The sequence below is a fragment of the Marmota monax genome, unplaced genomic scaffold, assembly GCF_021218885.2.
Source record: "Marmota monax isolate L192 unplaced genomic scaffold, Marmota_monax_Labrador192_F-V1.1 WCK01_AAM20220418_F8-fsc00405, whole genome shotgun sequence".
Taxonomy (NCBI): domain Eukaryota; kingdom Metazoa; phylum Chordata; class Mammalia; order Rodentia; family Sciuridae; genus Marmota; species Marmota monax.
The window spans coordinates 507,041-651,219 of record NW_026694917.1 but is presented as its reverse complement, the minus strand read 5'-3'; the positions used below and the strand labels follow the sequence as shown (position 1 = coordinate 651,219).

Below are 144,179 nucleotides of genomic sequence, written 5' to 3'. Positions count from 1 at the left end.
GTATTCTGCTGCCTTTCCGATCCTCTACTATCCCTCCCTCCCCTCCCCTCCCATCTTCTCTCTCTACCCCATCTACTGTAATTCATTTCTCTCCCTTGTTTTTTTCCCTTTCCCCTCATTTCTCTTATATGTAATTTTGTATAACAATGAGGGTCTCTTTCCATTTCCACGCAATTTCCCTTCTCTCTCCCAAATTGGTGAGGCCAATTTGGAAATATCCTTTATTGAAAATCAGCTAAGTGTAAATGTTAATCATATCCACAGAGACTCTCATGCAACATCTAAATTAGTATTAGACTACACACCTGGGCGGGTAACCTTAGCCAAGTTGACACATGAAATCACCATCACACCTACGTTGAACACTAAATTTGTTGTCCAAATTGAGATTTTTTTTTGAGAATAAGGAGTTATAGATTATAAATAAATCAATATAATTTTATACATAGACTATTATATGATTTTACTCATTGACAATTTTTAATCATTGTTGAACCTACAAAATAGTCCTATTAAAAATTGTTCTAAAAATGTTAATATTTACCTATGTTTATTAATGCAAAAAAATTGTTCTGTTGAGCTTCTCAACATTATAAAGAACATCAATGGGATTCTCAGTAAATGTTTATATACATTATTTAGTATTTTAGCCATAAAATTGGGTATTTACATATTTCTGAAAAAATGTATTTTAAAAATTTGGTTGTATTATTCTTAATTGTCTCATAAAATTGTGTTTTTTCAAAGTTCATTTTATGTTTGCTAAATTTTAAAACATTGAAAAATTTGAAAAAAAAACTTAATAGCTGGTTTTCTCTGTGAGTTAGGATTTAAAAATTTTAGAACAGGTTCTCAAATCATAAATGCTAAGGTACCTGTTCATTTCCACGAAAATTCTACCAAATTGAGATTTTTCTAAAATTCTAATTCTTAAAATATAATTTAACATGCTGATCAACACCACAAGTATAAACCTATGTAAAAAAAATACAGATAGTGAGTTAGAAAAGATCACAAGAAGGCTCACTATGGAGCTCGCCAAAAAGGGTTGTATCGGTCCTGGTATTGATATGCCTACCCCAGACATGAGCATGGCAGACATGCCCCAGAGAGAGATATCCTGGATCTCTGACACCTATGCCAGCACCAGAGGGCACTATGATATTAATGTACATGCCTGTGTTACTGGTAAACCCATCAGACAAGGAGGCATCCATGGATGCATTCTGCTACTGGCCTTGGTGTTTTTCATGGAATTGAAAACTTCATTAATGAAGCTTCTTACATGAGCATTTTAGGAATGACACCAGGATTTGGAGATAAAACATTTGTGGTTTCTGGGTTTGATAATGTGGGCCTGCACTCTGTGAAGTATTTACATCATTTGGGTGCTAAATGTATTGGTGTTGGTGAATCTGATGGGAGTATATGGAATCCAGATGGTATTTACCCAAGTGAACTGTAAGATTTCAAACTGCAACATGGATCAATTCTGGGCTTCCCCAAGGCGAAGGTCTATGAAGGAAGCTGACTGTGACATACTGATACCCTGCTGCCAGTGAGAAGCAGTTGACCAAATCCAATCCACCCAGAGTCAAAGCCAAGATCATTGCTAAATGTTCCAATGAACCAACCACTCCAGAAGCTGATAAGATTTTCCTGGAGAGGAAAATGGTTATTCCAGATATCTACTTAAATATTGACAGAGTGACAATATCTTACTTTGAGTGGCCAAAGAGTCTGAATCATGTCTTTTCAAATATAAAATGGATTCTAACTACCAATTGCTCATGTCTATTCAATGGAGATTAGAAAGAAAATTTGGAAAGCATGGTGGAACAATTTCTGTTGTACCCACTCCAGAGTTCCAGGACAGGATAATGGGTGCATCTGAGAAAGACATTGTGCTACACCATGGAACATTCATCCAGGCAAATTATGCATACAGCCATAAAGTATAACCTGGGCTTGAACCTGAGAACAGCTACCTATGTCAATTCCATTGAGAAAGTTTTCAAAGTGTACAATGATGCTGGCGTGACTTTCACATAGATGGATCATGGTTAACTTTTTATGACCCTCTGTAACTTCTGTTGACCTATCACAATTTTACATGTAACTGCACAAATTTTTCTCTAATGACTCATTAAACAATGGACACAGTTCTCAACAATTCAGTCTGATTTAGCCCCTTAAGAAGAAAGAAATTATGTTTAGGGGATCATGTACAATCTGAATAGTGTGAAAATAGAAATCACATATTCCAGGAAGCTACTGAGGTAATTTGCTTTTAAATAAAAAGTATCTTCCACTGGGGAAAAATGGTCTTTATATGTTTCCCAGTATGCTGTCCTCACTCCATGACCTTCCCCTTTGTTTGTGTACTAGACACAAAATATCAATCATGTGACTCACTGGTTTGGAATTAAGACATTATTAAGTATAATTTTGTTCACTTACTTGAGATATTAGGTCAAGTTCTAGACAGGGTTGACTTATTGTTAATTAGTATAAATAAAGATCAATATAACTTAAATAGCTTTTCTTTAATTGAGCTAAAGTAATTTAGAATTGATTACTGCCAGATAATAGAAATTCTCCATTTCCAAAATGTACTCTAGCACGACAAATCTTACATTTCTATAAATATTAAAAGACTGTAGGAAGGGAACTCTACTGTAGTTTGCCGAAACTCTTATGTAACCTCTCATTAATAAAACAGCCATGTTAGTCTTATGAATGTCTTTCTGCTTCTGTTGCCAACTTTAGTAATTTTAGTTAACATTCATGAAGGGAAAGAGAAATATATTACCATTAAAGGATATAGACACTTAAAACAAGACTGAATGGCCCAGGACTGAATGACTCTTTATTTTATTTTTTTTTTCCTTTTTTAAATTGGTTGTTCAAAACATTACAAAGGTCTTGACATATCATATTTCATACATTAGATTCAAGTTGGTTATGAACTCCCAATTTTACCCCAAATACAGATTGCAGAATCACATCGGTTACACATCCACATTTTTACATAATGCCCTATTAGTAACTGTTGTTTTCTGCTACCTTTCCTATCCTCTACTATCCCCCCTCCCCTCCCCTCCCATCTTCTCTCTCTACCCCATCTACTGTAATTCATTTCTCTCCTTGTTTATTACTGAATGACTCTTGTAGGATAATTTTTAGGCTTAGAGATTTCTCTTTTGCTTGATAATCTTTACTCAGAATTGGATTATTAATTTTTTGTTAATAGAATTTAAAACTCTGCTTCTTTGTGGTATAGCAGTATTGTTCCTATTTTGGCAAGGGTGTTTGGAAAAGATTATTTTTTCAGACCATGTTTAAAATCTTTTGATCATTTAATATTTCAAAGTATTACAAAACAAATGAATGAAATGAAACTTTTATTATTCTGTGCTAGAGGAGTATTAAATTTCTGTTTTTAAGGGCATTCTTACCATTTATCTAGTTGTCATTTGGTGGCCATAAAAATGAAAATAAAAGAGAATAGATAGTATATACTGTGCACTTCTTTTTTTTATATCTTTATTTGTTTATTTTTATGTGGTACTTGGGACCGAATCCAGAGCCTCATGCATGTAAGGCAAGCACACTACCACTGAGCTACAACCTTAGCCCTATTGTGCACTTCTTATGAACAGGCCTTTTACTTTTATTTAGTCTTCATTTAACCTATGTGCTAGATTGAAATTCTTTTTGTAAATGAGGCTAGGAGAGTAACAGGTATATCCATGCTATTCCTGAGACTATGGGGCAGAAAGAACAAGAGCCCTTTGTATGCATTACACACAATTTGGCTCACATTTTTAGCAGGTTCCAGAAAATGCTGACACTTTTTCAAGGACATATAGTAAACTTCAGATTATTTCCACTTTTTCTGGGAAAGAGTACTAGATCACAGTGGGTGACCTAGGGCAGATTCCCTTAGGGTGACCAGCTTGATAAGTTCCCCTTGTCTTTGTTTTAGCCTTGATATGGCATTTTACAGAACCCTAATATGCCAGCTGTTCTCTGTTCGCTGATCAATGTGTTGACTGATTAAGTGCAGAACACTCATTTATTGTGTACATCATTCATCATATGCCAGGAACTCTTGGCAGCTCTGGGAAACATGCTCACAACATGCCATTAGTCAGTTAGGTAACTAAGAGTTCTTAGTTGGCATGGGATTCTGTATTCTGTTAAATTCCTCCTAGTGTCCATCTGTCTTTCAGCAACATGCAGTTTTGATTTCTGAGGCTCATAAACCTTGAAATTGAATCAAGCATTTCAGCTTCATTCCTCGTTTAAAAAATTGTTTTACCATTGTAATTCCTTCGCTTTTCCACATAAATTATAGAATATTCTTATCTATAGCTACAGAGAAAAAAATTCATTGAAATTTTGGTATGAACTACAGCAACTTTGTGTATCAATTTGGGGTGAAATGCCATCTTCACATCCATGAACCTTCTACCAGGTGGTTTTTGTTGGTCTGGCTCTGGGACCATGGAAAGTTCTTCCTGATTGTACTCTTTTCAGTTCATAACCTGTGTTTTATTCATCGCTTCCTATTTATTTTCTCAATCCAAGTGCTTTTAACCTGAAAACATTAATTTCACATCATTTCTCCTTGATGAGAATTGATAATCACATTGTATTAGAGTTTGTGATATAATTAATCACATCATACAGCTACTTCTCCAATAAATTCAGCATTACTAGCCTGGATTTATCCAAAATTTTAAATTTTTTAGCTAAGAATTTTACCTATTTTTAGGCATCTTTGCTTTCTGGTCATGCTTAGCTCAGTCAATAGTGCAAGTACTTAGCTTTCTTTCTTAGGCCATTATCCTCAGAGAGTAAGTTTCATTCTTTTATGCTGGGGATTGAATCCAGAACTTGGTTTGGCTAAGCACTTAGTGAACTATATCCCTACATCTCCTCTACTGATTTTTAAATGCTTCTTTAAAATACTTATATGTAGTATGGAAATCACAGTAAAGCCACCTGACCTGCAGAGACTGGGTAGTTGGCTGAGGTCTCTCACTTATCAATAGGCAAAATTTATATCTTGGAAAATGAGTAAATGAGTTTTATGGGTCATGGACCTTCAGTGTAGCTGGAGAACAGTTGAAATCTTTAAGTGGCATGTGTGCTGTTGAACCTTTTTTTAAACTATTTTTATTGTCAATGAATTTACTTATCTATCTAGAGAATTACATCTGGTGCTTCACAAATGCTAGGCAAGTGCTCATCCACTGAGCCACAACTACAGCCCATGGTTGAAGCTTTTATTGTGATATCTGGGAGGATCCTGTTGGCTGTCCTCCTGCCTCATGACTTTAGGTCCCTTTGCAGTTCCGTGTTTCACTGGTGGGTGGGTATTCTCTCATTGTAGGGATTTAAAACATCTTCCCATTTGTTAATTTATTCTTCTCACCATGTAACTCTTCTTACTACATTTTCCTTGGGTTTGAGTATGGGAACCTCTTTAAGAAAGTCTTTAGTCTGTTTTGATCTGAGCAATATCCAATGAATATTTGTTCACTACAATTCATTTTTACTTTGAGCATTATGTGGTTTCATGGACTCTATTTTCTGACTTTTGAGGTATAAGATAAACTTCTGGTTACTATTTTTAGATTACCCTATACTTGGGCCTTTAAGTGATATTTTTTCCAATGTGCTCCTAGGTGGGTGAGTTGAGGGGAAAAATAGTTTCAACAGAGACATTGTCCTGGGGCAGAGTCTCCTGCATCTCTTGGCCTTAGGCCTAACCACAACAGCTACAGGAGCACTCCCTTTTTCAGGAGTGAGGCTGTCAAGGAAAGTTCAGCAATGGATAAGAAAATAGCTTCTCAGAACATTATGGTCTCTAATTTTTAAAAAAATGAAATTGAAGTCTACTTTTCACAGGTTGCTTTGGAGGAGGTGGATGACTACATTCTAGGTCCTAGAAGAAGACTGTCATGAATGAATGGCAGCTTATCCCATTTATGCATTCTTTATTGATAACCTGGTTGAATTTTTGGTGTAAGACTGAGAGAAGTAGTAGAGCAGACCACTCCAAGGCTTTGCAGCAGAGGCTAAAGAGCATAATCTTAAGAGGGTATTTTTATGTGTATTCTCATCAACAAGTTGCCTTCTTTCAAAATTGAATAGCTTAATGTTAATGATATATGGTATAAGTAATTCATTTTCAAAAGAGGCACAGCAAGTAGGATATTTATAGGTTACCTGGTGAGTACAGAGAGGATTCTAATACTGGACTTCATTATATTTTTTTAGATTCTTTAAGTTGTGATGGACTTTTACTTTTTACTTATTCATTTATATGCAATGCTGAGAATTATCCAGTACCTAACACTTGCTAGGCAAGTGCTCCCCCGAGTTACAACCCCCACCCCTGGACTTAATTATTAATGTCTGTCATTCAGATGACTAAAAGTAGTCATGAAAATCAGGAATGTTTATGTAACATTTAACTTAAGAGAGATTTTTCCCAAGGACAATGCTTGATGTTTTTAATCAGCTGGTGCTGCTGCCTTTCACAGTGTTTTTGAACCTAAGTGAAGTAGACGTTATAAGGATTGAACAGTCTCCTTACATATTGGAAAAGCCCTTCCCCCCCCCCATGCAGTCCCAGGCAGGAATGTGGACACTTCTTAATGATGTTGCATTTTCAAGTTATTTACTGCAGCTTCATTTTATTAGGTCATTTCTCCAAAAATATATTTTACTTCATTGTTCTTTACTGTAATATTGGTGTTCCCTGACCAGTGCATTTTTTTAGAAAATTTTCCTAAAAACTTTGACACTTGAAGTGAAATGCACATAGAGTGTAGCAGGACCTTACTGGACCTTTTCCTTTATTCTCTCTCTAAATGCTGTTTTCTATTGCTCATCACAAACTCATTCATATAACATTAATAACAAACTCTCAACAACTCACAATGATGTAAACTCATTCACATAAGCCCATCATATTATTTTAAACTCATTGATCACCCAGTTAAACCTCTAGGGGATAGTTTGACATTCTATGTTTGCATTTAACTTTTTCCTTTTCTCTCTTCATTTTGTTTTTTCTTTTTATGCTGACTGAAGCAAAATTGGTACCTATCAATCAGCAGAAGTTGGAAGCAGTGCCTTAGAAGTGGTTGGAAAGGTTCCCTGCTCTCTGGGATTTTAGCATGGAGGAGCAGGACAGTACTGGTGCCCTGGCAGTGGTGAGGGGATGTGAGCCATGCTGGGAAGTGGTGCAGATTTTGGGGTCAGGCAGAGTCTGGGAAATCCCTCTGATCAAGGTTGGGGTGGGCTTCCTGGCATCTAGTGGGGGCAGAGAGGAGGAAGAGACAGGCAAGGAAGTACTCCAAGAAGAGGACTGAGGTAAGAAGTCATGATCTGTGGCAGCCCAAGGAGCCAGAGTCCTTAGAGTGTCTCTCATGACTGTATTCTAGGTCAGCATTTCCAGAGGTTTTATGGAGTATCAGTTTTAAAACTGCTTGCCATTACACAAAGTGTTCTTAGACTTGTACCTAATCTTAAAAAAAATGGTAGAAAGCCTGGCATGGTGGTACACCCCCATCACCCAAGTGAATTGGGATGCTGAGGCAGGCAGACTATAAGTTTGATGCCAGCCAGCCTCAGGAACTTAGTGAGAACTTGTGTTTAAAAAAAGCCTGAGAGTGAATGAAGCTCAGTGGTTAAATGCCCTGACGTTCAATACCCAGAAGGAAAAAAAAAAGAAAAAAGAAAAAAAATGGTAGGGGGTGATTGGCCTTCTCTTTCATTATATGTTGAAACTTTTTAATATAAAAGATCAATAAGTACTCCCGCTTCTGCAGAAGGAGGTAGCACATTTACCTGGTGACCCATTTCTACCTTCACCCCACCATACACTGGAATAGACATTTTGAGACCTAGAGTAGAAGATTCACAAATAGCATCTTTGTAAACATGTAAAGTCTTGTTTTAAGGAATATGGATTTAATCCTAAAGTATTTATTTGATTGCCTGTTTAAGAACTTTGATTGAATTGGGTTAGTATTTGGAATACAAATAGGACTCCTACTCTGGGTGGGACCTTTCTTTGAGAAAGCAAGTCAAATGTGATTGAGTAGATGGATCCAGCTATAAGCAGAATGGGAATGAGAGTGGATGAGTTTGAAGACAAGCCTCATAATTACATAAGTGTACTTATTAACTCAAATATTTACAGAAGACTGTATGTTAGTCAACTTTCTACTTTCAAGTACTTTAATGAAGTACTTGAGATTAGCAGCTAATAAAGAGAAAAGGTTTATTTTGGTGGCTCACATTTTCTGAGGTTCATTTGTTTCTGTTGCTTTGGGTCTGTGGTACCTCATGGTGGGAATGCGTAGTGGCACAAAACCATTCACTTTATTTTCAAGAAGAAGAAGAATAAAGTAAAGAAGGATCCAGGTTCCATAATCCTTCCCAAGGGCACACCTCCCATTACCCAATGAGTTAAAGACCTCCCCCAGGCTCCACCTCTGAAAGGCTCTAACATCTCCTACTAGCGCCACTTGGGGATTAAGCCTTCCACAAGTGGACACTTTAGGGACACTCATCTACACTATAGCACAGTGTGAATCATATATTGCTCTTATCCCCATTATAACTGAGGCAAAGAGAGTTCAAAGCCCAAAATGGGTCATTTTGAGCCAGAAAATCAAAGCCTATGCCAGAGCCAGTTTTCTAAGTGCTACACCATAATACCTTACTCAGAGGACCTTGAGATGAGGGTCCACTTCTGCTTGAATCACCCTTCAGAGGCTACAGATAGTTGCTATCAGTTACCCTTTCAAAATACACTTTTTTGGAGGTTGGAGAACTGGAGGGGGAAAGCAGTGGAAATGCTTTGTTTGGGGTTAGTTAGTAATGCAATTCCTCCCACCAGGTGGAAATTTTTTGATGAATTTATGCTTAGATGAAGGCAGGTGGGAAGTCATCACTCAGGGAAAGATCCCCGGGCTCCAGGATGTGCTCCAGGATCCAGAATGTGCCCAGCAGTACCCATGCGGGACTCGTGTCAGGCCACTTATGAGCTTCCAGGCTTTTACTCAATAACCTTGTCTGAGATAGAAAATGGAACCTAACACATGGAAGACCCACACTCCTTTCTTGAAAAATTATAGATGCTTCACATTCCAGAACCATCCCTCTGCTCTAGTCCTGTTAGAGTGAGTGGTTCCAAGATGGGTCAGTGGGGATCAGAATATGGCAAGGACCAAAAGGGGACCAGTATGCAGTGCACAAACATAGGCAGATCTCCTCTGCCCAAAATGACAAAATGCCCTTTACTCTGCTTCTCCATTTCCCTGCCCCCAAATGCTAGATGCAGTGATGGTTCACTTACGGCCTCACTGTACCTCACTGTACTAGGCCTCAACATCTAGAGTGCATTTTGTACTGAGAACATCTCAGTGTGGACCAGTCAGTCACACTTGAAGCCCCTGGTGGCCGCAGGTGGTGAGTGTCTGCCATGTCCATAGCCTGGCACTGAATGGTGGTTCTTTACCACCCACCCCCTGTTCTCTTTCAACTTCTCAAGGTTCTCCCACTGTTCAAGTAAAACACCTCCAGAGAGTAATCCCCTGCCCTCCCTCACTGCCCACACATTCTCTCTTGGGAGACACCACTCACAAGCACACTACCAGCCCAGGGCCTTAACTCCATCTTACTATCTCAAATTCTACTTCTCCAAAAATCTTCATCTAAGACTGGCTTCTCTGCTTTAAAACCTGTGCCCTCCTACCCACACTGGTTTCTAATGTTTACTGTAATTCTGTAAAGCAGTTAAGAAGTCTGTCTATGTGGGCAAAAAGTTTTGAACACCAAGAACCCATGGGCTGAGTGTATTTTGTAAGTTGAACGACACTTGTAAGAAAAGCCCAGCATATTTAACAATGTGCATAGTTCTTACAGGCACCCAGGTGATTATGTTTATACAGCTAATCATGAGCATTAAACTTGTTATTGCTTTTATTCATGGGCAGAGCAAGCATTTTCATAGCAAATGGAAAGGTACGGGAGGGGCAACCCATGCTTGTCCCCTCCTACTGCTCAGAGAAGGTGGAGATTTGTTCCCTCTACCCTCTCTGAAGTTTTTTGGTGCCTTCACTGTTCCAAGTTTTCCTGCCTCAGGAATAGTGCTTTGGTTTTGGTCAGACATCTCCTGATGTGCTGGTCCCTTCTCAGTTCACTATAGGAAAAATGAAAAGCCGATTTATGGCTTGATAAAAGATAAAGGTATTTGCCTATTTCACGCTCTGCACCTATGCAGAAAGCATGGAACAAGCCTGCTGGAAGGGCCTTGGCCTTCTTGGACCATGACTTCCAAGCAGGAATGATTTTTTTAAGAGAGCTGGGTGGCCCAGTGGTGAATAATAGAAGAGCCTGGAATTCATGTGGCCCTTTTCTATGCATTACTTCTGTTTTAGTCAGCTTTTTTGTCATTGAAGCAAAAAGACCCAAGAAGAACAACATAGAGGAGGAAACATTTTTTGTCACTCATGGTTTCAGAAGCCTCAGTCCATAGAGGGTCATCTCCATTACTCTTGATGAGGCAGAACAGCATGGCAGAAGAGTGTGGTAGAGGAAAGTGACTCAGGACATATCAATCTGGAAGGAGAGAGAGAGAGAGAGAGAGAGAGAGAGAGAGAGCTCCACTCACCAGGTACAAAACATATACATGAAAGGCACAACTTCTGTGACCCAACTGCTCCATCCACAATCTACCCCACCTATTGTCACCACCAACTTGATCCATTCAAGTTGATCAATCATTGATTAGGTCAATGGCCTCATAACACAATTATTTCAATTCTACACTTTTTTGCATTGTCTCACACATGGGCTTTGGGGGGATACTTCATACCTAAATCATGTTAAATTCATATTTTAAAAGTAGGCATTTCACTGAGTTATCTTTCCATAAAAACTACTCAAGGGTGCTGTTGCCATTTATGTTCATTCTTAGCATGATTTGTGGAATCAGAACCTCGATGGTTTATTGTGGCTCAAAGCCTCGCCAGAGCAGAGCGCCCATCCTGCCGATGTGCCTGTCAGGCCTGTACAGGTGTAAGTCTTTTCCTTAACCACCAAGATGTGCCTGGGCAGGTATGCAGCAGGGATGTGGGTTCAAGACACAGACACTGGGAGCTGGTGAGAGCAGGCAGGTGGCAGACCTCCAGCAAGCTTGTTTATTGCAGAAGAGGTTACAACTGATATAGGGCATCCTACAATCACACATAAGCAAGCAGGGTACCTAACATTTAGAAACAAATCATCTTATGATCAACATAACTGGACTATGAGGAAGCTCTAAAATCTGCCACAGAGTGGAAGGCTATCAGGAAGGGGTCCTTAAATTAAGGAAGATCAGACCCTAAGGCTCTTGCCTCTCAGTTGTCTAGCAACATTGACGTCAATCACTGAGGAAGTGGTTTTACCTCAAAGGCTCGCCAGAGCAGAGTGCCTCATCCTACAGGTGTGCCTGTCAGGCCTGTACATGTGTAGGTCTTCCTAATGCCTTGAGCTGCTAGCTGCTGACTGCAAGCCAAGAGTTATTCCCACAGTTTATAAATTTGTTTCTGCATAGCATCATAGTAGAGAACATATAATTCATATCAATTTAAAAGTGATATCTACAGATATTAAGATAATGTTTATAGTGGCTTTTTTCTTAATTGGAATGTTTTATAAAAATTTGGCCATCTCAGCTACAGTGAAGAAACTTGCTTGGTGGGAAGAACAGGACCTCTGGAGTCGGAATTATATATGATTAATTCTTGGTTTCACTGTTAGGGAAGTTACTTTAATCCTTCTGAGTCCCTTCCCTTTTAAATAAAATAAAATTGATGCCATCAAAGAAAATTCTATGCTTGTTCAGTATGAGTTTCCCTCCTGCTGATCCTGAAGGTTGGAAATGGAGGGACACAGTGAGGAAGAGCAATGTATTGAAGCTAAAAAACACTATGCACAAGGTCACATGGATGCCCCTGTGGTTGACATTGAAGTGGGCATTCAGGGCACAAGGTTCTCCATGAAAGCTAGCTTCCACCTGCATCATCATTCTAGAATAGTTTTTCTTTCTCTTGCAGAGGTCTTAGACTTCAAATAAACTTTTGTGAAGAATTTGTGTGGATGCTAATCCACAACAAGGGATGCTGGGGAGGGGAAGAATAGAAGTTTTTGGATTAGACAAAGGAGAAAAAAAGGAAGAGGGGTAGGAGAGGAATACGAAAGACAGTAGAATGTATCAAACATAACTTTCCCATCATTATATTTAAATACATGACCAGGGTAACTCTTTATCATGTATAACCAAAATAATAGGATCCTAATTAGAAGTGACACTTCATGTATGTATAATATGACAAAAATATATTCTACTGTCATGTATAGCTAAAAAGACCAAATTCAAAAAAAAATGCGAGACATCCAACATGGCGGCGGGCGCGGAGAGATCAAGTCTCTGACCTCTTCAGCTGCGCGGGCATAGGGAGTCTTAAACGGTCTAAATGCTGTTTGCTCAGGATCACTAGGCAATGCTGAGCTAACGTGGATCTGGGGTGAACAGTCTGCGCCTCTCAGAACACACACCGAGCCCTGATCGGCTGAATTCAGGCTCCCATTTGCCTGTGTCTCGCAGACAAATCACTGTGACTCAGTGCTAAACGATCCTGCTGAAACAACTTGTAGGCCCTTCTGAACCTGCAGAGGTTAATACCAACTGAGCCTTCATAAGCAGTGGCCACAGGATTGAGACGGGGCTTGGGAGAGCCGGTCAAGTCCCACCCGTTACATCGTTCACCCAGCAAAGGGAACGAACTGTCGCCATTTGCATGGGATACCACCATGGCAGAGAACTGACATCACCAGAATGTGGCGGAGGAGATAACTTCATTGAAATCAGCAGCGGCAGGTGTGCAACCGCCTAGCCATCCCTCTCCACACAGCGGGGAAACCTCAAGGGCCCCTCCCAGCACTCCCTTGAGCGAAATAGTCAGACCCGCGGCATGGACCCCTGGCTACCGCTCCCACCAGCGCTGACAACTGAGGTCTCTTGCACCAGCTCCCAGGGGCGTGGCTACTGGAGGGCAAGCAAAATATGCTGAGGGGTCTCAGCCCCAAGCTCCACAACCTTAGGGTCTGAGGGAATGGCAAGCAGGGAGAGTGTGCCCAGTCGCTCAAGAAAATAGGGCTCCCAGGAGCAGCAGACTTGGCGTGTAGCCAGTATTGTGGTGAGCATCACCGGTGAGCGGGGCCTGGCTGGAGGAAAAGTGGGGAAGTGACTAGAAACAAGAAAAGGCCCTAGGCACTCAGGACTGGAGACCCGCCCAGTCGGGGAGGAGGAACTACTTCACAGTGATTGGTTCCTGCATATTGAGAGGAGAAGCTTGGCCCGGTGGGCACAGCTCCACCTACTGGAAGAGAAGTTAATTGAACTCTAAGACTGCATTTTTAAATTGTTTTTTATTATTTGTTTTTTTTATTTTTTTTTAAACTTTTTAATTATTTTTTTATTTTTATTTTGATTTTTTTTTGATTTTTTAAAAAATTTTTCTTTTTTAATTTTCTATTTTTTTCTTTTGTCTTTTCAATTTCCTTATTCCCCTTTCCTTGAATTCTACCTGTCTACTCTCATTCTCTTTAGTGACTTCTTCCCTTCCCTTCTAAAACCTTTCCTCCCAAGCATCATGACACTGTTTATGTGTAAATTACTAAATATGTATAGGTCAATGTTCCAAGGTGTTATATAGTGCTACCAAGTCCCTGGCTACCCCCAAATACTCCAGACCATTCTCCTGTTAATATCCCTCGTCAGTAGAGCAACCTTCCAAGGTTGCCAAAAGATACCAACCTCAATACCATCACAACATTCGACCTAAATATAAGTCCCAAGACCAAACCACAGACTGCTATATGCCATCAGAATCCGTACACAGTTTAGGAAATGAGTGAATCTGCATTAAAGTAAAACAAAACTCATCATCTCTAGTCATGGTCTCCTATCACAAAAGAGACACCCCAGAAACACACAAAAACAAATAAATTTATAGGAGTAAATAGTAACTCAGCAGTCAAACAGAACACGAATTAACATGAGCAGCATGAAAAAGCAAGGAAGAAAAGGAGTACAAACAATGCAGGACAGCCTAAATATACAGGAGGACCTAGAGGCATTAGAAAATGGTTAAATAAAGAACTCAAGGAATACCTTAGACAGATGGAATGGAATCTTAAAGAGAATATGAGACAGCAAATTGAAACAATGAAAGAACACATTGAAAATGAATTACATAAACAGATAAAAGAAGCAAATAAGCATCTTTATCAGGAGATAGAGATTATAAAAAAATCAAACAATAATTCTAGAAATGAAGGAAAGTATAAACCAAATTAAAAACTCAAATGAGAGTATCACTAACAGAGTAGAGCAAGTAGAAGCCAGAACATCAGATAATGAAGACAAAATATATCATCTTGAAAAGAGTCTAGGCAACTCAGAAAGGCTGGTAAAAAATCACGAGAAAAACATCCAAGAGATATGGGATAACATAAAAAAACAAACTTAAGAGTCATCGGGATAGAGGAAGGTATAGAGGTTCAAACCAAGGGAATGAGCAACCTGTGGAATGAAATAATTACAGAAAACTTTCCAGATATAAAAAAGGAAACGGATGTACAAATTGTAGATGCATACAGGAGACTGAGCATACAAAATCACAGTAGACCAATGCCAAGACACATGGTTATGAAGATATGCAATATACAGAAGAAAGAGAAAATATTAAAAGCTACAAGAGAAAGGAGGCAGATTACATTCAGGGGTAAACCAATAAGGTTAACAACGGATTTTTCATCACAGACGCTGAAAGCGAGAAGATCCTGGAACAACGTATTTCAAACACTGAAAGACAATGGATGCCAACCAAGAATTTTGTATCCAGCAAAATTAAGCTTCAGGTATGACAATGAAATAAAAATCTTTCATGATAAACAAAAGTTAAAAGAATTTGCAGCCAGAAAACCAGCATTGCAAAGCATCTTGAGCAAAACACTACATGAGGAAGAAATGAAAAACAATAACCAAAACCAACAGTGGGAAGTACCTCAGTAAAGCCAGAGGGCAGGGTGAAATCTATTCATGGAGAAACAAACCAAATTAAAAGAAAAGATAAATAATCAAACATGGCTGGAAGTACAAACCATATATCAATAGTAACTCTAAACGTTAATGGCTTAAACTCACCAATAAAGTGACATAGGCTGGTAACATGGATTACAAAAACAAATCCAACAATATGCTGCCTCCAGGAGACACATCTGATTGGAAAAGATATACACAGTCTGAAGGTGAAAGGTTGGGAAAAACATACCATGCACACGGTCATTGTAAGCAAGCAGAGATGGCCATCCTCATATCAAATAAAATCGACTTCAAGACTAAGTTAATCAGAAGAGATAAGGAAGGACATTATATACTGTTAAAAGGAACCATTCACCAACAAGACATAACAATTATCAATATTTATGCACCAAATAATGGTGCTGCAACGTTCATAAAACAAACTCTCCTCAAGTTCAAGAATCAAACAGACCACAACACAATAATTATGGGTGACTTCAACACACCTCTCTCACCATTGGACAGATCCTCCAAACAAAAGTTGAATAAAGAAACTATAGAACTCAATAACACAATCAATAACCTAGACTTAACTGACATATATAGAATATATCAACCATCATCAAGTGGATATACTTTTTTCTCAGTAGCACATGGATCCTTCTCAAAAATAGACCATATATTATGCCATAGGGCAACCCTCAGTAAATATAAAGGGGTGGAGATAATACCATGCATTTTATCTGATCATAATGGAATGAAACTGAAAATCAATGATAAAAGAAGGAAGGAAAAATCCTACATCACATGGAAAATGAACAATATATTACTGAATGATCAATGGGTTACAGAAGACATAAAGGAGGAAATAAAAAAATTCTTAGAGATAAATGAAAATACAGACACAACATATCGGAATTTTTGGGACACAATGAAAGCAGTTTTAAGAGGGAAATTCATTGCCTGGAGGTCATTCCTCAAAAAAAGAAAAAAAAAAAACAACAAATAAATGAGCTCACACTTCATCTCAAAGCCCTAGAAAAGGAAGAGCAAAACAACAGCACATGTACCAGAAGGCAAGACATAATTAAAATCAGAGCAGAAATCAACGAAATTGAAACAAAAGAAACTACTGAAAAAATTGACAAAACTAAAAGTTGGTTCTTTGAAAAAATAAATAAGATCGACAGACCCTTAGCCATGCTAATGAAGAGAAGAGAGACAACACAAATTACTAACATACGGGATGAAAAAGGCAATATCACAACAGATGCTACAGAAATACAGAAGACAATTAGAAATTATTTTGAAAACCTATATTCCAATAAAATAAAAGATAGTGAAGACATCGATAAATTTCTTAAGTCATATGATTTTCCCAGACTGAGTCAGGAGGATACACACAATTTGAACAGACCAATATCAATGGATGAAATAGAATGAGCAATCAAAAGACTACCATCCAAGAAAAGTCCAGGACCGGATGGGAATACAGTGGAGTTTTACAAAACCTTTAAAGAAGAATTAATACCAATACTTTTCAAGTTATTTCAGGAAATAGAAAAAGAGGGAGCTCTTCCAAATTCATTCTATGAGGCCAACATAACCCTGATTCCAAAACCAGACAAAGACACCTCAAAGAAAAAAAAAACTACAGACCAATATCTCTAATGAACCTAGACGCAAAAATTCTCAATAAAATTCTGGAGAATCGGATACAAAAACACATCAAAAAAATTGTGCACCATGATCAAGTAGGATTCATCCCTGGGATGCAAGGATGGTTCAATATACAGAAATCAATAAATGTTATTCACCACGTCAATAGACTTAAAGATAAGAACCATATGATCATCTCGATAGACGCAGAAAAAGCATTCGACAAAGTACAGCATCCCTTTATGTTCAAAACTCTAGAAAAACTAGGGATAACAGGAACTTACCTCAACATTGTAAAAGCTATCTATGCTAAGCCTCAGGCTAACATCATTCTGAATGGAGAAAAATTGAAGGCATTTCCTCTAAAATCTGGATCAAGACAGGGATGCCCTCAATATAGTTCTCGAAACACTGGCCAGAGCAATTAGACAGACAAAAGAAATTAAAGGCATAAAAATAGGAAAAGAAGAACATAAATTATCACTATTTGTGGAAGACATGATTCTACACCTAGGAGACCCAAAAGGGTCTACAAAGAAACTATGAGAACTAATAAATGAATTCAGCAAAGTGGCAGGATATAAAATCAACACGCATAAATCAAAAGTGTTCCTGTATATCAGCAACAAAACTTCTGAAATGGAAATGAGGAAAACACCCCATTCACAATATCCTCAAAAAAACAAACAAACTTGGGAATCAACCTAACAAAAACGTGAAAGATTTATACAATAAAAACTACAGAACCCTAAAGAGAGAAATAGAAGAAGATCTTAGAAGATGGAAAAATATACCCTATTCATGGATAGGCAGAACTAACATCATCAAAATGGCGATATTACCAAAAATTCTCTATAGATTTAATGAAATGCCATCAAAATCCCAATGGCATTTCTTGTAGAAATAGGTAAAGCAATCATGAAATTCATATGGAAAAATAAAAGACCCAGAATAGCAAAAGCAACTCTAAGCAGGAAGTGCGAATCAGGCGGTATAGCGATACCAGATTTCAAACTATACTACAGAGCAATAGTAACAAAAACAGCATGGTACTGGTACGAAAACAGGTGGGTGGACCAATGGTACAGAATAGAGGACACAGAGGTGTACCAATGGTACAGAATAGAGGACACAGGCAGGAGGATTGCAAATTCAAAACCAGCCTCAGAAATTCAGTGAGGTCCGAAGCAATGTAGCTAGACCCTGTCTCAAAATAAAACATAAAAAGAGAAGACTAATAGAATGAATCACACATTATTACTCTATGCAAATGATTACACAACCCATGTATCTCTACATAGTTTACAACCAGTAGATTCATTCTACTATCCTTCTTACCTCCTATCCCCTCCCCTCCCTTCACTCCTTTCTGCCTAATCCAAAGTAATTCTATTCTTCCTTAACACCAGACCTTTTTTGTGAATTAGCATTCGCATATCAGAGAAAGCATTTGCCCTTTGGTTTTTCTGGGATTGGCTTAGCACAATATTTTCCAGCTCCATTCATTTACTGAAAAATGTCATAATTTTATTCCCTTAGGCTGAGTAATATTCTGTTGTGTATATATAAGACATTTTGTTTATCCATTTATCTGTTGAAGGGCACCAGGTTGGTTCACTGTTTAGCTATAAATCTCTGCTCTAAGTACTTGGTTAAGTAGAAACTCAGCCCCAGATATCATGATGATTTGAGAGAGGCACACATAAACATGCCATTGCAGGATGCCAAATAAAGCAATCATAGTGGAATGAGAAACATCATCCTATCAAGCTTGAATGGTGGAGCTTCTTTCTTGCCACGGAATGGTCCATCCCCTTGTTCTTCTTCAGCCCAAGTGACATCTCTTTGAGAAGCCTGTTCTGACTTCCACTGGCAAGTAAATTGCTCATGGTCTTGGTTTATGTTTTACATTGAAAAATCAGAGGTCATAATCTTAAATATGCAAAAAGAAAAAGGAAAGAAATGAAAGAAAGGAGAAAGATGATTTGTGTAACTCAGTTCTCAAATGCCCTTTCTTTATAGTAGGGACTCTCTTCATCTTGCCAGTTTTGGGGGGCAGGCAGTATCTAAGCTTTGTGGCTGGGAGAGGGAATGGCCAAATCTTCTGGCCTTTGTGATTGTGTTGGTGAGGAGAGGGTAAGGTCTAGGGACATTCCCTCTTGGCACTGGAGGAAGTATGTACCTCACCCCAGTGTCACTGCAGGGTGACTGGGCTGCATGCCTGCATGTGTAATGCATGGCTCAGATCAGGCTTTAGGATCTGAGCCATGTATCACACATAAGCCAGACAGAACCTTGGTCTTCATGAAGTTTAACTTTTACTGGGGGAAAGAGACACTAAACCGCAACAACAAAAATTCCACTCATACAGATTTTGAATTACAAATTGGGATAAATTCTGTGAAGTAAAAGAATTCTTTACTGAAGCTTGCAGCAGGATTTGACTCATTCATCCTTTCTTTTCCTCAAATCACTCCTCCTTTGAAAAATATCAAGACAACAGAATCAACGGGACTAGAGGCATGGAAAGTGTGAGGTATTGGGTGTGCCTGGACCTCTTTCCTCATGTGGGAGAAATTGACCTAAGAGGTCCAAAGCCTTGTTATCTCAATCAGAAGACCAACTCAGCACTACCTGCCTATCTCATGCTTGGCATGAAACACACCCCTTCCACATTATTCTAATTATCTTGTATATTATGGTCCCCAAATTTCTCCAGTTCATGCAGAAACCAAGAGATCCTATGATCAGGATGCATTTTATAATGTGGAATAATCTGGATCTGAAAGATGACACACCTGCCACAGATGTCCTGAGCTGTAAAATCTAGAGAGGGTCTCTCAATTGGGAGTGCAATAAAAAAGGCACCACATACAGGAATCAATAACTCAGGAAAGAATAGCTACCATTTACTTACTTATCTATATTTTTTATTTCATCTTTCTAGATATACATGACAGTAGAGTGTGTTTTGACATTACACATACATGGAGTGTAACTTTTTAATTAGAATAACATTCTTGTGGTTGTACATGATGTGGAGTTTCATTTGTCTTGTATTCATATATGAACATAGGAAGATGATATTCAATTAATTCTACTGTCTTTCGTAGTGTGTATGTGTTTTTTTTTTTTTTGTTGTTGTTGTTGTTCTAATAACTTCTTCTTCATTAACTGGCACAATCCATCCAACAACTCTATGAGATTTGTGGGGTTATAGTCATTATTTTATAAATAAGTAAACTAAGTCCCACAAAGTTTAACTCACCCACCCATGGTTACCTAGCTAATTACTACTAGAGCCACTGTTCTAATTTAAATCATCTAACTCTAGTGCCCAGGGTCTTAACCTTGCAACCTGGGCTCAGCCTCACCTATTGCCACACAGGATGAGTAAGGGAATGGAATGTGGCCCAGATCTTCTGAAAGTGTTGTGCCCAGAGCTCTGTCTCCTACTAAGGCACAAGTTGAAGATATCATTTTAGCCCCTTGGGGACATCCTATCTCCCCCTCCTCACTCTGGAAGAGGAAACCTTCTGAAGATATTGTGGTTAAGATTAAGAAGACTTCATCATGGCTGCTCACTTCCTAATCCATCCCTGAACCTTTCTTCTTTTGAAAATAACCAATAAGGGAACAGAGTACCTCATAGTTTAGAAAGCTCATTTGCATGTCTCTTAATGATGGATCCTATGTCTACTCCGTGAGACAACTAGTGTTGGGTTGTTTTAATTCCCCTGTTATAGCCATGAAACCAACACTGAAGAAGAAAATTGCTGAGGCAATTTAATCCTGAAGTGGGGTCCTGGAGCCAGAACTTGTGATTCCAAAGTCTGCTGAAGGTACAAGGGATTCTCTCAAAAACCTGGTTGATGTGTCAGCCTCACATAGGTTAAATATTTCTTTCCACACCTCCCAGAATACTCCCAACATAGTTATGAAATTGTGCAGAACTGCTTGTGAACACAAATCCACAGAGAGCCTATATTTTTTACTAAATGTGAATTCACTGAATTTCTGGAGTCAGCCAACAGTCAGAGGTAGAAAGAGTTCAGTCATTTTATAATCAGAATCATTTTGATAGGCAGGAAAGCAGGGAGAAAATGAGGACAAAGCCAATAAATCAAAGAGAAATCAGAATTCATGAAAGAGAAAATGAGTAAGGAGAAGATGAGCATCATGGGGTCATGTTGAAAAGGACTGCAAAGCCTGCACACTCTCCCCTCCACATGGGACAGTGAGCTTCTAACTTGCTTGATGGGACTGCAGGCTGCTCTTATCCAGGGAATGCCCTGCTCACCACCAGGCAGAGCCTTGTAAAATGGTTCTTTTAATATTTATTTATTGATTTTCATACTCAGACTTTTTACTTTTTATTTTGAATCCCGTCTTGCTAAGTAGGTTAGGACCTCACTAAGTTGCTAAGGCTGGCTTTACACTTGCGATCCTCCTGCCTCCGCCTCCTGAGTCACTTGGATTACAGGAGTGTACCAGGATGCCCAGCTAGCATTTATCTTTTACTGAAATCCCTCCAAATGCTACCAACACCCACAGGATAAAATCGAATTGCCTTCAGCAACACCTGATTCTTCTTCACCAGGACACATAGGCCTCTTCAGTCTTTTCTCACTCTATACCCCCATAAGATGTTTTAAGGGATTGTTATCATTTATCACATCCCAAGCTCCCTAAAGGTGACATGTTATTGTTTTCTTTTGTCTGTACAGGCTAGTCTTCTCCTGGAGTGACCCAACCTGTTTTTCAAAAAGTGAATTCCTAACCAACTTTCAGGAGTCATACAGGGCATCATCTACCCCAACTAACCCGTTCCACTGACTCACCAGAGAGGTGGTGAAGAGTCCACTTCTGCCCTCGCATAATTCCTATAAAGAAACTCCAAGTTGCTGTCATCACAGGATTTCCATTAAAATTGATGTGCATGGGAGGCTTAAAAAATGCAGATACCATAATCATACAACATGGAATGTAATTTGCCCCACTCCAGACCCTAGTAATTTCTCTGTCCCTCCCATTGTCCTTCCCTCTGGTACCCTTTCTCTATTCTACTAGTCTTATTTCTATCTATTTCTACTTTTTGAAAATTAGTGATTTATATTTATAATGAGATTACAATAAATCACTGAGTCAAACACTATATAGGAATTGTAACTTTTATTCACCAGCTGGTGGGCCAAGAGAAGGCCAAGAGAAGTCTGCACTACTTGACCCACTCCAGGGGTTGGAGCACACCATTTATAGTTCAAAACCACAAGTCACTACATTAAACATAAGTGGCTGTTATTATGATTCAAAACCATACACAAAAATCATAAGCTCTAAAATCATAAGCAGATGGGGAAAATGGATCAAAACAACCCTAAATGAGTACAATTGAAAGAATGGTTACTAACATCTAGACAATCATTCTATGTGGTTAGGGTACATTGCCAAGAAAAATGGGAACCAAAAAGAAAATAATTTTACATTGTATAAGAAGAAGAGAAACATTTGCATTTCTAAGCAGGGTGTGCTAAGCAGGATCAGGATGGCAGTGGCAGGGTTTTCTCCTGGCAAAAGCATTTGTTATATGAAATGGACTCTCAGAGTAAAATGGAGTTTGTCTGGTTAAGGCACATATATCCTGGCCCATAACGTTTCCCCCTTTTGAATGAGGTAGGGGGTTGTAATGGCCATTCATTTATATATGTGTATATATATATAATATTTTATATATAAATGAATATATATATTGTGTATTTTATATATATATATATATATAAACTTGATTCACAAAATATGTTGTTTTATTAGTTCTGGCCTTGGAACACAGTCTGAATAAGAGAAAAAAAACATAATTAACTTTTCATTTCTTTTTTTTTTAGTTTTATCTTTAGAGGGTGGTTGGAGTCTCTTAGTCTGTCCATTCTTTTGCAGAAGATATGTTTGTTGTCTTGACTCAGGTGAGATAAATCCACTCTGTGAATTCATTTACCTTCATGGCCATTGGGGTAGTCAGGATGAGTGAGTAATGTCCCATCCAGATAGATGTTAATACTTTGTAAAACAATTTGACATAGACAAATTCATACTGTTTGTTTCCTTTAATAATGAAATTAACAAGACTAAAAACATGGTTAGTTTGTGTAATAGCTATCTTGAATTTTGGCTGTCTTATACATTATATACCTCTTTGAGATCATAGTAATATTTGAAAGAAGTATCACTCTTCTAAACATACCTTTAAATAGCTGAAGTCTAGCCCATTTTGGAGCCATTCTAACATGTAGTAGGTGGAAGGCAGAGTTTTATCTCAGGTAAGGCGGGACTTGACAAATTTTAGGTAAAGTATTTTAGGTCTGAGGCTAATTTTGCCTTTTTCTTAAATGTCATTTTATAAAGTTTGCATATATTATTTCCTGAGTTTATATGAACATTAGTTAACACAATATAACATTACATTTAAAACATTGTTCACAGAAAGGCTAAGGGGGGTGTTAGCTTTCCTTTTGTGTGGGTAGGTGGCAAAATGTTTTTATGTTTTACAATACTATCTTTAAACAGATCAGACTCTCATTATTTTTAAAAGTGCATTGAAATTTCAATTGTAATGTGAAGAGTAACCCAAAATTTTATATATAACTTATTGACAACAGGTTACTTTAACTGATTGTAAAACATTAAATGACATGAATAAATATCAACCCAATTTGTTATTTCTATACACATCTGAGACTTTTGTTACAGATAATTTTAGTTTGGAGAACATCAATATGGCAAAATGCTCTCTTAAGCTTTACATTTTACTAAATTTAACTTTTACAGTACAGTTTAGAATCCAGAGTACAGTAACAATAATCATAGGTCTGCATGGGTTTACAAAAATCAAAGGATATCCTTAAATTTCTTATACATTTAGAAAACAGTGTTAATAATCAGAAACTTCTTGGTGAAAGTAAAGAGATATAGGAGAGATCTCTTGGGACAACATGTGGAAGAGGTAGAATAGACCAACCCAGCCCCACACATGTAGGAGGTGGACCAGACAGATCTCAGCCCCATGAGCAGAGGAAGAGCAGACTGACCCCAGCCAGACACACAGAAGAGGAGGAACCTGACCCCAGCCCAATGTGGATAGGAGGAGGAGACTGACCTCAGCTAGACACATGGAGGAGAAGGAGGAGATCGACTGCAGCTGCATGTGTGGAAGAGGAGATCAACCATGCACATGTGGAATAAAAGACCAAACCACATCTACCAATGCATGGCTCCTCTGGCTCGCTTCCATCTAGAGACAACAGCCAAGACCTGGAAGACCATCACCAAGGTCCTGGCTTGGTTACACCAGAGGTATCCTTGCTAGCCTACTTGTCTTGATACCTCTTTCACTCTCTGTATGACCTAATACCTCTGTATTCTTACCTTCTATCTCACAACTCCCACATCCTATACCCTCCAATTTGTTCATCATTCAAAACTATAGACCCTTATGCAAACCTACTATTTTAATGTGGATAGTAATTGGATACATTATTTCTGTTTAATGTGACAAAACTGTAATTATTTAAATAGGAGTTATATAGTTTAAGACTGTATATTGTTTGTTTGGATGTTGTAAATATTAATATACTCCTTAAAGTCGAGGTATTGGTAACCTGAAAGGGCATTACAAGATTATAGAGTAGTAACTGTAATACCTCAGATCTGTACTTCTATAGAGGAAGACCCATAAACAACATTAAAAAATAAGGGAAGAAAGTGCCCCCAAACAAACCAAGATGGTACAATAATAGAATACATCAATAGCACAGTAGAAGAAATGTCAGAGAAGGACATCAAAACATACATAATTAAAGTGATCTTCAGGGCACAGAATAATATAAGACAGCAAATACAGGAGACAATAGATCACCCCAATAAAGAGATAAGAGACAAAATACAGGTAGCAAAAGTTTACTTGAAGAAACACATAGATATTCTGCAAAAAAAAAAAAAACAGAATCCTCAAAACAAAGGAATCAATAAACCAAGTTATAAATTCAATAGAAAGCATCACCAATAGACTAGACCACTTGGAAAATAGAACCTCAGATTATGAAGACAAAATATATAATCTTGAAGATAGAGTTGACTCAGCAGAGAAGATAGACAGAAACCATGAATATAAGATACAAGATTTATGAGATAACATTTAAAAGACCAAATTTAAGAATTATAAGAATAGAGCAGAGATACAAACCCAAGGAATGCACAAGAATTTAATGATATAATATCAGAAAATTTACCAAACCTAAAGGACGGAATGGAAAATCAAATACAAGAGGCTTACAGGACCCCATATGTACAAAATTACAGCAGACTCACACCAAGATACGTTAGAATGAGAATGAATAACATAGAGAATAAAGAAAATCTTAAAGGCTGTGAAAGAAAAAAAATCAAATTACATATGGGGAAAACCAATTTGGATCTCAACTGGTTCTCAACCCAGACCCTCAAAGGTAGGAGTTCCTGGAATAAAATATTTCAAGATGTTAAAGAAAATGGATGCCAACCAAGAATTTTACATCCAGCAAAATTAAGTTTCAGATTTGAAGATGAAATTAAAACCTTCCATGATAACAAACATTGAAAGAATTCACAACTAGAAAGCCTGAGCTACAGAGCATTCTCAACAAAATATTCCATGAGGATAAAGTTTAAAAAAAGTGGAAACTAGCAAAGGGAGGAACTACACTAAAGTAATATTCAACCAAAGGAGAAACTAAGTCAAATTAAAAACCAGAAGCAAAATGACAGGGAATACATATCATATCTCAATAATAACCTTGAATGTTAATGGCCTAAACTTATCAATCAAAAGACCTAGACTGGCAGATTGGATTAAAAAGCAAGACCCAACAATATGCTCATCTCCTCCATGGGCATGCTTTCCTCTTACCTTATGAGCTCTCTCCTCGAGTTCTCATAGAATTAGGAACCTGAAGACACCAGTATTCTGCTTAGACTAACAGACTTATGTGCATCCCAGGAATAGTGTGGAGTAGAAAGTGAGTAAGTGAGCAAATATCAGAAAACTTGCCTCCTGAGTTCCCACCCAGCATAGAGAGATGGGGAACTGCAACCTTTACACAAGGACAGGGCAAGTTCAAAACTTGCTATGAGTTTTCTCTTCTAAAAGTTAAGAATAAATCTTTCCATTGTTAAAATGCAATTGTGCATTTTAACTATACAAAAGAGGTCACAGAAATGTGGATTTTGGGATACATCTACTGAAAAGTTCATTTGGAAAAGATGGAGAAGAAATCACAGCTTTTTCAGAGAGAAAACGCATGGAGTCCTTCACTGGAACAAACAAAATACTCTTATTATGTACATGTTCATCAACAACTAAAAAATATTTTTAAAAAAGTCTTCTATGGGGCATGAGGGCATTGTAAGAAGAGGAAAGTGCATGAGTAGTTATTTAGATAAAATCTTTTTGGGTAGAATTTAAGGATTTTGTAATGAGAACACCCATAGAGACAAAAACTGATTAGAGGACATTTAATTCTAATGTTTCATTGGAGTTTCTGAAAAGAAGCAATAACATTTGGTTGTAATAATAACACTGATTGAAGTTTTTTTTAAAAAAAATATTTTTTATTGTAGTTGGATATAATATCTTTATTTCATTTTTATGTGATGCTGAAGTTTGAACCCAGTGCCTCACATATGCTACCTGAGCACTCTACCACTGAGCCACAAACCCAGCCCCATCAAAATTTTTATTGATAATTTTTATAAAATCTGAGCTCAAAGATCAAAATAGGCATGTCTCCATGACTCATTGCCAACTGCCAAGTTGGAGAGGGCACCTGGCTTCTGCAAAGGTGGGTGGAGCACAGGAAGTTTTTTCTATTGGTTGAACACCCAGCCACACCTCCTTTCCCAGCATATAAATATGCCAGTTTGACTTCATTGAATCACAGCTGCTCACAGAAGGCAAGCTTGGCGCTTCTAGATTACATATCTGGAAGGAAAATAGTTATGGAACTGATCCCAAACTTTTCCATGGAAACCTGGGTTCTCATGGGAATCAGCCTGGTGCTCCTCTATCTGTGAGTAACTGTCCCAGTTTCTCGCCTCTTGAAACCTCCCATTTCTGTGAATAGGAGGTTTAGTGATATGATTTGATTTGGAGAATGAACTTCGGAGTGAGTCTCAGTTTGAACCTAGATTAATCAACCAGAGGAGTTCAGTAGATGCAGATTACAAACAACTGGACACCTTCGGAAAAGTGATGCACCCTTTGAAAACTTTCAGAATTATGAGGGTAAAGAGGGGTCTTCACAAGTTTCTGTGTCATTGTTTATCTTTTGTGTTTTATGTGCACTACAAGAGATGTGTAGGAGGCTTGTCTCCTGTGGAACAGGTGGTTCCTGCTCCTCCTCCCACATCCCAGCACCATTTGTAAAATGCACCAAGTGCACCCCAGGTGCTACCACAGGCTCAGACTCAGTTCTTCCATCTGTTCTCTTCCCTTTCCCTGGAATCACCCTCCTCCAAAAACTCAAATACTCCACCCTGAAATATACAACTACTGCTGAATGATGAAACTATTGATCAAAGACCTGGGAGAAATTTGGAACTTTTATTCCTTAAGTTAGCATCAGTATAGAGATTTGTTTCTGCGTGGATTTGAAATCTAATGACAGCTTCAAGAGACAGAAGTTTCCAAGCCCATTTTGTATTTTAAATATTTGCTTATGAAATTCCAGTACAAGAGCATGAATAAAACCATCTAGTAGAAGAATTCCTTTAAATAGTGGGATTCCTGGGCTATGGTTGTAGCTCAGTGGTAGAGAGCTCATCTGGCATATGTGAGGCACTGGGTTCAATCCTCAATACCACATAAAAATAAATAAATAAAATAAAGGTATTATATCTGCCTACGACTATAAAAATATTTTTAAAAATAGTGGGATTCCTGATTTCATGGAGCATGGGAAGAGACCAGTTATTTCTGACTGAGTGTAGAAGACATTGCCCCAAGGAGAACTTTGACTTCTATCTTAACTCCACTTTTACAAGAGTAGGCATTCATAATGATGTGAAAATAGAAAATATAAACCTGGTTGTAACAATTGAAGGAAAGGATAGTATTCACGCTTTTGTTGCATCTATTTTCCCTCCAGTGGCATTTTAAAATTAATGAAAATGTCTTAATTTTATTCTGTTCAATAGTACAATTTCTTTGAGGTAAGTTTCTCATGTTCCTTCTGAAGGTCAAAATAGGACCCTTGGATTTTGTATTTGTGAAAACTAACCTATTTAAAAATGAACTCATCTTTTTTGAACAATTGAAGGAATATTAATCTAATACATACAGCCATGATGTAGATTGTGCATGTCTTCAAATATACCTGCCCAGCTGGTTATTCTTACTCAACAGTTTCCCATATGCAAGTGTTCTTAATCTATTACAGCAGATGAGTAAGGGAGAATGTGGACCAGGGATGCAATAAACGGCATCCAGATAGGAGTTATGAAAAAGTGGGAGAATACTCCTGTCTGCTCAGGGAAGAAGTCCCAGAGTGGGGACAGCCCCACTGGAGGCCACTAAAGGGGCCAACATGATGGCATCAAGTCAACTTCCTAAACTGACACCAGTGAGTGAAGTGACCTGGAAGAAATATAGTCTGAATGGCTCTGGAATTTTTAAACTCATGTTTGGGGACTTATATCAGATATTCACTATAGCATTGGGAGCCTAATGATGGAACTTTACAATAATCAGCTGTTTTGGGTAACTATTATGACTTTTGTGGTTTCTCAGGGAATGTGAGAGAGGAGATGATGAGCAGATGTAATTAGGGCCATTGGAGTTTTTGTTGTTATTTATGGCCTACATGTTACCTGCCTGGGTACACTGTTCCCATTCTTGATCAGTGACTCGTGAGCCAATATATACCACACAGTCACAATCCCTTGACCTGGATTTCTCTTCCACTTTATAGACATGGGACTTATTCACATGGATATTTTAAGAAGCTGGGAATTCCAGGGCCAACACCTCTGCCTTTTTTTGGGAACTCTTCTTAATTATCGCAGGGTGAGTGTCATTTGACCTCCCTGTTTTGCCTCTTTTGGTTGCAAACACCTGCTTAGTTACATCAGTAGAAATTTAGCTCAGTGAGAGAAGTTTTGAGATTTCAAGCTTCAGAAACTGTGTGCGGGCCCCATCCAAAGCAGTAAGGTTTATCCTGGGGCTCTATTTACAACTCCTCATAGTGTCAGGTTCACTGCTGTTGATGAGCTCAGGACTCTGGCACATTAACAGTGTAAGCTGTGGACTTTATGTTCAGACTATTAGCATTCTCACAGAATTTTCTGTTTCTCAGTGCAGATTCTAGGAAGATACACTCATATCTCTGGGATGCTTTATTTGTACAGCTAAAATATTACAAATGAAACTTAGCATGAGGAAGATTAATAGCTTAGTTTTTATGATGAAAACTCACAGCCAGTGTCTAACTATATGTGTACTATGTGCAGAGAGGTAGCATCTCCCCTTTTCCAAGTTGAGCTCCAACACAGGAAGGCAAGTCCACTTTTATTTGCTCACTATGTCACTTACTTACTCAACGACATGATTGTGACAACATAAAACTCCTAGGCTAGAGGAGGTTGCTGGTGTCTTTACACCCTAATTCTACCAAAATTCTACCAGAAAACATGAGATAAATTAAAATGATACTTGATGAGGAGATAAAAGATCATGCATGGCCCTGGGAAACACTCATTTTCTCTCACTCTGGGTTTCCTCGTGTGCCTATGGAAATGATAATTCAGAAGGTCCCATTATTTCTGAGACAACACAAGCAGACGAAGAAATACTGCAGAAGAGAAGCATGTTGTATTCATAGACAAGGGGAATTGGTTGATTATGTATAATAGTTAGAGAAAATTCAAGTGATTTTACATATTTTATTTCAAATATTGCATATTTTCTCTTTTCTCCTCAGAAGCCTCTGAGTAAGAGCTTCTCTCTAACCACCTGTTAGGAACAGCAAGCCTGATTTCATGGGATTTGAGTCATTTGACATTTGTAACAATAATGTAAATTCATATTGTTCTTCTTCCTAGGGTTTGTCTAATTTTAACACAGAATGTAATAAAAAGTATGGAAAAACATGGGGATGAGTATTCTGGAAATGTCTCTTTGGTAGACTTGTTATGATGTGGTACCCCAATGCGTGAGGACAACCTCAGCCCAGAACATTTGGGATGCAACCCTCTGTGCTGCAAAGTCCTTGGAGGCTTGTCCTGCCAAAGGTCATGCATGTCACCAGGAGTCTGGGTCTACAGTCTGACTTAGGTTGAGAATGTTGCATGTTTTGGCTTTTCTCCTACTTTTGATGACCCAGAGTCTCCAGCCTTACTTTGTGTCCAATGTCTGGCTATTCCTATCTTCCCCATTTTTCTTTCTTTTTGACCCCTTTAGATGAATAAAATGTATTATTTGAGAACTTTTTTAAAAAATCATAAGCTTATAGATCTGTGGCATCATCTCTTTCCTCCACTGATTTCCTTTTAATTTAAAGACAAAATTCCCTTATTTAAATTTCAGATTTAATGTATGCTTTTGAACAAAAGGCTGGGAGGTACCGGGAAGCAAATGGGAAAGGATTTCTGCTCAGCTTTTCATTTCCTTTACTTTCTTTCTTCTTTTTAATTGTCATAATTATTGTTGCTCATATGCCATTTTTAAGTTTTCAGTGTTGATTTTTCAAGGAAGCATTTCTTTCTCTCTTTCATCCATTTGATGTTAAGACCAGACATAGGATGGAGTTCCATCAGTGAGTTCCCTGGTGGATTGATGGGGTTTATATTGGAGTGTGGCCTCAGCTAACTGTAGCAAATATTCCCTTTCAGAGCTGGTGGGGGTTTGGTGGGAGCCATAGAAGAGGTGTAATCATTTTGCTCTACACTAAAAATAGTGGTAGAAGACATTGACTCTTCTTCTCTACATTCTCTCATCAATCCACAGAAAGCCACAGGGCTGGCAAGAGTGTTCTGCTCAGTTGACATGGCCCATAGATACCATGTGATCCAAGGACACAACATGCCCCACTGGATCTCCAAAGTCCCCATTTCAGCTACCACTTGCAAAACGTAGTAATTGTGAGGAGTTAGTCAATTATCTGCCTTCAATTTTTCACAAACCTATATTTTTCCATGTAAAAAGTTGTGGAGACTATGGGCTGAGGCTATAGCTCAGTGGAAGAGCGCTTGCATAGCACAATGAGGCACTGGGTTTGATCTTTCGCACCACATAAAAATAGACAAATAAAGGCTTCTGCCCACCTGTAATTAAAAAATAAGTAAATAAATAAACAAATAAATAATTTATGGAAAGTAGCATAGGCAATACTATTGTATTCACCATCTAGATTTAACCACTGTTCCAATGCTATTTCTAATTATGATCTCTTAGAAGGTGTATTTTGTCTCTAAGTTTCTCTTCCTACCTACTTTACCTATATTACCCTTTATGCTATGAAGACTCCAGTGGTTTCTGTGGTCAGAATCCCCAACCAGAACTTCATGTTGCTATGTATTGTAGGAGTAGGCAGGCAGGTAGAATAGATAACATCAGGATCAAAGTCTGGATTCCTGCTGCAGAATCTGGCCTGTTAGATTTAATCAGCTTTGCTTTCCCAACACAGCCTGTTCGATGGTTCACAACCTGTTTTGGCGACTACGGAGCCCAGCATTATCAAAACAGTGCTGATCAAAGAGTGTTATTCTGTCTTCACCAACTGGCGGGTAAGCACTCACTTTTCCACATTTTAACATTTATTTATATTTTTAAGTTTTTATTTGTTCTTTTTTAGTTATACATGACTCTAGAATGTATTTTGACATATTATACGTACATGAAGTACAACTTCCATCCTTGTGTTTGTGCATAATGTGGAGTTTCACTAGTTGTGTATTCACAAATGAACATAGGAAAGTTATGTCTGATTAATTCTACAGTCTTTCCTATTCCCATCCCCTCACCCTTCCTTTAGTTCCCCTTTGTCTAATCCAAAGTAACATTTATTTATTTATTTATATAATTTATTAACTCAATTTTTATCCTGAGATATTTACAAATTCAGAGGGCATTCCTTGCCAAAAAATTACCAGGTAGTTTCATGTATAATATATTCTGCTTTACCCAATGATAATTTCTTACATGACTATAAATTTATTAAGTTCTTGTTCCTATAGTAACAGGAAATTGATACAATCTAGGCTTTTTATTTTCATTTTTTCTGTTTTGTGTGCCTATATGAATGAGTGTGCAGCTCTGTCCAAATGTATCACTTGCCTACATTTGTGTAGATTTAGATTATGTTATTAATGTGTTTTTCACCAATTCTTCATTATCCTTAGAAATGTGCCTGACTTCTTGTGTGGTGACCACATTGGACAAAGATTGCACCTACAAATAGGGAAAATCCTATCTGTATTTCTTTTATTTATTTGTTTTTCTTTTCCTCTGACATCAGCTGGGAGTTCCAGTGTGAAGTTGAGTAAGAGCCAGGAGAGTGAACTTTTGAAGGATATAGACTTTAATCTTCCAAAGTTTACCCCAATTTTAGATGAGGCTAATGTGTGTGTGTGTGTGTGGATTCCCATACAATCTCTATCTTCACTTTTTAAAAACTTTGGGGGTAGGGATATAGCTCAGTTGGTAGAGTGCTTGCATCGCAGGCACAGGACCTGGGGTTCAATCCAAAGTTTAAAAACTTTGATTAATATATGATAATTGTGCATAATAATTGGATTTGCTGGGATCTTCAATAATGCATATATTGCACACTGCTCAAATACAGCCTCTATTTACTTGCCTTCCACATACCCCTTCCCAGCATGTACAAATCACTAATCTACACTCAGATGAATGTTTTTACTTGTCTTTCTGTATATGAATGAGCAGACGTTGTTGAATTTTTCCTGATGCTTGGTAGAAAGCATTCAGTTTGCCACCAGTAAGAATATTGTTAGCTGAAAATTGTTTTTGTAGAATCTCTGTCAAGTTAAAGAAGCTTCCCTCTGCTCCTAATCCCCTAAATGTTTACAGTGAATGAGTGCTGGAAGCATACATTTTTTGGTGGTGGTGGTGTACTGGGGATTGAACTCAGGGACACTAGACCACGGAGCCAAATTCCTGGTCCTATGTTGTACTTTATTTACAGACAGGGTCTCACTGAGTTGCTTAGCACCTCAACATTGCTGAGGCTGGCTTTGAACTTGTGATCCTCCTGTCTCAGACTCCTGAGCTGCCAGGATTACAGGCATGTACCATGCACCAGTGTACCTGGGTGGAAGCATACCTTTTAACACAAAAATATATTTTAGATGATGGAACTAAATTTCAAGAGTTTTACTTTGGTAGTCTAGCACCCAGGTGAAAAATAGAATTATCTTTCTTTTCTCCTCTGCCCTTTTAGAAAATACTGAAAGAACTTCCATTAATAACTTGTGTTTTTCCTGTATTACACTTATATTCCAAATCCTTTAAGTTTCAAATATTATTATTTTTAAAATTATCATACCTAGGTACCCCTTTATCAAGATGCTTATGCTGCAAATGCATGTAAAGACAGAACTGATTGTAAGTAACATATGGTTGACAAAAAACATCTGGTATCTGTCACCAATCCATTTGTGCTCTGCATAGCCCTGGAGCTTGTACTAGGTCTTCTTAGGTCTTCTTCGTGTCTATTCCCCTGGAAAAAAAGTTTCCAACCAAGTGGAAATTTTGCATCTAAACAAAGGTTGGAATATAAAATCCAAATATGGTGTGAGGTCCCTGGGTGTCTCTTCCAAACTCTCAGGAGGTAGGCACTTGCAATCAATATTATTGAGTGTCTGACATAGGGCCAGATAACTAGTATGCAGTCATTAAGCATTTTTTAAATAAATGATACTTATTTAACAACTTTTACAACAGTGGAAATCTCCACATTTATGTAGGACAAAATCTCTTTTCCTTTGGGCTCTAGGATCTTGGTCCAATGGGATTTATGAAAAAAGCCATCTCCTTGTCAGAGGATGAAGAGTGGAAGAGATTGAGAACATTGCTGTCTCCAACCTTCACCAGTGGAAAACTCAAGGAGGTAAGGAGGGCTTTTCATTGAAAACATAGAGAATAAATCTGGGGATGGGTAGAAAATGAGAAAGATAGTAGTCCCTTTTAAAGGGATAGTTCTCTGAATTTGAACTTCCTAGAAATGTTCTTTTATCTTTATGTTTTAGAAGAGATATAGTAAGATTCATTATAAATGTCCCATACTTCTTCATCCTGGGAAAACCATAGCCTTGGGGACTGAGTCTCTCACTTAACTATGGGTGATCTTGTGTTTTGTGCGTAGATGTTCCCCATCATTAACCAGTATGGAGATGTGCTGGTGAAAAACATGAGAATGGAATCAGAGAAGGGAAAGTTTATCAACTTGAAAGAGTAAGTAGCAGGGCAGCTCTGGCACTCCAAGCTCCACCAGGAGCCCCTCCAACTGCCTGCCACAGACTGAATTCCAAATGTTGAGCTAGTGCAATGAGCAGACAAAAGCAAGTTTGGAGTCACAACTCCAACTTCTCATCCAAGAAAGGACTTCTCCCAGGGGGAGACAGGGCAGCTGGGGAGAAAGGATCTCTCCTGTATCCACCAAGGTTTGTTTGGCTACTGTTTATGACTTTGGATACACTAGAAGACAAAATACTGTCAAGGTCAAGGTCACCTTTTTGAGCCCTCTAGGAAGACTCAGTTATTCCACCCTTGTCCTGCTGAAGCTCAGTTTGTACACAACTGTCATCATCTACATTCTATTTGTGCTACTGTAGTGTGTCTGATTATGAATCTTATCCCTGTGTGGGTGAACTTCTTGAGTTCAGAGGTGATTCTAAGTCACCTCACTGTCCCTATCACTTCTGGAACAAGGGCAGTACCTCATTTTAACCTCATAAAGACCTCATGGTCAGTGTGAAGAGATCATAGACTGATCTGATGGTCCAGCAGATAACTGTTGACAGTGTGGGGCTCAATGCTTGTCTTGCTTGGGCACATGAACTTACTCCTACTTCTTGCTGCATGTGTAGTGGAAGGATTGGGAAGAGGCACTGATTTTAACTTTCCATATCTTTCTCTATTCAGCATCTTTGGGGCCTACAGCATGGATGTGATCACTGCTACATCATTTGGAGTGAACATTGATTCCCTCAACAACCCACAAGATCCCTTTGTGGAGAAAGTCAAGAAGCTTTTAAGATTTGATTTCTTTGACCCTTTGCTCTTCTCCATAAGTATGTGAACTACCATGTTATTTATTCATTCTCTCTTTTTAAACAAGAGTGTAATTGATACATAATTAATATACCTTTGGATTACCCCACTTATACAATTAAATGGTTTTCAGTACAAAGATATATGCAGCCATCACTAGTGACCATTTGTCAACTCAGAAGCAAGCTATCATTTCATTATTAACTCTCTATTCCCCAAGCCTAAGCAACCATGAATCTATTTTCTGACTCTATAGATTTGCTGATACTGTGAATTTTCTATTAATGGAATCCTAAAAGTCATGTCTGACTTCTTTCATTCATCATTGTGTTTTCAAATTCTTCCAACCTAAAGCATGTGTGAGTACTTCATTCCTTTTTTTAAAGAAATTATTTATTTGTTCTAATTAGTTATGCATGACAGCAGAATGCATTTCACTACATAATACACAAATGGAGTGCAAGTTTCCATTTCTGTACTTTTACATAAAGTAGATTCACACCATTTGAGTCATCATACATGTACCTAGGGTAATGATGTCCATCTTATTGCACCATCATTCCTATACCCATAACCCTTCCCTTCCCTTTCCTTTCCTTTTCCCTATCCAAAGTTCCTCCATTCCTCTAATGACCAACTCCCATTATGGATCAGCATCTAATTATGAGAGAAAATATTTGGCCTTAGGTTTTTGGCATTGGGTTACTTCACTGAGCATTATATTCTCCAAATCCATCCATTTATCTGAAAATTTCATGATTTTCTTCTGTTTTAATGCTGAATAATATGCCATTGTGTATATGCACCATGATTTCTTCATTCATTCATCTACTGAAAGGCATCTACTTTGGTTCCACAGTTTAGCTATTGTGAATTCAGCTGCTATAAAGATTGATGTGGCTGTGTCCCTGTAGTATGCTGATTTTAAGTCCTTTGGATATAAAATGAAGAGTGGGATAGTTGGGTCAAATGGTGGTTCCATTCCAACTTTTCTGAGGAGTATCCAAACTGCTTTCCATATTGGTTGCATCAATTTGCATTCCCACCAGCAATGTAAGAGTATGCCTTTTCTCCCACATACTCACCAACATACATTCTTGCTTATATTCTTCATAACTGCCATTCTGATAGAAGTGAGATGAAATCTTGAGAGGAGTTTTGATTTGCATTTCTGTATTTACTAGAGAAGTTAAACCTTTCTTCATATATTTGTTGACCAATTGTATAGCTTCTTCTGAGAAGTGTCTGTTCAGTTACATATCCTATTTATTGATTGGGTTATTTGTTTCCTTGGTGTTAAGTTTTTTGAGTTCTTTATATATCCTGGAAATTAGTGCTCTATATGATGTGTAGGCTGTAAAAATTTGTTCCCATTCTTTAGGCTCTCTCTTCTCCTTATTGTTTCTTTTGTTGAGAAGAAGCTTTTTAGTTTGAATCTATTTGATTCTTGATTTTATTTCTCGCGTTTTAGGAGTTTTGTTAAGGAAGTCAGAATCTAATCCAAGATAATGAAAATTTTGGCCTACTTTTTCTTCTATTTTTTAAGTGCAGGGTCTCTGGCCTAATTCCTAGGTGCTTCATTCATAATGAATTAAGTTTTTTGCATGATGAGAGATAGGGGCTTAATTTCATTTTGCTACATATGGATTTCCAGTTTTCCCTGCATCATTTGTTGAAGTGGCCATCTTTTTTCCAATGAATGTTTTTGGCACCTTTGTCTAGTATGAGATAACTGTATTCATGTAGGTTTGTCTCTGTATCTTTTGTTCTGTACCATTGGTCTACGAATCTATTTTGGTGCCAATATGGATTTCCAGATTTTCCAGCACCATTTATTGAATAGGCTCTTTTCTCCAGGGAATGCTTTTGTCACCTTTATCTGGTATGATATAACCATATTCATGTGGGTTTGTCTCTGTGTCCTCTATTCTGTACCACAAACAGTACAAAAAGGAGCAAAAAGTGAAAAACAAGTGAAACATGAAAAGCAAGGGAAAATTGCAGGGATTCCTAGTCTCCATCCCAGGGAGTACTAATAGAGAATGTCTTTAGCTGATGCCACTTCCCCACTTTTACTCTCTGCTGGAAAGTGCCTGGTCTTTCTGTTGAGCTAGCTCTGATGAGCTGATTTTCTTCTCAGATGATGATTTTGCTGGACAGCAGCACAATTCATCTTAAACTGGGTGGGAGTAATTTGGGCCCATCGGGGAGGAGCTTCCTCTCCCCCAGGGAACCAATGCACACCCGGAACTGCTGCCATCTATCCCATGAATTAATTCTCTTTGTATTCTAGAAGTTGATATTTTTGGATTGCGCCTGATTGCTAGTTTTCTGGGTTGCTTGCTGTCATTTCCCCACAGTCTTCCCATCTCCCCACTGTTTTAATTCAGTCTCCAGGGACTGCTGGGTTATTGTGAGTTCTGCTGATACACCGTTTTTTTCTGACCTCCAAATCTGATTTTTTTGTTGTATATAATTCTTTTTATATGATGCTGGGTTTAATTTGCTAATACTAGTTGAGATTTTGCATCCATAATTATAAGATATGTCAGTTTGTAGTTGCCCTGTGTTATCTTTGTGTTAAGTCTTATGATTAGGTTAACATGGGCATTTTAGGATCTTTTACAAGTGTTCACTAGATATTTCTCTGAATATTCGTGAAGAAGTAAAGAATTGGTATTAGTTCTTTGAATGTTTGGTGGAATTGTCCATGCAATATCTGGACCTGAGCTGCTCTTTGTAGAAAAGTTCTTAATTTCTATTTTAATCTCATCATGTGATGTATGTCTATGTATATTGTCTATTACTTTTTGTGTCAGATTCTGTTGTTTGTGTTTTTCTAGGAATTTGTTCATTTCGTTTAAGTTATGTAATTTGTTTAATTGTTGTGATAATCTGATTGTTACAATATCTTTATATTTATTTCTATGTTTATACTGTCAGTATTTCCCATTTTTCATTTTGAATGCTAATAACTGTAGTCTTTTATTTCTGGGTCAGTCTAGCTATTATTTTGGCAACATCGGTGATGTTTTTCAAATAATTGCATTTGTTTTTATTAATTTCTTCTATTGACATTATTTTCTTTTTGATTAGCTTTCACTTTGGTCATTAATATTTTCTTCCTTCTGTTTTCTTTAGGTTTAATTTGTTCTTTTTTTTTCATGATTTATTGTGTGAAGCTTGGTTGTTCATTTGTGATCTTTGTTTTTATTTAATATATAACAATTTTCCTCTACACAAGGATGGCTTTTTCTTCATTCCATAAGTTTAATATATTATTCCTTCTTTTTCCTTTCAGTACTTTATCTGTTTTCCCTTTATATTTCATCTTTCATCCAGTGTTTAGGTGAATATTGATCAATTTTCCCATACTTTGAGTTTCCCAATTTTCTTTCTAATAATGCCTTCTGGATTCCTCCCGTGGTGCTTGAGGAACACATGCTCTCTTTGTCCCATCCTGACTGTTCTTTCTTGAAGAGCATGATTAACCATAGTCCCAGACTAAAGCCTAGTTTTCTCCAAAGACACTCTATTCCAGTACACGAAGAGGAAAGGGGTCAGGGTTTTCATCTTGTTCCTTTGGTCACTCCACACAGGCACAAGGGGCCACTGATCTCACTGCTATGATGGTGGCCCTATATATGACCTCCTCTTGCTCAGCCAGTGGCCTGGAGCCCCATCAGTGGTCCTAACAGGAACAGTTCCTCTTTAGGAACCCTTATGACTTCCACTTTTCTGATTGGTAGAAATGATGTAATTGCTCCAGGTAAATTTTACATTTTTTCACTGAAGTGTTCTTTGTTTTTTCTTTCACCTGTAGCAATTTTTCCATTCCTTACCCCAATTTATGAGGCAATGTTTTCAAAGGATGTCACAAATTTTTTAAAGAAAGCTATAAACAGAATGAAAGAAAGTCGCCCTCAAGAGAAACAACAGGTAAAATCTGGTGGTGGATACAGAGGAAGTTTATTTTTGATAACTTATTTGCCTATGGGTGTATGACTTCCATACTTCTTTGTATATTTTTAAAAGATAGATGAAGAAGAACTCTTGGTTGAGAGTAGTAGAGGGTTTCCATTTGGGGAGAATAAAGAGTTTAGCATCTGGTAATTGAGAAGCAAGAATGAATCAGAGAGGGAACTGAATTAGAGTAAGATATATTCCATGCTTTTATAATTTTGTCAAAGTGGACTCTACTCTCATATAACTAAAAAGAACTAATAAAAAAGACTTAAATAAATAAAATTATATATTCCAAATACTGAAAAAATAATGAACCAGAGAGAAAGCATTTACAATTAAATAATGGGCATGGAAATTAATTTGTCAAGGCATAAATATTGCTGATAGAAAAAGTTCCATATGCTCTAAAAAGGTGTCCTTGTACATTGTTGACTAGAATGCAAATTAGGAAAGTTTTTATGGAAAACTGTGTGGAGGGCCCTCAGAAATCAAATAAAGACCCACTGTATGATCCAGCAATCTCATTACTAGGTGTATAACCACAGGAAATGAAATCAGTATGTCAAAGAGACATATGCATGTTTCTTGCAGCATTATGATAAAACTGTTCTTATTAACTGAGCCAAATATATTTTGAAAATATTCACCATTAGGAAATGATAAATGCAGTTAGAGATGTGTCTAAACTGACATAAACATCAAATAGCATATACATATATCAAAGTATTAGGGTACCTTGTTAATATGTAGAACTTAATTTTTTTATAAACCTTAGGGTTTGCTCTTTGAAATGTTTTTTAAATAGAGGAAAATGTTTTATCATAGTCCTTCTCCTCAATAGATAAAATTTCAACATAAAATTTTTTCCTGGTGCTTTAATTTCAACAGATTTTATATGGTCAAGAATCATTTCATTTCCAAACCTCTCACTTTACAAACTCTCCACAGAAGGCATCCTCAGGCTAGCTGGCACTGTTTGGCCCCTCATGGAGCAGGCATGGGGTTCTTTAGGTGAAGGTTTTGCCTCATGTACAAAGCCCAGCACAAGGATGTGTGCAGGCCTGGGAGCCAGAGTGGGCCCTCCAGGTGTCAGTGCAAAGTTCATAGCTTCAAGCATGGTGGGATCTTTCAAGAAGCTTGCCCAAAATCTAATGATGAGCTCTATAAATGGAAGGAGATTAATCTGTGATGTCTTTGGTGAAGAATTAAGGCAGTAAAACAAAATATTGCAGTCCAGGACTTCTCCCTGAGCAAAAAAAAAAATGTAATAGGAGACAAAGCCAGCCACTCTCTGGCCAGGAGGCTGTGTTCAGAATCCACAGGAGCTCACAAGCAGGGAGAGCAAAGGCCAGTAGCTATTGGACACCACAGCCTGTTTTCACTCAGGGAAACGTCCTACTCTCCAAGTTTGTTGATGGATGCTTTTCTTCACTGATGACTTAGGAAACTCTAGCTGGACTTTTGTACTTGAAGAAGTCATAGCCTCAGATGGGAAGATAAGTTCTGCACTCTTAATTTATTTCTGACTTCATAATTGATCTTCTATCTTTGAAATCTCTCTGTAGCATCGGGTGGATTTTCTTCAGCTTATGATAAATTCTCAGAATTCCAAAGATGTGGAGTCACATAAAAGTAAACAAGGTCGCTATCTCATCTACTGATGGGGAAACTCAGAGGGAAGGATTGTTCTGGAAATGTGCAGGAGATTTTCCAGGATTAAGAGTATTTCTACCTAGTTGCAGAAAGTGCATGCTTGGATATCATATACAGTAGCCTGAGGAACTTTCTAGAGAAGCACACCTAGAGCCATGTTCAATGTTGAAGCTGATATAAACAAATATTTCTTTTACCAGCATGGTATTTTTATTCAACTTATTTTCTTACTATTTTTATTTGATGCTCAATTCTCCCATATTTGTCCACTGGAATCCCTTTCATGTAGGCTCCTGAGTCTTCTATTATTATTGTCACCTTTTAAATGATTGTTTTAAAAGTAGCTTCTGTTTATTCTGGCCATAGCAATATTGAGCTGAAAACACAGAGGTTCTTCATGTAGTCTTGAACACACTGCTTCACTCCTAATATTCACCACCAGAGAGTTATATTTATCACAGTTCAGGAACCTGTGTTGACACACTTCTATCATTCACAGTCCGCAGATTTCCTTAGGGTTTGCTCTTGGTCTTGTACGTTGTATGACATGTATCCACATTATAGTAGAACACAGTGTATTCTGTGCCCTTTTCATTTATTTTCTAAGTATTTTCTTGCTTTCTGATTGAAGATATTATAGGTTTCTGCTCTGTTTCTCCTGACAGGATTGTTTTTTGTTTTTCCAATTAATGGAATTTATAAATCAAAATCTGTGATCATCTTGTGATTTTTTTTTTGCTTTTAGATACTCTCAGTAGACAAGATTATTAACATGAAATAATTCTACATGGAACAGAGGAAAGAAATATTTCTGTATCTACTCACATCCAGTAATATAAACTATTTTTCTCTCTCCTTCATAATTTTTTTCCTAATTTATTGCTTATTTCTGTAATACACAAATACTCCCATTGCAGTTCTAATTTAAGGTACCTAGTGCCTTGACAACCATCTGAAAAAAGTCCTGAATGTTGAGCAATTAATTCTAAAGATGAGGACTTGGCTTACTACAGCCTGACAGTATACATATTTTTAAAAGATATTTTTATTTTTTAGTTGTAGGTGCACACAATACTTTTATTTTATTTTTATGTGGTGCTAAGGACCAAACCCAGTGCCTCACGTGTGCTAGGTGTGTGTTCTACCATGGAGCCAAAACCCCAGCCCCAGTGTACATATTTTTATGTTCACATGTACATATCATCTATCTATCTATCTATCTATCTATCTATCTATCTATCTATCTATCCATCCATCCATCCATCCATCCATCTATCCTGAATGTATCTACCCAGTTCTATTCAGCTTTCTATGATGAAGGAAACAGTCTATAGTTTAACTCTTCAATAAAATAACAACCAAACACATGTGCCTACTTAGCACTTGACATGTGGCTAGTGTCACTGAGGAACTGAAGTATATTGATTTTTAATTAATTAAAATTTAAACACCCACAGGTGGCTGGTAGCTACGAATGCAAACATCCGAGCTCCAAACCTTGACTTTTATTTGGTGCAGGATAGAGAGTTACCAGGAATTGAACTCAGGGGCACTCAACCACTGAGCTACATCTCCAGCCCTACTTTGTATTTTATTTAGAGACAGGGTCTCACTGAGTTGCATAGTGCCTTGCTGTTGCTGAGATTGGCTTTGAACTCATGATCCTATTGCATCAGCCTCCTGCAGGGATTACGGGTGTGTGCCGCTGCACCTGGCCCGAATCTTGACTTTATAGTCCTATTTCATGGGGTGCATACTCACTGAGATAAAAGATTTGATAATTAAATGTTCTCATGACATCATCATAGAAAATCAACATCAGTAAATCTGAACTCTGTAGACCATTCAAACACTTGTTTTATGTATTCTTTTTTATCTTGAATTGCATGTTTGGCACAGAGACTGTGTTTATTTCAGGGCCCAGGTATCTAAAAGTTCATATTGATCATACTTTGTATCTTAGATAGAAATGGTATCTCTTGAAATTATCTATCTGTGGTGGTGCTGAGAACGGCACAGTTAGTAGCCAAGTCCAAGAGTGGTGTAGACCTCAGGAAAACTGGATTAAAAAAAAAGTTTTCCTTTGTTTCCCCTATTGGATAGACATGAGAGTGAAAACCACTCTGAGAATGACCCTGAATTGCTTTTCCATGGTCCTGCCTAGTGATCAGTGGGTTTTAATGGGATTTCTCTTCATCTAAACCCTGATGTTGTGATTTGCTGGATTTACCTAAATTGTGTTTCCTCTTCTGTTAACCCTGTCTGATCTGGACCTTGTGGCCCAATCAATTATCTTCATTTTTGCTGGCTATGAGACCACTAGCAGTGCTCTTTCCTTCATTTTGTATGAACTGGCCACCCATCCTGATGCCCAGACCAAACTGCAGCAGGAGATTGATGCAGCTTTGCCCAATAAGGTGAGAAGATGGTACCTGGAGAGGGAGGAGAGAGGTGGAGCCTCAACAAGACTCCCTCCTTTTCACTTCCTAGGAGGCTTTGTCCAAAATATAGCCACTGATTCTTTTCATCATCTCTGTTTGGAAAGGATCTGAAGAGAGAAATGAAACAGAAAACACAGTACTGAGGGGAAAATGCTATTCCCACAACTACAAGGAATTTTGAAAAGAGTGTAATTTCAGTTGTACCCATTACCAGTTACCATGATGACACCTAGAAAGTGTAAGCATGTGTCACTCAAGTGTCCGGATCATTGTCTCTGCTGATCTGTGGCATAAGCTCCTGCCTGGCTGTCTGCTGTGTGAGCCTGGGCTTGGTGGGCAGGCTGACTCTGCTCTGCTCCACACAGCTTCACACTCTAGTCATGTATTAGAGAGAAGAAGTCAGGGGATGAGTCAGGTTTTCTGGCTCCTGTGCCAAACACTTTACTTCTACCTTGTGTCCTCTCCAGTGTTACACCAGGCATTAGCCACGTGTTGTGCCTGCTGTCCTCATACCTCTTCCTAAACAGGGAGTCTATCAGATATGAAGATACATGGTTTCTGGGGCTGGCATGGCTTGTTTGGCAGTGAAGTGGGCACAAAGCCTCTTCTTCAGAGCTCACAATGAAGCCCTGAAGAACAACCAGGAGACTGGTTCAGAAACAGAGAGTGGGGTTGAGAGTGGCTTCTTGTCCTCCTTAGAAGGTTCTCTGAAACTGAAATTGTGTGACATGGTGCCATCGAATCTTAGCCTTCTTTTGGTGGTACTGGGATGGAAGTTACCAGTTTCTCCCAACATTTTTTACATGATGTAGTGTTATCTCTAAGTATATATATATATATATATATATATATATATATATATATATATATATATATACACATACATATTCAAAGCAGGATTATTCAAGAAAAACAGATGTATAATGGGTTATTTTCTCTTTTCTATGGTCTATTTCCTTGAAATAGGCATGTGACTTTTCTAGAGAAAGGTAACAGTGACTTTCACATTATTTTGCCTGAGTGTAATTGTCATATTCTATTAGTTACTTTTCCTTGCATGAGAAAAAGTAGTACATGATGATTCTGAAGATATTATACACTGAATTTGGGATTGTCCCAAAGGTCTCTTATGTATATGGTTGTCAAATGGACATGATTGTTATTACAATGCTTAGTCAATTGTAAGCACTACTCTCCTTCACCATTCTGTTATTCTTGGGACCTCCTAACACTTTAATAAAACTATGTACATTGAGTTTAAATTTAGTTCCAAACATGAATTTCCAAAAATCTCTTTTTTTTTCTCTTCAGGCACCTGCTACCTATGATACTGTGTTACAGATGGAGTACCTGGACATGGTGGTGAATGAAACTCTCAGGTTGTTCCCAATTGCTGGCAGACTTGAGAGGGTCTGTAAGAAAGATGTTGATATCAATGGAGTGCCCATTAGTAAGGGGACAGTGGTGATGATACCAAGATTTGTTATTCATCGAGACCCACAGCACTGGCCAGAGCTTGAGGAGTTCTGCCCTGAAAGGTACAGGGCCTCTGAGAAAGGGAACCACCCTGGGCTAGGGTTGTCCAAGCATGTTCTTGTTTTCTTATCATAGATGACATACAGGTAGCTATGTAATCATTTTTATATATGTCTTTGTATTTTCAGCAGTTTTCCTGTTATAAATATAACGTTTTCTTGCAAAATGATATGAATTTATGACAAGGAACAAAACGAATGCTATGTCCATTCACTATCCTAAATTCTTTTTTTAAATTTTTTTAATTGATTTTTTTTAAAAATAAATGACAACGGAATGCATTATAATTCTTATTACACATATGCAACACAATTTCTCATGTCTCTGTTTGTATATAAAGTATGTTGACACCAATTTGTCTTCATACATATATTTTGGATAATGATATTCATTACATTCCATCATCCTTGCTATCCCCCTGCCCGCTCCCTTTCCCTTTCACCCCTCTGCCCTGTCTAGAGTTCGTCTATTCCTCCCATGCTCCCCCTCCCTACCCCACTATGAGTCAGCCTCCTTATATCAGAGAAAACATTCGGCATTTGTTTTTTTGGAATTGGCTAACTTCACTTAGCATTATCTTCTCCAACACCATCCATTTACCTGCAAATGCCATGATTTTATTCTCTTTTAATGCTGAGTAAAATTCCATTGTGTATATATGCCACATTTTTTAAATCCATTCATCTAATGAAGGGCATCTAAGGTTGGCTCCCCTGTTTATGTATTGTGAATTGTGCTGCTATAAACACTGATGTGGCTGTTTCCCTGTAGTATGCTGTTTTTAAGTCTTTTGGCTATAAACCAAGGAGAGGGATACCTGGGTCAAATGGTAGTTGCATTCCCAAATTTCCAAGGAATCTCCACACTCCTTTCCATATTGGCTGCTCCAATTTACAGTCCCACCAGCAATGTATGAGTGTACTTTTTTCCCTACATCCTCGCCAACACTTATTGTTGTCCTCATAATAGCTGCCATTCTGACTGGAGTGAGATGATGTCTTAGAGTAGTTTTGATTTGCATTTCTCTAATTGCAAGAAATGATGAGCATTTTTTCATATATTTGGTTTTTTTTAATTTTTAAATGTTTAATAAGAGAAATTTCTTGTGGAATCGATTGAAAAATGTATTTTTTAAATTTTTTATTGTTGGTTGTTCAAAACATTACATAGTTCTTCATATATCATATTTCACACTTTGATTCAGGTGGATTATGAACTCCCATTTTTACCCCATATACAGATTGCAGAATCACATCAGTTACACATCCATTGATTTACATATTGCCATACTAGTGTCTGTTGTGTTCTGCTGCCTTTCCTATCCTCTACTATCCCCCCTCCCCTCCCCTCCCCTCCCCTCTTCTCTCTCTGCCCCCTCTACTGACATTCATTTGTCCCCCTTGTATTATTTTTCCCTTTCCCCTCACTTCCTCTTGTATGTACTTTTGTATAACCCTGAGGGTCTCCTTCCATTTCCATGCAATTTCCCTTCTCTATCCCTTTCCCTCCCACCTCTCATCCCTGTTTAATGTTAATCTTCTTCTCATGCACTTCGACCCTACTCTGTTCTTAGTTACTCTCCTTATATCAAAGAAGACATTTGGCATTTGTTTTTTAGGGATTGGCTAGCTTCACTTAGCATAATCTGCTCTAATGCCATCCATTTCCCTGCAAATTCTATGATTTTGTCATTTTTTAATGCAGAGTAATACTCCATTGTGTATAAATGCCACATTTTTTTATCCATTCATCTATTGAAGGGCATCTAGGTTGGTTCCACAGTCTTGCTATTGTGAATTGTGCTGCTATGAACATCGATGTAGCAGTGTCCCTGTAGCATGCTCTTTTTAGGTCTTTAGGGAATAGACCGAGAAGGGGAATAGCTGGGTCAAATGGTGGCTCCATTCCCAGCTTTCCAAGAAATCTCCATACTGCTTTCCAAATTGGCTGCACCAATTTGCAGTCCCACCAGCAATGTACAAGTGTACCCTTTTCGCCACATCCTCGCCAGCACTTGTTGTTTGACTTCATAATGGCTGCCAATCTAACTGGAGTGAGATGGTATCTTAGGGTGGTTTTGAATTGCATTTCTCTGACTGCTAGAGATGGTGAGCATTTTTTCATGTACTTGTTGATTGATTGTATGTCCTCCTCTGAGAAGTGTCTGTTCAGGTCCTTGGCCCATTTGTTGATTGGGTTGTTTGTTCTCTTATTGTCTAATTTTTTGAGTTCTTTGTATACTCTGGATATTAGAGCTCTATCTGAAGTGTGAGGAGTAAAGATTTGTTCCCAGGATGTAGGCTCTCTATTTACCTCTCTTATTGTTTCTTTTGCTGAGAAAACACTTTTTAGTTTGAGTAAGTCCCATTTGTTGATTCTAGTTATTAACTTTTGTGCTATGGGTGTCCTATTGAGGAATTTGGAGCCCGACCCCACAGTATGTAGATGGTAGCCAACTTTTTCTTCTATCAGACGGCGTGTCTCTGATTTGATATCAAGCTCCTTGATCCATTTTGAATTCACTTTTGTGCATGGCGAGAGAAAGGGATTCAGTTTCATTTTGTTGCATATGGATTTCCAGTTTTCCCAGCACCATTTGATGAAGATGCTATCCTTCCTCCATTGCATGCTTTTAGCCCCTTTATCAAATATAAGATAGTTGTAGTTTTGTGGATTGGTTTCTGTGTCCTCTATTCTGTACCATTGGTCCACCCGCCTGTTTTGGTACCAGTACCATGCTGTTTTTGTGACTATTGCTCTGTAGTATAGTTTGAAGTCTGGTATCGCTATACCGCCTGATTCACACTTCCTGCTTAGCATTCTTTTTGCTATTCTGGGTCGTTTATTTTTCCATATGAATTTCATGATTGCTTTCTCTATTTCTACAAGAAATGCTGTTGGGATTTTGATTGGCATTGCATTAAACCTATAGAGAACTTTTGGTAATATCGCCATTTTGATAATGTTAGTTCTGCCTATCCATGAACAGGGTATATTTTTCCATCTTCTAAGATCTTCTTCTATTTCTCTCTTGAGGGTTCTGTAGTTTTCATTGTATAAGTCTTTCACCTCTTTTGTTAGGTTGATTCCCAAGTATTTTTTTTTTTTTTGAAGATATTGTGAATGGAGTGGTTGTCCTCATTTCCATTTCAGAGGATTTGTCGCTGATATACAGGAATGCCTTTGATTTATGCGTGTTGATTTTATATCCTGCCACTTTGCTGAATTCATTTATTAGCTCTAATAGTTTCTTTGTAGACCCTTTTGGGTCTGCTAGGTATAGAATCATGTCATCTGCAAATAGTGATAATTTAAGTTCTTCTTTTCCTATTTTGATGCCTTTAATTTCTTTCGTCTGTCTAATTGCTCTGGCCAGTGTTTCGAGAACTATGTTGAACAGAAGTGGTGAGAGAGGGCATCCCTGTCTTGTTCCAGATTTTAGAGGGAATGCCTTCAATTTTTCTCCATTCAGAATGATGCTAGCCTGAGGCTTAGCATAGATTGCTTTTACAATATTGAGGTATGTTCCTGTTATCCCTAGTTTTTCTAGAGTTTTGAACATAAAGGGATGCTGTAGTTTGTCGAATGCTTTTTCCGCATCTATCGAGATGATCATATGGTTCTTATTTTTAAGTCTATTGATGTGGTGAATAACATTTATTGATTTCTGTATACTGAACCAGCCTTGCATCCCAGGGATGAATCCTACTTGATCATGGTGCACAATTTTTTGGATATGTTTTTGTATCCGATTCGCCAGAATTTTATTGAGGATTTTTGCATCTAGGTTCATTAGAGATATTGGTCTGTAGTTTTCTTTCTTTGAGGTGTCTTTGTCTGGTTTCGGAATCAGGTTGATGTTGGCCTCATAGAATAAATTTGGCAGAGCTCCCTCTTTTTCTATTTCCTGAAATAGCTTGAAAAGTATTGGTATTAGTTCCTCTTTAAAGGTTTTGTAAAACTCTGCTGTATACCCATACGGTCCTGGGCTTTTCTTAGTTGGTATTCTTTTGATTGTTTCTTCTATTTCCACAATTGATATTGGTCTGTTTAGGTTGTCTTTATCCTCCTGACTCAATCTGGGCAGATCCTATGACTTAAGAAATTTATCGATGCCTTCACTATCTTCTAATGTATTGGAGTACAAGGATTCAAAATAATTTCTGATTATCTTCTGTATTTCTGAAGTGTCTGTTGTGATATTGTCTTTTTCATCCTGTATTCTAGTAATTTGAGTTCTCTCTCTTCTCTTTTTTAGCATGGCTAAGAGTCTGTCGATTTTGTTTATTTTTTCAAAGAACCAACTTTTAGTTTTGTCAATTTTTTCAATTGTTTCTTTTGTTTTGATTTCATTAATTTCAGCTCTGATTTTAATTATTTCTTGCCTTCTACTTCTTTTGCTGTTGTTTTGCCCTTCTTTTTCTAGGATTTTGAGATGAAGTATGAGAGTATTTATTTGTTGGTTTTTTTTCTTTTTTTAAGGAATGAACTCCACGCAATGAATTTTCCTCTTAGAACTGCTTTCAATGTGTCCCATAGATTCCGATATGTTGTGTCTGTGTTTTCATTTATCTCTAAGAATTTTTTAATTTCCTCCTTGATGTCTTCTATAACCCATTGATCATTCAGTAACCTATTGTTCATTCTCCAAGTGATATATGCTTTTTCCTTCCTTCTTTTATCGTTGATTTTCAGTTTCATTCCATTATGATCAGATAAGATGCATGGTATTATCTCTACTCCTTTATATAGTCTAAGAGTTGCCCTGTGACATAATATGTGATCTATTTTTGAGAAGGATCCATGTGCTGCTGAGAAAAAAGTGTAACTGCTTGATGTTGGGTAGTATATTCTATATATGTCAATTAAGTCTAGGTTATTAATTGTGTTAATGAGTTCTATAGTTTCCTTATTCAACTTTTGTTTGGAAGATCTGTCCATTGGTGAGAGAGGTGTGTTGAAGTCTCCCATGATTATTGTATGGTGGTCTATTAGACTCTTGAACTTGAGAAGAGTTTGTTTGATGAACATAGCTGCACCATTGTTAGGGGCATATATATTTATGATTGTTATGTCTTGTTGGTATATGGTTCCCTTGAGCAGTATGTAGTGTCCCTCTTTATCGCTTTTGATTAACTTGGGCTTGAAATCTATTTTATTTGATATGAGTATGGACACACCTGCTTGTTTCCGAAGTCCATATGAGTGATATGATTTTTCCCAACCTTTCACCTTCAGCCTATGTATGTCTTTTCCTATCAAATGCGTCTCCTGTAGGCATCACATTGTTGGGTCTTGTTTTGTGATCCATTCTACTAGCCTGTGTCTCTTAATTGGTGAGTTTAAGCCATTAATATTTAGGGTTATTATTTAGATATGGGTTGTTCTTCCAGCCATATTTGTTTATTTATGTTACTAAACATGGTTTGTTTTCCTCTTTGATTATTTTCCCCCCTTTACTGTCCTACCTCCCACTGTTGGTTTTCATTGTTATTTTCCATTTCCTCTTCCTGTAATGTTTTGCCAAGGATGTTTTGAAGAGATGGTTTTCTAGCTGCAAATTCTTTTAACTTTTGTTTTTCGTGGAAGGTTTTAATTTCATCTTCCATCCTGAAGCTTAATTTCGCTGGATACACAATTCTTGGTTGGAACCCATTTTCTTTCAGTGTTTGAAATATGTTATTCCAGGATCTTCTAGCTTTCAGAGTCTGTGTTGAAAGAGCAGCTGTTATCCTGATTGGCTTACCCCTAAATGTAATCTGCTTCCTTTCTCTTGTAGCTTTTAAAATTCTCTCCTTATTCTGTATGTTGGGCATCTTCATTATAATGTGTCTAGGTGTGGATCTCTTATGATTTTGCACATTCAGCGTCCTGTAGGCTTCTTGGATTTGGGATTCTCTCTCATTCTTCAACTCTGGGAAGTTTTCTCATATTATTTCATTGAATACATTGCTCATTCCTTTGGTTTGGACCTCTATACCTTCCTGTATCCCAATGACTCTTAAGTTTGGTCTCTTTATGTTATCCCATATTTCTTGGATGTTCTGCTCATGGTTTCTTAACAGTCTTGCTGAGCTGTCTATGTTCTTTTCAAGTTGAAGTACTTTATCTTCATTGTCTGATGTTCTATCTTCTAAGTGTTCTACTCTGCTGGTAGTATTCTCAATTGAGTTTTTAAGTTGGTTTATTGCTTCCTGCATTTCTAGGATTTCTGTTTGTTTGTTTTTTATAACCTCTATCTCCCTGTATAGTTGATCTTTTGCTTCTTGGATTTGTTTATGTAATTCATTGTCGAAGTGATCTTTCATTGTCTGATTTTGCTGTCTAATGTCTACCTTGAGACTCCAGATCATCTGAAGCATGTATATCCTGAATTCTTTATCTGACATTCCATCTGCTGCAGCTATTACCTCTTCTAAAGTTGAGTTGACCTGCATTGCTTGTGGTCCTTTCTTTCCTTGTCTCTTCATACTGTTCGAGTTCCTTTCTACTTGGTGAAACTGTTGTGCTATTGAATTTTCCCCCTATATATTTATATTGGTCTTGTATAGTTGCAAAGTCTCCCTCGCAGGCACAGGTGGCGGCTCTGCCCCTCCTCCAATTGGGGCAATGTGCCTACCACGCCGGCAAGCCGCTGGGCCTGCTCTGCCCGTCTGTAGCAGGTCCGCCTACCTTGCAGGCGCGGGCGGCGGCTCTGACCCTCTCCGGGCCTCTAGGCTTGTTCTGTCAGTGGTCGCAGTTCTGCCTACTTTGCAGGTGCAGGCAGCGGCACTGCCCCTCTGCAGGCCTCTGGGGCTGTACTGACGGTGGGTCGCAGGTGCTCCTAGCTTGCCGGTGCAGGGGGGGGGGGCGGCTCTACCCTTCCTCAGGCCACTGGGCCTGTTTTGTCTGTCGGTTGCAGGTCTGTCCTGTTCTGTGGGTGGTCACAGTTCTGTCTACCTTGCCCGCGCAGGGGGAGGGGGCGGCTCTGCCTCTCAGCAGGCCGGTGCTCCTCTTCTGCCGGTGGGTCGCAGGCCCGCCTACCTTGCAGGAGTGATTGGAAGCTCTGGCCCTCCGCGGGCCACTGGGCCTTTTCTGTTGGTGGTCACAGTTCCGCCTACCTGCAGGTGCGGGGGGTGGGGGGCGGCTGTGCCCCTCAGCAGGCTTCTGGGCCTGTTCTGTGGGTGGTCACAGTTCCGTCTACCTTGCCAGCGCAGGGGGAGGAGGCGGCTCTGCCTCACAGCAGGCCGCTGCTCCTGTTCTGCCGGTGGGTTGCAGGCCTGCCTACCTTGCAGGAGTGGTTGGCAGCTCTGCCCCTCCACAGGCCACTGGGCCTTTTCTGTCAGTGGTCACAGTTCCGCCTACCTGGCAGGCGCAGGGGTAAGGGGTGGCTCTGTCTCTCAGCAGGCCGCTGCTCCTCTTCTGCTGGTGGGTCCCCGGTCCGCCTACCTTTCAGGAGTGGTTGGCAGCTTCATATATTTGTTGATTGACTGTATATCTTCTTCTGAGAAGTGTTTGTTCAGGTCCTTGGCCCATTTATTGATTGGGTTATTTGGTTCTTTGGTGCTTTGCTTTTGAGTTCTTTATATACTCTAGAGAGTGGTGTTCTATCTAATGTGTGAGGGGTAAAAATTTGCTCCCAAACTATAGGCTCTTTATTCACCTCACAAATTATTTCTTTTGCTGAGAAGAAACTTTTTGGTTTGTTAAATTCTTTAAATAATCATGAATTAATAATATGACCATGTTCTTATAAACATATTTCTATGCATATATAGATATTTTTGCAAAACTAGATTATATCATATTTTATTTGATTTTTGCTAGCAATTGATAATACATGCATTTAAACTCTGCATGTATAATTTTTTGGGGTATCAGGAATTGAACTCAGGGGTGGTCGACCACTGAGCCACATTCATAGCCCTATTTTGTATTTTATTAGACACAGAGTCTCACTGAGTTGCTTAGTGCCTCGCTAAATTACTGAAGCTGGTTTTCAACTTGGGATCCTACTGTCTCCGCCTCCCAAGTTGCTGGGATTACAGGCATGTGCCACTGTGCTCAGCCTGTATGTATGGTTTTTGCATCTATAATTTCAACTAACTAAATAAAATTTTTTCCTGTCAGTTTCCCCTAAACAGTCTAATACAATGAGCATTTATATAGTATTTACATATTATTAGTTAATATAGGCAATCCAGAGATGATTTAAAATATATTTAAGAATGTGCATAGGTTAAACAAGTATTTTCCCATTATTTTATAAGACACTTCAACACCCAGGATTTTGTTTATTCTGATGCTAAAACTAATTCTCCTCAGATATAGCACCATGACTTTGTTTGTGTATATGCATGTGCGTGTGTGTGTATGTGTGTGTGTGTGTGTGTGTGTGTTTTCAAATTTCATAGCATGTGCCATAATATAACCACTATCTCATTTCATTTTATGTATTAACGCTTATACTCCTTATATTTTATGTGTGTGTTGTTTCCTTAAATGTCTCAATTTATCATGATTTCCTTTGAAACAGCATTTATCTCATCTCAAAAAGACTGAAAGATCCTATAGACTGAGGGGGAGAAAGGTGGAGAAACTCCTATAGGCTAAGGGGGAGAAAGGTGGAAAAACTCCATAGCTTAACAATTCTCATAGCAAAACCACAGCTGAATTTCAATAACCAGCCCAGAAATCATCTTTTACACCATTGCTTGGGGGTGTCTAAGGCACAAACTGAAACAAGTAACTGTTGTGGTTTTAATGTTTTGTTGACTTGTCATCTTTGTTGACCAGGTTCAGTAAGCAGAACAAGGACAGCATCGATCCTTACATGTACATGCCCTTTGGAAATGGACCCCGAAACTTCATTGGTATGAGGTTTGCTCTCGTGAACATAAAACTTGCTCTTGTCAAAGTAATGCAGAACTTCTCCTTCCAACCTTGTAAGGAAACACAGGTCAGTAGATTTTCATATAAATAATGTTTATTTGAAGATGTTTTTCCAAACAGAGGGGTCTAGTCACAAAAAAATATATGCTCATTCATCATTTAATTCTTAGATCTATAGTCCAGTGAGTCTCTTCTGCACCATCTTTGAGATTTTAGAGTTCTTCATCGTGGGGGCTCCAAATCTATGGCTTTATGAAGAACAAAGTGTAAAAAACGTATGGACTCAATGCAGATTAGTGTGAAATGTGTATGTGTGGACTGTGAACTTGAGCACAGTATAAATTCAGCTTTAAGTCTCCTGGAGAGACCCTGTGCACAGTCGTGAGGTATGGTGACCACAGGGTTCTGATGTTTGAGACAAGATCTCCTCACCAGAACTTACAGAACCTCCCTGTCTCAGGCCTTGTACAGGATAAATGTTTTTGAAATAATTTTTCAGATAAATAAATAATTTTACGATCCAATCAAGACACACCTTAGAGAATGAGTATGATGAATTCAAAGTACATGATACTAAATGTAGTTTTTATGTTTGTGGAGCATCACTATGCTTAATGTATCTTCTCTACTTTGCTGCTTTGGTTCCTGGTGTTTCATTCATTGCTTCTCCATGTGCTTGTCTATACGTTAGAGATTCCCCTGAAATTAACCGATCAAGGACTTCTTCAACCTGAAAAGCCCATTATTCTGAAGACTGTATGCAGAGATGGGACAATAAGTGGAGCCTGAACTTCCCTAAGGATTTGTGCATTGTTGTCCTAAGAGCCTGGGACCCAGAACATCAGAGAACAAAAATTTATTTTGTGAAGAAAACTCAAAATGAATATAGACTCTATATTCCTCAGTTGATGAATGATAAGAGATGCTGGACCTTTGCTGAGCTTGCTCAGGGTCTGTGCAGAGTATTTTCTATTTTCTGATGGAAAGGAGGTGACCACCTCAGTGCCAGACATAAAGACTCACCTTTTCTGGGTCGAATGGTCTCTCTCCTCTCACCACCACTTAGTCCTGGCAGCTCCTCCTGAGCTCTGATCAGAGAATCAACAATTATCACCAAATTTGTCAACAAATTTTAATGAAAATGAGGGTGGCTGTGGTGGCTTTTGTAGTGACATTGATATATGATGTGTTCTTTGAAATATGCTGTGATAAGTTTTATAATGAGAAAGTCAATAAACATACCTTGTAGAAGTTTATCTGAAGCTTCTATGCCCATTTAAGGGGATATATAGTACTGAATCCATGAGAGTCAAAACTAAATCTTTTGATCATCACAATCAGTGAATACATGGAGCTTTTTCAGGAATTCAAATTAAATAGTAAGGTAGATAAAGTTAACCCACTGTGAATTTTCCCATTACTGGAAAAGTATATTCATAGTGTCCTTCTGCCATTTTTGAAGTACAAAATTTGTAACAATTTACTGAGGTGTAGTTATTACTATATCTCTAGCTTAGATTTAATACTCCCATTTTATCCCTTGTTGATTCTGGAAAGCAAGAAACATATTTGTAGTCCATCTTCAACTCCTAATGGTGCAGCCTTTATCCATTTATTTTATTATTTATTTATTCAGGTACTGAGGATTGAATCCAGAGCCACATCCCCAATACTTTACTATTTGTTCTAATTATTTATACATGACAGTAGAATGCATTTTGACACATTATACAAAAATGGAGTAAAACGTCTTATTCTTCTGCTTGTACATAATGTAGACATATACCAGTCATGTAACCATATATGCACATAGGGTAATGAACAATTCTTTCTACTATCCTTCTATATATATATATATATATATATATATATATATATATATATTATATGTGTTATATGGATATATGTTATATGATATATATTTATTGATACAAGTTTTAGCTAGGATGCTCAGGGTCTCACTGAGTTTCTGAGGCTGGTTTTCAACTCATGATCCTCCTGCCTCAGCCTACAGAATCTTGAGGATTACCGGCAAGGAATAAGTTGTCCTGTAATCATATACAGTTAATGCATAAGTTCTTATCATATGCAGTGGGAACCTTACCCTTTCAAGCTTTGGGAATTCTGGGGAAAACCAGTTTGCTTGGATTTTGTCTCTTCATCTTCTGGGCTTTCTGGAAAAAGACATACTGAGATTAGTAAGGAAAGACTCTACACAAAATAGGTGCTATAAGAGCTGGCTTTTGGAGGCTCAGCAGGAGTCTTTAACGAGGCACAGAAATATTCTAGGCAGAGGAACCTGTGTGCGCAAAGATATATGTATGGAGCTTGAGTTAACAAAGGTATCATGTTTTGTAAATACAGCAGCCATGGGACTGGGTTGTGCTCAGAGGTAGAACGCTCATCTACCATGTGTGAGACACTGGGTTTGATCCTCAGCATCACAGAAAAATAAAATAATGATATTGTGTCCACTTATAACAACAACAACAACAACAAAGACAGCAGCAGGAGATTAATGCCTGTGGCTTCACTTGAGTTTCTCATAATATCACATAACCTTTGGCATTATTGATTACACAGTGATTTATTGATTTACCACAAAATAAGAATTGAAAGAATTACAGGAGTCCCATGCCAGGTACAAAATCCAGGTTTGGCCACTCACCAAGCCCCCCCACCCCACCAAAAATCCAAAGAGGAATTGCACAAATCAAGAAAAGAACTTTAGTCAGTGAAGCCACACCAGAAAGACAAGGGGATCCATGTTTTAAGTCATGTCTTCCGGGTGCTGGCATGACCTGAAGGTTTAAATAGAAGCAGAATTGGGACAGTGGGGAAGAGGTATGCATTGTTAAGCAGTTTGTCCAAACTGATGTCTTAAGGATCACTATCTCACTTCTAGCACTGTTACGTGGCTCCTGAGTAGTCCTTATCACTTGAAAGAAATACATTTTATTTATTGTTCAGGATTTTATCTACCAGACCTGGAATCCTAAAAGGGGCAGGGTAGGTCCCATGGGATGATTGCTCCTGTTGAGTGAATAAACTCCTGTGTTTATCTGTCTAAAGACTCTGCCTTTCCTGGAAGGAAATGAATAATGACTGAAGACTTCTGGGAACCACCCTGGGGTTCTGAAACAATATACTGTAAAAGCTGACACTTGAGGAGCTGGGGTTGTGGCTCAATGGTAGATCACTTGACTGGCATGTGTGAGGCAATGGGCCTGACTCTCAGCACTACGTTAAAATTAATAAATTAAACAAAGGTGTTTTGTTCATCTACAACTAAAAATAATATTTTTATAAAAGCTGATTGTTGAATGTCCCTTCAGTCTTTCCTCAATCTTCAAGGAGGATAAGATAGATTAGATAAATTTATAATCCATTGCTAGTTTTTATATGAGCACTCCTTAAATTATTAACATGTTTATATGCAGACCTGAGCAGTCACAAATGTTAAGTTAGTAAAGGATACTGAATGAAGGCAGACTGCCAAGCTTTATCCTGCTTTTAGTTACTCATTATACAGCTGCAGGCCTCAGAGTCATTTGTCTTTACCCAAGGAAACATCTTTAAGTCCCTGTTTTCAAACAAAGGTCAAAGTAGGAGGGTGTATGATTCTTTGCCAACTGCAAAGAGGACACTTGACCCCTCCAATTCAAGAAGAAGCAAAGGTGGCCTTTCCACTGGCTTCATCCCTGGTGCAACCTTCTTCCCCAGCACAAAAACTGGCCTCACTGAATCATAGCTTGTCACAGAAGGGACACTCTGCAGGCACAGTTCTGCAAAGGGCAGCCCATATAACTGTATGAAAAATACAGAATTCAAAACTGATGAAGGAAAGTGGTGAAGAACTTCACCCTGAATTCTTCTGTAGAGACCCGGGTCCTCCTGGCTATCAGCCTTATGCTTTTCTATCTGTGAGTCACTGTCCAGCCTTTTCTCCTCCAGAAGCCTGGAGTTGGTGGCCTAATCAGGTTCCTGTTTTCCTTAACTATTTGGAAGATCAAAATAGATGATGGATTTGAAATTGCTATAAACCCTTAAGAAGTTCCTATTGATCTTAGGCAGACTGCTTGAGCTCCTCCCTGTCCTGAAATCCATATTCCTGTGGTTTTGGGGATTCGTGGTGAGGTGTGTTCCCAGGAATAATCTGATTGGCTCTGAGTTTGCAAGTAGTGTGATGAACCAGAATTCACCATATACAGCTAATGCATAAGTTCTTATCACATGCAGTGGGAATCTCACCCTTTCAAGCTTTGGGAATTCTGGGGAAAATCAGTTTGCTTGGATTTTGTCTATTCATTTTCTAGGCTTTCTGGAAAAAGACATTTTGGAGGACTGTACCTGTTCACATGGTGATTCCTGTGCCCTCCTGGCTGCAGAACCCTTTATACAATGCACCATAGCCCTTCAGACTCTCTGGGAGTCTGACTGAACAATGCCCTCTTTTCTGCAAAAAGCACATCCTACCACATCCCTCCCTCCTAAAACTCAATTTTTCCACCCTGTAATTCACAGACCTTTTAACGTCTAAATGATGAGTGTCTAGAATAGAAAAAACTGACAGAAATTTTAAGAAATTTTATTCTTTCCTTTTGTATTATCCTTCATCTCTCTGGGAGACTAGCATCAGTAAAGAGACTTATTTACCCCCTTATAAAATCTACTAGCAGCCTGAAAAACACCCCAAACCCAATTGGGCTTTTCTTTTATTATTTCCCTCTACACTCCAGCATGAAAGCATGAATCTATATCATCTAGTAGGGAAATTGCTCTTGATAGGATGCTAGCATCATGAAGTAGAGGGAAAGATGATATTTTGATGCTTGGGTAGAAGAGATTCTACACAGGTCATGTGTGACTTCTGTCTCAATTTCACTCTTAAGAATAATGAATCACAATAGCATGAAAAAGGAAAACAGATCTGGGTTTGAGTTTCTAAAAGAAAACTACTAATTCAGAGTGTTGTGGCAATATTATCCTCTCTGATGACATTTTCTAATGAATTAATGTAATTGAATTTTATTGTATTTAATGGCAGGATTTGTACAGAATATATGAAACCTACACTGCCTTAAACATTCTCCTGTAAAAAGCAGCAGCAAGTTCTTATTGCAACTGTCTGGAACAAATTATAAGTTCTTATTTTATATTGCATATTTTCTTCTCAGTCAACAGGACAGTTCCTGAACTTTTGAGGGTCCCCCTCCACATAGATGAAAGGAATTACAGGGCATACTGGGCCATTTATCCATGCCACAGTTTTCTCCTCTGCCACTATGGGGCCACTTTTGCAGAACTAGCTGTTTCATGGTCAAAATAGGCCAGGACTCTCTTGTACACTATTTCTTTTTTTTCCATATTTCTCTCATCTTTTGGGATGGTGGGGAGGGGTTGTATGACACAGAACACTCTGGAATGGGGCTGTGAGTATGACACCTCTGGGTTGCTGGCCAGCCAGGCCAAAAGAGCACCAGTCTTTGTGGGTTTTCATACAAAGGGAGTTGATGCACAGGAGCAATAAACAAACTATGTTGTGACTGGCCACCTTGGTGAACATGAGCATGCCTGGCTTTGCACTGCCATCTGAGCGTCACCAGCTGGAGGAACAGACTTAATGAGAGAGAGAATGGCCTGGAGATGATTCCTCAGTCATTCATTCCTCGCTGTAGCCCTCAGAGGACATAGGGAACTCAGCCTTCCCTCTGGCTCAAGTCTACCAGATTGTATGACAACAGACTTGGGTGACACTCAACAGGGCTCACATTTGTGTGAGGTAGGGAGAAGTCCCATTGTTTCAAAATGCTACATTTGCCATTCAGCAGAAGAATATTATTACTGCTTCCAAGGATCCATATGAAGTCAATTTTAAAGAATGGCTGGATGCTGAACCAGGAGCATGGCATGGAAAGAAGGAAAAGCCCAAAAGCTTTATGAAAAAGTTGTAAGAAAAAAAATGTCACCAGAGGCTCTCAGTGGGCCCTCTGAGATTGAGTGGACTATATTAACAAAAATCTTTTCATCAAAGAAACATGAAAATATTACCCCCCCCCCTTTAGACTGGGAAATACTTCATTAAGGAAGGGCCAACATACCAAAGAGCCATGCAAATTTAATAACCTTGCAGAATGCCAGGCTGGACCTTGCAGGAGTACTCAAGTCTGGGAATGTGTATTGAGTATGAACCTAAGAATTGGGGCATGAAGTCTCAACTTCTCTTAGCTCATCATTGTGCTTTTGGGGCTTTCTAAATGGAGTTGGGAAGGAGCAAATGTGCTGTTGGAGTTTTTGTTATGTATCACCTACATGTTACCTCCCTCATTGTCTGGTCCAGTTTCTGAGTCAGAGACTTGTCAGGCCCTTATTTATAGAATGACAATCATAGTGACCTGGTTTGTCTCTCACTTTATAGAAATGGGACCAATTCACATGTGCTATTTGAGAAGCTGGGAATTTCTGGGACAACACCTCTGCCTTTCTTTGGAATGCTTCTGAACTACTGCAAAGTGAGTATGGTTGAGTTCCCTCTTTTTCTTAGGCAAGAAGAAAATGCCAGTTTAATATCATTGGTAAAAATGCACTTCTTTGGGAGGAAGATCCCAGCTCTCATCCTTTTTGAAACAGTGTGCAAGCCCCAACCTGAGCATGGCCAGGTTTTCCCTGGGGCTCTCCTGTCAACTCTTCAAGAGCCTCAGTGGAAATACTCAGATCCGTAGTACACCTGCATTTGATGCTCATGAAGTTGTTCAGACTTGTTCATATCATAAAGTGGATGTTTAATTTGCCTTTGCACATTTGCAGGAAGTTTATATTGTACTTGGTGTTTGAGCAAAAATCTGTGAAAGAGAAGACTTGTCAAGCACATTCAAACATTCCTATTCATAACAAGATCTCATGAGTAGCTTTTTAAAAAAAAAAAAAAAACTGTTCAGCTGCCCGCACCCGGAACAGGCCCAGCAACCCGCAGACATGGTAGGCACATCACCCCAATTGGAGTAGGGGCAGAGCAGAGCCGCTGCCCGTGCCTGCAAGGTAGACAGACCTGCGACCGACCGGCAGGACAGGCCCAGTGGCCTCTCAGAGTGGTAGACAGATCACCCCAATTGGAGGAGGAGCACAGCTGCCGCCTGACCCTGCAAGGGAGACTTTTCAACTTTACAAGAGCAATATAAATATATAGGGGGAAAATTTCAAAAACACAACAGTTTCACCAAGCAGAAAGAAACGCGAGCAGTATGAAAAGACAAGGAAAGAAAGGACCACAAGCAATGCAGGTCAACTCAACTTTAGAAGAGGTAATAGCTGCAGCAGATGGAATGTCAGATAAAGAATTCAGGATATACATGCTTCAGATGATCTGGAGTCTCAAGGTAGACATTAGACAGCAAAATCAGACAATGAAAGATCACTTCGACAATGAATTACATAAACAAATCCAAGAAGCAAAAGATCAACTATACAGGGAGATAGAGGTTATAAAAAACAAACAAACAGAAATCCTAGAAATGCAGGAAGCAATAAACCAACTTAAAAACTCAATTGAGAATACTACCAGCAGAGTAGAACACTTAGAAGATAGAACATCAGACAATGAAGATAAAGTACTTCAACTTGAAAAGAACATAGACAGCTCAGCAAGACTGTTAAGAAACCATGAGCAGAACATCCAAGAAATATGGGATAACATAAAGAGACCAAACTTAAGAGTCATTGGGATACAGGAAGGTATAGAGGTCCAAACCAAAGGAATGAGCAATGTATTCAATGAAATAATATGAGAAAACTTCCCAGAGTTGAAGAATGAGAGAGAATCCCAAATCCAAGAAGCCTACAGGACGCTGAATGTGCAAAATCATAAGAGATCCACACCTAGACACATTATAATGAAGATGCCCAACATACAGAATAAGGAGAGAATTTTAAAAGCTACAAGAGAAAGGAAGCAGATTACATTTAGGGGTAAGCCAATCAGGATAACAGCTGCTCTTTCAACACAGACTCTGAAAGCTAGAAGATCCTGGAATAACATATTTCAAACACTGAAAGAAAATGGGTTCCAACCAAGAATTGTGTATCCAGCGAAATTAAGCTTCAGGATGGAAGATGAAATTAAAACCTTCCACGAAAAACAAAAGTTAAAAGAATTTGCAGCTAGAAAACCATCTCTTCAAAACATCCTTGGCAAAACATTACAGGAAGAGGAAATGGAAAATAACAATGAAAACCAACAGTGGGAGGTAGGACAGTAAAGGGGGGGAAAATAATCAAAGAGGAAAACAAACCATGTTTAGTAACATAAATAAACAAATATGGCTGGAAGAACAACCCATATCTCAATAATAACCCTAAATATTAATGGCTTAAACTCACCAATTAAGAGACACAGGCTAGTAGAATGGATCACAAAACAAGACCCAACAATGTGATGCCTACAGGAGATGCATTTGATAGGAAAAGACATACATAGGCTGAAGGTGAAAGGTTGGGAAAAATTATATCACTCATATGGACTTCGGAAACAAGCAGGAGTGTCCATACTCATATCAAAAAAAAAATAGATTTCAAGCCCAAGTTAATCAAAAGCGATAAAGAGGGACACTACATACTGCTCAAGGGAACCATATACCAACAAGACATAAAAATCATAAATATATATGCCCCAAACAATGGTGCAGATATGTTCATCAAACAAACTCTTCTCAAGTTCAAGAGTCTAATAGACCACCATACAATAATCATGGGAGACTTCAACACACCTCTCTCACCAATGGACAGATCTTCCAAACAAAAGTTGAATAAGGAAACTATAGAACTCAATAACACAATTAATAACCTAGACTTAATTGACATATATAGAATATACCACCCAACATCAAGTAGTTACACTTTTTTTCTCAGCAGCACATGGATCCTTCTCAAAAATAGATCATATATTATGTCACAGGGCAACTCTTAGACAATATAAAGGAGTAGAGATAATACCATGCATCTTATCTGATCATAATGGAATGAAACTGAAAATCAATGATAAAAGAAGGAAGGAAAAATCATGCATCGCTTGGAGAATGAACAATAGGTTACTGAATGATCAATAGGTTATAGAAGACATCAAGGAGGAAATTAAAAAAAATTCTTAGAGATAAATGAAAACACAGACACAACATATCAGAATCTATGGGACACATTGAAAGCAGTTCTAAGAGGAAAATTCATTGCTTGGAGTTCATTCCTTAAAAAAAGAAAAAAAAACCAACAAATAAATAATCTCATACTTCATCTCAAAATCCTAGAAAAAGAAGAGCAAAACAACAGCAAAAGAAGTAGAAGGCAAGAAATAATTAAAATCAGAGCTGAAATTAATGAAATTGAAACAAAAGAAACAATTGAAAAAATTGACAAAACTAAAAGTTGGTTCTTTGAAAAAATAAACAAAATCGACAGACTCTTAGCCATGCTAAAAAAGAGAAGAAGAGAGAGAACTCAAATTACTAGAATACAGGATGAAAAAGGCAATATCACAACAGACACTTCAGAAATACAGAAGATAATCAGAAATTATTTTGAATCCTTGTACTCCAATACATTAGAAGATAGTGAAGGCATCGATAAATTTCTTAAGTCATAGGATCTGCCCAGATTGAGTCAGGAGGATAAAGACAACCTAAACAGACCAATATCAATTGTGGAAATAGAAGAAACAATCAAAAGAATACCAACTAAGAAAAGCCCAGGACCGTATGGGTATACAGCAGAGTTTTACAAAACCTTTAAAGAGGAACTAATACCAATACTTTTCAAGCTATTTCAGGAAATAGAAAAAGAGGGAGCTCTGCCAAATTTATTCTATGAGGCCAACATCAACCTGATTCCGAAACCAGACAAAGACACCTCAAAGAAAGAAAACTACAGACCAATATCTCTAATGAACCTAGATGCAAAAATCCTCAATAAAATTCTGGCGAATCGGATACAAAAACATATCCAAAAAATTGTGCACCATGATCAAGTAGGATTCATCCCTGGGATGCAAGGCTGGTTCAGTATACAGAAATCAATAAATGTTATTCACCACATCAATAGACTTAAAAATAAGAACCATATGATCATCTCGATAGATGCGGAAAAAGCATTCGACAAACTACAGCATCCCTTTATGTTCAAAACTCTAGAAAAACTAGGGATAACAGGAACATACCTCAATATTGTAAAAGCAATCTATGCTAAGCCTCAGGCTAGCATCATTCTGAATGGAGAAAAATTGAAGGCATTCCCTCTAAAATCTGGAACAAGACAGGGATGCCCTCTCTCACCACTTCTGTTCAACATAGTTCTCGAAACACTGGCCAGAGCAATTAGACAGACGAAAGAAATTAAAGGCATCAAAATAGGAAAAGAAGAACTTAAATTATCACTATTTGCAGATGACATGATTCTATACCTAGCAGACCCAAAAGGGTCTACAAAGAAACTATTAGAGCTAATAAATGAATTCAGCAAAGTGGCAGGATATAAAATCAACACGCATAAATCAAAGGCATTCCTGTATATCAGCGACAAATCCCCTGAAATGGAAATGAGGACAACCACTCCATTCACAATATCCTCAAAAAAAAAAAAATACTTGGGAATCAACCTAACAAAAGAGGTGAAAGACTTATACAATGAAAACTACAGAACCCTAAAGAGAGAAATAGAAGAAGATCTTAGAAGATGGAAAAATATACCCTGTTCATGGATAGGCAGAACTAACATTATCAAAATGGCGATATTACCAAAAGTTCTCTATAGGTTTAATGCAATGCCAATCAAAATCCCAACAGCATTTCTTGTAGAAATAGAGAAAGCAATCATGAAATTCATATGGAAAAATAAAAGACCCAGAATAGCAAAAACAATGCTAAGCAGGAAGTGTGAATCAGGCGGTATAGCGATACCAGACTTCAAACTATACTACAGAGCAATAGTAACAAAAACAGCATGGTACTGGTACCAAAACAGGCGGGTGGACCAATGGTACAGAATAGAGGACACAGAAACCAATCCACAAAACTACAACTATCTTATATTTGATAAAGGGGCTAAAAGCATGCAATGGAGGAAGGATAGCATCTTCAACAAATGGTGCTGGGAAAACTGGAAATCCATATGCAACAAAATGAAACTGAATCCCTTTCTCTCGCCATGCACAAAAGTGAATTCAAAATGGATCAAGGAGCTTGATATCAAATCAGAGACACGCCGTCTGATAGAAGAAAAAGTTGGCTACGATCTACATACTGTGGGGTCGGGCTCCAAATTCCTCAATAGGACACCCATAGCACAAAAGTTAATAACTAGAATCAACAAATGGGACTTACTCAAACTAAAAAGTTTTTTCTCAGCAAAAGAAACAATAAGAGAGGTAAATAGAGAGCCTACATCCTGGGAACAAATCTTTACTCCTCACACTTCAGATAGAGCTCTAATATCCAGAGTATACAAAGAACTCAAAAAATTAGACAATAAGAGAACAAACAACCCAATCAACAAATGGGCCAAGGACCTGAACAGACACTTCTCAGAGGAGGACATACAATCAATCAACAAGTACATGAAAAAATGCTCACCATCTCTAGCAGTCAGAGAAATGCAATTCAAAACCACCCTAAGATACCATCTCACTCCAGTAAGATTGGCAGCCATTATGAAGTCAAACAACAACAAGTGCTGGCGAGGATGTGGGGAAAAGGGTACACTTGTACATTGCTGGTGGGACTGCAAATTGGTGCAGCCAATTTGGAAAGCAGTATGGAGATTTCTTGGAAAGCTGGGAATGGAGCCACCATTTGACCCAGCTATTCCCCTTCTCGGTCTATTCCCTAAAGACCTAAAAAGAGCATGCTACAGGGACACTGCTACATCGATGTTCATAGCAGCACAATTCACAATAGCAAGACTGTGGAACCAACCTAGATGCCCTTCAATAGACGAATGGATAAAAAAATGTGGCATTTATACACAATGGAGTATTACTCTGCATTAAAAAATGACAAAATCATAGAATTTGCAGGGAAATGGATGGCATTAGAGCAGATTATGCTAAGTGAAGCTAGCCAATCCCTAAAAAACAAATGCCAAATGTCTTCTTTGATATAAGGAGAGTAACTAAGAACAGAGTAGGGACGAAGAGCATGAGAAGAAGATTAACATTAAACAGGGATGAGAGGTGGGAGGGAAAGGGATAGAGAAGGGAAATTGCATGGAAATGGAAGGAGACCCTCAGGGTTATACAAAAGTACATACAAGAGGAAGTGAGGGGAAAGGGAAAAAAATACAAGGGGGAGAAATGAATGTCAGTAGAGGGGATAGAGAGAGAAGAGGGGAGGGGAGGGGAGGGGAGGGGGGATAGTAGAGGATAGGAAAGGCAGCAGAATACAACAGACACTAGTATAGCAGTATGTAAATCAATGGATGTGTAACTGATGTGATTCTGCAAACTGTATACGGGGTAAAAATGGGAGTTCATAACCCACTTGAATCAAAGTGTGAAATATGATATTTCAAGAACTATGTAATGTTTTGAACAACCAACAATAAAAATTTTAAATAAATAAATAAATAAATAAAATTTTTAAAAAAACTGTTCATGTATATATTTGAAACTACAGTTTCTTGAGCAACGCAAGTATTCATAGTTTGATAATTTGCACATGCATAATTTCTTAATGTCTAAATTTGTGGTTATTTCCATGGCACTACCCAAGTTTTACTACTGAAGGTACATGTAGAGGATTTGAGAGATGAAACAAAAGCATTCTGCATTTTTTAAATTATCCTTCAAAGATAACACCCTATCTGTTAGTCTTAGAAGCGAAAAAATATGAAAGAGATAAGACAGCTCTTATCTATGAACTTCACATAATTAACCACAAGATGCGTATTGTTTTTCAACAAGGTCATATTTAGTGATATAAAGTGAACAGAAATCAGATGATTTAAAAAATTATTAAAATTTAAGTCAACTGAATGGAGTGTTCAAAAAGAAATGTGAATTTATGGCTTGCATTTGTGTTTAACCCGGTTAGGTATTTGACTCAGGGATACTGGATAGAAATTCATGAGCTCTAATCCAGATGGTCAGAGGATACACTGCTCTCTACTTACATAATCCATTCCAAAGACTAGGGCTTCTTAATTAGATTCTATTTCTACTATTCAGAGACCTAATGACCACCTGAGAATTCCATACTGCTGTTCCCTTTGGAAAAACAATCATTGAATCTTCACACTTCCTAGATAAACTGTTTATTAGACAGGCTGTAAGGTCTACATAATTGGGGTCTCCCCTTGCTTCATGAAAACATCATCCCTGAAACAGAGCAACAAGAAGATTTCTTTTTAAGTGTTAGAAGCAAAAACTTAGAGCAAGTACTTAATTTATTGACTCCCATGGGTAGAAGTGGCATCTCCCCATCTTTTCCTCATTGAGTTGGAAAACTGGAAGGTGACTCCATTTTGTCAATCCTCACTCATTCTTTCTCACTCCAAACATGCATGAGAATCACTGTTATGGTTGTGGTGTCCCCCATAAGCTCATATGTGAGTCAATGCAAGAAAGTTCAGAAATAAAGTGATTGAATTGTGAAAGCCTTAATCTCCTCTACACTATTTCCTCAGTAAGGATTAACTGGGGGCAACTGTAAGCAGGTTGTTGGGGGAAGAGGTGGGTCACTGGGACCTGGCTTCAGGGCATACATTTTGTCCCTGGTTAGTGGAGTCTCTGTCTGCTTCCTTGTGCCATGTCCTGAGCTGCTTTATTCTGTCACACTCTTCTGCCATGTTATTCTGCCTCACCTCAGACCACAGCAACAGAGGAAGCTGTGTATGAACTGAGACCTCTGAAACTGTGGGCCCAGTAAATCTTAATTTTCTACATGGTTCTTGTCAGGGTCACAGTAGTGAAAAAGCCAGCTAAACTAATCACATCAACATGGTCAACTTAGAGGCGACTGGTGCCTTGAACTTCCTAATTTCCCAAGTATTCTAGAAGGATTCATGAAAGAAATGAAAAAGATCTGGGGAAAAAATGAGTGAAGTGTACTTATGAATGTCCCTGGGAAACCCACTCAATTTCTCTCAGCTTTGGTTTTTTCACATCCAGGTGAAGGGAATGATTCAAAGTTGGCAGGATTTCAGAAACAGTCCATGCACATGAGAAAATGATACAGAAAGCCAGGCTTGCTTCATATTCATACTCAAGGACAATTGGCCAATCAGTGGCACACACCTGTAGTCCCAACCACTCTGGAGGCTGAGGCAGGAGAATCACAAATTCAAGGACAGCTAAAGCAATATAGGGTCTCAAAAAAGAAAGAGGATAATTTTTTCAATATGTACAACACTTCAAGAAAATTCAAGATGGACTCTAATTTTCCTTTTCTAATATCTCATTTATTTTCTCCTCTTTTCCTTTGGATGTCTTAGAATAAGAGCTTCCCTCTAACTGCCAGTGATGGACCATATTCCAGCCTGATTTCAAGGGATTGGAATCATTGGTTCTTCAATTACAAGCAAGGTTATATATTTTCAATATAACAATATAAATTATCTTGTTTCTCCTCCCAGGGTTTTTGGCAATATGACCCCCAATGTCATGTAAAGTATGGGAAAATGTGGGGGTGAGTATTTTGGAAACTTCCCTTGGGTAGACTTGTTGGATGAGGTACTCCAGGGCAAGAGGACAATGCCAGCCCAGAGCTATTACTGGGAATTAATTATCATAAAGCTTTTAGAGGCTCCTCCTGCCAGGGGTCCCATATTTCGCCAGGTGTCAAGGTTCTTGGCCAAGAATGTCATACTTTTGACTTTTCTCAGTCTCTGATGACCCAAAAACTCTTGGCCTCACCTTCTCTCCAGTGCACAGCCTCTACCCCGTTTTAATTTATTTCTTTATTTCTCTAAAAAGGAGTCCTTGTACATTGATGAGTAGAATGTAAATTAGGACAGCCTTTATGGAAAACTGTGAGGACTGCCTTCAGAAATCAAATACAGACCCACCATATGACCAACAATCTCACTACTGGGTATCTAGCCACATGAAGTGAAATCAATATGTCAAAGAGAGATATGTTCTCCCATGTTTATTGCTGCACTATTTTAAAATTGTTCCTATTAATTGAGCCAAATAGATTTTGAAAATATCCATCATCAGGAAATGATAAATGCAATTAAAGATGTGTCTAAACTGACATACACATCAAACAGCATATACATATATCAAAGTAATCAGGTACCTTGTTAATATGTGTAGCTTAATGTTTTTATATATCAGTTGAAATGATTTTTTAAATAGAGGAAAAAATTATATCCCTTCTCTTCAATAGATAAAATTTCAACATAATTTTTTTCCTGGTGCTTTAATTTCATCAGATTTTATATTGGCAAAGAAACATTGCATTTCCAAACCTCTCACTTCACAAACTCTCCACAGAAGGCATCCTCAGGCTAGCTGGAACTGTCTGGCCCCTCATGGAGCAGGCATGGGGTTCTTTAGGTGAAGATTTTTTTTTTCATGTACGAAGGCCAGCACAAGGATATGTGCAGGCCAGGGAGCCAGGATGGGCCCTCCAGGTGTCAGTACAAAGTTTATATCCTCAAGCATGGTGGGATCTTTCAAGAAGCTTGCCCAAAATCTGATGATGAGCTCTAGAAATCTGTGGCATCTTTGGTGAAGAATTAAGGCAGTAAAACAAAATATTGCAGTCCAGGACTTCTCCCTGAGCAAACAAATGTAACAGGAGACAAAACTGGCCACTCTCTGGCCAGGAGGCTGTGTTCAGAATCCACAGGAGCTCACAAGAAGGGAGAGCAAAGACCAGTAGCTATTGGACATTGAAAGAAAGATCAATGCTTGCCATCTGAAAAAATGCCCGTTTATTGAGGCAGCTCTGCATATTTATAGAGCTGGGGATGGTCTGACAGTCGAAACAGTTTAACAGTTTAATGATTTTGACAGCTGGCATGGGGTGCTTTTGATTGGTAGGTAAGGATCATGTGAGTCAGTAGGACTCACCATTGGGCAGCTCTTTTAGGGGGATGAGGAGGTTAGTCTTTGGACCTGGGGTAAATCCCAACAGACATCACAGCCTGTTTTCACTCAGGGAAATGTCCTACTCTCCAAAGTTTGTAGATGGATGCTTTTTTCACTGATGACTTAGGAAACTCCAGCTGGCCTTCTGTACTTAAAGAAGTCATAGACTCAGAAGGGTAGATAAGTTCTGCACTCTTAATTTATTTCTGATTTCATAATTAACATTCTATCTTTGAAATCACTCTGTTTCTAGTTTTGGGTGGATTTTATTCAGCTTATGATAAATTATCAGAATTCCAAAGATGTGGAATCTCAAAAAGGTTACCAAGGTTGCTACCTTGTCTACTGATGGGGAAACTCAGTGGGAAAGGTTGTTCTCGAAATGTTCAGCAGGTTTTCCAGGAAGAAGAGCATTTCTACCAAGTTGCAGAAAGGCCATGCTTGGATGTTATATACAGTAGCCTGAGGAACTTTCTGGAAGCACACCTAGAGCCATGTTCAATGTTGAAGCTGATATAAACAAGTATTTCTTTCACTAGCATGGTATTTTTATTCAACTTATTTTCTTAATATTTTTTATTTGATGCTCAATTTCTCCCTTATTTGTCCACTGGAACCCCTTTCATGTAGGCTCTTGAGTCCTCTATTATTCTTGTCACCTTTCCTTGTGATTGTTTAAAAAGTAGCTTCTATTTATTCTGAGAAATTATACATCCATATCAATATTGAGCTGAAAACATAGAGGTTCTCCATGTAGTCTTGAATACACTGCTTCACTCTTAATGTCCACCACCAGAGAGTTACATTTGTCACAGTTCAGGAACCTGTATTGACACACTTCTATCATTCAAAGTCCACAGACTTCCTTAGGGTTTGCTCTAGGTCTTGTACATTCTCCGACATGTATCCACATTATAGGAACATACAGTGTATTCTGTGCCCTTTTCATTTATTTTCCAAGTATTTTCTTGCTTTCTGATTTAAGATATTCTAGGTTTCTGCTCTGTTTCTCCTGACAACTTTGGAATTGGTGATTTTTCCATGGATCTTAGTGTTTTATTTATTTATTTAGTAATTAATGGAATTTAGAAATCAAAATCTGTGATCATCTTGTGGATTTTTGCTTTTAGATACTCTCAGCAGACAAGATTATTAACATGAAATACTTCTACATGAAGCAGAGGAAAGAAATACTTCTGTATCTACTCACATCCAGTGATATAAACTATTTTTCTCTCTCCTTCAAAGGAAATTTCCTAATTTAGAGCTTATTTCTGTGACACAAATACTCCCATTGCAGTTCTAATTTGGGGTACCTAGTGTCTTGACAATCATATGATAAAAATTCCTGAATGTTGAACAATTAATTCTAGAATGAGGGTTGGGCTTACTACAGCCTGCCAGTGTACATATTTTTTAAAAAATATCTTTATTTTTTAGTTTTAGGTGTACACAATACTTTTATTTTATTTTTATGTGGTGCTGAGGATTAAACCCAGTGCCTCACATGAGTTAGGTGAGTGCTTTTCCACTGAGCCACAAACCCAGCCCCAGTGTACATATTTTTTTTAAATATTCATTTTTTGGTTGTAGACAAACACAATATGTTCATTTTATTTATTTATTTTTATGTGGTGCTGAGGATGGAACCTAGGGCCTTGCACATGTGAGGCAAGCATTCTACCACTGAGCCATAACTACAGCCCTCCCAGTATACATATTTTTGTCTTCACATGTGCATATACATACATACATACATACATACATACATATATACATACATTCATCTATCCTATATGTATCTACCCATTTCTATTCAGCTCTCTGTGATGATGGAAATGGTCTATAATTTACAACTGTTTCAAAATAATAACCACCAAACACATGTGCCTACTGACCATTTGACATGTGGCTAGTGCCACTGAGGAACTGAAGTGCACTGACTTTTAATTAATTAAAATTTAAACATTCACATATGGCTGGTAGCTATGAATGCAAACATCCGAGCTTCAAAACTTGACTTTATTTTTTATTTTTTTGGTGTTGGGGAGTGGGGTATCAGGGATTGAACTCAGGGGTGCTCAACCACTGAGCCACATCTTCAGCCCTACTTTGTATTTTATTTAGAGATAGGGTCTCATTGAGTTGTATAGCACCTTGCTGTTGCTGAGGTTGGCTTTGGATGCGTGATCCTGTTGCCTCAGCCTCCCACTAGGATTACAGATGTGTGCCACTGCACCTGGCCCAAACCTTGACTTTATAGTCCTATTTCATGGGGTTCAAACTCACTGCGATAAAAGATTTCATAATTAGATTTTCTCATGACATCATCATAGAAAAACATCATAGAAAAAAATATCAGTAAATGCAAACTCTGTAGACCTTTCCAACACTTTTTTTCTGTATTCTTTTTTTTTAATCTTGAATTGCATGTTTGGCATAGGGACCATGTTTATTTCAGGGCCCCAGGTATCTAAACGTCCTGATGCATTCCAAGATAAATGAGTTAATTTCATGCTCGTGCTTAGCTCCTGTCAAGAGAAAAATCAAGATGGAAGAGCTGTTTGGTGTGCATGAATAAGAGCAGAGAGAGGGCATGTACTAAGGAAGGTGATATTTAGTCGTGACTGAATAAGTGTTGTGTTTTACTAAATGGACCCTACTTTTTTCACCACATGTCATGCCCACTGCCGCTCTATTGACAGTTTTCTTTTGTGACTTTAATGACATTCATTAGATTAGTGTCAGTCACTACTCTTCTAACATTGTGTGTTACTATGTAATTTCTGTGTATTCTGAGATGATCCATTTCGAAGAGAAGTGCCCCAGGTCTTTTATTACCTGATGCCTCTCACTGCCATGAGCCCTACTTCTCAGGGGAAGATATACACAAGAATCACCACATTTTATGAAAGTTCACATTTTGACTTGGTAGTTCTAGGGTGGGTTTGAGATTCTGTGTTTCTAATAATTTCCCAAATGCTGTTGATGCTGCTTGTCCATGGACCAGGCTTTGAGTAGCAACACTCTCTTTGCTGCCCAATATTTCCTTACATTTCCTCCAACATGTTTAGATGAAAGATTCTTCAATTTCCCACACACTGAAACCTTAGTATTACAAACAATCAAATCAGTATTTCAAGCTATATGTTACCTAGAATAATTTAAAATTGTCCTGAATGAGAATATCATCTGCTTTTTTACTATTACAAAGTTGATTTATGATAAGCTAAGGGACATATTGATCATACTGTGTATCTTAGAAAGAAATGGTGCTTCTGGAAGTTACCTATCTTTGGTGGTGCTGAGAATGGTACAGTTAGTAGCCAAGTCCAAGAGTGGTGTAGACCTCAGGAAAACTGGATTTAAAAAAGTTTTCTTTTGTCTCCCCTATCAGATAGACACGAGAGTGAAAACCACTCTGAGATGACCCTGAATTGCTTTTCCATGGTCCTGCCTAGTGATCTGTGGGTTTTAATGGGATTTCTCTTTGTCTAAACTCTGATGTTGTGATTTGCTGGATTTACCTAAATTTTGTTTCCTCTTCCATTAGCCATGTCTGATCTGGAGCTTGTGGCCCAATCAATTATTTTCATTTTTGCTGGCTATGAAACCACTAGCAGTGCTCTTTCTTCCATTTTTATGAACTGGCCACCCATCCTGATGTCCAGACCAAACTGCAGCAGGAGATTGATGCGGCTTTGCCCAATAAAGTGAGAAGATGGTACCTGGAGAGGGAGGAGAGAGGTGGAGCCTCAACAAGACTGCCTCCTCATCCCTTCCTAGGAGGCTTTGTCCAAAATACAGTCACTGATTCTTTTTACCAGCTCTATTTGGAAAGGATCTAAAGAGACAAATGAAGGAGAACAGTATTTTGGGGAAAATGTTATTCCCAAAACTACAAGGAATTTTGAAAAGAATGAAATTTCAGTTGTACCCATTACCAGTTACCATGATGACACCTAGGAAGTGTAAGCATGTGTCACTCAAGTGTCCAGATCATTGGCTCTGTTGATCTGTGGCAGGAGCTCCTGCCTGGCTATCTGCTGAGTGAGCCTGGGCTTGGTGGGCAGGCCGACTGTGCTCTGCTCCACACAGCTTCACACTCTAGTCATGTATTAGAGAGAATCAACCAGGGGATGAGTCAGGTTTTCTGGCTCCTGAGCCAAACTCTTTATCTCCACCTTGTGTCCTCTCCAGTGACACACAGGCATTAGTCACATGTTGTGCCTGTTGTCCTCACACTTCTGCCTAAACAGAGAGTCTATTGGATATGAAGACACCTGGTCTCTGGGGCTGGCATGGCTGGTTTGGCAGTGAAGTGGGCACAAAACCTCTTCTTCAGAGCTCACAATGAAGCCATGAAGAACAACCAGGAGACTGGTCCAGCAACAGAGGGTGGGGCTGAGAGTGGCTTCCTGTCCTCCGTACAATGTTCTCTGGAACTGAAATTGTGTGACATGGTGCCATCCAATCTTAGCCTTTTTTTTTGGTGGTATTAGGGTGGAAGTTACCAGTTTCTCCCAACATTTTTACATGATGTTGTGTTATCTCTATGATATATATAAAATTCCCAAAGCAGGATTATTCAACTACAAACTGGTGTAGAATGGTTATTTCCTTTTTTCTATGTTCTATTTACTTGAAATAGATACATGAGTTTTCTAGTGAAAGGTGACAGTGACTTTCACATATTTTGGCTGAGTGTAATTGTCATATTCTCTCTATGGTGCTATTAGTCACTTTTCCTCACATGAGAAAAAGTAGTACATGATGCTGCTGAGGATATTACACACTGAATGTGGGATTGTCCCAAAGGTCTCTTATGTACATAACTACCCTGCACTACTCAAAGGGCCATGGACATGGTTGTCAAATGGGCATGATTTTTATTACAATGCTAGGTCAATTGTAAGCACTACTCTCCTTCATCATTCTGAGTATATTTTTGGATCTTCTAACACTTTAATAATACATAGATTGAGTTTAAAGTTAGTTTCAAACCTTAATTCCCCCAAATTTCTTTTTTTTTCTTCAGGCACCTGTTACCTATGATACTCTGATGCAGATGGAGTACCTGGACATGGTGGTAAATGAAACTCTCAGGTTGTACCCAATTGGTGCCAGACTTGACAGAATCTGTAAGAAAGATATTGAAATCAATGGAGTATTCATTAGTAAGGGGACACTGGTGATGATACCAATCTTTGTTGTTCATTGAGGCCCAAAGTAATGGCCAGAGACTGAGGAGTTCCACCCTGAAAGGTACAGGGACCCCGGGAAAGGGAACAAACTGGGCTAGGCTTATTCAAGCATATCCTTGTATCTATCCAACCAGATGTAACATACAGGTATCTGTGCAATCATTTTAATGTATGTCTTTTTTATTTTAAGCTGTCTTCATGTTACAAACATGACATTTACTTGCAAAATGGTATAAATTTGTGACAAGGAAAAAAAGGATGCTATATCCATCCAGTATCTCAAATTCTTTAAATAATCACAAGTTAATAATGTGATTATGTTCTCATAAACATATTTCTGTATAAATATAAATTTCTTGCAAAACTAGATTGTATCATATTTATTTGATTTTGAACAAATGTTTAACAATAAGCTGTAAATTCTCCATTATCTCTTGATGACACTCTGTATGTACAGGTTTTGCATCTATGATTTCAACTAAATATAAACATTTTTTTCTTGTCATTTCCCTATAGACTGTCTAATACAATAAGTGTTTATAGAGTATTTACATTTATTAGTTATTATATGCAATCCAGAGATGATTTAATATATATTTCAGTATGTGCTTAGGGTATACAAATATTTCCCCATTATTTTTATAAGAGACATCATCATCCAAGATTTTGTAGTGGCCAGATGCTGAAACCAATCCTCTTCAGATATGGCACCATGACTGTTTGTGTGTATGCGTGTGTGTGTGTGTGTTTTCAAATTTTATATAATGTGCCATAACTGACAAAACCACTATCTCATTTCATTTTATGTGTTTATGCTTTATATGTCTTATATTTTTTGTGGGTGTTGTTTCCTTTACTGTCTCAATTTACCATGATTCCTTTTAAACAGCATTAATCTCATCTCAAAATAACTGAAAGATCCTATAGTTTAAGGGAGGAGGGTGGGGGAAAAAATTCCATAGCTTAACAATTCTCACAGCAAAACCACAGCTGGATTTCAATAAAAATCAACCCAGAAAAGCCTCTTTTACACCATTGCTTGGGGGTGTCTAAGGGACACTTTGAAACAAGTAACTGTTGTGGTTTTAATGTTTTGTTGATTTGTCATCTATTGTGGAACCAGGTTCAGAAAGAAGAACAAGGACAGCATCGATCCTTATGTGTACATGCCCTTTGGAAATGGCCCCCAAAACTGCATTGGCATGAGGTTTGTTCTCATGAATAGAAAACTTGCTCTTGCCAGAGTAATGCAGAACTTCTCCTTCCAACCTTGTAAGAAAACAGATCAGTAGATGATTTTCATATATATGTTTTACTTGAAGATGTTTTTCCAAACATAGGGACCTAGTCACAGAAAAAATATGTTCATTTATCATTTAATTCTTAGATCTGTAGTCCAATGAGTCTCTTTTGCACCGTCTTTGAGAATTTAGAGTTCTTCACTGTGGGGACCCTAAGTCTGTGGCTTTATGGAGACCAAAGTATAAAAAACATGGACTCAATGCAGATTAGTGTGACATGTGTATGTGTGGACTGTGAACTTGGGCATAGTGTAAAGTCTCCTGGAGATACCCTGTGCACAGTTGTGAGATGTGGTGACCACAGGATTATGATGTTTGAGTGAAGCTCTCCTAAGCAGAACTTATAAAACCTCCCTATTGATAGTCACCTCCAGGACTTGTGGGTTTAATACAACTTTTCCTTCTCAGTGGACCATCTGTATGGGAGAGGAGGATAGAGATGGTTTTAGGACCATTTGGCTAGATATGAAGGGGTCCTCTGACACACCAGGAATGGGGCAGATACTTTCTGCAAGCTCTGTCTTCTCCAGGCTGGTCTTCTCAATCTAAACAATAATTTGCTTCTTACTGAGAGCAAAAGTTTACTCTGTTGGAGATCTCCCAAGCCCTGTGGAGTGATTCTGGAAATGGCATGAGGATTTAGTCAAAACACTGAAGGTTTCAGAAGTTCCCCATTTGCACTGTGCTTAGAAGCTAAGAGGAGATTCCCAAAGAGCAAAGCAAAGCATAATTTTCTTAAGGAATTAAGACCACTTCCATCATTCTACAGATTGAGTTCAACTGGAAGAAGTGAACAGACCCTTTGGAAGTTGAAGACTGCTCAAGACACTGAAGTACATAAAACCTCCTCAGGGTTCTTTGTTAAGTTTCAGCAGGCACAAAATTAACTTTCCACAGTTCTCTAAAAGTTTGTCTTAATGTGTAGGAATCTATTTTAAATTTTTGAAACTTGTTTTTTTAATTTACAATTTTCTTAAAATTATTTTTTTGTTTAATTGATGGACCTTTATTTTATTTATTTATATGTGGTGCTAAGAATTGAACCCAGTGCCTCACATGCTAGGGAAATGCTCTACCACTAAGCCACTACTCCAGTCCTTTATTTACAATTTTATCAATAAAGTGAATAAGTCAATCTCATTTTGTCTCAGGCCTAGAATAAGAGATATTCATGAAATTCTTTTTCACATAATTGAATAATTTTACTATCTCATCATAACACATGTTAGAGAAGGAGTAGGAGGAGTTCAAGATACATGATACTAAAAGTAGTTTTCATGTTTGTAAAGCATGACTGTACTTAATGTATCTTCTCTACTTTGCTGCTGCGGTTGCTGTTGCTTCATTCATTGTGCTTCATTCTCCATGTGCTTGGCTATATGTTACAGATTCCTCTGAAATTAGGCAATGTAGTACTTCTTCAACCTGAAAAGCCCATTATTCTGAAGGTTTTGTGCAGAGATGGGACAATTAGTGGAGCCTGAACTTCCCTTAGAATTTTTGCATGGTTCCTCTTGGAGACGGGGACACAGAACATCAGAGAACAAAAATTTATTTTGTGAAGAAAACTCAAAATAAAGGTAGACTCTATATTCCTCAATTGATGAATGACAAGGGATGCTGAACCTTTGCTGACCTTGCTCAGGGTCTGTGCAGAGGAATATTCTCTAATTTGTGATGGAAAGTAGGTGTCCATCTCAGTGCCACACGTGAAGACTCACCCTTTCTTGGTCTAATGGGCTCTCTCCTCTCACTACCAGTTAGTACTGGCAGCTCCTCCTGAGCTCTGATCAGAGAATCAATAATTATCACCAAATTTGTCAACAATTTTTAATGAAAATGAGGGTGGTTGTGGTGGCTTTTGTAGTGACATTGATATATGATGTGTTCTTTGAAATATGCTGTGATAAGTTTTATAATTAGAAAGTCAATAAATATATCCTTATAAAATTTATCTGAAGCCTCTATGCACATTTAAGGGGATGTATAGTACTGAATCAGTGAAAGTCAAACTCAATCTTTTGATCATCACAATCACTGACTACATGGAGCTTTTTCAGAAATTCAAATTAAATAGTAAGATAGATACAGTTAACCTACTGTGAATTTTTGCATTGCTGGAAAAGTATATTCATAGTGTCCTTCTGTAATTTTTGAAGCACATAATTTGTAACACTCTACTGAGGTAGTTATTACTGTATCTCTAGTTTAGATTTCATATTCCCATCCTGTCTCCCTTATTGATTCTGGAAAGCAAGAAACATATTTGTAGTCCATCTTCAATTCCCAACATGATAACAAGCACAATGAGCATTGAATTAGAAAATGGTTGATAGTCATCGGGGACTCAATATGGTGGCGGGCGGGGAAGCAGCACTTTCAGTACCTCCTCAGCCACGTGGACACCTAGACACATCAGAACATTCAGATTCTGCCTGCTGAGAAACTCCTATCAAAATTCCACTGAAGTGAGACCTAGGTGGGGAGTTTGGGATTTTTGGAGGTGACAGCTTGCCCCGAACAGGTGAATCTCAGCCACCCTGCGTGGAGGTGCGGGCTGCTGCTTTATGGAGACCAGCGCAGAAGGAGGTATTTCAGCACTGCCTGATACCGTGTGTGGCGTAGAGACCCTTTGAAGAGGTTGCTAACCAAGCCTTCATGAAACAGCGGACCAAAAACTGAAACCGAGTCTGGGACAGAGCAGAGACAGGCCAGACCCATCCCTCCCATCAGACACTCTGGTAAGGAGTCTGGGCCCACCATAGCAGAGAGCTGACTTCACCAGTGTTCGACAGACAGGATCCCTTCCCAGTGAAATCGCTTCAACAGTTGTGTGACTCCCATACCCACCAGATACATACAGCTGGGAAACCTCAAAAATCTTGCCCCAGAGCTCCATGGGCGTGACTGTAGGGGCCAAGGGAAGCAGAGGGGACTTCTGACCCCCAACTCCCCCTACCACCAGCAGCAACACCCAAGGCCTTAGCCGCCAGCTCCCAGGGGCATGGTCACCGAAGGAGTCCAGGCAAATTAAGCTGATGGTTCCCAGATCACCCACTCCACAACCTTGGGGTCTGGGTGAATGGCAAACAGAGAGAGTGCTCAGTCATTCCGGAAATAGGGCACTTAGGGGGGCTGCAAGTGTAACTAAATCTGTGGAGATCACCTCCAGTGAGCGGGGCCTGGCTGACTGGCAGGAAGAAGGGGGGGGGCAGAGAAGAGAAACGGCTCTGGACTAACAGGATTGGAGAGACACCCAGTAGGGGAAGAGGAGCCACCTTACAGGGATTGCTGCCGGCACATAGAGGGCAGAAGCTCAGCTCAGAGGGCACAGCTCCACCTACCGGAAGAGAAGAAAATAGAACTCTAAGACTTCATTTATCTTTTTTTTTTCTTTTCCCTTTTCAATTTTTATTGTTCATTCCATTCTCCTTTATGCTACCTATTTTTCTCTCCCTCTTTCTCCTTAAGAACTTTCTTACCCTTCCCCCTAACTTTCATCCCAAGCACTACAACTTTCATTAAGTGTAATTTTCTAAATGCAAATAGGTGAATGTTCTGAGGCTGCCTATAGGGCTCCTAAGTACCTAGCTATTACCAAATACCCAGATCCATTCACCTGTTAATATCCCCCTTCAGTAGAGCAATCTTCCAAAGTAGCCAAGACATACTAAACTTCATACCATCATAGCACCCAACCTAAACATAAAGTCCTAAGACCAAACAACAGATCACTATATGCCTACAGAATCCATAAGCCTTTTATGAAATGAATGAATCAGCTTTAAATTACAATAAAGCCCAACATCTCTAGACATAGTCTCCCACCACAAAGGAGAGACCACAGAGATACACAAAACCAAAACGAATTTAGAGGAGAAAACGGAAACACACCTGTTAAACAGAGCTGGAAAGTAACGTGAACACCATGAAAAAACAAGGGAAAAAAGGATTACAAACAATGCAGGACAACTTAAATTTACAGGAGAACCTAGAGGCATCCAAAAAAATGGACAGAGAAAGAACTCAAGGCATACCTGACTTAGATGGAATGGAATCTTAAAGAAGTCATTAGACAGCAAGTCCAAACAATGAAAGAATACTTTGAAAATGAATTACATAAGAAGACTGAAGAAGCAAAAAATGAACCCTACCAGGAGATAGAGATTTTAGAAAAATGAAACAGTAATCCTAGAAATGCAGGAAACCATAAACCAAATCAAAAACTCAAATGAGATATTACAAATAGACTAGATCAAATAGAAGTCAGAACATCAGATAATGAAGACAAAGTTTATCAACTCGAAAAGAGTATAGTCAATGTAGAAAGGCTGGTAAGAAACCACGAGCAAAACATCCAAGAGATATGGGATGTCATAAAAAAACAAACTTAAGAGTCATTGTGATAGACGAAGGTATAGAGGTCCAAACCAAAGGAATGAACAATCTGTTGAATGAAATAATTATATAAAACTTTCCAGACATGAAAGATGGAATGAACTGCCAAATCCTGGAAGCCTACAGGACCCCAAACATACAAAACTGTAATAGACCAACTCCAAGACAGATTATTATGAAGATATCTAGCATACAGAACAAGGAGAGAATATTAAAATCTACAAGAGAAAGGAGGCAGATTACATTCAGGGGTAGACCAATTAGGTTAATGACTGATTTTTCATCACAGACGTTGAAAGCAAGAAGATCCTGGAACAACGTATTTCAAATGCTGAAAAATAATGGATTCCATCCAAGAATATTGTATCCAGCAAAATTAAGCTTCAGGTTTGACAATGAAATTAAAATATTTCACGATAAACAAAAGTTAAAAGAATTCGCAGCCAGAAAACCAGCACTGCAAAGCAGTTTGAGCAAAACACTACAAGAATAGGAAATGAAAAACAGCACTGTTGAGAGCCACAGCCGAAGTGGCCCCAGCAAACTTCCAGCTGATTGGCTCACAGCAGCCCCAGCAAACTTCCAGCTGATTGGCTCCTCTGCGGTGATGCTCAGTGGGGTATTTCCCTGCCCTTTCAGACCACAGAGCTGCTCAGTGGGGGACTCTTTTGGCTCCGCCAACATGACCCAGCCAGTCGACCTCAAGACTGGGAGGAGTGGGGGGTTGAGAGGCTCGCCGGAAGTGGGTGGTGGCAGTTGGGCTCTGATGGAATTCCTGAAGAGCTGCGTGGTGCGGTGTGTGTGTTCTAAAAATAAATTTCGCTTCTGCTTGACAAGTGGCTCATGAATTGTGCCCAGCCAGACTGCGGCATTTGGTGGCCAGCATGGGGAACGGCTGAGGGTAAGTGATAAGGTAAACTGCTCGCCCCTGAGGGCAGGGCGAGAGGATGGGTAGCCATTTTAAGATTCTTCTTTCATTTTGTTTTGCTTTTGTTTTAAGTTGCCTTTCCATGGAGATGGGTGAGATGGAAGAAAAACCACTCACATCTGAGGAAAAACTATTTGCGTCTGAGGAACAGATAGGGAGAAAGGACGGATGGACATTTCAGGAGGAAAGAAAGGCTGATATAATGAATTTCTGTTCCATTTTTGTTTCATTTAGTCTCGGTTTTGTTTTGCATTATCTTAGTGAGGGGTATCTTCATCACGGAAATATGGAATTAAAAATTAATAAGAACCAAACCGAAAGGGCATTAAGTAAAGTGCTAGAGGAAGGAGGCATCTCAGTAAAATCAAGAACAGTTAGGGCATACTTTAAGATGTTACAAAGGTGTAGCCCATGGTTCATTAAAGAGGGGTTATTAAATACATCACAATGGAACCATCATGGTGAAGATTTAAAAAAGATTCAAAAGGAAAGACCAGGAACTCTGCCAGTTGGCACATTACCATTATGAATGTTGGTACAATCTTGTTTGCTTAGTCTAGGAGAAGACATCTTACATCAAGTAAAAGAGGAGGCCTCTTGGGATAGTCAGAAAGAAGAAGAAAGTTAAGAGCAGAAAAATCCATCAGGGGAAAAGTTACAACAGGAGACTGCTACTAACACCTTTCTATCATCATAGGGCATAAGTGTCCAACCAAGAGCTCCACCTCCATATGCTGGGAGGTCCCCATCCCCCGTACTTGATAGATGGGATCCTGAGACAGGACCTCAAACATTAGCATGCCCTGTATTTGAGCAGGCAGGAGGGCAGAGAATTCACCATGCTTTAGATTTCAAAACAGTGAAGCAGCTAAAAGAGGCTGTAACAACCTATGTTCCTCAAGCAACCTTCACTGTAAGCATGGTTGAATCCATTACCAACTTGAACACGACACCAGCAGATTGGACTAATATTTGTAAAGCTGTGCTAAATGAAGGACAATACCTATTATGGAAGGTTGCCAATGAGGAATTTTGCAAGGAGACGGCTAGGTGAAATGCAGCAGCCAGTTAACCTCAGAGAAATCTAGGTATGTTGTTAGGAAAGGGACCTTTTGAGGGTCAGCAGCAACAAATTGCATATGATCCTGCCATTAACTTACAAATTGCTGTAGATGCGGTTAGGGCATGGAAGACTTTATAAGGACAATGAGATTTACAAGGTCAATTATCTAAGGTAATACAAGGAGCTTATGAATCTTACGCTGAAATTGTAGATAGGCTTATTCAGACAGCTTCCAGAGTTTTTAGGGATACAGAACAAGAAATGCCATTAATAAAACAACTGGGTTATGAGCAAGCAAATCATTGGTGCAGAGAAGTCATTAGACCATGGAAACATGAAGATTTTAAACACATATATTAAATTATGTAGACACATTAATGAACAAGGGCAAGTCTTGGCAGCTGCAGTACAACAGGTTTTAGATGCCAGGCCAAAAACATGCTACAATTGTGAACAAACAGGACATTTTAAAAGGAATTGCCCCATAGAAGGAGGGTTTAACAAAACTAGGTATCAAAGGAGTAGAATACCGGGTATTTGCCCACGATGCCATAGAGGGAGACATAGGGCTAATGAATGCCATTCTCAAACCACCATAGAGGGTACTCCATTATCCAAAAACAGAAAAGGACGAGGAGTTTACCCACGATATCATGGAGAAAGGCATCAGGCTCCATTGCCAAAAAATGGACAGGGGGGCCCAATACTCTGGGACCCATGACCACAAATATACGGGGCACTGGAGGAACCCAGCAACATCATCAGGGTAGTGCCCAGGACACATTATCCATTAGATCACTCACTAGACAAACCAGAGGAAGTGCAGGATTGGATATCTGTGCCTCCACCAGAGCAGTACTAACTCCAGAGATGGGAGTTCAAATCATTTCCACAGGAGTAAAAGGACCTCTTCCACAAGGAACTGTAGGCTTATTGTTAGGATGCAGTTCTTCTACTCTAAAAGGACTTATGATAAGTAATGGGGTAATTGATCCCAATTATGAAGGTGAAATAAAAATTATAGCCAGTTCTCCAAAGGGTATATCAGTAATTTCACCAGGAGATAGAATAGCACAGTTATTATTAATACCCAGCCTACATGATAAATTTTCCAGTCGTACTGTAGAAAGAGGTTCCAGAGGATTAGGCTCCACAGGTGTAGATTAGGCTATGCTTTCTTTCAATTTAGATTCTTGCTCCATGCTAAAATTAAATATTCAAGGACATGAATTTAGTGGGCTACTGGATACAGGTGCAGACCTTAGCATCATCTCTTGTCAAGAATGGCCAAAACATTGAGCATTAAACAAGCCACTCAAATGCTTCGAGGCCTAGGAGTGATAAGTAATCCCCATACAAGTGCGATGGTATTTGATTGGAAGGATCCTGAAGGATGTGAAGGAACTATACAGCCATATGTATTGGATCATCTTCCAGTAAATTTATGGGGACGAGATGTCCTAGATCAATTAGGTTTGACATTAACAAATAACATCAACCAAAATGCACCCACTATTATGACTAGACAAGGTTTTAGGAAAGGAAAAAGATTAGAAAAACAAGAACAAGGTATAGCAGCACCAATACAAATAGATCAAGGAACAGACAGACATGGGTTGGATTTTCAGAAAGGGCCACTGAGACAATAAAAATTACTTGGAAATCAGAAAGACCTGTATGGGTTCCTCAGTGGCCCCTGACTAAAGAAAAGATACAAGCAGCCCATGACCTGGTCAAACAACAATTAGCGGAAGGACATATACAACCTTCTGTATCTCCCCATAATACTCCCATTTTTGTCATCAAAAAGAAATCTGGTAAATGGAGATTATTGCAAGATTTAAGAGCCATTAATAATGAGATGGTTATTATGGGACCTGCTCAATCAGGGATTCCTCAGTTGTCTGCTTTGCCAAAAACCTGGTATGTTTTAGTTATAGATATTAAAGATTGTTTTTTTCAATCCCAATTCATCCTGAGGATAGTCCAGGTTTTGCATTTACTATCCCTGCACTGAATCCTGAAGGTCCTGATCAGAGATATGAATGGAAAGTACTCCCTCAAGGGATGGCTAACAGCCCAACTATGTGTCAAATTTATGTTAACAAAGCAATCCAGCCACTTAGAAATCAAAATCCTGAACTACAAATATTTCACTATATGGATGATGTATTATTGGCACACAAAGATAAAAACACATTGCTAGAATAGTATGCCACACTTACAAACTTATTAAAAAATTATAATCTAGAGATAGTAATAGATAAAGTACAATTAAATTTTCCAATTAATTATTTAGGAGTTCTATTATCCTGAACCATGGTCCATCCACCAAAAATTCAAATACGAGCAGATCAACTCAAATCACTTAATGACTTTCAAAAGTTATTAGGAGACATAAATTGGATAAGGCCTTATTTAGGTATACCAACAGGAGAGTTGGGACCTTTATTTGATATCCTAAAAGGTCCATCAGATCCAAATTCACCCCGAATGTTAATGCCTGAAGCAAGAAAGGCATTAAAAATCATTGAAACATATATGGAAAATATGCATTTGGATAGAATTGATATAAGTTTGCCTTTATTATTTATTGTACTACAAACAAAAAATATTCCTACAGGAGTATTTTGGCAAGAAGGTCCATTATTATGGATACATTTATCTTATTCTCCTAACACTATTCTTACTAGGTATCCTGAGGCTGTAGGACAATTAATACTCAAAGGAATAAAAGCAGCAAAGGGAGTGTTTGGAATTTCTCCCAATAAAATTATTACTCCATATACTATGAATCAAATTGATGAGTTAGCTAATGAGTTAAATACTTGGGCAATAATCATGTGCAAATCTAATGTTTCATTTGATAACCACTTACCATCTAATCCTTTATTGTCTTTTTGGTCATCGCATCCTGTAATTTTTCCAAAAATGACAAGAAAAACACCTATCATGAATGCTCCAAATATATTCACTGATGGATCAAATAATGGTACAGCAGCAATAGTTACCCCTGATCAAACTTTTACATTTTTAGTACCCAAACAATCAGCTCAAAAGGTAGAGCTTAATGCAGTATTACAAGCTTTTGTGATGTTGAAAGATTCTGTATTTAATTTATTTTCCGATAGTCAGTATATAGTTAACGCTCTAGTGTCCCTTGAAGATGCTGGTAGGATTTCCCCTTCCTCTACTGTTTTCTCTTTGCTTTCCACTATACAAAGTCTAATCTGGGACAGAAAAGATCCATTCTTTATAGGACATATCAGGGCACATACAGGATTGCCTGGAGCCCTTAGTTTGGGCAATGATTTAGCAGATAAAACTACACATGACATACATATTTTCTCTACACTAGAAGAAGCTATAAATTTTCATAAAAAGTTCCATGTCAATGCTAATACTTTACAAAAGCATTTTAAAATAACTAAGGAACAAGCTAGACAAATAATAAAAGAATGTCAAAATTGTGTGACCTTTTTACCACAAGTTAATCTTGGAGTCAATCCTAGAGGACTGACACCTAACCATATTTGGCAGATGGATGTCACACACTTGCCAGAATTTGGAAAATTAAAATATTTGCATGTTACAATTGATACTTCTTCCGGATTTTTGATGGGCTCCCTTCATGCCAGAGAAAAAACTAAAGATGTTATAGCTCATTGCTTGCAAAATTTTGCCACTGTGGGTGTTCCAAAAAGTTAAAAACAGATAATGCCCCTGGTTATACTTCTACCTCTTTTAAACAATTTTGCTCAACATTTGGCATTACTCATATAACAGGAATCCCATACAATCCACAGGGACAAGGCATAGTTGAAAGAGCTCATCAAACTATTAAAATGTACTTATTAAAGCAAAAAGAAGGAATTGGGAAGGGGTATATATTCCCCAAAGATAAACTTAAAATAACCCTTTTTACTCTAAACTTTTTAAATTTGGACTCATCAGTACTTAGTGCTGCGGAAAGGCATATGTGTCCAAAAAATATGCATAAGCCCAAGGTACTTTGGAAGGATATTCTAATAGGACAATGGAAAGGTCCTGACCCAGGAATTGTCTGGAGTCAGGGGTCTGTGTATGTGTTTCCACAGGGAGGACAGCAGCCGATTTGGATTCCAGAAAGATTAACTAAAGCGATTTCTACAGACCAAAAAGAAGATGATTTGGCTCAAATCCATAACAACTGATATCTAAAACTCCAGTTTGGCTATTCTTACATCTGCGACAGAACCAGGATGCTTTTATCAATATCTATTTTATTATTGCCCTTTGCCATATCATGAAGTTCTATTTTGTTTTTTGAGCTCATACAGATCTAGGTTAATGTTTTGCTGATCAGTTCTATTTTTTTGACTATAGAGTTTTTAAACATTGCAATGGAAATTTCACCTGTAAAAAGTTATAAGGCCTTTACTATTATGTTATGTGTTGTATGTATTATATTATGTGTGCACACTTGTGTTTTGTGTTATATGTTTGAATGTACGTATGTCTGCTTATCATATATGATGAGTGCTCATGAAAAAATGGATCCAAATATATATTTTTTTATATTCACGTGATTTAAATGGTTTAATTTAAATTGGGTAAACAACTGTTGAGGATTGTTTTAATATGTGAACAAAAAAGGAGGTTAACAGATCTGTTTGTTTACTTTCACCTTTCCTTTTCATTATATTTAATAATTCTCTTAAAGATAATGTAAATTGTTCAGAAAATTGTTTTCTTTTAGTGCCTTCTGTAATGTTACATAATTTTTTCTTTAGCCATTGTTGCCAGAATTCCTATCTTCATCCCAGTGCTGGTGAAGTCAAAGATAAAACCAATCTACAGCTTCTGCAATAGCCATCACTGAACTGCTTGCAGAACTTGCCTGGACGCATTGTGAACTCACCTGTATGCATTGTGAACTATCTGTTGGTGCAGCAACTTGTGGTAGTGTTGGGGTATTTTTACTGATGATGTCATCGGTGGTACAATTTTTCCAAAAGGAGCCGTCAATTGGCTTGGTGTATCTTCCTCCCTTCTGCTTGTCATGATCGTCCAGCTAAAATTTGGGGGGCCAACAGAGGTGAGGCAAAGAACCTCACCCCCGCGCTGGTACAAAGACCTCTCCACAGGTGTGGCTGTATACTGGACCGGTAGTCAGTGACGGGTTAGATCCAATTGCAATGGTACCAATCTAAAGGGTAAGGACCATATGTACTATTGGACAACCTAAGGCAGGCACGGTCCCTAAGCCACATGCTTGTTGTTTAAACAGAGAGGGGGAGATGTTGAGAGCCACAGCTGAAGGGGCCCCAGCAAACTTCCAGCTGACGGCTGATGATTGGTTCACAGCGGACCCAGCAACATCTAGCTGATTGGCTCCTCTGCGGTGATGCTCATTGGGGTGTTTCCCTGCCCTTTCAGACCACAGAGCTGCTCATTGGGGGAATTTTTTGGCTCTGCCCATGTGACCCAGCCAATCGGCCTCAAGAGCAGGAGGATTGTGGGAGGTGGAGAGAGGCTTGTGTTGGAGAGAGAGGCTTGTGGGAAGCCAGTGGTGGCAGTTGGGGCTCTGAGTGTTTTTCCTGAGAGGCTGTTTTGTTTGGCGTATGTGGTTCTAAAAATAAAGTTAGTTTCTTTTGACAAGTGGCTCCTGATTGTGCCCAGCCAGACTGCGGCAGCTCCATCTATTGGATGTGCATGCACAATCTTTGGAAAAATAAGTGTAGTTACAAAGGCAAATTGAGTAATTTTATCACAAGGATAATGACTTTCTATCTGACCAGGAAAATTAGCAATAGCTACTTGCCAATTATTAGAAGTTTGGAAAAGCCAATCATTCTGTTGAGCAGAAAATGGAATGATTATAATATTAAGTTCTGATCCAACCAGCTATAAAACTCTGCCCTTGACAACTAATTGAGCAACCAAATCATGAAAAGGAGTTAATGACCTTTGAGAAGACTAGGCTAAATGAATCCACTCAATAACTCCCATATTGCCCCTGTAGGAGATTAAGTAATGGGGAATATCAATAAATATGAAGGCCCTTGTGGGTTAATTCTGATAAAGTGAGCATTTTTAATAGCAATTTCAACTTTCCTCAAAGCCATTCTTGCTTCTGCTCTGAGATGATGAAAAGCTGGAGAAGGCTCTCCCTGTAATATCTGGAATAACGGACTTAAATCTGAAGGAGTTAGCTTTAAAGATGGCCTTGGCCAATTTATATCACCTAATAGTTTTTGAAAATCATTGAGAATGTGCAACTCCTTGACTCTAATTTGTATGTTTTGAGGACAGAATGTATGCCCTTCAATCAAATGACGTAGATATTGAAAAGGAGATATCCTCTGTACATTTTGAGGCGCAATGCAAAAACCCATTGCTGTGAGTAAGGTTTCTAATTGGGCAAAGAAATTTAGGAGTACATCTGAATTAACATGAGCTCAAAGTATATAATCCATAAAATAAATAATATATACATCAGGAAATTTCTCCCTCACAGGCGTGATGGTGTATGGCACAAAATTTTGACAAAGGGTATGACTGTTACACATTCCCTGAGACAACACTTTTGAGCAATATCTTTTAATTGATTTTTAAAAATTTATTGCTTGGACACTAAAGAAAAACCTTTCACAATTGTCAGGGAATAATGGTATACAAAATAAACAATCTTTTAAATCTACTACTATTAAAAGAAATCCAAAGGGATAGCTGTAGGAGAAAGAAGTCCTGGTTGTAAGGCTCCGTGGGCTTGATAACACAATTAATTGCCCTGAGATCTTGTAATAATCTCCAGTTGCCAGATTTTTTTCTTAATTACAAAGATGTTCCAAGGACTGAGTATAGGTTGTAAATGGCCTGCCTGAAGTTGTTCCTGAACTAACATGTGGGATATTTGAAGTTTTTCCCCTGTTAAGGGCCACTGACTAACCCAGATTGGCTCTTCTATGAGCCAGTGAATTTTTTTCTGCTGTTCTCTGGGTTGCGGATCAAGGTAGGGGACCTATCAAAAGTTTTGGCTGGGTGCATTAATTAGTCTCTCTTGGGGATATTGAATTGTAGGTAAATACCCTTGTAAATTTTCCTCTGTTTCCCTAGGAAAATTTTTTATTAAGTCCCTCAAAAAACATGATAAAATTTGAAGCTACTAATAACAAACCTAAGCTGCTTAGAATATCCTGGCCCCACAAATTTACTGGCAAGATGTCTAAAACTTAAGCCTTGAAAATTCCAGAGTTACCATCTTTATTGTCCCAGTGAAGATATTGAGCACTTTGTGCAGGCTGAGAGATCTGACCTATCCCCTCCATGTTGGTAGGCGCAATATGTAAAGGCCACCTCTTAGGCCATAATCTACTAGATAGAACAGATCTATCATCCCCAGTATCTATGATACCTGAATTTTTTTATGATTAATTTTAAGATCCAGTAGAGGGCATTCTTGCTGAACTAATTGAGCCCAGTACACTTGGTCTGGGGACCCAGAAGTTGAGGTCTACTCTGGGCCTTCCATGGAGTGACAAGGCAGGAGTATTAGCTGTGCCAATCATCTCTTAAAGAGAGCTAAGTAGCGGGCTCTGACTGCATAATAATTTCAATTTTATCTCTAAAGTTTGAATCAATCACTCCTGGCAGCACCTGAATTCCCTTTTTTAAGTTGTTTCACCCCAAAAATCAGCCTATGGTATTTGCGGGCACTGGCCCATGAACCCCAGTAGGGAACTTGGTTGGCCACATTTCAGACATTAGAGTAATTTCCAAGATTGGCCATAGTGTACAGTCTTGTTGGAGTTGGCTGGTAATAGTGAGGACCTGGCATGGCCAGTCCTGATGATGTCAGAGTCTGTGACTCCTCTTCCAGTGTATATTGCAGTGCCCCTACTGTTTGATGGGCCCAGGGCAGGCCCAGCTCCCAGTTTCCTGGCCTCAAAGAAGGCAGAGGTGAAGGCCGAATTGGCTGTGAACCACCGCCACCATATCTATACAAATCTTCCCATGCCATGCTGTCATCTCCATGGTAGTGCCATCTATGCAAACTGGGAGAGGTCTCTGCCCTATTGTGCAGAGTTCCATAGTCCCAAGCCTTTCCCAATTCTACTAAAATTGGATCAGCACCCATGAAAATTCAGCTCAGAGACTTAGGTTGTAATACCCACTTCAAAGCCGAGGTGAGCGTTATGCCCTGTAGCTGTGTGGGACCCACATTCGCACAAAGGCAATGAACTTGGAGACCATACCCCTTTTCCAATGGGGTTGAAGGATTTCCTGACAAACTTTATTAGCATTCTCAAATGCTAGCAGCTTGACTAGGAACTCAGAGGCATCCAAGTCTCCTATTGATCTCTTTGCTGCCTGGTATAGATATTCCTCCAAATCTGAAAATGGCTCCTCTGATCCCTGTTAGATCTGACTAAAATCCAAAGTTGATTCACCCTGATTAGGTAGCTCTCTCCATGCCTTTTTGGCACATGCAGTAATTTGATCATATATGGCCAGATCATAATTTAATCGCCTTTCCAGATTTGTAAATTCTCCAGTTCCAGTTAACATCTCCAAAGTGGCATCAAAGACTTGTTTCCAGTTTCTCTCAGCATGTTCAGTGCAATAATCAGTCCAGTGAGACCACCAACAGAGGTAGTTGCCCCCTCCCCCATAAAAAAATTTGGCCATAGAAATCCAGTCATGTGGGGGTAAAGGCTCTTTGCATAAGGAATCAAGCTGACTTTGAACAAAGGTGAATTTGGACAGCAAGCATTTTTGAGCTCGTTTAGAGTCTTAAAAAAACTGCAGCATGCATACGGACACACTGATTTTGCTTGTTAATCTGCTCAAAGACTGGAAAAAGCTGAAAACCTGTAATGTCCTTCCCTGCTTCCTGTGCTGTTCTAAGGCAATGGTGGAGGGGTGTAAGCATGCCTACTGCCAATTCAGAGTAGTTATTAAACCTTGTTCTCCCAGAGGAGAGTGGACAGATCCAAATGGCAGGTGTGGGGACAGTCAGATATAATCTACCAAAACCCTCCTCCAGATCATTCTCACCCTCTGACTGAGTTTCCTCATATTGTGGCTCAACTTCACCAGTATCTTCCTGTCCATTTTCTTAGCCTCCATCTTGAGTCAGCCTCACAGAGACCCCATCAGGGCTAGTTTCCTCTCTAGCACACACCCCTACCATCCAGTTTAGTTGGCAAACTTCCAAATCACTGCTTCTGTCTGGTACTGCTGTGATTGAATGTTTGGTTTTAGGTCTTGCCCTAAGGTCACATTTCTGTGGTTTGTGAGCTACAGACTGGGTGAGAATTGACTCGGCCCTCAGTCCCACTACAGATAGAGAAAACCGCCTGGGAGCAGCCATGGGCCACTTCTCTGATTCCAGACTTCTAATTGCTTTCTGGAGCCCCTTTAACAAGTCTTCTGAAGACCACTGCTCCTCCCTCAATATTCAAAATGAAACATTCCTAAAGCAGTTCAGACCTTTTGAATATTTTCTATTGTACTCTTAGATAGCTTGGCAGAGAGGCACCCTTTAGACCTTTTCTACCTATCCTTTCCCAAGTACACAAACCTGGTGACTCTTCATCACTAAGCCACAGGCATATGTCATTAACTGTTTCAGGAATTGAGCCAGCTGGGCCCTCCTGACTTGTTTTCCTCTCCAATTGATTAGAATCTCCAGGATCATTAAGTAAATTTCTTTTTCTGAAAACATGGAACTGCCCATTATTTCTTTAATATCTCTGACTCTCAGAATGCTCTCGTCTTCTACAACCCCAAAACACAGTTCAATGAATTTCTAAAGTATATTCACTCAGTCTACCTGGAAATTCTCTCTGAGCAGTCCCTGATTCCGGGCGCCACCTGGCGCCCCCATCAGCGTGGGCAGCTGAACTTAAGATCACTGATGTGAATTTGCAGGGATGCCAAATAAAATATAGACACAATTTACTTTTACATAATCTTCATGATGGCTTCCCCAGTCCTCAGCCTCAGGATCTCCAAAAGGGAGAGCAAGAGAAAGTCAGGAGAGGCTGAGGAGAGAGAGGGAACAGGTTCAGAGGTGATCTTTCATTGGGGGACTCTTGTTTAGAAAGTTCTATCCAAAAACCTTCAGAAGGTGCAGGAATACAAGGGAAAGGTGATTGAAACTCAAACCTAGGGGAACATCCTACAAAGAAGAACACTTGCTTTGAGCTAGACCCCGCGCAAGCCACAGTGAATGCAGTAATTGGTCAGAATCTGAGGCATCATGACTGGAAGGTGTTGTCATTCATTGTGGCTCCCCACAATTTATAGTAGGTGAATATGGGGACATAGACTTCAAGATGGGCTCCCCCACTATATTCTCATCATTCCAACATCACTTCAACACAGTTATTTCCTGCTAATATCACCCAGAATCCATCTATCTGCTCAGAACTAATATTCTCAACTCATAATCTCAAGTGTTCTAGATAAAGACCTGAGATTAATGTGACTAGAGAGACTAATTTACAATACATCACAGTGGTAGTAAGTGACAGACTCTAATCCACAGAGTTATGATTCCAAATAGTGAGACTAGAAACTCTCAGAAAACAGAAAAGTATTTTCAACCTTTGAAATTAAAAAAATAATAATAATATCACGAATTGATAAGGCAGGACCAATACAGACAAAATAAATCATAAATTTATGTTTAAAGAATGTTAAATTTTTGGAGATAGGGATGTGGCTTAGTGGTAGAGCACTTACCTAGCATGTGTGAAGCAATGGGTTTGATTCTCAGAACTGCATATAAATAAATGAATACAATAAAGGTCCATCAACCACTAAAAATATATATTAAAAATGAATGAAAAATTTCATAGATGCAAATTCCAAATATATGACTGAGTACTTAGATAATAGCCATAAAAAGGACTCAGTAAATATTTGTCAAATATATGTATTTTACCACCATTTCACCCAGCTATTCCACTCCCCGGTTTATACCCAAAAGACTCAAAATCAGCATACTATAGTGATGCAGCCACATCAATGTTTATAGTAGCTCAATTCACAATAGCTAAACTGTGGAACCAACCTAGGTGTCCCGCAATAGATGAATGGATTAAGAAAATGTGGTATATATACTCAATGGAATATTACTCAGCTTTAAAGTAGAGTGAAACTATGCCATTTATTAGTAAATGGTTGAAGTTGGAGAAAGTCATACTTAGTGAAATAAGCCAATCTCACAAAACCAAAGGACAAATGTTCTCCCTAATATGCAGATGCTAATTCACAATAAGGCAGGGGACACTAGGGAAGAACAGCATTACCTTAGATTAGGTAGAGGGAAGTTATGGGAGGGGAGGAAAGAGAATGTAGTGATAGGAAAGGCAGTAGAAAAAACAGACATTATTACTGTATGTATATATGTGACTACATGACCAATATGATTCCACAACAGGTACACTCATAAAAATGAGAAATTATATCCCATCTATGTATGACATATCAAAGTGCATAAACACATTCTACTGTCATTTAGAACTAATTAAAACAAATTTAAAAATATATACATATTTTACAAAACGTATACAGGCACTATTACTTTTTATGTAATAATACTTCCCTTCTAAAAAGTTACTGATTCAGGAAACTCTACAAGTCTCACAACATAACTTATCTCTCACCCTTCCTTTCAAGAAACACTTCACTTCATGTCCCATGCTTCTGATATTAAGCAAGGTCTTCTTATTTTATATTTCATAAATACTCTTGAGTGGCATTATTTTTATCTATTTTGTGGATGAAAATATTAATGGGAAAAGCCCTTAGATCTTTATTTTATATTTGTTTTAGTGTCACTGAACTTTGCAAGTCTTCTTTGGAGAGATTTTTAATCTTATTCCCTAGTTCTCTTGTGGGTGTGAAATGTGCGCCATGATGCTTAGATGCCTGAGACCAAGTTAAAACAGTGAATTTATACATAAGCCACCTATTTCTTGCAGTGTACAAAGAGAATCAGAGACCTGGATTCTTTTTTTTTTTTTTTTTTATTTTTTTTTTATTTTTTTTATTGGTTGTTCAAAACATTATAAAGCTCTTGACATATCATATTTCATACATTAGATTCCAGTTGGTTATGAACTCCCAATTTTACCCCAAATACAGATTGCAGAATCACATCGGTTACACATCCACATTTTTACATAATGCCCTATTAGTAACTGTTGTATTCTGCTACCTTTCCTATCCTCTACCATCCCCCCTCCCTCCCCTCCCATCTTCTCTCTCTACCCCATCCACTGTAATTCATATCTCTCCTTGTTTATTTTCCCATTCCCCTCACAACCTCTTATATGTAATTTTGTATAACAATGAGGGTCTCCCTCCATTACCATGCAATTTCCCTTTTCTCTCCCTTTCCATCCCACCTCATGTATCTGTTTAATGTTAATCTTTTCTTCCTGCTCTTCCTCCCTGCTCTGTTCTTAGTTGCTCTCATTATATCAAAGAAGACATTTGGTATTTGTTTTTTAGGGATTGGCTAGCTTCACTAAGCATAATCTGCTCTAGTGCCATCCATTTCCCTGCAAATTCTATGATTTTGTCATTTTTTAGTGCTGCGTAATACTCCATGGTGTATAAATGCCACATTTTTTTTTATCCATTCATCTATTGAAGGGCATCTGGGTTGGTTCCACAGTCTAGCAATTGTGAATTGTGCTGCTATGAACATCGATGTAGCAGTATCCCTGTAGTACGCTCTTTTAAGGTCTTCAGGGAAAAGTCCAAGAAGGGCAATAGCTGGGTCAAATGGTGGTTCCATTCCCAGCTTTCCCAGGAGTCTCCATACTGTTTTCCAGATTGGCCGCACCAGTTTGCAGTCCCACCAGCAATGTACAAGAGTACCCTTTTCCCCACATCCTCTCCAGCACTTGTTGTTGTTTGACTTCATAATGGCTGCCAATCTTACTGGGGTGAGATGGTATCTTAGGGTGGTTTTGATTTGCATTTCTCTGACTGCTAGAGATGGTGAGCATTTTTTCATGTACTTGTTGATTGATTGTATGTCCTCCTCTGAGAAGTGTCTGTTCAGGTCTTTGGCCCATTTGTTGATTGGGTTATTTGTTTTCTTATTGTTTAATTTTTTGAGTTCTTTGTATACTCTGGATATTAGGGCTCTATCTGAAGTGTGAGGAGTAAAAATTTGTTCCCATGATGTAGGCTCCCTATTTACCTCTTTTATTGTTTCTCTTGCTGAGAGAAAACTTTTCAGTTTAAGTAAGTCCCATTTGTTGATTTTTGTTATCAACTTTTGTGCTATGGGTGTCCTATTAAGGAATTTGGAGCCCGACCCTACAATATGTAGATCGGAGCCAACTTTTTCTTCTATCAGACGCAGAGTCTCTGATTTGATATCTAGCTCCTTGATCCACTTTGAGTTAACTTTTGTGCATGGCGAGAGGAGGGGATTCAGTTTCATTTTGTTGCATATGGATTTCCAGTTTTCCCAGCACCATTTGTTGGAGATGCTATCCTCCCTCCATTGCATGCTTTTAGCTCCTTTATCAAATATAAGATAGTTGTAGCTTTGTGGATTAGTCTCTGTGTCCTCTATTCTGTACCATTGGTCCACCCTCCTATTTTGGTACCAGTACCATGCTGTTTTTGTTACTATTGCTCTGTAGTATAGTTTGAAGTCTGGTATCGCTATACCGCCTGATTCGCACTTCCTGCTTAGAATTGCTTTTGCTATTCTGGGTCTTTTATTTTTCCATATGAATTTCATGATTGCTTTATCCATTTCTACAAGAAATGCCGTTGGGATTTTGATTGGCATTGCATTAAACCTATAGAGAACTTTTGGTAATATCGCCATTTTGATGATGTTAGTTCTGCCTATCCATGAACAGGGTATATTTTTCCATCTTCTAAGATCTTCTTCTACTTCTCTTTTTAGGGTTTTGTAGTTTTCATTATATAAATCTTTCACCTCTTTTGTTAGGTTGATTCCCAAGTATTTTATTTTTTTTGAGGATATTGTGAATGGAGTGTTTTTCCTCATTTCTGTTTCAGAAGTTTTGTCGCTGATATACAGAAATGCCTTTGATTTATGCGTGTTGATTTTATATCCTGCCACTTTGCTGAATTCATTTATTAGTTCTAGTAGTTTCTTTGTAGACCCTTTTGGGTCTTCTAGGTATAGAATCATGTCATCTGCAAATAGTGATAATTTAAGTTCTTCCTTTCCTATTTTGATGCCTTTAATTTCTTTCGTCTGTCTAATTGCTCTGGCCAGTGTTTCGAGAACTATATTGAATAGAAGTGGTGATAGAGGGCATCCCTGTCTTGTTCCAGATTTTAGGGGGAATGCCTTCAATTTTTCTCCATTGAGAATGATGCTAGCCTGAGGCTTAGCATAGATAGCTTTTACAATGTCGAGGTAAGTTCCTGTTATCCCTAGTTTTTCTAATGTTTTGAACATAAAGGGATGCTGTACTTTGTCGAATGCTTTTTCTGCGTCTATTGAGATGATCATATGGTTCTTATTTTTAAGTCTATTGATGTGGTGAATAACATTTATTGATTTCCGTATATTGAACCATCCTTGCATCCCAGGGATGAATCCTACTTGATCATGGTGCACAATTTTTTTGATGTGCCTTTGTATCCGATTCGCCAGAATTTTATTGAGGATTTTTGCATCTATGTTCATCAGAGATATTGGTCTGTAGTTTTCTTTCTTTGAGGTGTCTTTGTCTGGTTTCGGAATCAGGGTGATGTTGGCCTCATAGAATGAATTTGGCAGAGCTCCTTCTTTTTCTATTTCCTGAAATAACTTGAAAAGTATTGGTATTAATTCTTCCTTAAAGGTTTTGTAACACTCCGCTGTATACCCATCCGGTCCTGGGCTTTTCTTGGTTGGAAGTCTTTTGATTGCTTCTTCTATTTCATCTATTGTTATTGGTCTGTTTAAGTTGTGAGTATCCTCCTGACTCAGTCTGGGCAAATCATATGACTTAAGGAATTTATCAATGTCTTCACTATCTTCTATTTTATTGGAATATAGGTTTTCAAAATAATTTCTAATTGTCTTCTGTATTTCTGTAGTGTCTGTTGTGATATTGCCTTTTTCATCCCGTATGTTAGTGATTTGAGTTCTCTCTCTTCTTCTCTTCATTAGCATGGCTAAGGGTCTGTCGATCTTATTTATTTTTTCAAAGAACCAACTTTTAGTTTTGTTAATTTTTTCAATAGTTTCTTTTGTTTCAATTTCATTGATTTCCGCTCTGATTTTAATTATTTCTTGCCTTCTGCTACATTTTCTGTTGTTTTGCTCTTCCTTTTCTAGGGCTTTGAGATGAAGTGTGAGCTCATTTATTTGTTGGTTTTTCCTTTTTTTGAGGAATGACCTCCAAGCGATGAATTTCCCTCTTAAAACTGCTTTCATTGTGTCCCATAGATTCCGATATGTTGTGTCTGTATTTTCATTTATCTCTAAGAATTTTTTGATTTCTTCCTTTATGTCTTCTGTAACCCATTGATCATTCAGTAACATATTGTTCATTTTCCATGTGATGTAGGATTTTTCCTTCCATCTTTTATCATTGATTTCCAGTTTCATTCCATTATGATCAGATAAAATGCATGGTATTATCTCCACCCCTGTATATTTACTGAGGGTTGCCCTATGGCATAATATATGGTCTATTTTTGAGGAGGATCCATGTGCTGCTGAGAAAAAAGTATATCCACTTGATGATGGTTGATATATTCTATATATGTCAGTTAAGTCTAGGTTGTTGATTGTGATATTGAGTTCTATAGTTTCTTTATTCAGCTTTTGTTTGGAGGATCTGTCCAATTGTGAGAGAGGTGTGTTGAAGTCACCCATAATTATTGTGTTGTGGTCTATTTGATTCTTGAACTTGAGGAGAATTTGTTTTATGAACGTCGCAGCACCATTATTTGGTGCATAAATATTGATAATTGTTATGTCTTGTTGGTGAATAGTTCCTTTTAACAGTATATAATGTCCTTCCTTATCCCTTTTGATTAATTTAGTCTTGAAGTCAATTTTATTCGATATGAGGATGGCCACCCCTGCTTGCTTACGAGGACCGTGTGCATGGTATATTTTTTCCCAACCTTTCACCTTCAGCCTGTGTATGTCTTTTCCAATCAGATGTGTCTCCTGGAGGCAGCATATTGTTGGATTTGTTTTTTTAATCCATGTTACCAGCCTATGTCGCTTTATTGGAGAGTTTAAGCCATTAATGTTTAGAGTTACTATTGATATATGGTTTGTACTTCCAGCCATGTTTGATTATTTATATTCTTCTTTTTTTTTTTAAATTTAGTTTGTTTCTCCATGGTTAGCTTTCCCCCCGCCCTCTGTCTTTATAGAGGCACTTCCCACTGATGGTTTTGGTTATTGTTTTTCATTTCTTCCTCGTGTAGTGTTTTGCTCAAGATGCTTTGCAATGCTGGTTTTCTGGCTGCAAATTCTTTTAGCTTTTGTTTATCATGAAAGATTTTTATTTCGTTATCATACCTGAAGCTTAATTTTGCTGGATACAGAATTCTTGGTTGGCATCCATTGTCTTTCAGTGTTTGAAATACATTGTTCCAGGATCTTCTCGCTTTCAGCGTCTGTGATGAAAAATCCGTTGTTAACCTTATTGGTTTACCCCTGAATGTAATCTGCCTCCTTTCTCTTGTAGCTTTTAGTATTTTCTCTTTGTTCTGTATATTGGATATCTTCATAACAATGTGTCTTGGCGTTGGTCTACTGTGATTTTGTGTGCTCGGTGTCCTGTATGCATCTACAATTTGTATATCCGTTTCCTTTTTTATTTCTGGAAAGTTTTCTGTAATTATTTCTTTCAGCAGGTTACTCATTCCCTTGGTTTGAATCTCTGTACCTTCTTCTATCCCGATGACTCGTAGGTTTGGTTTCTTTATGTTATCCCATATCTCTTGGATGTTTTTCTCGTGGTTTTTAACCAGCCTTTCTGAGTTGGCTAGGCTCTTTTCAAGATGATATATTTTGTCTTCATTATCTGATGTTCTGGCTTCTACTTGCTCCACTCTGTTAGTGATACTCTCAATTGAGTTTTTAATTTGGTTTATCGTTTCCTTCATTTCTAGAATTATTTTTTGTTTTTTTTTTATAATCTCAATCTCCTGATAAAGATGCTTAACTTCTTCTTTTATCTGTCTATGTAATTCATTTTCAAAGTGTTCTTTCACTGTTTGGATTTGCTGTCTCGTATCTTCTTTAAGGTTCCATTCCATCTGTCTAAGGTATTCCTTGAGTTCTTTATATGACCATTTTTCTGCTGACTCTAGGTCCTCCTGAATATTTAGACTGTCCTTCATTGTTTGTACTCCTTTTCTTCCTTGCTTTTTTATGCTGCTCATGTTACTTCTTGTTCTGTTTGACTGCTGAGTTACTGTTTACTCTTATAGATTTATTTGATGCTTGAGAGGAAAGATATTAGAAGGGAAGGGAAGAAGTCACTAAAGAGAATGAGAGTAGGCAGGTAGAATTCAAGGAAGGGGGAATAAGAAGATTGAAAAGAAATGAAAAGACAAAAGAAACAAGAATAACAAAGATTAGATAATAAAGAAAGAAAGAAAAGACGAAAAAAAAATTTAACAAAAATAATAGTGATAATAAAAAATGAAAATTAAAATTAAAATAATAATAATAATAATAAAATAAAAAAATTAAAAAAATAGAAACATTTAAAAAAAATTAAAGAACAACAACAAATAAAAATTGAAAATGAAAGAAAAAGAAGAAAAAAAAGAAAAAAAAAGAAAAAGAAAAGAAAAGAAAAAAATGATAATAATAATAATAATAAATGCAGTCCTAGCGTTCTATTAACTTCTCTTCCAGTAGGTGGAGCTGTGCCCACTGGGCCAAGCTTCTCCTCTCAATAGGTGGGAACCATTCACTGTGCAGCAGCTCTTTCTCCTAGACTGGGCGGGTCTCCAATCCTGAGTGTCTAGGGCCTTGTCTTGTGTTTCCTCAAGCCAGGCCGTGCTCACCTGTGGCGCTCACCACAATACTGGCTACACGCCAGGTCTGCTGCTCCTGGGAGCCCTGTTTTCATGAACACCTGGGCTCACTCTCCCTGTTTGCCTCCCTCAGACCCTAAGTTTGTAGAGCTTGGGGCTGAGATCCCCCAGCGAATTTGCTTGCCCTCCTGTAGCCACGCCCCCGGTAGCTGGTGCAAGAGACCTCAGTTGTCAGCACTGGTGGGAGCGGTAGCCGGGAGTTCCGCGCCGCGAGTCCCGCGCCACTCCTGATTCCCTCGGTCTGGTTATTGCGTTCACAGGAGAGCTGGGAGTGGCCCTTAAGGTTTCCCCGCTGTGTGGAGAGAGATGGCTAGGGGATTACACACCTGTCGCGCTGGTTTCAATGCAGTTATCTCCTCCGCCCGTGACGCCATTTCTCTGCCATGGTGATATCCCATGCAAATGGTGACCGTTCGTTCCCTTTGCCGGATGACCAATGCAACGGGTGGGTCCTGACTGTCTCTCCCAATCCCCGTTTCAGTCCTGTGGCCACTGCCTATGAAGGCTCGGTTGGCTTTTACCTCTGTAAGTTCCTAAGGGCCGGCCAATTATTTCAGCGGGATCGTTAGTGCTGAGTCACACGAAGCAGGCGAACCGGAGCTTAATTGCCTCCGATTCGGGCTCTGTGTGTGTGTTCTGAGGAGCCCAGCCTGTACACCCCAGATCCACGTCAGCTCAGCATTGCCTAGTGATCCTGAGCAAACAGCATTTAGACAGTTTACGGCTCCCTATGCCCGCGCAGTTGAAGATGTCAGAGACTTGATCTCTCTGTGCCTGCCACCATGTTACATCTCCTCAGTAATATTCATGTTGCCCTTACAGCTTCCTGGTATAAGCAAGTTCTTGGGATTATATAAACTGCTGCTTCTGTTTCCAGTCCAGATTTCTAGAAATGAAACTCTGGGCCGCACTGACGAGCGTCCGCGCTTGTCTGCGACCATAGCAGAGCCGCCCTGGCCTCCGCAGCTCTTCAGCCCGGTGCCAGGCCCCAGGGGCCCAAGCGGCTGCCGCCGCGGCTCTCCGTCCCCCTCCTCCGGAGCACGGGTCCCCTGGCAGGGGGGTGCAGAACGACCCCAGAGCAGGCTCTGCCCGAAGGTGCAGCAGCGAACAGGCCACAGAGACGCTCGAGGCTGCAGTCCAGCCTTCGGAGGACAGGGCTCGGCACGCAGCCCAGCTCCAACCTCTAGGTGCGGCTGCCGGACAGTGTATACAGAGCCATCAAGACAGCAAGCAAAAAAAAAAAAAAAAAAGAAGACAGCAAGCAGAAAGCAAATGGCGGCTCCCGCGGAGTGGATTTTCGGCACAGAAACCACAGCCCCGCCAGCAATCCCAATCCACAAACTCTCCCTGTATAAAAAATATTCAAAAAAAAAAAAGAAAGAAAAAAAAAAAAGGCGGGGCGCACTGAGCTTTCTTTGCCTCTGGTACTTACAATCCACTGCTGATTACACATTCAGCTTCTCCGCCCGGAGCGAAGCGAAAGAGGAAGCAGATGGGAGCAAAGCGCCCGCTGCTCTGAGCAGCCAAGCGTCTCTTTTTCGATTTCTTTGTTCTTCCCGCTCCTTGGCAAAGTGGTCCACTACAGATTAACGGTGAAAGGAGCTTTAACAGACTGTGCGAAATCTCTATTAAAGCCGTTGCTTTGAGCACCACGCTCAGCACTTCAGCAACCCCCGTACGCAGCGGCCATCTTCTCCCCAGGTGAGACCTGGATTCTTGAAAGGTTTATTCAGATCAACATAAGGAGCTTATTCTATTCCATTCTCTGTTTGGGACAACTGCGAGTGCAATCACTGGGTGATCTGTATCCCTAACACTCTCCTCAGAGCCTTAGCTACATCATTATTCCAGAAAGCATAAATCAGAGGATTCAGAGTGGGATTAATGATGCTATATAACACAGAACCAACTTTGTCTTGCCGTGGAGTGCACTGGGACCTGGGCCTCATGCATGAGAAGATGCAGGTACCAAACCAGAGAGACACCACAATGAGGTGGGAGCTGCAAGTGGCAAAGACATTTCTCTTACTCCCAGCTGAATGCATCTCAATGACACTGTGCAGGATGAAGCCATAGGATGTAGAAACCAGGATTATGGGGAGGAGGAGAAGTACGATGGTGCTGATGTACACTGTGGACTCATAGACAGTGATGTTAACACATACCAACTTCACAACAGCTGGATACTCACAGTAGAAGTGGTGTATTTTCCGAGTCCCACAGAAAGGAACGTGCATCAAGATTAAAGTGTGAATTAGGGAGTTCAGAGATGCCCCCAACCATGATGTGAGGGCCATCATCACTGCCACCTTCCTGCTCATGAGCACAGTGTAACGCAGAGGATGACAGATGGCAACATACCTGTCATAGGACATGAGAGCTAGCAGAAGACACTCAGCACCACCCAGAGACAAATAGAGGAAGTGCTGGGTGGCACATCCCAGGAAGGAGATGGACTTCCTGCCAGACAGGTAGTTGGTAACCATCTTGGGGATGGTTGTGCAGATATGCATCAGGTCCATGAGGGAGAGCTGGCTAAGCAGGAAGTACATGGGTGTGTGAAGCCCACGATCCACACAGATGAGGATGATGATGAGGGTGTTGCCATTCAGTGCAACAAGGAAGACCACCATGGTCAGGCAGAAAAGGAAAAGGTGGGTCAAGGAGTCTTCAAAGAGCCCTTCAAGGATGAAGTCTGCCAGAGACATCTGATTCCTCAGCCACACGGTCCCTTCTCAGTCCCTAGGAAAACAGGGAGTAGAGACAAAGTGTGATGCCAGAAATATGGGATCCTTTGTACATGGAGATCAGCTCTTTTGATCCAATGAAACATTTGTGAAGAGATTTTTTTCTCTATTTGTAATTATCCTGCAGCTGAAATTATTCAAATTCAGTTTTTTCAAAACAAGAGAAACCTAATATTTGTTATCACAATCATGGTCATTTGAAATTCCAAGACTCTACTAAGGGCCAAAATTTATGACTCTTCTTACTAAATATAGGCATATGTGTGTGTAATCATATGTGTGATTTGTGTTAGTGTGTGTCTATGTTTGTATGGTTGTTGGATTATGTTTCTTATTTTACCAGGCAGGTTTTATCAAGAGCATCTGAACCACTAAGACATTTCTATTAATACATGTAATTGTTAAGGGTGGCGTTACAGAACTTTGGCCTTATTTCTATGTGGAAGCTGGTTAAGGAGTTAGTGTACTGCTGTCATGTTTAAGTCTGATGTGGGAACTTTAAGTCTACAGGACAAGCAGTAGAAAGGGAAGATAGTACAAAGCAAGGCAGACAATAGACAGATGAAATACAAAAGCATGAGCTGTGACCCCACAAGAGAAAACAAACAAACAAAAAAGAGTCAGTTCTGCTTGCCTATGGAATTAGGCACTGGGGTTCTTTTTTTTTTATATTGGCTCCTTTGAATTCTACAAAATATTTGGATTTCTTTTAACATGATTAAAAAGCATAAAATAGGCCTCAATTCAGTCCCCATGCTTCCCTTTTCCCTCTCCTCCTCCCTTCCTCTGATCCCTTCCCTCTACTCTGCTGATCTGCTATTTATTTAGAGTTTTTTTTATTAGTTACTTGTGGATATACATCCAGATGAGATCCATATGGTATATTCATATAGGCACATGGGAAATTCAGATTTCTAATGAAGCTAAAAGCACACCCCTAGCCCAGAATTCCAAGAGCCTAAAGGAGAATCCTGGGAAGGTAGAGCAACTGCAGGCCGAGCCACTGCTCCATACCAGTGAGGTGTGAGCCATCAGACCAGCAACAACATATTAGTACTACAGGATGGCTGCTCCCCTTCTGCCCTCTAATTTTCCAGGAAGCTCTTCTAAGATCCAACTTAACTAGAATTGAGAAATTAGAGAGAATTTTGGGAAATGTAGTTCATCCTAGACAACCTCACCCATCACAAAATCACTACAGTCCATCTTTTGGCACACATTCACAACCTCCACCAGTCAAGTTAACCTCCAAATACAAAAACGATACCTGTGTAACTAAATACAATACATCCAGCATGAAGGAAAACACGTTAACCCTTTCTCCAGGAGAAAATCCAAAGTTCTTTATTTCACCTAGGGGAGATATTCATTTCTCTGATACATGTGTCCCCTTTAATATCCTGGAACTTCAAAATTTTCTGAATGATATATATGAAAAATATTTTTATGGCAACAAGAAAGAAATACTCATCACTACCACCCATGGGATAGAGATTCTTATCCAAAAATTGGTTAACCAGTAGTTTGGATATCAACCCCTGTTTCCTCACTCAGTCCTGACATCTGCTCAATAGATCCAGGAACAAACTGGACATAGCATCAGGGGTAAAGTTAATCCCTGGATTCAGCATGATGGACTTACACTCACCAAGGCTAATCTGTCTGAAGCCACTGCTGAATACTCATGGCTAACAGCAAAGACCATCATGAGTTCCCCACATCACACCAGTCCCTGGGGTGATCAGCCAGCCCCTCCATAGCACATTGATGACATTGGACCACATTCAACATGAAAGGGACACTCCTTTTTTTTTCCTGGACTGGACACTCACTCTGGGTATGGATTTTGCTTCCTCACTTGAAGTGCTGCTGCCAGAACTAACATCTCTGGACTCACAGAATGCTTTATTTGCCATAAGAGTATTCCATGCAGCATTGCTCCTGATCAAGGAGCTGGATTCACAGCAAACAATTGTGAAATATGGCCTGTGTTTATGGGATTTGTTATACTTAACATAGGTCCTCCATCTTCCTGAAACACAGAACCTGATAGAATGGTGAAATACCCTGGTAAGACTCTGTCTCAAGCAAAACCTAGGTGGCAACACCTCTCATTGCTGGGCCAATGTCCTCCAGGGTGTGATACATGCTCAATGTCTGCATCTAATTTATGGTACTACTTCCCTCACAGCAAGGATTCATAGGATCAGACCCCAAGCATTCAATGGATAGAAATGAGAGTGTGTTCTCTCCCTATAACATTGATGTTTATGACCCACCAACATTATTTGTTCCTATACTTTTCAGTTCTGCTGCTTCAGAAAACTCTTAGCTACAAAGCCAGAGATTCTTCTACCCAGACACAAAGTGATTCCATTTTCTGAGAGTTGAGGTTGCCCTGCTGCCACTTTAGGATGCTCATTATATCTGAATCAGGTGAAGGAGAAGGTCACTCTGTAGCATGGAGTGATTGATTCCTACTAGGAAGGGGAAACTCAGTTGCTACTACACAATACAGAGAGGAACAGCAAGTGTGACATAGAACATTATCTCGGTGTCTCTTCAAACTCCCCGGTCCTGTGATGGAGGGCAATAAGAAACTAAATCCCAAGTGAGGTCACACTGATAAGGGTTCAGATCCTTCAGAGATGAAGGTTTGGGTCACCCACCTGACCAGGAATAATAACCAGATGTGAACCAAGGCAGTTTGGACTGTGGAGTGAAATGGGATAGTTATAAAGACCAGTAATGACCATGTGGACAACCCTCAGGAACACAGACTGCCATACTTTGTGCATTTATTCTTAATGGTGATAAGAATTTGTATATTTATATTACACAAATTAAGTGTTTGTTTCATTGTCATCCTCTTATCAAATATGAGGTGTGAATAATTCCTAAAATCATATCTCAGTATTTAAATAACTAGATATAAATGAAGGAGTATGAATTCTTAGAAATAGAAAAAATAGCACACAACGTACAAAATAAGGATTTTTTTTCCCTTAATGAGAAAAGGGTTGTATATTTTATATACTCTACTTGGGAAAAGTTGACGACATCTTAGATTATACATAGAATAGTCATATCATATTAGGTAGAAGGATATATTATGTGTCTTTATTTGAACATTGAGCAAAATTTTTTAAAAATGCCTGAGTGCTGTGCTGACACAAAACAAAGCAAACATACCTATGTCCTGGGTAGATTTGTGAGTCAACAGATTACATAAAATGCTGACAAAACTAGGTTTTTCACATTGATTCAGCCACACTTGCCAATCTGCCCTCTCTCCAGTTCTCCCACAAACACTAATCAGAATGAGAAGTTGATCTCCATGGGGAAATTAGACTCAAAAAAGTCATAAACTAAGTAGAGTCTTCCATTACTTCTTGTGTCTTACCTCCTAAATATCTTCCTATACTTTCACAGATTCTGAATCATTGATGTTCATTAACAGGAAAGAACCACCTCCAATGAAGGAAAGTGCTCATGACAATTATAAGAGTAAATACCAGTAATTAAAAATAATTATGTGAGTATAAAAAATAAACTTCAAAAATAAAAGCAAAAAACACAGGACTTAATGCATTCTAATCAAATTTCAACTCTACCAGTAAAAACGAGTTCACATTTATTTTTCTTCTGTCCTAGGGTCGCTGTAGGATGATACTGACATCGTGTCACACTGTTACTTCCTGCTCAGCTTCTGTGGACTAAGAGAACAATTTCAACCCTGGTTCCCCTGATTACTCCAACCCAGTCAACATGATCTGCACACATCTTTTCTACCTAATTATCCACACACATCTCTTTCTTCATTAGTTTCTGACTATTTCTATGAACCTCCTTGGCATAAGTTTTCCATGATCTGGCTCTCTTCTCTCTTCCTTCCTTAGGCAACCCATTCTTGTATCCCTTAAATTATGTTTTTCTCTATCTTCTCAGGAAGCATCCTCATGTGCTGATGAAATAACACCATTGACTAAAGGATAACCTCAAAATGCCCTAGTTTCTAATAAAGGCTTCTGAACACCTCAAGCACCAACACTATCTTACTTGCAATTTGCTCTGCAGAGATTTGTGTACAGAAGTGAAATGGAGAGAGAAGAACATCCTCCCAGCCACACATTGGTTATTGGTCTTCCACACAAGCACTTGCTGAAGTACTCCTCAGACTCCTCCTCTAACCCTGGAAGCTGCATCTTCTAGCGGAATACCAGAGAGAATATTTGTCCAGCTCACTCATCATGGTTTGCACTAATTATCCTAGTGATGGAGCATCACACAAACAATAGGACATGGTGTTCTAGGACCCTCTCAAAATCTGTGTTCATTATTTTGAGCCCTGTCAGACAGATTAAGTAAAACTGAACACATATGGCCCCTACTAGTTGGGACCTCTTGTGGTGCATATGTTTCCTCTTGACTCTGAACTTATATTTGAACTTCCTTCCATTACCAGATCGAGAACCTGAGAAATAGGAATGGCCATTCATGTTACCTGAGTAAGATAGTAAACATAACACAAGCTTAATCCTCAATGCTCCCAGAGTCCAACAAAAATCCACTTTGCAGTCTCTGTGGTTTTGGATCACTATAGCACCCTCGTCATAGATTTACCCTCATTCCCTAGTAGTAACATGCAAGTATGTATGTATTATGCAGTTACTAAGCTCCTTCCACACCACAGAGATGTTTCCTCAACAGTATCAAAGGGGTCAGAAGAGGCCAGACTGGCCTGACCTGAGCCAGTCATGAGAGAAGAGGTGCTTGCTCCATGAGGATGAAACATCCTCCAGGTCCTCAGGACCTCTGATGTCAGCAGAGGTGAATAGAGATCTGAAGACTGATGGCATAAGGGATTCCCACTAAGAAGACCTACACCAGATGTCTTCTGGGCACCATTACCCAAGATACCAATTAGTCTGTACCCTGTGCACTGAAGTGAGTATCCCATGGTGCTGTACTTGAAGTTTGTTTGCAGGGGTGGGGGAACTGGGTAATTTGGGGGATCTGGTTCTGAATATAACATGGGAATACTCTCTCTAGGTGCTAGTTAATAATACAGAGTAACTGTTCCTACAGTCCCTGATTTGTTTTGTTCATTACAGAATCCAGGTCTCTGTAGCCCCTTTACATGCTACTCTTTTGAGAAGACAGTCTGAGTGTCTTTTTGCCCAGTGGCCACTTTACTGCTTTATCCCATGTGTCGTATTGTAGAAATGGCATCATGTAATTCCCATGCTCAGTCTTGTTGGTGCTTCAATTCTATGGACCACATAAAATAGCATGTTAGGAGATTTTATATGGACCAATAGAACGAAAAGTGCATTCTCTATATTTCATTCACTCCCATATTTTATTCACTCACTTCCCTCCTCTCATCATAAGCATATTTGAACTCTTCTTGTTTCTTGTTTTGAAGCACCAACAAGACTGAGTGTGGGAATTACCTGCTATCATTTCTATAATACCACACATGGGAAAAAAACCAGAAAAGTGGCAACTAGCCAAGAAGACACTCAGACTGTTTCTCTTTTCTCAACTCAGATATTAAAATGCCTTGCTTCACTGAGCTTACCTTGACTCTATATCATGGCTTGTTGTTTAAGTAGAGGAAACATATTATCACTTGCTTCAAAACCTACAGACTATTACTTTTATCTGGTACCTCCCTTTATGACAGAATATAGTTTTAATTTAGGCAGTCTTGGCATTTATAATGATTTATTCATTGTTTGAGATATATTTTATGAGTGCCCGCTGCATTCCAAGAAGTGTACTGATTACATAGTGATAACAAGCATGAGGGGTCTTTACTCCTTAGGAGTTACAGACAAAACTATGTCAACTTGAGTTTAGGATTTGTATTAATCAATATCCAATGCAAGTGACATAAAAAAGAATGGGTTGCATCTTTTTTCTTTTTATTTATGTCTAACATTAGGATTAATTTTGACATAATTACAAAGCATGGAATGTAATTTGTTCCAATTCAGTCTGCAGTATTTCACTTTCCCTTCCTTCCTCCCTCTCCCTTTTCTTTCTTCTACTTTACTCATCTTTCTGCTATTTACTTTTAGGGTTTTTAAATAGAAACTTGTCAATATACATTATGTTGAGATTCCTTGGGAAATATCCATGTATGTGGTATAATCAAATATGTATTTTACATATATTCATATATGTGAAAGTTCGTTCAGATTCACTCTGCTGTTCTTCCCTTATCATGTACCATCTCCCGCTTCTCATTACCCTTTATCTAGTCCACCTATCTCACTTTAATTTTGATAGAAGGAAGGTACAAGATAAAAGTAATAGCCTGTAGCTTTTGAAGCAAACATTAATACGTTTCCTCTACTTAAACAACAAGCCTTGATATAGAGTCAAGGCAAGCGCAGTGAAGCAAGGCATCTTAATATCTGAGTTGAAAAAAGATAAACAGGAATAGCTCAAATATGCTCATGATGAGAGGAAGACAGTGAGTGAATAAAACATGGGAGTAAATGAAATGTGGGAAAGTGCACGGTTCTTTCTATTGGTTCATATAAAATCTCTTGACATGCTATTTTGTGTGGTTCATAGAATTGAAGCACCAACAAGACTGAGTGTGGGAATTACCTACTATCATTTCTATAGTACGACACATGGGAACAAGACAGAAAAGTGGCAACTGGGCAAGAAGACACTCAGACTGTCTTCTCAAAAGAGTAGCACAGAAAGGGGCTACAGAGACCTGGATTCTGTAATGAACAAATCAGGGACTATAGGAATTAACTCTGTATTATTAACTAGCTCCTAGAGAGAGTATTCCCATGTTATCTTCAAAACCAGATTCCCCAAATTACTCAGTTCCCCCTCCACTGCAAACAAACTTCAAGTACACACCATGGGATACTCACTTCAGTGCACATGGCCCAAGTTAATTGCTATCTTGGGTAAAGGTGCCCAGAGGAGATCCAGGGTATGTCTTCTGAGTGGGAATCCCTGATGCCATTGGTCTTCAGATCTCTATTCACCTCTGCTGATATCAGAGGTCCTGAGGACCTGGAAGATGTTTCATCCTCATGGAGCATGCACCTCTTCCCTCATGACTGGCTCAGGTCAGGCCAGTCTGGCCTCTTCTGACCCCTTTGATTACTGTTGAGGAAACATCTCTGTGGTATGGAAGGAGCTTAGTAACTGTATAACACACACATACTTATATGTTACTACTAGGGAATGAGGGTAAATCTATGATGAGGGTGCTATAGTGATCCAAAACCACAGAGACTGCAAAGAGGATTTTTGTTGGACTCTCAGAGCATTGAGGATTAACCTGCTATTATGTTTAGTCTCTTACTCAGGTATGAGTAAGATGGTTTGGATGGTTTGACAGTTATGACAGTTTAATAGTTTAATGGTTTGACAGTTGCCATGGGGTGCATTCTGATTGGTTGGTAAGGATCATGTGAGCCAGCATGGCTAGTCTGATTGGTGGATAAGGATCATTTGAGCCAGCAGGGCTCACCATTGTATAGTTCTTCTTGGGGGGATGGGGAAGTTAGTCTTTGGATCTGGGGTAACTCCCAATATTCCCCCCTCTTTGTTATTAAATGAGAGTGGGCATCGACTCATTCTAGCTGATTCCTGCTGAGAGGGGTGGTGTAGGATAATCAGAGAGGAGAGATGTAAGGAGCCCCCACAGGATGGCAGAGAGGACCGGTATAAATTCAGGAACCAGATCAATGAAGGTTCCTTGCACCACAGATCCATGATGATGTCAGTCTGTTCAGCATAGGTTTCTACTGTAGGTATCATCAGTTGTCAGGAGTTGATAATTCCTGAGGAGAAGCTGGTTAAAAGCTTGATTAGAAATTTTTTACCCACCTGAGTCTGAATGAACTTTATGACAAAGGGAAGGAACAGGCACAGGGAGTTTTTATAGCCCAAATCTAATGGGGTCTCTGGGTCTGCAAGTTGACTTGTTGGTACAAGGGGGTTAAGTGTTCAGCCTTGAGTGGGGGCTTGAGCGTTTGGGCTAGCTCCCTCCCCTCTCTATTCAAACTCTCTCCTATCTGGGTGTCTCTGAAACCAGCTTGCTTCTCTCTTTACCTTTCTTGAAATATCCCAGCTTTCCAAACCAGCTTGCTTCTCTCACTTATCACTGTTCCCAGCTTTCCCTAGGCACACCAAGAAAACACTGGCTTTGTAATAAAGAAGGCAGCTTCTCCCACGTTCTGAACCAAGGTGGCCAAGGGGGGATGGTGGCCAATTGTTACTAGATTTCCCTTTGAGAGCAGTCAGATCTCTCCAGGTTTTATGTGAAACACCTCAACCTTAAATACTGATACTTGAAATTATTGTGAAACTGGGAGGTTAAAAAAAAACACACATATTCCTCCTTAGGCACAGAAGGTAACTGGTAAAGTGCTCTCTTATTATTAAGGTAGTTCACACTTACTCAGTGGTCACCATGCTCTGGACACCTAAGTGGTTTATCAGAAGGACAACACACAACGGTCCCACTACTGGCCAGATCCAAGCAAGTAGGGGTTCTGTAAGGAGGAGAAGGGGATCTGGCTGGAGGGGGCCCTTAGGGTCACTTTCTTTGAATCTCCAGACATAGGGCAAAGAGAGGACCTAAGAGGGGCCAGAAATGAGGGGGAGCTTTAGGTATTGGGCTAAGAATGGAGACATGGGAGAGGCGGAGCTTGAGGGGTTCTTGTGGGGAGGGATGACAAGAGTACTCGATGACAGGTGATGATCATTGGCTCTTCTGATGAAGGTGTAGGAGCACCAGGCTTAAGCCTGGAAATGTGAATCCACAGGGTAAGTTGGTTATTAAACAGCTTGAGTTTGGCTGCCAAGGGAGTGCACATAATCACCTGAGCAGGACCCTACTATTTTGGTTTTAGAGCGGGCTTTTCCCCCAGTTGGAAATAGTAAACAATTTGACCAGGTGTTAAGGAGGTAGGGTTTTGAAAGAGCCACGGGTCAGGAATGAGCCAGTCTTGATAGCGCCAGAGTTCAGAGCATAGATGGAAGAGGAGGGGCAAGGCAAAGGTTATAGAGATGTGTAGGGGTTCTGTAGACAATCCGAGAGGAACAAGGAAATGGCCATACAGGATTTCAAAATGTGAGAGATTAGAAGGCTTCTTTGGCAAGGCTCTAATGTGCAATAAAGCCAAGGGGAGCACTTTTACTCAGTCCAGGATTAATTCCATGGTGAGCTTGGTGAGGGTCTCTTTAAGGAAGCCATTGGTGCTTTTGACCTTTCCGGAAGCCTGGGGTTGGTAATGGCAATGGAAATGCCAAGGGAGTGAGAGTGCATGAGCCAATCCCTGAATTATCTGAGAGGTGAATTCTGGGCCATTGTCTGATTGGATAGAAGTGGGCATCCTGAAATGGGGGATTATGTGAGTAAGCAACAGATCAACTACTGTAGAGGCCTGTTTGTTAGAAGTGGGAAAGGCTTCAACTCATCCTGAAAAAGTATCTACCAATACAAGAAGATATTTTATGTCTTTTACTGGGGGCATGTTGGTGAAATCAATCTGCCAGTCTGCAGCCAGGGTATGACTGCGGGCCTGATGAGAAGGGAAAGGTTTAGGTTTTAATGGAGTATTGGTATTGGTTCTCTGGCAGATCTGACAAGTGGAAGTGATCTGTTGTAGGAGGCTCTTATTGCATGGGGAAAGGGTGAAAAAGGAGTGAAGGAAAGTAGTCAGACTCTGTGGACTAGAATGGAATAGAGTGAAGAAACTGGAAGAGTTGTTGGGGATCTTGGGCTGATCCCCAGTGGTTACGAAGAGTAGAGGAGAGGAGGTAAAGCTCTGTAGGGTGGCTGATTGAGCCACTTGTTTGGCCTTGGAATTCCCCATAATAGTAAGAGAGGAGTTAGTTTGATGGGCCTTGCAATGGATAGTAGGCCAGAAATGAGTGTGGAATTAATGACTGCCATCCCTCTGGTGGTCAATAGCCTTCTTTAGGGAGAGGGTTTTTCCCTCCACTAGCTGGAATGCCCTTGTGGCAGCTGAGTTCAGCTTGTTGGTTGGTGGTATTGGGTGGGAGAGGTTTTGACTCTATGATGGATGAGAGGGAAATTACAGCACACCCCGCCACTTTAACCCCTTCATGTATAAGAGGGCAGGGGTCCCTCAGAAATGGTGGTAGGGCAGGGTAAAATTGTCTATAATACCTCCAGGCATTTGTGGATGGGATCTTGTGAGGGAGAAGATGGGAGGAGGGAGGCAGGATTTAATGGAGAGCAGGACTGAAAAGAGATGGAGGGATTTACAAGGAGGGATAGAACCCTGGAAGGAGGAAGTGACTATAGCCCCTTGTAAGTGAGAAAATCTTTTAGATAGTGAGGAGAAGAAATTGTTAGCGGGGACCCAAAGTAAGCTTGTGTGCTTCTTTCTGGAGGTTATGGGCCACTGCTAGGGCTCTGAGGCATGGGGGCCAGCCCCTGATGGTGGGGTCGGATATGTAGGCCATTGGTGTAAATGTGGGTCCATATTCCTGACCCAGAACGCCCAGACTTTGTCCCTGTTTCTCATGTAGATAGAGGGTGAAGGGTCAGGAGAGGTCGGGGAGATGCAGGGTGGGTGCCTGGAGGAGGGCCATTTTAAGGATTGTAAAGGGCTTCCCTGCCACTGAGGGTAAGGGTTCATCTTGGGGACCCTTGGCCAGATTATATAGTAGCCTGGTGAGGAGGGAGAAATTAATTGTAGAGATACCTTATAATGGAGGGATAGGAATCCAGGCCCTGAAGTACCCAGCCAAACTCAAGAAGAAGAGTATGTCATATTTGGTCTTTGGTGTAGGTATAGACCCAATAAACTGTTTTCTGTCTACTGTAATGGCCTTTTCCCCTTGAGAGATATGTGACCACTTTACATGCTATTTGGGCCTTTTGTGGAGAGGCCCAATATCCCTTTAAGGCCAAGAAAGTAGGAGAACTGTGTCATCTGTTGAGTGCCCTTTGGACGGGATAGAAGAATTTATAGAGGTTTACAAGAGGTGCAGAGAACAGGATTGGATCAGAGCAAGAAGAAAGCCTGGACATAAGTGATCTCTACCCATTTTTTTTGAATGCTCACAGTAATTGTAGAGATCCCTTAGAATGGAGGGATCCAGGGACCCAAAAAGGGACCATCTGCTTTGGTTGTCTAAGGGATACATGGGCCAGGCCTTGGTGCTATATTTGATCTACGAGGCATTGTAGGGGAGAGTCAACCGTCAGAGAGGACACATAATTTATGGAAGGAAGATGGAAGAGGATGCAGAGAAGGAGGAAACTGATTTATTGGCAAAAGGGGCATACCCACTAGAGCCAAAAAATCAGGAGTGCCTAAGTGGCAGGTTCGAGCTGCAGAGATTAGTTGTCACTGAATCCTGACAGTTGGAGCTCTCGTCCCAGCTGGAGCCAGAGCCATGGGAGACCTTGGCCAAGGCTTTTCGGGACCCCTCCTGGAGAGGCCGGATACTCCCAGGGCTGGAAAGAGTGGAGAGGCAGGGCAAGAGAGAGGAAGGGGAGGGTAAGTGTCTCTCTAGCAGCCGAGTCTTAAAGGTGAGAGGACTAGGACTTTTGGATCTGCCCAAGGAAGGATTCCATGAGGGCCACAGTAGCCTTAAAGGCTGTGGTGGGGTGCTTTCCTCCCCGCAAGTGGGCAAAGAGATTTGCCAGACAATTGCAAGAGGGTGGATTCAGGGCACTGGGGGTGATGGTGGTGGGATCTGTCCAGGTAAAGGCAAAAAGATCTTGTGATTTAGGGGCAAGGGGAATGGAGAAGAAAGCATCCTTTAAATCTATGATGAGGAAGTGGATGGAAGTGTGGGTGATCTGAGACAGCAGGATGTATGGGTTGGGAACCAAAGTATGTATGGGCCTAATGGAGGTGTTGATGAATCATAGGTCCTGAACTAAGCGATAGGACCCATTGGGCTTTTCTACCATTAGTATGGAAGTATTGTAAGGGGAATGAGCAGGACAGAGGTACCCCTTGCTAAGAAGGTCCTGAATAATAGATTGCAGGCCCAGAAGAGATTTTGTGGACAGGGGGTATTAAGCCTGATTGGGGAAGATGTTAGGATCTTTACTGGTGGGCAGGAAATTGTGGAGGAGATGTGGGTAATCCATACAATTGGGTCAACCAGGTTCGTAGGTATGGTGTTTCATGTCAGCCTCTCAAGTGGAGCAGAATGGCCCATCTTCTGCCAAAAGGGCCAGAAAAGATGAACAGGCTGATTATGGGGCCAGACTGATTCCAGGAGCCTGGATGTTGATTGTTGTATTGAATTTAGAGAGAATATCTCAACTGAGCAAAGGAACTGGACATTGGGGAATAACTAGGAATGTCTGAGAGAATGGGAATTTGTCTATGGAACAGAGTAATAGGGGAGTCCTTTTTGGATAGATGATCTTTCCTCCTACCCTGACAATAGGAGAGGTGGATGGTACTGTTTGCCCCCAGAATTCTGTCAGGACTGAGAAGGTAGCCCCGGTGTCAAGGAGAAAGTCAACCTTGTGCCTATCCACCTGAATCTGCACCCTGGGTTCCTGTCTATTGATCATTATGGCTGGGGACAAGGACCCAAGTCTCCATCAATCTTTGATTGCCATGCCAAGAAGGTCAGAGTGTTCCCTGTCCATAGGCCTCCTATAGGATCTAGGACAGTCAGAACCCCAAAGACCTTGTTGTTGACATTTATGGCAAGGAGTACATGGAGTGCATGGTGCAGGGCATGCCCTGGCCCAATGTCCCCCCTTGCCACACTTGAAGCAGGAGCCCCGGGGGGGGGGGGGTTCGGTGATGGGCAGCGAACCAAGGAAGCACCCTGCAGGGCCTGGGTGAGCATCTGAAATTTCTCAGTCTGGGGGGTGGCAGTGCCTTGTTTGAGCTTTTTTAGTTTAGCCCAGATGTTGGAGTAGCTCTGCGAGAGGAAATATGTCATAAGCACATGACGGCCTTCTGGGTTTTTTGGATCTAGGTTACTGCTGAAGGGCTTTCATAAGTTGATCCAGAAATTCCGATGGGGTCTCTTGTAATTTTTGGAAATTGACAGCCTTACAGGCTGCTTTTTAGAGCCCAGCAATAATACATGCAGAGAATCAGTCCCTACTCTGTATGCCAGCTTGTGTATTATCTGGGGCAGCAAGTGGCCCTGGAGGGTGATTGGGATTAACTCTCTGAGTTTCATCTGCATGGGCTCTGGCAAGATCCCAGACACTGGTATGTTCCTAAAGATGGAGAGTATTAGCCAATAACATATAAGTGAGGCTATCAGCCTGGGGGACCCATTGAAACTCTCTTCTGTGGTGAATGAGCCCAACCTTTGCTCGAGTTGCTTGAGGTCATTCATAGAGAACAGGACATGTACCTGGATACTGCCCTCAGGTCCAGCAATCTCTCTTAAGGGGGCCATGGTTTGAGGGACTATGGAGCGGGACCTAGTTTGGGGGGAATAAAGGTTTCAGCTGAGTCAGGGGGATCACCTGAGGGGCTGGACGGAGCTGATGGGGGAGGTAGGTAGGGAGGGGGTTCATCTGCCAGATAGGTCGGGGTGAGAATGAAGAAAAGAGAAAAAGCCTCAACATAGGGGATCTCCTTCCACTTTTTTGAGAGCTTGCAGAAGTTAAACAGAGATCTCTGAGAATTGCAAGATCTAGGGATCCTCCTGGGGGCCATTGACTTTGATTGTCTAATTGATAGTAAGGCCAATCTTGTGTGCAGAATTTAATAAGGGGGAGTCTTCAGGGAGGGAAGAATAGGCCCCTATAGTTCAGGAGAGGGACAATGTTGATTAAGAGAGATAGAGATAGAGATAGATAGAGAGAGAGGAGTGCCTGTTCTTCCACCCCTCAATACCTCCTGCTCATGAACTGGGCTCCAGAGAGTCCACCGTGACAGTGAAGGTGGTGGTGGGGTGTGTTTTCTCCTCCAGATTGGGTGTCAGAGGTTTGCCGGACAATCATGGTCAATGCCCCTGTGTATAGCCCATCTGAAGTTGGATACCTGATAAGGAAACTCACCTATTGAAGAGCCAGTGTTGTGTGAGTAGTAGCAGCACTAGAAAAGAGTGGACAAGAACGGCAAGCCTTGAGAGATGGGGCTTTCGAGGAGTGAGACATTCCCCCTCCTGGATTTTGGCACCAATGAAAGAATGAACAAGACACATCATCAGAGAAAATGCTCATTTATCGAGGAACAGCTCTGCATATTCATAGAACCAAGGGTGGTTTGACAGTTATGACAGTTTAACAGTTTAATGGTTTGACAGTTAGCATGGGGTGCTTTCTGATTGTGGTTAAAGATAATGTGAGTCAGCAGGACTAGTCTGATTGGAGGGTAAGGATCATGTTGGCCAGCAGGGCTAGTCTGATTGGTGGGTAAGGATCTTGTGAGCCAGCAGGGCTCACCCTTGCACAGCTCTTCTCAGGGGATGGGGAAGTTAGTCTTTGGAGCCTGGGCCACTCCCAACAGGAGTAATCAGGGAAACCAGGATTGAAATTGTTCTCTTAGTCCACAGAAGCTGAGTAGGAAGTAATTGTGTGACACGACTGTCATAATCCTAGAGCTACCTTAGGACACAAGAAAAATAAATGTGAACTCGTTTTCACTGGTAGAATTGAAATTTGATCAGAATGCGTTAAGTCCTGTGTTTTTTGCTTTTATTTTTGAAGTTTATTTTTTATATTCACATAATTATTTTTAATTACTGGTATTCACTCTTATAATTGTCATGATCACTTACTTCAATGGTGGTGATTCTTTCCTGTTAATATACATCAGTGATTCTGAATCTGTGAAAGTATAGGAAGATATTTAGGAGGTAATACATAAGAAGTGATACAAGGCTCTATTAATTTATGACTTTTTTGAGTCTAATTTCCCCATGGAGATCAACTTCTCATTCTGATTAGTGTTTGTGGGAGAACTGGAGAGAGGGCAGATTGGCAAGTGTGGCTGAATCAATGTGAAAAACCTAGTTTTGTCAGCATTTTATGTAATCTGTTAACTCACAAATCTACCCAGGACACAGGTTGCTTTGTTTTGTGTCAACACAGCACTCATGCACTTTTTAAAAATTTTGGTCAATATTCAAATAAAGACAACATAAAATATCCTTCTACTTAATTGGATATGACTATTCTATGTATAACCTAAGACGTCGTCAACTTTTCCCAAGAAGAGTACATAAAATATACAATCCTTTCCTCATTAAGGAAAAAAAATCCTTTTTTGTATTTTGTGTGAAATTTATTGTGTTTCTACTTATTCATACTCCTTCATTTATATCCAGTTACTTAAATACTGAGATATGATTTTAGGTATTATTCACACCTCATGTTTGATGAGAGGATGACAATGAAATAAACACTTAATTTGTGTAATATAAATATAAATATACAAATTCTCCCAGGACCTGGGAGTTCCAAGAGGCACCAAGAAAATGTCCTGTGTCACACTTTCTCTTCCTCTCTGTATTGTGTAGTAGCAACTGAGTTTCCCCTTCCTAGTAGGAATCAATCACTCCATGCTACAGAGTGACCTTCTTCTTCACCTGTTGATTCAGCTATAGTGAGCATCCTAAAGTGGCAGTAGGGCAATCTCGACTCTCAGAAAATGGAATCACTTTGTGTCTGGGTAGAAGAATCTCTCTCTTTGTCGCTAAGAATTTTCTAAAGCAGCATAACTGAAAAGTACAGGAATAAATAATGTTGGTGGGTCATAGACATCAATCTTATAGTGAGAGAATACACTCTCATTTCTATCCATTGAATGCTTGGGGTCTGATCCTATGAATCCTTGCTGTGAGAGAAGCAGTACCATAAATTAGATGCAGACGCCAACATGTATCACACCTTGGAGCACATTGTCCCAGCAATGAGAGATGTTTCCAACTAGGTGTTGCTTGAGGCAGAGTCTTACCAGGGTATTTCACCATTCTATCAGGTTCTGTGTTTCAGGAAGATGGAGGACCTATGTTAAGTATAACAAATCCCATAAACACAGGCCATATTTCACAATTGTTTGCTGTGAATCCAGCTCCTTGATCAGGAGCAATGCTGCATGGAATACTCTTATGGCAAATAAAGCATTCTGTGAGTCCAGAGATGTTAGTTCTGGCACCAGCACTTCAGGAGAGGAAGCAAAATCCATACCCAGAGTGAGTGTCCAGTCGAGGTAAAAAAAAGGAGTGTCCCTTTCATGTTGAATGTGGTTCAATGTCATCAATGTGCTATGGAGGGGCTGGCTGATCACCCCAGGAAATGGTGCAATGTTGGGAACTCAGGTTGGTCTTTGTTATTAGCAGTAAGTATTCAGCAGTGCTTCAGACAGATTAGCCTTGGTGAGTGTAAGTCCATCATGCTGAATCCAGGAATAATCTTTACCCCTGATGCCAGTTTGTTCACGGATCTATTGGGCAGATGCCAGGACTGAGTGAGGAAACAGGAGTTGATATCCAAAGTACAGATTAACCCTTGTTTGGATATGAAGGTCTATCCTGTGGGGGGTAGTAATAATGTTGTTTCTGAAAGAACGACCGCATAAGGCTCCTCATTGGAGAAGTACCTGTTTATTGAGGAACAGGTTTCCACATTTATAGAGCTGGGGGTCATTCAACAGAGCAGGGTATTGGCACGGGGCACTTTCTGATTGGTGGGTAAGGATCATGAGGGTCAGCTCTTCCCGCTGTTCTCTTGGTGCATGAATAAGTTAGTACTGGAAGAGAAGCGTGGTTGGTGCCATCTTTGGAGCCAGGGCAACTCTCAACAGTTTCCATAGGAATCTTTTTCATATATAAAATCCAGAAAAGTTTGAAGTTCCAAGATATTAAAGGGGACACATGTATCAGAGGAATGAATATCTCCCCTAGGCGAAATAAAGAACTTTGGATTTTCTCCTGGAGAAAAAGTTAACATGTTTGCCTTCATGCTGGATGTATTGTATTTAGTTACACGTGTACCATTTTTGTATTTGGAGGTTAACCTGACTGAAGGAGATGTATATGTCTGTCAAAATGACAGAAGATGGACTGTAGTGACTTTGTGATGTGTGAGTTGGCTAGGATGAACTACATCTCACCAAATTCCCTCTAATTTGTCATTTCTAGTTAAGGTGGGTATTAGAGGAGCTTCCTGGTAGATTAGAGGGCAGAAGGGAAGCAGTCATCCTGTAGTATTAATACATTGTTGCTGGTCTGCTGGCTCACACCTCACTGGTATGGAGCAGTGGCTGGGCCTGCAGTTGCTCTACCTTCCCCAGGATTCTCCTTTAGGCTCTTGGAATTCTGGGCTAGGGGTATGCTTTTAGCTTCATTAGAAATCTGAATTTCCCATGTGCCTATATGAATATACCATATGGATCTCATCTGGATGTATATCCACAAGTAACTAATAAAAAAACTCTAAATAAATAGCAGATCAGCAGAGTAGAGGGAAGGGATCAGAGGAAGGGAGGAGGAGAGGGAAAAGGGAAGCATGGGGACTGAATTGAGGCCTATTTTATGCTTTTTAATCATGTTAAAAGAAATCCAAATATTTTGTAGAATTCAAAGGAGCCAATATAAAAAAAGAACCCCAGTGCCTAATTCCATAGGCAAGCAGAACTGACTCTTTTTTGTTTGTTTGTTTTCTCTTGTGGGGTCACAGCTCATGCTTTGGGATTTCATCTGTCTCTTGTCTGCCTTGCTTTGTACTATCTTCCCTTTCTACTGCTTGTCCTGTAGACTTAAAGTTCCCACATCAGACTTAAACATGACAGCAGTACACCAACTCCTTAACCAGCTTCCACATAGAAATAAGGCCAAAGTTCTGTAACGCCACCCTTAACAATTACATGTATTAATAGAAATGTCTTAGTGGTTCAGATGCTCTTGATAAAACCTGCCTGGTAAAATAAGAAACATAATCCAACAACCATACAAACATAGACACACACTAACACAAATCACACATATGATTACACACACATATGCCTATATTTAGTAAGAAGAGTCATAAATTTTGGCCCTTAGTAGAGTCTTGGAATTTCAAATGACCATGATTGTGATAACAAATATTAGGTTTCTCTTGTTTTGAAAAAACTGAATTTGAATAATTTCAGCTGCAGGATAATTACAAATAGAGAAAAAAATCTCTTCACAAATGTTTCATTGGATCAAAAGAGCTGATCTCCATGTACAAAGGATCCCATATTTCTGGCATCACACTTTGTCTCTACTCCCTGTTTTCCTAGGGACTGAGAAGGGACCGTGTGGCTGAGGAATCAGATGTCTCTGGCAGACTTCATCCTTGAAGGGCTCTTTGAAGACTCCTTGACCCACCTTTTCCTTTTCTGCCTGACCATGGTGGTCTTCCTTGTTGCACTGAATGGCAACACCCTCATCATCATCCTCATCTGTGTGGATCGTGGGCTTCACACACCCATGTACTTCCTACTCAGCCAGCTCTACCTCATGGACATGATGCCCGTCTGCACAACCATCCCCAAGATCGCCACCAACTACCTGTCTGGCAGGAAGTCCATCTCTTTCATGGGCTGTGCCACCCAGCACTTCCTCTATTTGTCTCTGGGTGGTGCTGAGTGTCTTCTGCTAGCTCTCATGTCCTATGACAGGTATGTTGCCATCTGTCATCCTCTGCGTTACACTGTGCTCATGAGCAGGAAGGTGGCAATGATGATGGCCCTCACATCATGGTTGGGGGCATCTCTGAATTTTCTAATTCACACTTTCATCTTGATGTACTTTCCTTTCTGTGAGATTCGGAAAATACACCACTTGTACTGTGAGTATCCAGCTGTCGTGAAGTTGGTATGTGTTGATGTCAGTGTCTATGAGTCCACAGTGTACATCAGCACCATCATGCTTCTTCTCCTCCCCATCATCCTGGTTTCTACATCCTATGGCTTCATCCTGCACAGTGTCATTGAGATGCGTTCAGGTGGGAGTAAGAGAAATGCCTTTGCCACTTGCAGCTCCCACCTCACTGTGTTCTCTCTCTGGTTTGGTTCCTGCATCTTCTCATACATGAGGCCCAGGTCCCAGTGCACTCCACTGCAAGACAAAGTTGGTTCTGTGTTCTACAGCATCATTACTCCCACACAGAATCCTCTGATTTATACTCTCCAGAATAAGGATGTAGCTAAGGCTCTGAGGAGAGTGTTGAGGAGAGATTTTATCTCCCAATGACTATACCCGTGTTTGTCCCAAATGTAGATGTTATTCTGGGTAAATCTCTAAGAATTTTCAAGAATCCAGATACCTGATGTTCTCTGACTCCTCCAAGAATAAAGTAGTTTACATATAACTTCACTATTTTAACTTACTTGCAGGAATTCAAGCAGCATTGTGTGTGTGTGTGTGTGTGTATATATATGTGTGTGTGTGTGTGTGTGTATATATATATATATATATATATATATATATATATATATATGAATATATACAGAAACACATACATTTCTCTAATACTCTAATACTACAGTCATTCATATTATTAGAGAAATATCTTTAGAAATCCCATTAAAAGAAGACATATAATGATCAGTGACACTCTAAACATATTAAGATAAATATATAAGGAACTTTCTATTATTAGTTATCAACAAGACATATGTAAATCATGCCACTAGAGTGTATTTATGGAGTGTAAAATTAGAAATTGTTGCTTAACATCAGAGTCATGGGAAGTAAAGGGTATTTTGAAAGAAAGGGTAGATGATACAAAATGTATACTCATAGACCATTTTAGTTCTTGATTCAGTGTTTATGAATTTATAAGGGAGGGAATAAAGAGGTGAGGGTATGGAGAGTGGTGGAGAGAGTCCCAAGAGAACCAGAGAGGATGAGTCTTCATGTTTGGCAATGAGGTGGTCACCTCCTTTCTGTTACACAACACAGAGTTCTGTGTAGAGATACTGACCAAGCCCAGAGAAGGTCCAGCATCACTAGTAACTCAAGAGCAGCATCAATTTATCTTCAATTCAATTTTTTTATTCACAGAGAAAAGAATTTTACACTCCAGAGATACCCTTTTGTTTTGACATACATCCTTCTTTAAGAAAAGAGCATAAATCTTTAGGGAGATTCAGATTCTACTTTACAGGCTTTTCTCTTGACACAGTCTTTAGAACATTGGTTTTTATGGCTGAAGTAATGATTCCATGCTGAATTTAAGAGGAATCTGAAAACTAGCATACTTAAAAGTAGTAAATGAAGCACCAAAACAAAAACAATTAGAAAATGCAAATTTCAGATAATAAAACTGTAAAAATATATGAAAACTACTTTTAGCCTTGTATGTCTGGGATTCCTTCCATTTATTTTGGTGAAATTATATATACATCTGTCCATTCAACAAAATATTTCATGAGCATCTATTCACTGTCATGCCTGGGATAAAATCATGTTGGCTTTTGTGGGTTTTTTAAAAATTTAAATTTGTAGCAAGAGAGCTGGGGATGAGACTCAGTGGTTGACCACTTGCCTAGCAACCATGAGGCCCTCTGTTCCCTGGTACCACAAAGAAAAAAAATTAATTAAAATGAGTGAATTTAGAGATCCAACATGGCGGCGGGCGCAGAGAGATCATAGGGAGATGTAAACCATCTAAATGCTGTTTGCTCAGGATCACTAGGCAATTCTGAGCTGACGTGGAACTGGGGCGAACAGTCTGGGCCTCTCAGAACACACACCGAGCCCAGATCAGCTGAATCCAAGCTCCTGTTCTCCTGCTTCTTGCAGACAAACTGCTGTGACTCAGCACTAAACGATCCCGCTGAAACAACTGGTCGGCCCTTCTGAACCTACGGAGGTTAATGCCAACTGAGCCTTCATAGGCATTGGCCACAGGATTGAAACAGGGCTTGGGAGAGCCAGTCAGGACACACCCATTGCATTGGTCACCCAGCAAAGGGAACGAACTGTCGCCATTTGCATGGGATACCACCATGGCAGAGAACTGAAGTCACCAGAATGCGGCGGAGGAGATAACTCCATTGAAACCGGCGGCGACAGGTGTGTAACCCCCTAGCCTTCCCTCTCCAAACAGTGGGGAAACCTTAAGGGCCCCTCCCAGCTCTCCCATAAGGGCCCCTCCCAGCTCTCCCATGAGCGCGATAGCCAGACAGAGGGAATCAGGAGTGGCGCGGGACCCGCGGCGTGGAACTCCAGGCTACCGCTCTCACCAGTGCTGACAACGGAGGTCTCTTGCACCAGCTACCGGGGGCGCGGCTACTGGAGGGCAAGCAAAATTCGCTGAGGGTTCTCAGCCCCAAGCTATACAAACTTAGGGTCTGAGGAAATGGCAAACAGGGAGAGTGTGCTCAGTCGTTCCTGAAAATAGGGCTCCCAAGAGCAGCAGACCTGGTGTGTAGCCAGTATTGTGGTGAGCATCACCGGGCCTGGCTTGAGGAAAAGCGGGGATGTGACTAGACACAAGAGAAGGCCCTAGGCACTCAGGATTGGAGACCTGCCTAGTCTGGGAGGAGGAGCTGCTGCACAGTGATTGGTTCCCGTGTATTGAGAGGAGAAGCTTGGCCCGGTGGGAACAGCTCCACCTACTGGAAGAGAAGTTAATCAAACTCTAAGACTGCATTTATTAATTTTTTTAATTTGGGTTTTTTTTTCATTTTCATATTTTTGTCATTTTTTTACATTTTTTAATTTTTTTTATTATTTATTAAATTTTAATTTTAATTTTTAAAAATTTTTTTCTTTTTTTATTTTCTATTTTTTTCTTTTGTCTTTTCATTTCTTTTCAATTTCCTTATTCCCCCTTCCTTGAATTCTACCTGCTTACTCTCATTCTCTTTAGTGACTTTTTCCCTTCCCTTCTAATACCTTTCCTCCCAAGCATCAAAAAAATTTATAGGAGTAAACAGTAACTCAGCAGTCAAACAGAACAAGAAGTAACATGAACAACATGAAAAAGCAAGGAAGAAAAGGAGTACAAACAATGAAGGACAGCCTAAATATTCAGGAGGACCTAGAGGCATCAGAAAAATGGTCAAATAAAGAACTCAAGGATTACCTTAGACAGATGGAATGGAACCTCAAAGAGGATATGAGACAGCAAATTCAAACAGTGAAAGAACACATTAAAAATGAATTACATAAACAGATAAAAGAAGAAATTAAGCATCTTTATCAGGAGATAGAGATTATAAAAAAATCAAGCAATAATTCTAGAAATGAAGGAAACTATAAACCAAATTAAAAACTCAAATGAGAGTATCACTAACAGAGTGGAGCAAGTAGAAGACAGAATGTCAGATAATGAAGACAAAATATATCATCTTGAAAATAGTCTAGCCAACTCAGATAGGCTGGTAAAAAATCACGAGAAAAACATCCAAGAGATATGGGATAGCATAAAAAAACCAAACTTAAGAGTCATCGGAATAGAGGAAGGTATAGAGGTTCAAACCAAGGGAATGAGCAACCTGCTGAATGAAATAATTATAGAAAACTTTCCAGAAATAAAAAAGGAAATGGATATACCAATTGTAGATGCATAGAGGACACCGAGCATACAAAATCACAGTAGACCAACGCCAAGACACATTGTTATGAAGATATCCAATATACAGAACAAAGAGAAAATACTAAAAGCTACAAGAGAAAGGAGTCAGATTACATTCAGGGGTAAACCAATAAGGTTAACAACGGATTTTTCATCACAGACGCTGAAAGCAAGAAGATCCTGGAACAACGTATTTCAAACACTGAAAGACAATGGATGCCAACCAAGAATTTTGTATCCAGCAAAATTAAGCTTCAGGTACAACAACGAAATAAAAATCTTTCATGATATACAAAAGTTAAAAGAATTTGCAGCCAGAAAACCAGCATTGCAAAGTATCTTGAGCAAAACACTACACGAGGAAGAAATGAAAATCAATAACCAAAACCATCAATGGGAAGTGCCTCAGTAAAGACAGAGGGCGGGGGGAAAGCTAATCATGGAGAAACAAACTAAATTTAAAAAAAAGATAAACAATCAAACATGGCTGGAAGTACAAACCATCTATCAACAGTAACTCTAAACGTTAATGGCCTAAACTCTCCAATAAAGCGACATAGGGTGGTAACATGGATTAAAAAAACAAATCCAACAATATGCTGCCTCCAGGAGACACATCTGATTGAAAAGACATACACAGGCTGAAGGTGAAAGGTTAGGAAAAAATATACCACGTACATGGTCCTCGTAAGCAAGCAGGGGTGGCCATCCTCACATCGAATAAAATCGACTTTAAGACTAAGTTAATCAAAAGGGATAAGGAAGGACATTATATACTGTTAAAAGGAACCATTCACCAACAAGTCATAACAATTATCAATATTTATGCACCAAATAATGGTGCTGCGACGTTCATAAAACAAATTCTCCTCAAATTCCAGAATCAAATAGACCACAATACAATAATTATAGGTGACTTCAACACACCTCTCTCACCATTGGACAGATCCTCCAAACAAAAGTTGAATAAAGAAACTATAGAACTCAATATCACTATCATTAACCTAGACTTAACTGACATATATAGAATATATCAACCACCATCAAGTGGATATACTTTTTTCTCAGCAGCACATGGATCCTTCTCAAAAATAGACCATATATTATGCCATAGGGCAACCCTCAGTAAATATAAAGCGGTGGAGATAATACCATGCATTTTATCTGATCATAATGGAATGAAACTGGAAATCAATGATAAAAGAAGGAAGGAAATATCGTAAATCACATGGAAAATGAACAATATGTTACTGAATGATCAATGGGTTACAGAAGACATAAAGGAGGAAATCAAAAAATTCTTAGAGATAAATGAAAATACAGACACAACATATCAGAATCTATGGGACACAATGAAAGCAGTTTTAAGAGGGAAATTCATCACCTGGAGGTTATTCCTCAAAAAAAGAAAAAAACAACAAATAAATGAGCTCACACTTCATCTCAATAGCCCTAGAAAAGGAAGAGCAAAACAACAGAAAATGTAGCAGAAGGCAAGAAATAATTAAAATCAGAGCGGAAATCAATGAAATTGAAACAAAAGAAACTATTGAAAAAATTAACAAAACTAAAAGTTGGTTCTTTGAAAAAATAAATAAGATCGACAGACCCTTAGCCATGCTAATGAAGAGAAGAAGAGAGAGAACTCAAATCACTAACATACAGGATGAAAAAGGCAATATCACAACAGACACTACAGAAATACAGAAGACAATTAGAAATTATTTTGAAAACCTACATTCCAATAAAATAGAAGATAGTGAAGACATCGATAAATTTCTTAAGTCATATGATTTGCCCAGACTGAGTCAGGAGGATACACACAATTTGAACAGACCAATATCAATGGATGAAATAGAAGAAGCAATCAAAAGACTACCAACCAAGAAAAGCCCAGGACCGGATGGGTATACAGCAGAGTTTTACAAAACCTTTAAAGAAGAATTAATACCAATACTTTTCAAGTTATTTCAGGAAATAGAAAAAGAGGGAGTGCTTTCAAATTCATTCTATGAGGCCAACATCACCCTGATTCCGAAACCAGACAAAGACACCTCAAAGAAAGAAAACTACAGACCAATATCTCTAATGAACCTAGATGTAAAAATCCTCAATAAAATTCTGGTGAATCGGATACAAAAACACATCAAAAAAATTGTACACCATGATCAAGTAGGATTCATCCCTGAGATGCAAGGATGGTTCAATATACAGAAATCAATAAATGTTATTCACCACATCAATAGACTTAAAGATAAGAACCATATGATAATCTCAATAGACTCAGAAAAAGCATTCCACAAAGTACAGCATCCCTTTATGTTCAAAACATTAGAAAAACTAGGGATAACAGGAACTTACCTCAACATTCTAAAAGCTATCTATGCTAAGCCTCAGGCTAGCATCATTCTGAATGGAGAAAAATTGAAGGCATTCCCTCTAAAATCTGGAACAAGACAGGGATGCCCTCTATCACCACTTCTATTCAATATAGTTCTCGAAACACTGGCCAGAGCAACTAGACAGATGAAAGAAATTAAAGGCATAAAAATAGGAAAAGAAGAACTTAAACTATCACTATTGCGGATGACATGATAATATATTTAACAGACCACAAAGGGTCTACAAAGAAACTGCTAGAGTTAATAAATGAATTCAGCAAAGTGGCAGGATATAAAATCAACACGCATAAATCAAAGGCATTCCTGTATATCAGCGACAAAACTTCTGAAACGGAAATGAGGAAAAACACCCCATTCACAATATCCTCAAAAAAAAAATAAAATACTTGGAAATCACCCTAACAAAAGAGGTGAAAGATTTATACAATGAAAACTACAGAACCCTAAAGAGACAAACAGAAGTAGATCTTAGAAGATGGAAAAATATACCCTGTTCATGGATAGGCAGAACTAACATCATCAAAATGGCAATATTACCAAAAGTTCTCTATAGGTTTAATGCAATTTCAATCAAAATCCCAACGGCATTTCTTGTAGAAATAGATAAAGCAATCATGAAATTCATATGGAAAAATAAAAGACCCAGAATAGCAAAAGCAACTCTAAGCAGGAAGTGTGAATCAGGCGGTATAGCGATACCAGATTTCAAACTATATTACAGAGCCATAGTAACAAAAACAGCATGGTACTGGTACCAAAACAGACGGGTGGACCAATGGTACAGAATAGAGGACACAGAGACTAATCCACAAAGTTACAACTGTCTTATATTTGATAAAGGGTCTAAAAGCATGCAATGGAGGAAGGATAGCATCTTCAACAAATGGTGTTGGGAAAACTGGAAATCCATATGCAACAAAATGAAACTGAATCCCCTCCTCTTGCCAAGCACAAAAGTTAACTCAAAATGGATCAAGGAGCTTTATATCAAAACAGAGACTCTGTGTCTGATAGAAGAAAAAGTTGTTTAATTTTTTGAGTTCTTTGTATATTCTGGATATTAGGGCTCTATCTGAAGTGTGAGGGGTAAAAAATTGTTCCCAGGATGTATGCTCTCTGTTTACCTCTCTTATTGTTTCTCTTGCTGAGAAAAAACTTTTTAGTTTAAGTAAGTCCCATTTATTTATTCTTGTTATTAACTCTTGGGCTATGGGCGTCCTATTAAGGAATTTGGAGCCTGACCCCACAGTATGTAGATCGTACCAACTTTTTCTTCTATCAGACGCAAAAGTGGGACTGCAAATTGGTAAAGCCAATCCGGAAAGCAGTATGGAGATACCTGGGAAAGCTGGGAATGGATCCACCATTTGACCCAGCTATCGCCCTCCTCGGACTATTCCCTGAGGATCTTAAAAGAGCGTACTATAGGGATACTGCCACATAAATGATCATAGCAGCACAATTCACAATAGCTAGACTGTGGAACCAACCTAGATGCCCTTCAATAGATGAATGGATAAAAAAAATGTGGCATCTATACACAATGGAGTACTACGCAGCAATAAAAAATGACAAAATCATAGAATTTGCAGGGAAATGGATGGCATTAGAGCAGATTATGCTAAGCAAAGCTAGCCAATCCTTAAAAAACAAATGCCAAATGTCTTCTTTGATATAAAGAGAGCAACTAAGAACAGAACAGGGAGGAAGAGCAGGAGGAAAAGACTAACATTAAACAGAGACATGAGGTGGGAGGGAAAGGTAGAGAAAAGGGAAATTGCATGGAAATGTAAGGAGACCCTCATTGTTATACAAAATTACATATAAGAGGATATGAGGGGAATGGGAAAAAAAACAAGAAGAGAAATGAATTACAGTAGTTGGGGTAGAGAGAGAAGATGGGAGGAGAGGGGAGGGGGGATAGTAGAGGATAGGAAATGTACAACAGTTACTAATATGGCATTATGTAAAAATGTGGATGTGTAACCAATGTGATTCTGCAATTTGTATTTGGGGTAAAAATGGGAGTTCATAACCCACTTGAATCTAATGTATGAAATATGATGTCAAGAGTTTTGTAATGTTTTGAACAACCAATAAAAATAAAAAAATAAAAATAAATAAAAATAAAAAATAGTGGTATTAATGAGGAGAAACATATAGATACAGACTAATGAAACAGAACAGAAAGTATAAAATAGATTCATATGTATATGTATATGATTGAGTGATTATCAAGATGACAATATCATTTAATTGAGGAAAGATGGTCTTTTTAAACAAATGGTACCAGAGTAGTTGGATTTCCATAGGGGAAAAATGAACTATATCTGTGGTTTGGATCTTATAAGTCCTCCAGAGTCCCATGTATTGAAGGCTTGTCCCAAACAAAGCATTACTAAGAAGTGGTAGAAAAAAAAATGGGTGAATTTAAAAAATTTAAACCAGAGTCAAACTCTTTGTAAAGCTAAATAAAGTGAACTTCATGGATGTTTGCTCAGGTTCTTTCATGCATGGGTTACACAGGAAACCCTGAGAAGGTTTTATAATTTGAAGTATATGAGTAGTCCTTCCCTTCTAAAAGAGTCCAGTCATGCCTCTTGATTGAACCAATGCAGTTTAAAAATGGAAAATACCTTCAGGGAATATTATGCTTACCCCCTCCAAGGCTCCTCTAGTCTTTACTTCCAAGAGAAGTGCAAATGGGGAACATTTGAGTCCTACAGAGATTTGAGGAGCACTTTTGCCCTATTCTCACCAAGGTATTTCTTTACTGTCAGGGTACCTCCAGCAGAGTAATCTTCTGATTCCGGGAGAGGGAAGAGAAGAAAATTATCAATGGAGATTGAGAAATTCCAGCTGAGAAAGACTAGCAGCTTGCCAAAGGTACCTACCCCACCTAGGTGAATTAGAGACTTATTTTCTATCAGATCTAAGTTCCCTATATGTACATACGTGAAGCTATGCTTCACGGCTGCCCTGAATCCTTAAAGAAAATGATAACCATATCTCTCCTCTCGTTTCCCATATGCAAAACTAACTGATAGGGGAGGATTTGCATATTAAATGAACAATCCCTAGAAATAAGCCATATAAGACCTTGCTTTTTATGACTCAATGACAACTTTTCATTTTTCACAGAAGAGATTCCACATTGTTCCATAAATGTAACAATTACTATTTTTAAATTTCAAATAGTTAGCAAATATTTTCTGCATACTGAGAAACACGTGTGTGCATGCACACACACACACACACAGAAAGAGGGAGAGAAATGTTATTTGTAAAATTTTAAAATTAAAAAGAGCAAAAAAAAATGACAGCCATGAAATATAATTCAATGACAAGTCTCTCCTTAAATGTTTACTGAATTCTTGCCATGGGTGAGGTTCCCTACAAGTCACCACTGGGAATTTATGAAAGGCATAAATAAGGTGATGTGGTTAAGTGGGATGATGTACTAAGATACAGAAAAAATAGGCCTCCAGGGGCCGTGGTTGTGGCTCAATGGTAGAGTGCTTGCATAGCCTGTTTGAGGCACTGGGTTCAAGTCTCAGCACCACATTTAGAAAACTAAGATTAAAAAAAGATAAAATATAGGCCTACAAATGGGATGCTTTAAGAACAAAATATTAACTTAGATGATGAAAACAGTTTGCAGTAACCAATAACAAAATGGAGGAGTGAATGAGTCTTACATTAGATGGGGTGGACTCCTTGGAAGAGTTTGTATATTGAACTAGAATTTGAAGAATGAGAAGAAGGGGGAAATAAGAATCAGAAAGAGTTATTACTGATATGTAAAGGAAGTAGTTTTTCTGTAACAGGACTCCTGGGGGTCAATCAGGATTACCCTGGACTGTATAAATCCTTCATAATGTTAAGAAATTATTGACATCAATGATTCTCAATTTTGTCTGAGAATGAGAACTGAAGGATACAAGATCAGTATACAAAAACAAACTGTGTTTCTATACACTGTGATAAACAGTCCAAAAGGGAAATTAAGAAATGAAGAAAATAATTCAATTTATGATATCATTGAAAAGAACAAATACTTAGGAATCAAATTCACAAAAGTGCAAAACAGGTCTGGGGCTGTAGCTCAGTTAGTAGAGTGCTAGCCTAGCACATGTGAAATACTGAGTTTGATCCTCAGCACTACATAAACATAAAATATATTGTGTCCATCTATTATAAAAATATTTTAAAGAACCAAAAAAAGTGAAAAACAGGTACAATAATAACTATAAAACACTGTTGAAATAAATTAAAGAGGATCTACATGACTATCACAAAACACCCTAGGTTCATGGATCAGAAAACTTAATATCAGCAAAATGGCAGTACTCTTGAAATCAATTTGCAGGTTTGAATGACCTTTGCAAGAGAATCTTAGCTGACTTCTTTGTAGAAATTGACAAAATGATTTAAAATTTAAATTGAATTTAAAGGAACCCCAAATAGCCATAATTATTTGAAAAACAAGAATAAAATGTAGGATTCATATTTCTTGATTTCAAAACTTAACACAAAGCAAAAATACATTTTTGGTGATAAAGCAAAAAGGTATAACTATTATAGAAAAGAGTTTTGGTGGTTCTTTATTAAGTGAAACACAGAATTATTGGTACTGGCAAATGGGTAAGATATAGATAAGTGGAATATGATTTGAAGTTCAGACAGAAACCCACCTGTCTATGACCTGTGGAATTTTGAGAAAGGTGCCATTGCCATTGAATGGGGCAGAGACTCTTCAAAAAAACTGGAATAACTGAATAGCTACATGCAAAACAATAAAGTGTTGTCCTTACCTGACTCTGTATGTAGAATTTAACTTAAAATGGTTGAAATACCTAAGTATAAGAGTTAAAGCTATGCAATTCTTTACAGGAAATTACAACTGTGTGAGTCCATATGGCCTCAATGGAATCTGAGATTTGACACTTACAGAACAAACAATAAAAGGAAAACACATAAATCACACATCATTCAAATGGAAGTTTCCGTGACATGTTGAGTTTTTAACATTTTTATAAATAGCATCATATTGCATGCATCTTCTGTCAATTGCTTTTCTTTTATGAACTTTACAGTTTTCAGATTAATACATTTAAGATTTTGAAATATGGTTTATTCATTTGAATGGTTGAGGTATATAGTAGCTTCCATGAAAGGAATAAATGGCAAAAAACCTAAAAACTTTGTGCTTCAAAGGAAAATATCAAGAAAGTGAAAAGACATCTATAGAATTGGACAAACCTGTTGCAAATCGTAATCTAATAAGGATCTCTGTGAAGAATATATAAAGATTCTTTAAACCTCAAAATGAAAAGACAAATGCTTGGGGTATACAGGGGCAAAAGACATGGATAGATTTTTTTAAAAAAAATATTAATTATGGATGGACTTTTATTTATTTGCTTCTATGTGGTACTGAGAGTTGAACCCAGTGCCTCACACATGCCAGGCAAGTGCTCTACCACTGAGCCACAATCCCAGCCCATGGATAGATATTTCCTTAAAATAGTGGCTCTGTCTTAACTTTCCTATGTACACAGATGAATACACCACAGTGAATTTCCACATCATGTTCATCCACAAGACTGGGATTCTATTTAGAATAAGATGTACTCCATTTTTGTATAAATATGTCAAAATATACTCTCCTGTCATGTACACCTAAACAGAACAAATAAAAAACTAACTAACATTGCTCAGTACTAGTAACCAATAGGAAAATACAAATCAAAACCACACGAGATGCCATCTTACATCCACTACAATGTCTAAAATTAGAGGTGGAAACATAAAGTCTTAGAAAAGATATAAAATAATTGGAACTCTCATACATTTTTGGTGAGAAAGCAAAATGGTACAACTATTATAGAAAACATTTTTGGTGGTTCTTTATTAAGTGAAACACAGAATTATTGTATAAGCCAGAAATTTCACTCCTGAATATATACCAGAAGAAATTGAAAACTAGAGTTCACAAACAAGTTTCACAATGTTTTTCATAACAGCACTATTCACAATGGCCAAAAGGTGGAACTCACCCAAATGTCCATCAATGATGAATGGATAACCAAATTGTAATATATAAATACAATGAAATATTATTTGGACATAAAATCTGAGTTACTGATATATATTTCACTTGAAAACAAAATGCTAGATGATAGCCATTTACATCACAGAAGTCTACATATTATATGACTCTATTTTTATGATGTGTCCCAAATATACAAAGCTAAAGAGACAGAAAAATAGAGTAGTGTGTGTGTAGGTTGAAGGATTTTGGAAGTTGAGTTAAAAGATAATTAGTTTTCTGAGTTTTTTTTTTTTTAATTTTTTTTATTGGTTGTTCAAAACATTATAAAGCTCTTGACATATCATATTTCATACATTAGATTCCAGTTGGTTATGAACTCCCAATTTTACCCCAAATACAGATTGCAGAATCACATCGGTTACACATCCACATTTTTACATAATGCCCTATTAGTAACTGTTGTATTCTGCTACCTTTCCTATCCTCTACCATCCCCCCTCCCTCCCCTCCCATCTTCTCTCTCTACCCCATCCACTGTAATTCATATCTCTCCTTGTTTATTTTCCCATTCCCCTCACAACCTCTTATATGTAATTTTGTATAACAATGAGGGTCTCCCTCCATTACCATGCAATTTCCCTTTTCTCTCCCTTTCCATCCCACCTCATGTATCTGTTTAATGTTAATCTTTTCTTCCTGCTCTTCCTCCCTGCTCTGTTCTTAGTTGCTCTCATTATATCAAAGAAGACATTTGGTATTTGTTTTTTAGGGATTGGCTAGCTTCACTAAGCATAATCTGCTCTAGTGCCATTCATTTCCCTGCAAATTCTATGATTTTGTCATTTTTTAGTGCTGCGTAATACTCCATGGTGTATAAATGCCACATTTTTTTTTATCCATTCATCTATTGAAGGGCATCTGGGTTGGTTCCACAGTCTAGCAATTGTGAATTGTGCTGCTATGAACATCGATGTAGCAGTATCCCTGTAGTACGCTCTTTTAAGGTCTTCTGGGAAAAGTCCAAGAAGGGCAATAGCTGGGTCAAATGGTGGTTCCATTCCCAGCTTTCCCAGGAGTCTCCATACTGTTTTCCAGATTGGCCGCACCAGTTTGCAGTCCCACCAGCAATGTACAAGAGTACCCTTTTCCCCACATCCTCTCCAGCACTTGTTGTTGTTTGACTTCATAATGGCTGCCAATCTTACTGGGGTGAGATGGTATCTTAGGGTGGTTTTGATTTGCATTTCTCTGACTGCTAGAGATGATGAGCATTTTTTCATGTACTTGTTGATTGATTGTATGTCCTCCTCTGAGAAGTGTCTGTTCAGGTCTTTGGCCCATTTGTTGATTGGGTTATTTGTTTTCTTATTGTTTAATTTTTTGAGTTCTTTGTATACTCTGGATATTAGGGCTCTATCTGAAGTGTGAGGAGTAAAAATTTGTTCCCATGATGTAGGCTCCCTATTTACCTCTTTTATTGTTTCTCTTGCTGAGAGAAAACTTTTCAGTTTAAGTAAGTCCCATTTGTTGATTTTTGTTATCAACTTTTGTGCTATGGGTGTCCTATTAAGGAATTTGGAGCCCGACCCTACAATATGTAGATCGGAGCCAACTTTTTCTTCTATCAGACGCAGAGTCTCTGATTTGATATCTAGCTCCTTGATCCACTTTGAGTTAACTTTTGTGCATGGCGAGAGGAGGGGATTCAGTTTCATTTTGTTGCATATGGATTTCCAGTTTTCCCAGCACCATTTGTTGGAGATGCTATCCTCCCTCCATTGCATGCTTTTAGCTCCTTTATCAAATACAAGATAGTTGTAGCTTTGTGGATTAGTCTCTGTGTCCTCTATTCTGTACCATTGGTCCACCCTCCTGTTTTGGTACCAGTACCATGCTGTTTTTGTTACTATTGCTCTGTAGTATAGTTTGAAGTCTGGTATCGCTATACCGCCTGATTTGCACTTCCTGCTTAGAATTGCTTTTGCTATTCTGGGTCTTTTATTTTTCCATATGAATTTCATGATTGCTTTATCCATTTCTACAAGAAATGCCGTTGGGATTTTGATTGGCATTGCATTAAACCTATAGAGAACTTTTGGTAATATCGCCATTTTGATGATGTTAGTTCTGCCTATCCATGAACAGGGTATATTTTTCCATCTTCTAAGATCTTCTTCTACTTCTCTTTTTAGGGTTTTGTAGTTTTCATTATATAAATCTTTCACCTCTTTTGTTAGGTTGATTCCCAAGTATTTTATTTTTTTTGAGGATATTGTGAATGGAGTGTTTTTCCTCATTTCCATTTCAGAAGTTTTGTCGCTGATATACAGAAATGCCTTTGATTTATGCGTGTTGATTTTATATCCTGCCACTTTGCTGAATTCATTTATTAGTTCTAGTAGTTTTTTTGTAGACCCTTTTGGGTCTTCTAGGTATAGAATCATGTCATCTGCAAATAGTGATAATTTAAGTTCTTCCTTTCCTATTTTGATGCCTTTAATTTCTTTCGTCTGTCTAATTGCTCTGGCCAGTGTTTCGAGAACTATATTGAATAGAAGTGGTGATAGAGGGCATCCCTGTCTTGTTCCAGATTTTAGGGGGAATGCCTTCAATTTTTCTCCATTCAGAATGATGCTAGCCTGAGGCTTAGCATAGATAGCTTTTAAAATGTCGAGGTAAGTTCCTGTTATCCCTAGTTTTTCTAATGTTTTGAACATAAAGGGATGCTGTACTTTGTCGAATGCTTTTTCTGCATCTATTGAGATGATCATATGGTTCTTATTTTTAAGTCTATTGATGTGGTGAATAACATTTATTGATTTCCTTATATTGAACCATCCTTGCATCCCAGGGATGAATCCTACTTGATCATGGTGCACAATTTTTTTGATGTGCCTTTGTATCCGATTCGCCAGAATTTTATTGAGGATTTTTGCATCTATGTTCATCAGAGATATTGGTCTGTAGTTTTCTTTCTTTGAGGTGTCTTTGTCTGGTTTCGGAATCAGGGTGATGTTGGCCTCATAGAATGAATTTGGCAGAGCTCCTTCTTTTTCTATTTCCTGAAATAACTTGAAAAGTATTGGTATTAATTCTTCCTTAAAGGTTTTGTAACACTCCGCTGTATACCCATCCGGTCCTGGGCTTTTCTTGGTTGGAAGTCTTTTGATTGCTCCTTCTATTTCATCTATTGTTATTGGTCTGTTTAAGTTGTGAGTATCCTCCTGACTCAGTCTGGGCAAATCATATGACTTAAGGAATTTATCAATGTCTTCACTATCTTCTATTTTATTGGAATGTAGGTTTTCAAAATAATTTCTAATTGTCTTCTGTATTTCTGTAGTGTCTGTTGTGATATTGCCTTTTTCATCCCGTATGTTAGTGATTTGAGTTCTCTCTCTTCTTCTCTTCATTAGCATGGCTAAGGGTCTGTCGATCTTATTTATTTTTTCAAAGAACCAACTTTTAGTTTTGTTAATTTTTTCAATAGTTTCTTTTGTTTCAATTTCATTGATTTCCGCTCTGATTTTAATTATTTCTTGCCTTCTGCTACATTTTCTGTTGTTTTGCTCTTCCTTTTCTAGGGCTTTGAGATGAAGTGTGAGCTCATTTATTTGTTGGTTTTTCCTTTTTTTGAGGAATGACCTCCAAGCGATGAATTTCCCTCTTAAAACTGCTTTCATTGTGTCCCATAGATTCCGATATGTTGTGTCTGTATTTTCATTTATCTCTAAGAATTTTTTGATTTCTTCCTTTATGTCTTCTGTAACCCATTGATCATTCAGTAACATATTGTTCATTTTCCATGTGATGTAGGATTTTTCCTTCCATCTTTTATCATTGATTTCCAGTTTCATTCCATTATGATCAGATAAAATGCATGGTATTATCTCCACCCCTGTATATTTACTGAGGGTTGCCCTATGGCATAATATATGGTCTATTTTTGAGGAGGATCCATGTGCTGCTGAGAAAAAAGTATATCCACTTGAAGATGGTTGATATATTCTATATATGTCAGTTAAGTCTAGGTTGTTGATTGTGATATTGAGTTCTATAGTTTCTTTATTCAGCTTTTGTTTGGAGGATCTGTCCAATTGTGAGAGAGGTGTGTTGAAGTCACCCATAATTATTGTGTTGTGGTCTATTTGATTCTTGAACTTGAGGAGAATTTGTTTTATGAACGTCGCAGCACCATTATTTGGTGCATAAATATTGATAATTGTTATGTCTTGTTGGTGAATGGTTCCTTTTAACAGTATATAATGTCCTTCCTTATCCCTTTTGATTAATTTAGTCTTGAAGTCAATTTTATTCGATATGAGGATGGCCACCCCTGCTTGCTTACGAGGACCGTGTGCATGGTATATTTTTTCCCAACCTTTCACCTTCAGCCTGTGTATGTCTTTTCCAATCAGATGTGTCTCCTGGAGGCAGCATATTGTTGGATTTGTTTTTTTAATCCATGTTACCAGCCTATGTCGCTTTATTGGAGAGTTTAAGCCATTAATGTTTAGAGTTACTATTGATATATGGTTTGTACTTCCAGCCATGTTTGATTATTTATATTCTTCTTTTTTTTTAATTTAGTTTGTTTCTCCATGGTTAGCTTTCCCCCCGCCCTCTGTCTTTATAGAGGCACTTCCCACTGATGGTTTTGGTTATTATTTTTCATTTCTTCCTCGTGTAGTGTTTTGCTCAAGATGCTTTGCAATGCTGGTTTTCTGGCTGCAAATTCTTTTAGCTTTTGTTTATCATGAAAGATTTTTATTTCGTTATCATACCTGAAGCTTAATTTTGCTGGATACAGAATTCTTGGTTGGCATCCATTGTCTTTCAGTGTTTGAAATACGTTGTTCCAGGATCTTCTCGCTTTCAGCATCTGTGATGAAAAATCCGTTGTTAACCTTATTGGTTTACCCCTGAATGTAATCTGCCTCCTTTCTCTTGTAGCTTTTAGTATTTTCTCTTTGTTCTGTATATTGGATATCTTCATAACAATGTGTCTTGGCGTTGGTCTACTGTGATTTTGTGTGCTCGGTGTCCTGTATGCATCTACAATTTGTATATCCGTTTCCTTTTTTATTTCTGGAAAGTTTTCTGTAATTATTTCTTTCAGCAGGTTACTCATTCCCTTGGTTTGAATCTCTGTACCTTCTTCTATCCCGATGACTCATAGGTTTGGTTTCTTTATGTTATCCCATATCTCTTGGATGTTTTTCTCGTGGTTTTTAACCAGCCTTTCTGAGTTGGCTAGGCTCTTTTCAAGATGATGTATTTTGTCTTCATTATCTGATGTTCTGGCTTCTACTTGCTCCACTCTGTTAGTGATACTCTCAATTGAGTTTTTAATTTGGTTTATCGTTTCCTTCATTTCTAGAATTATTGTTTGGTTTTTTTTTTTATAATCTCAATCTCCTGATAAAGATGCTTAACTTCTTCTTTTATCTGTCTATGTAATTCATTTTCAAAGTGTTCTTTCACTGTTTGGATTTGCTGTCTCGTATCTTCTTTAAGGTTCCATTCCATCTGTCTAAGGTATTCCTTGAGTTCTTTATATGACCATTTTTCTGCTGACTCTAGGTCCTCCTGAATATTTAGGCTGTCCTTCATTGTTTGTACTCCTTTTCTTCCTTGCTTTTTTATGCTGCTCATGTTACTTCTTGTTCTGTTTGACTGCTGAGTTACTGTTTACTCTTATAGATTTATTTGATGCTTGAGAGGAAAGATATTAGAAGGGAAGGGAAGAAGTCACTAAAGAGAATGAGAGTAGGCAGGTAGAATTCAAGGAAGGGGGAATAAGAAGATTGAAAAGAAATGAAAAGACAAAAGAAACAAGAATAACAAAGATTAGATAATAAAGAAAGAAAAGACAAAAAAAAATTTAACAAAAATAATAGTGATAATAAAAAATGAAAATTAAAATTAAAAAAAATAATAATAATAAAATAAAATAAATTAAAAAAAATAGAAACATTGAAAAAAAATTAAAGAACAACAACAAATAAAAATTGAAAATGAAAGAAAAAGAAGAAAAAAAAAGAAAAAGAAAAGAAAAAAAATGATAATAATAATAATAATAAATGTAGTCCTAGAGTTCTATTAACTTCTCTTCCAGTAGGTGGAGCTGTGCCCACTGGGCCAAGCTTCTCCTCTCAATAGGTGGGAACCATTCACTGTGCAGTAGCTCTTTCTCCTAGACTGGGCGGGTCTCCAATCCTGAGTGTCTAGGGCCTTGTCTTGTGTTTCCTCAAGCCAGGCCGTGCTCACCTGTGGTGCTCACCACAATACTGGCTACACGCCAGGTCTGTTGCTCCTGGGAGCCCTGTTTTCATGAACACCTGGGCTCACTCTCCCTGTTTGCCTCCCTCAGACCCTAAGTTTGTAGAGCTTGGGGCTGAGATCCCCCAGCGAATTTGCTTGCCCTCCTGTAGCCACGCCCCCGGTAGCTGGTGCAAGAGACCTCAGTTGTCAGCACTGGTGGGAGCGGTAGCCAGGAGTTCCGCGCCACGAGTCCCGCGCCACTCCTGATTCCCTCGGTCTGGTTATTGCGTTCACAGGAGAGCTGGGAGTGGCCCTTAAGGTTTCCCCGCTGTGTGGAGAGAGATGGCTAGGGGATTACACACCTGTCGCGCTGGTTTCAATGCAGTTATCTCCTCCGCCCGTGACGCCATTTCTCTGCCATGGTGATATCCCATGCAAATGGTGACCGTTTGTTCCCTTTGCCGGATGACCAATGCAACGGGTGGGTCCTGACTGTCTCTCCCAATCCCCGTTTCAGTCCTGTGGCCACTGCCTATGAAGGCTCGGTTGGCTTTTACCTCTGTAAGTTCCTAAGGGCCGGCCAATTATTTCAGCGGGATCGTTAGTGCTGAGTCACACGAAGCAGGCGAACCGGAGCTTAATTGCCTCCGATTCGGGCTCTGTGTGTGTGTTCTGAGGGGCCCAGCCTGTACACCCCAGATCCACGTCAGCTCAGCATTGCCTAGTGATCCTGAGCAAACAGCATTTAGACAGTTTACGGCTCCCTATGCCCGCGCAGTTGAAGATGTCAGAGACTTGATCTCTCTGTGCCTGCCACCATGTTACATCTCCTCTGTAATATTCATGTTGCCCTTACAGCTTCCTGGTATAAGCAAGTTCTTGGGATTATACAAACTGCTGCTTCTGTTTCCAGTCCAGATTTCTAGAAATGAAACCCTGCGGCTGTCGCCTCCGTCTCTGGGCCGCGCTGACGAGCGTCGCGCTTGTCTGCGACCGTAGCAGAGCCGCCCTGGCCTCCGCAGCTCTTCAGCCCCATGCCAGGCCCCAGGGGCCCAAGCAGCTGCCGCCGCGGCTCTCTGTCCCCCTCCTCTGGAGCACGGGTCCCCTGGCAGGGGGGTGCAGAACGACCCCAGAGCAGGCTCTGCCCGAAGGTGCAGTGGCGAACAGGCCACAGAGACGCTCGAGGCTGCAGTCCAGCCTTCGGAGGACAGGGCTCGGCACGCAGCCCAGCTCCAACCTCTAGGTGCGGCTGCCGGACAGTGTATACAGAGCCATCAAGACAGCAAGCAAAAAAAAAAAAAGAAGACAGCAAGCAGAAAGCAAATGGCGGCTCCCGCGGAGTGGATTTTCGGCACAGAAACCACAGCCCCGCCAGCAATCCCAATCCACAAACTCTCCCTGTATAAAAAATATTCAAAAAAAAAAAAGAAAAAAAAAAAAAAAAGGCGGGGCGCACTGAGCTTTCTTTGCCTCTGGTACTTACAATCCACTGCTGATTACACATTCAGCTTCTCCGCCCGGAGCGAAGCGAAAGAGGAAGCAGATGGGAGCAAAGCGCCCGCGGCTCTGAGCAGCCAAGCGTCTCTTTTTCGATTTCTTTGTTCTTCCTGCTCCTTGGCAAAGTGGTCCACTACAGATTAACGGTGAAAGGAGCTTTAACAGACTGTGCGAAATCTCTATTAAAGCCGCTGCTTTGAGCACCACGCTCAGCACTTCAGCAACCCCCGTACGCAGCGGCCATCTTCCTAAGTTTTCTGAGTTTTGACAATGGTGATGGCTGCATATATCATTTAACACACTGAAAATTATGGAATTTTAGATTTTAAGAGGGTTAATTGTATAGTATGTAAATGATATCTTAACAAAGTTGTTATTTAAAAGAGAAAAAAGAAATGCTAGTCCACATACTAATAATAAGGAAAAAGTGGATGAAGGACATTTAAATCTCTGATGTTCTTCACTCTTTTTTCCACAAAGGAATCTTGTGGATTATTGAAGGAATCAACATTAACTTTGTCTCTGGCTGTAGCTGGCCCTGTGTCATGCTCCTGCCAGCCCCTCTTCCACTCAGTGTGAATGAAGATAGTGTGGCATCTTTCCTCTGTGTACCAGGATGTGCCAGTGATTATGTCTGTGCTGTGGGCCCCAAAGATTCTGAGTAGAGAAAACACAGAATATTTAAATCTATGCCATTTTACCCTCCCTCCTTCTGCTATGCATGCAGCAAGAAATAGGACCAGCACAGATCCATACACTGTCAGAATTATCTGTTGATGAAGTGGCTAGTGCTTGCTCCCATCACATGCCATGAGGCAGCTGCCCTTGTGTCAGGGAAACTAGGGTGAGTGAGACTCATCTCTGAGCTCAAAGAGTTCAGAGAGGGAGAGAAAGAGAGAAAGAGAGAGAGAGAGAGAGAGAGAGAGAGAGAGAGAGAGAGAGAGAGAAGTGAACAAATTATGGCAGTGAGTGAAGAGTAGATGATAAAAGATGATTGGGGGGGGGTTCCAAGATGGTGGGCCAGAGGGAGGCAGAATTCTGCATTGCTCAGTGACCTGGGGTTCAAGTTGTGAGAATATGGCTTCTCTGTGAGCAATATTCCTGCCCCATGCAGGAAGCACCTTGCCTGTCCAGGGCTCCAGGCCTCAGCATCAGTAGTCTCCTCAGTAGTCTCCCAACTACTAGCCCACGCAGGACTACTGGATACCTGATTGAGACCATCCATTGCAGTGGCAGCAGCACCCACAAAGAACTTTTGGCCACCAACTCAAGCAGAAATCACAGACGCTTCTTCCATGGAGGACACTTGGAGCTTCCCATGAGTAAGAACTCAGTCTACCACCCCTGTGTGGACCCCCATCTACCAAAGTGGGGAATACCCTGCTCACTGGCATCTTGGGACTCCACAGCAATGACATAATCCCCTATGCACAGTGCCTGCCAGCACCCAGGAACTTCACACAGGCTCTTAAGTCAGCTGACATTGCCAGCCACAGAACTTGCTGCTGAACTCATCATCCCACACGATTGCCAGACTCCCTCCACCAGAACAGACACCCCACCGCTGAAAGCAAGAGCCTCCATCTTGGGTCACCTTTATCACCATCTTCCTGGTACTCAGTTTCTAATTCCCTGCTCTCCCCAGCATCTGCTAACTCTGCACAATGACACCCTGGTTACTTTCACCATTCTGCGGGCAGAGATACCAGCTAACAACTGAGGACCCCACCTATTGTATGAGAAAGGAAGCAGGAAAGATACTGATAAACAACCAAAACAAGCCCTGTGTCTTTCTTCAATATTTTTTCTCACTCTATCTCACTCTCTCCCTCTCTCTCTTTCCCTCTCCTTCTTTCTCCCCACCCTCACATCCCCAATATATGTGAAACCAAGTACTTTGCATGAATTAGGATTTTGAGGTCTGGGACGTCTGAATAGTATATTACATTATGTTGCACATTCTTTTAATACTATTTTATTTTTTTAAGTTTTTAAAATCTTTTTTTCTTTTTCCCACCAGGTTCTGCTATTTTCATATTTTTTACTTTTCTTGATATGTCTGTG

General features: G+C 39.2%; 3 protein-coding genes and 1 pseudogene across 7 annotated transcripts; 3 read left to right on the top strand and 1 right to left on the bottom strand.

The window, feature by feature from the left end:
* Positions 1–864: 864 nt before the first annotated feature.
* Positions 865–3,166, top strand: LOC124081077 (glutamate dehydrogenase 1, mitochondrial-like; annotated as a pseudogene).
* A 23,635-nt stretch (positions 3,167–26,801) lies between these two features.
* On the top strand, positions 26,802–78,139 carry LOC124081071 (cytochrome P450 3A9-like). Of its 5 annotated transcripts, none has more exons than XM_046427203.2 (11): positions 26,802–26,919; positions 31,531–31,630; positions 33,862–33,975; positions 34,231–34,319; positions 35,010–35,158; positions 38,962–39,077; positions 40,670–40,737; positions 43,015–43,174; positions 44,510–44,736; positions 53,510–53,672; positions 77,574–78,139. In XM_046427203.2, exons 1-11 carry the CDS (start codon positions 26,849–26,851, stop codon positions 77,667–77,669), a joined length of 1,353 nt encoding a protein of 450 aa, XP_046283159.1. In that variant the 5' UTR covers positions 26,802–26,848; the 3' UTR covers positions 77,670–78,139. The 5 variants fall into 5 exon arrangements, with proteins under 5 accessions (XP_046283159.1, XP_046283158.1, XP_058429541.1 ...); XM_046427202.2 differs by lacking the exon at positions 77,574–78,139 and adding an exon at positions 54,299–54,861; XM_058573558.1 differs by lacking the exons at positions 40,670–40,737; positions 43,015–43,174.
* A 24,282-nt stretch (positions 78,140–102,421) lies between these two features.
* Positions 102,422–107,877, bottom strand: LOC124081051 (olfactory receptor 2AE1-like). Its single transcript, XM_058573557.1, has 2 exons — positions 107,841–107,877; positions 102,422–103,362 (listed from the first exon to the last, which is right to left on the bottom strand). Exons 1-2 carry the CDS (start codon positions 107,875–107,877, stop codon positions 102,422–102,424), a joined length of 978 nt encoding a protein of 325 aa, XP_058429540.1.
* Positions 107,878–116,570: 8,693 nt separating this feature from the next.
* LOC124081050 (olfactory receptor 2AE1-like) lies at positions 116,571–122,563 on the top strand. Its single transcript, XM_046427172.1, has 2 exons — positions 116,571–116,598; positions 121,620–122,563. Exons 1-2 carry the CDS (start codon positions 116,571–116,573, stop codon positions 122,561–122,563), a joined length of 972 nt encoding a protein of 323 aa, XP_046283128.1.
* The last annotated feature ends 21,616 nt before the right edge of the window (positions 122,564–144,179 follow it).

What these genes read in the sequence shown, in the direction of transcription:
- LOC124081050 (XM_046427172.1), top strand. Translation starts at nt 116,571, where the DNA reads ATGGGCTCTGGCAAGATCCCAGACACTG. An exon ending in TGGCAAGATCCCAGACACTG is followed by an intron (nt 116,599 to 121,619) that starts GTATGTTCCTAA and finishes GGGACTGAGAAG; the next exon opens with GGACCGTGTGGCTGAGGAAT.
- LOC124081051 (XM_058573557.1), bottom strand. Translation starts at nt 107,877, where the DNA reads ATGAATGGCCATTCCTATTTCTCAGGTTCTCGATCTG. An exon ending in TTTCTCAGGTTCTCGATCTG is followed by an intron (nt 103,363 to 107,840) that starts GTAATGGAAGGA and finishes GGGACTGAGAAG; the next exon opens with GGACCGTGTGGCTGAGGAAT.
- LOC124081071 (XM_046427203.2), top strand. Translation starts at nt 26,849, where the DNA reads ATGGAACTGATCCCAAACTTTTCCATGGAAACCTGGGTTCTCATGGGA. An exon ending in GATGTGGAGTCACATAAAAG is followed by an intron (nt 40,738 to 43,014) that starts TAAACAAGGTCG and finishes TCTTCTGTTAAC; the next exon opens with CCTGTCTGATCTGGACCTTG. An exon ending in GAGGAGTTCTGCCCTGAAAG is followed by an intron (nt 44,737 to 53,509) that starts GTACAGGGCCTC and finishes TTTGTTGACCAG; the next exon opens with GTTCAGTAAGCAGAACAAGG.